Source organism: Rosa chinensis, chromosome 6 (assembly GCF_002994745.2).
Source record: "Rosa chinensis cultivar Old Blush chromosome 6, RchiOBHm-V2, whole genome shotgun sequence".
Taxonomy (NCBI): Eukaryota; Viridiplantae; Streptophyta; class Magnoliopsida; order Rosales; family Rosaceae; genus Rosa; species Rosa chinensis.
Window position 1 is genome coordinate 48,993,140 of NC_037093.1, and position 112,322 is coordinate 49,105,461.

Below are 112,322 nucleotides of genomic sequence, written 5' to 3' on the forward strand. Positions count from 1 at the left end.
TTGCACCGATCCAAACTGGCCAGCCGCCCTTCTCCAGCCTAGTCCATCCTCCTACCCATGCGGCCAGCCCACAGCGCAGATCGCTGCAGAATCTGGCAGCCCTGCAGCCCCGCATCACCGTATCAGTCCACCGTCGCAGCACCTAGATCGGACTCATCCGCTCCCCACTGTCGCAGCACCCACATCGGCGACGACGTAGCAACCCCGCGCACCAAACAGCCCTGCCCAGCAGCCCACTGCCCCGCGCCAACAGCTAAGCGCCCTCCCCGACACCTGCAGATCCTAGCCCAGCGCGCTCCAGTCCCCGCGCGCATCCCCGATCCCTGCTTGGCGCGCCCCCAGCAGTACCTGCAATTCTACAAACCAGGAGGAAGGAAAGCATGAGGAGGAAGAAGAGAAGGAAAAAAAAAAAAAAAAGAGGTAACTCAGGCCGAAGTAAGGACCCGGCCCTAAAGAAAAGAAACCAGAAAACCAGAAGGAGAAGCAGAGAAAGAAGAAGAGAGGAAAGAAAAAGAAAAAAGAAAAAAAAACAGAGAGAAAGAAAAAGTAAACCGGCCCAAAGAAAAGGTCCGGTCGAAAAAAAAAAAAGGGGGAATCCCAGCCCGAAAAAAAAATAAAGAGAAGGGCCAAGTATATGCCCGGCCCAAAAAAAAAAAAAAAAAAGCAGGCCCTGCAGGCCCAGAAACGAAAAAAAAAAACAGAAAAAGAAAAGAAAAAAGAGAAGACCCAAAGAAAAGACCAGGCCCAGAAAAAAAAAAAAATCAAAGCCCACTGCTGAAAAGGGAGAGGAATCGGCCTAGTTTCATAAGCCCAAAAACATCGCTACGCACGCCTGCATCAACACGCGCGTGCGCTAGGATTGTTTTATTTTTTTTCGAAACCAAGTATGTTCTCTTTAATTTATTTAATTTCATACTATGGTAGATTCTCATTATTTATTTTCTTGAGCATGTTTAGTTAGATTATATTAATCATTTTAAGCATGCTTTGTCATTTATGTTTTATATGATTATCTTTAAGCATGATTTATATATTTTTACTGTTTAGTAAAAGTTCAAGCATGTTCTGTGAATTTCATTTACGCTTTATAATTATGCGTACACATGCATTTTCATTATGTTATTGCTTATATTTTTTTTTAGCATGCCATATATATTTTGTGATTTATGCAATTTTAGCATGTTTTATTTTATTTACGCTTATATAATTTTCCTATGCATGCCTTTATTTGCTATGATTTATTATTAAATATGCTATATATGGCTATTTTTAGAATGCAATATACAAAAATTGCGTTTTGCCATGATAATGAAAATTCATGCGCATTATACACACACTTACTGTGATAAAGTATTTTCACATAGCATCGAAAAAAATGTGACCATTACGAATCTTGGTCTTGAAATCTAATTCATACGTTTGGAAAATAATTCACGTGGATGTCTTTATGACTGCGTCATTTATATCTTCCCTCTTATTTATGTAGATGGCTGATCCAACTCGACCTGAATTTGACATTTTGGACTCAGAAGGACTTGAGTACCATCGTTGGGTTTCGGATATGGAAACTGCCTTTGTGGCAAAAGACTACACTGCCACCATTACTGACCCCAAAGATGATGAACTATCTAATAAGGTGAAAGCAGATGCCTTAATGTTTCTGAGGCGACATATTGATCCTAGCCTACGCTGGGAGTACCTTCAGTTGAAGACACCCAAAGAACTGTGGGATACCCTTAAAGGACGTTTTGGGAACATTCACGATACTTTGCTCCCAGGACTGGCTGTTCAGTGGAATGGAATCCGCTTGCTTCACTATAAAAAGGTCAATGACTTCAACTTGGAAGGGAAATCACAGAAGATGATATGATCTACAAGACTCTTAACACCTTTCCTACTTCAGCTTTTATACTAGCGAACCAGTATCAGTTGGAGTATGACAACAAAAGAATTACAACCTTCAATAAGTTGATAAGCCTACTGCAAGTGGCTGAGAGACATAATGAGATTCTCTTGAATAATAATGCCAGGCCCACTGGGACAAAGAAAATTTCCGAGGCTAATTATGGAAAAATGAAAGGTGAAAAGAACTCCAATGCAAAGGGGTTTAGACTTGCTGATCCCTACCCACGTGGCAACCATGCACCACGTGGAAAGGGACATGGGGATTACGGAAACAAGATGCAAAAGGAAAGAGTTGACAATGAACCATGCTAAAGGTGTGGATTCATTGGGCATTGGTACAAGAACTGCCAAGCAAACAACAAAGTAGCAGCCAATTACAAGAGGTATAGAGAGTCTAAAGAACAAGAGGCTCACTATATGGAAGAAGGAGGTCATGACCTAGACGTCAACCTTACAATTGCAGACTCCAATGGCAAAGAGGAACTTGCTAAGTTAATGGATGCTCTCAATCTTGACTGATCTGCTTTATTTATTTTCTAAAAACAGTTGTGAAGGCATAATGCCTCATTTTTAATTAGACTATTACTTGGTCTTAAAGTTTATTTCAATAATGGTTTGATGAATTAGAACAAGACCTTGATTTGATTATCGTTGGCTTATTAATAAATTTCGAATTTTATTCCGAAGCACTGAATTTATTCAAATTTATTTATTACCCATATTTACATGGTTTGAAATAACACTATAAAGATGTAAAGCAATACATCTAGAAAAAGAAAAAAATTATTTGAATGAAAAGATTATCATTCTACCTACAATAAAATACTTTAAAGAATATGAGATATATTTAATGTCACAGACGCTCTGTATGCACCAAGAGCTAATCGAACCTTGTTAAGTATCAAAGATATTCGTGCCAACGGTTATCATGTAAAAACACACTGTGAGAATGGAACTGAATACATTTATATTACCTCTAATAAATGTGGAAGGAAACGCATTTTAGAGAAACTTATGAGTCAATCTAGTGGACTGTACCTCACTATGATTTGGATAATTGAATCCTATGCTGTCACCAACAATGAAATGTGGGACACTGACTCATACAGGCTTTGGCATGACCGCCTAGGGCATCGAGATCGTGACATGATGATCTGTATTTTAAAGAACTCATATGGACATCCCTTATTTCGAGTGAAAAAAAAAGTGGGAGAAAAATCCGTCACACTGCAAGGTGTCGGTCCTAGTACTGCTAAAATGCAGTCATTGCTTTCTGAAGTACCAGAAGCACTACCTCCCATTATGCCTCATTGACTATTTCAAAGGCACAACGCTCGTTTTGCAAAGCCTGCTCTTTAGCAAAAACAGGATTGAGACCTTCCTATGCTAAAGATACAAAACAAAACATTCCATTCTTACAAAGGATACAAAGAGATATTTGTGGACCTATCCATCCAGGATACGAACCATTCAAGTACTTTATGGTTCTGGTGGATGCTTCGACAATCTGGTCACATGTCGCTTTATTGTCCACAAGAATTGCTGCAAAACTCCTAGCACAGATTATATGTTTAAGGGCTCACCACCCTGATCACCCTATCAAGTCTATAAGACTTGATAACGCTGGAGAGTTTACATCAAAAGTATTTGATGATTATTGCATGTCTATTGGATCGATGTGGAGCATCCTGTACCCCATGTGCATACACAAAATGGTCTCGCAGAAGCCACCATCGAAAGGCTACAGATGGTGGCTAGGGCATTGGTTATGCGCACCAACCTGCCTATATCTGCCTGGGGTTATGCAATATTTCACGCAACTTTACTTATTCGTTTCAGACCCACTGCTAGCCAACCATTTCCTGCGTACCAGTTGGTAACTGGATATGAGTCTGACATTTCACACTTACGCATATTTGGTTGCGCAGTATATGTGCCTCTTACGCCCCCACAGCGCACCAAAATGGGTCCTCAGAGACGATTAAGTATTTATGTTAGATAAGAATCCCCAACGATTATCCGCTTTTTGGAACCCTTGACAGGCGATCTCTTTACCGCTAGATTTGCGGATTGTCACTTTGATGAGACAGTCTTCCCATCGTTAGGGGGAGATAGGAAAAAGGATTTTCCAAGGGAACGACAGGAATTGTCGTGGTTTGTCCCCACTCTGCCTCATTTTGATCCCCGCACTTCACAAAGTGAAAGTGAAGTGAAAAGAATAATCGATCTTCAGAACGTAGCAGATTCGATGCCTGATGCGTTTACTGATATCGCAAAAGTGATGAGATCACATATACCAGCTGCGAATGTGCCTGCAAGGTTAGAAGTCCCCAACAAGGGGCACGGTGCCACAAATAGAGGCACTGCAACCACACTTAGTGGAGGTGTGGTTAAGGTCGTGGTTCCCCAAAGGAAGAGGGGGAGGCCACTTGGTTCGATTGACACTCACCCAAGGAAGAAGAGGGTGAGTAAGGCACAAACCAATCATCAATGTATAGAATCCCTCTCATGAGATTGTCTCTGATTATAGTTATGTCCATGAATCAATACTGGAGGACTCTCCGATGTTAAAAATGATTCTAGAGAACAAAGAAATCTCATAGGATTATGAGAGTGCGTATGAGTTGACAGAAAGATCTTCCATACACATTGATGATATATATTGTTGCTCAAGGAATCATAGAGCACGATGATATCGAACCACGCTCTGTTATAAAATGTCAACAAAGAGCAGATTGGCCTAAATGGAATGAAACAATCCAGGCAGAATTAGATTCTCTGACAAAGAGACAGGTATTTGGTTTGGTAGTGCTAACCCCACCAAGTGTAAAGCCTGTAGGACATAAATGAGTCTTTGTCAGAAAGCGTAATGAGAAGAATGAAGTCGTGAGGTACAAGGCTCGCCTTGTGGCGCAAGGTTTCTCACAACGCTCTGGAATTGACTACGAGGAGACATACTCTCCCGTAATGGACGTTATAACGTTCCGCTACTTAGTTAGCTTAGTAGTTTCCAAAGGACTGGAAATGCAGCTCATAGATGTGGTTACTGCATATCTCTATGGGGATCTAGATTCAGAGATATATATGAAAGTGCTTGATGGCCTTACATTACCCAAGTCAAGTGACTCTAAACCACGGAGTGCGTTTGCAATTAGGTTGAAACGCTCACGTTACGGATTGAAACAATCCGGGCGGATGTGGTATACCCGTCTAAGTGACTACTTCATTGGGAAGGGATATAAGAACGATGAATTATGCCCTTGCGTATTCATAAAGAAAACAAGTTTCGGATTTGCAATTGTAGCAGCATATGTCGATGATATGAACATAATAGGTACTCTTGATGAAATAAGAGAAACCGCGGGCTACTTGAAATCCGAATTTGAGATGAAGGATCTTGGGAAAACTTGATTCTGTCTAGGCTTTGAACTAGAACACCGAGTTTGTGGAATACCAATCCACCAGTCTGCGTATGTCCAAAAGTCAGGCGATATAACATGGACAAAGCGCATCCTGCTAGCACTCCCATGATCGGTCGAAGCTTGGATGCAAGGAAAGATCCATTTCGTCCAAAGGAAGATGACGAAGAGGTGTTGGGAGCTGAAATTTCCTATCTAAGTGCAGTAGGCGCATTATTGTACCTAGCCTAATGTACTCGACCAGACATTGCATTCTCAGTGAACTTGTTAGCTAGATTTAGCTCAGCGCCAACGCAGCGTCACTGGAATGGTATCAAGAACATTTTCGATACCTAAAAGGAACCATTGACTTGGGACTGTTCTTTCCCTACAGAGAGACAAGAGGGACCGTAGATGGAACTGCAATCCCTAAAGGAAATGTTGATGGCGAAAACGCCACTCACTACACTAAAACGCCAAATGACGTTTTGGTCGGTTTTGCTGATGCTGGATACGTCTCTGACCCACATAAAGATCGTTCCCAAACTGGTTATGTATTTACCAATGGGAACACGACGATATCTTGGAGATCAACCAAGCAAACCCTTGTGGCTACCTCCTCGAACCACTCAGAGATCATTGTTCTACATGAGGCGGTTCGTGAGTGTGTATGGTTAAGAACTATCATTGCACATATTCGAGGGACTAGTGGTTTGAGTTCTACCACTGAAAAGCCTACTTGCATTTACGAACACAATGCAGCTTGCATCGAACAGATGAAGCTAGGTTATACTAAGGGTGATAACACAAAACACATATCGCCAAAATTGTCCTACAATCAGCAACAACAGGCTCTCCTCAAGATTCAAGTGAATCAAGTAAGGTCTGAGGAGAATGTGGCAGATTTGTTCACCAAATTATTGCCCAAGGCCACATTTGAGAAACATGTGAAAAACATAGGAATGCGAAGTCTTTCCAAACTCCCTTAATTAATGCAAGTATCAGGGGGAGGTGTAGACTTCAGGGGGAGTCTAACACACACATGTCAGCCTCAAATGTAGAAGGTGTGTTGTGCTCTTTTCCTTCGACCAAGGTGTATTTTTGTCCCACAGGGTTTTTATTGTTACTTGGCAAGGTTTTTAGTGAGGCAACAACTCATGCACCATTTCGTCTTTGACTTGGCACAAGGGGGAGTGTTAAAGGAAAAACATATTGTGAGTCTTCGTCAAAACAACTGACAGAGAGGGAATCAAGGAATCAGTGATTACCATCAATCAGCGCAATTACGGATCAATCAGCATTGAGTATCATCATTGTAATCGATATTTCCATTGTAATTCTATCCCTATATAAAGGGACTATGAAATGAAATGAGTAGATCATTCCAATCTCAATTTTACTTTAACATTTTTCTTAATAGGAGCTTCATTTTTTGGGTTTTTTTTTTCTAATTTTCTCTTATTGACTAATTAATTTTATCATTGGCCAATTAATGTTTCATAATGCCTAATTATCAATTGACAATTACATTTTTTCCTTATTAAAAACAAAAACCTTCTAACCTAGGCTCACAAAATTAGTATTAGTTAAATAGTTTTTATTACTAATTAATTATATCATTAGTAGTTTTCTTAACCAAATATAATTATTTTTACATTCATTTTATGACAACCACAATAATTAATGTAAAAATAGATAATATTTGTTTTAGAGGTAGTAACTACTTCACGTGCAACTTGTTATTACTACTTTTTGAACTAATTTACAAATGTTACCACAATGTGTTATCATATAGGTAAATCATTATATTGAGATTAAGGCCTGGTTTGGGATTGTTGTGCTGTGAGAAGAAGCACTTCCGAATTTGCTGGGAGAAGAAGCACTTCTGATTTTGCTATGAGAAGAAGCAGCTGAGTGTTTGGTAAACAGTTTTCAAAAGTGTTGTGAGAATGAAAAGCAATTTCTGAGTGTTTGGTGAGTTGTAAGTAAAAAGTGTTGTGGCTGAGTATAATTACCAAAGTTGTTATGAATGCTACAAATACTTCTAAAATACATGATTTTGTTTTATGATTATGTACCTGTACTAAATTATTTTCTCATGTATTATCTTGTACACTTGTTTAAAATTTCAAACTAATTAAACAATAAGTTGATGCATTCATTAGACTTTGTGCAATTGTATTTCTTAACACGACCATTTCTCATCTTCCTGGACCATCTCCTTCATATGCATTCTCTTCATTTGAGTTACATGTCATGTTACGAAGGGCAAATATTGAAAGATCTTCATCATAGGCAATTAATAATCTGCAAATAACGTTTTACAAGAACATTTGAAACATAACATGAGAATTACAAAATGGTAAGTCAAACATGACTGTAGTTTAAAATGACCTTTTTCTTGTTTTGCGCAAAGACTAAAAGTATTGCAGAGCATGGAAATCAGATTCCATTCCAAATATCCCATGCCCTATTCCTTTCATGCCTAATTCACCACTCTTATTCTATATAGGACCAAATATACACAAGAGGCAGAAAGATAGAATTCACGGGATGAATCATATAAAGCTAAATCGAACAGAGATCACAACTCAAAGGTCTCAACTTATGAATTTTTTACAAACAAGAACCAAAATCAACAATATCTGATCTTAACATGATTCGCCAATATTGGAAATTTCATTAATTCTTTCGTGCTTTCAACTTGATTCCCACAGAAGCAGATATGAAAAGCTACGAAATGGAGCTTCTTGATTTCTGCGGTTCAAGGAAGTGCTTCCGGATGGAAGCTGATCGTAGAGATTTTACCAAACAACCTAGCTAATTTGTAAAAGCACTTTTGGTGCCAAAAACAGCCCCAAAATCAAGGAAAATGCTTGAGACACCAAATATTTATACCAAAATTGAGTACCAAATGATGTGGCATACACCACTTCATCAATATCATTCCATAAATTTCAATGACATGAATTTATTTATTTTCAATTTAAAAATAGAATGTTTTGAGAAAATATTTTGTATATTATCAAAACCCTAATGTTTTACAAAAATCAAAGCAATTACAAATATAATTACACTGCTTCTCGTGAAGAGCAGCCAATATTATTCATTGGCTTCATCTTGCTCAAATGGGGAAGAGGATGGAGAATAAAACGGACAGGGAGACCATTTATTCTTATCCAATTCTTTATTTAAAGTCTATTATCCATTAACATTTTTAATTTACAGACAAGCTAGTTGACCTCATCCCTGCTCAGTTCTATTTATCCAATGACGATCGGAATAAGCCATGGTTTCAAGGCCTCAGCAACCTTGCAAAAGCTTTAGATAAGAAAGAAATAAAGAAAGACATTAAGAAAGCTCGCATAGATCAATTCAAAACTCAAACATCAAAGACCCAGTTATAATGTTTCATGTGGGAATTGCTTTTTTTTTCTTTCTAATATATATTTTGATCTGGGTATCAAGGTTTCAAAGAGCCAAATTGCTAGAACAACTGCATCTATTCACTTTCTAAATTAATTCGGTATTTTGTTTAATTGTGACTTTTATTTAATATAAGTTTTTTTAATTCTTGAAAAAACATGAAATTTATTTTATATCCAACAAGGAAATCCATATCAACAGAAATCTCAAATAAACTGATGATATGGCATGTGCCATGTCATTTGGTAACTCCAAAATCAATCCTAAATTAAGCCTAAATCAACTCAAGATGACTGCATATCTATTGAAAACATATATGTGCTGTTGAATAATGTTCTACGGGGTCAATTAATATACCTTGGGGAATAATTTGTCCCTTGAAACGTTGGAGGCAATGATCAACATACGTTGAAATATACACTACCACAAATGTAAGCAATAGATACCATTTCTTAGCCACTTTTGCAGAAATGGTGAGAGCACAAGCCAATAGGCACACTATTGTTAGTTTTAGTGTCATATTTTACAAAATATCAGACCCACTTGTTTTTTTATTAATATAATATATATTTTTTAATCTACAACTGAGGACTAGCTAACACATATATATAAGTAAAAGCTGAACACTATCAAAACGAAAAAGAAAAGAAAAAATAGAAGTCTTCTCTCTCTTGTCCTTGTGAGATATCTTCTCTACAAGTTGCTTTCTCTTTCCTCTCCACACCAATAAAATTCAATAAAATCATCACAGTGATGCAAGTCCAACTCATGTTTTATTATCGATGCAGATCCCAAACTCTCCTCGCTTGGAATCGATCTTGCAATTCATTTCAACAAACTTCTTCATTCAGATCTGGCCCCCAACATGTCATCAGTCTTCACCTTCAACTCTTCAAGCTCCATTGCATGGTGATCCAACTGATTTGTTGAGGTTCATAACTTCATATCTGTCGCTCCTCTCTTTAATACATATATATATATATATATTTATTTATTTATTTATTTATTTATTTAGATATGGGTTGAATCTTTGCTTGATGTCCATGTGGGTTTGACAAAGGAATTGTCTTTCCTCAAATTTAATTTAGATCTATATAACTTTCGATTGTTCTTATGTCAGATTTAGTTTTTTCTAAATTTTTAGGATTTTAGTTGTCTCAATAATTTTTGGTTTTTAATTTCGAATGCTTAACTTCTCCGCACACCCACACCCAAAACCCACCGCAATGTCCATCTCTTCCTCCTCCAAAATTAGCACGGAATGATTCCACCCATCTCCAATCCCGGCCAAGATCTCATCAACAAGGTAGTCACCCTCATCCACAATCCCTGCACTTCTTTTATGCGAAGTGGGTGGTTCCGAAACACTGGTATAGGATAGCTAATCCAGTGAGACGTGTTTGCAGCTAATGCTAGTGTAGAGGTTTCATAATCTCAAGCTGTGATTCCATTTCAATGTGTTGCGGACTTATGTCAGCTGTAAAGTTATTGCTTCATTGCTAAAATTTTAATAGCCTTTTGTATCCAGGGAAAATCGGCTGCTCCTGTGACTAAAGAAGGACTTGGAAGAGCCACTCAAACTTTTCTTCACACTCCTGCTGCTCAGGTAAAGGGAATAATTTATATAGTTTAGTATCCTATGAAGTTGTTAAATTTGAATTTTTTGTCTTGAACTTTCTTGGTTAACACCAACTACCCCGTATAATTGCTGTACAATGTTGTTCCCGTAGCCTAAGGCTACTAGCTAGCCAATCTACCTCACAGTAATAACCTCAGTTGTTCCAATTTTTATGATTCAATTTGTTCCAATAATTGTTGGTTTCTAATTTCAAATGCTTAACTTCTCTAGTTTATGCCCCAGACCTTGTTACGATTTGGAAACTTTATACTCCTACATGTGTCTAACATGAAGACTTTATACTATGTACCTAAATTTTACATAGTCTAAGTTAGATTCTTTACTATCTAACAGGAAGACTTTATACTGCGACCTGATGTTAGTTGGAGTTGGAGTGTTAATGATTTTTGTATCTCTATATGGATCTATATCAGTTTGATATGCTTTTTATGGTTTATGGATTGCACTGTGATTACTTTTTTTTTTCTTCTTTTTTTTTGTTCTTTTTTTTTTGGGGGTAAGAGTAATTACTCTATCTTTAACCATAAGTCTTTTTTGGTTTTTTGTTTGACCCCCTCAGAGGTTCTTGCTCTGCTAGTAAAAATGAGGATATCTCCTCACTTGCTTATAGAATTTCTTTTCTCTATCACTGGGGCAGATTACCATTGCAGAGTAAGATTCTATTAGCACTTTAATTCTTCATCTTGCAATGCATTTATATATGTATGCTCTGTAAATATATGTAGTAATTCTTCCTAATGTTTGGCTGCAGATAAACAATGTGGGCACTAGAATTGAATTTCTAGTTTCCATTTTAATTTGCCAACTTTTGGAACTGGATTCTCTTCTGATGAAAGCTTATCTGGTTGTTATGCAATGCTGCCAGCTGCAACTGAAGGTACTTTACTTCCATTTCTTGAAGTCATTTTGCATATAATTTGAAGTTGAAGAATGATCTTAAGGGTTTGTACTTCTCTACTTGTTTCAGGACAAATAAAGTCATTGGCAAACAACTTGGAGTTGTGTTTGGAAAAAAGATGACATGAGGAAGAACAGTATTGCTCCTTCACTATGGACCTGTAAGATCTTTTTCAGTTTCCATGTCAGTCAATAGTTGCATATTTCCGACTAATTAGGTTTGAAGGATTTAGGTTCTATAGGGCACATGTCAATCAACATACTCCTGGGATAGCACACATGCTTTGTGAATAAGTAAAGTAAATAAAAGCTAGTCCTGAGTGTAATTTTTTTTGTCCTTTTTATACAGCATCTCAGCAAGGAAAATTTCTCCTGGAACAATAATCTAGTGTTTAGTTTATTTTAATTGTGCACTCTCGGATGATCTTACAATGGTTGGATGTGCAATATTTGATCATCTTACAATGGTTGGATATGCAATATTTTTCATAAGTTATGATTCATATTCTTTTCATAAGCCACAGAGTTGGAGAACATTTAGTATTCCTTTAAATCTGTTGGGATTGCTTTGCATTTGAATGCTAGAAATGTATAAGCTAAATTTGATACAAATTTTGCTCGTCTGGTGTAGTGAATCCATGATCCATGAAGATGTAATTATCCATGAATGAGAAGAAATGAGAAAGATCAAGGCTGGAATTATGGATCACCAACTACTAGATAGTTTTTATATGGATCGTCACTATGTTCTTTGTATTATGTGTTTTAAGGATTTTCTTAGTAGTCGATAGCTTATAATATTGTAAATTTGAAGGCATTGTGAAATTTAATTTTTTAATTTTTTTTATTTTGAAATATAAGGAGTCACCAATAAAAATTGGTGAGAACATGAATTGGAATAGTAAAGAGTTTTTCTATTGGAACCTCCAAATTTACTCACTTGACGTCTATGCTTTTTACACCTCCTATCAAATTTTCAAATACTAAATTTACTCATTAAACCTCACTAAAGTTCCTCAAATAACCTCACTCATATAATTAATTTACAAACAAACTAAGATCTTTATAATAAAAAACTTAGTCATTTCAATGATTTAATTACTCTATAAATCTTAATTACATTTCCATTTATTAATCAGACAACATAAATCTCTTATCCAATAAAAAAAAAAATCAAACACAAGGTATTGAGTTTTAAAAATTAATAAAAATAAAATAACATGAACTATTATGTGATTTTTTTATTTATTTATATTTTCTTTTTTAGCTGTTCAAAAAAAATAAAGATTAATCATTTTTTCTTAATGTTTCTCTATTTCCTGTACCTCATGATTAATTATTTAAATATTTTTTATTTATTTTTATTTGCTAGCTCTTTTTTTTTTCTTCTTCGTTTTACAAATATAATGGATAGATTTAGATTTAGGGCATAATATAATTTATTTTGTTCTCCCTAACCAATATGCGTTCAATATACATATCATACATTTTTATCTTAATCATAGTTTTATTTCTTTATATATATATATGTATAAATATGTAGTGAAATTGGAAAATGAAAATAGATAGGGAAAATAATAAAGAATGCAATCTAATATTATTGAATTGGAAAGTCTAGAGAAAATAAATATAACCATTTTTTTTTGTATAATTATTGTCCTTAATAGTCATTTTATAGTAGGTTATATATGCCATTTAATAATTCATAATAGAGTGAGGTCAAGTGAGCAGATTTGGAGGTCCCAATAGAAACTCAGTTAAAGGGAATCACGATTTCATAGGTTGGTGAGTTGTGGGACGCATAAGAGTCAACTCACCATTGTTTTTAATTGTGACTTCTTGGGTATTTTGTCACGCCAGCAATAGGGACTATTAATTAATAGTGACAACAGTGGTGTCTATTGCTTTCACACACTAATTATTGGTGTTTATAGATCCAATATACACCAATAAAAATGGTGTTTATAGGCTATTTTTGTGGTAGTGATACCTGAAGCTTATTGGTGCTGTTAGTCTGTTACCCATATTTGTTCGTGGATTTGGGAAAATGAAGATGGTAATGAACAACCTCTGTTTTGAAATGGCATGAAAATTAAGGCGGTTGCCATAATTTATAATTTTATTTTAGGTCCTATTTCATGAAACGATTTAAGGAATTAAGGGTGATCATTAGCATTTGTGTTCTTAATTTGTTCTCTACTGCAACTGCATCTGAAGAAAATCCCAGTTCGTAAGTTCTTCGTTAATTCGGATTTTTTTGTTTTTCGTCTTCAAGGAGTTAACGACAGCGTTAGGAAAGTTGAGAAGAAAAAGACCCAATGATATGAGCTGATGTGGCTATGTTTTAGACATTAGATCAATTGGAAGCTCCAGATTTTAGTAAATTTACATAACTGCACACCCTCTGCACTGCAGAGGAGCTGGATCCATTTCACAAGGGAGGCATTTGTTCTTGACGATATAGTCCACTGTATAGTTGAAGCCAAACTTGCTAACAGCCTTGATAGCATCTCTAAATCCTTGGCCATAAATTTTGTCTTGATTAAGTTCCATACAATGCGCCGTATAATCTTTCAAGTCTTTTGTATATTGAACTTGTACACTGGTTTTGTAAAAGGAGTCAACACCACTAGTACAAAACCACTCCATCCACATGTATCCCATTAAACTGCAAATGCCTTCTTCAACACTTCTTTCCAATTTCCCTCTACAACCTATCCACCAAATAATAATAAATATGTAAAAATCAAAAGAAACTGGATAATATCTAGCTTATATATTAAACCAACAGAGATTAAGATATATGGTTACATTTTTTAAAGTCCAGAGTTGCCATTTATCTAATATGAATACAGCTTCATATTTCGAGGACATAATAATAAATCAACAAAAATAGTTCTCATGCTGATAATAACTATATATATATATATATATATTTGTTGTTATGAAATATTTTCGGCAAAGAAAAAAAAAATCTTTGAAATAAAATTTTAAAAGCAAATTGGCGTGTGCTAAGTGGCTAGTATCATATATGCAAGTAATATTTCTGATTTTTAGGTCTCTTTTTTCTTTGGCCCAGATTATGTACTTGTTTTATTGATTCACTGATAGTATAGCTGCATATGCAATACACAAGTTTATTATGTTTTTTCCTGAGAAAACTTAACAAAGCTTAATCAAGATTCAGACCTTGAAGGTAAAACCATGCATGCATCATCTCATGTGCCATTGTTTCACCCATGCGGACTCTGCAATTAGTTGACAAAACTTACATATCAGATACATAAAATTGCAAATATATGTACGAATCTACTATAAAAAATAAAACATAGTTAATATACCCCGGTGAACCGAACAAAATTATCAATGCCTTTACTGAACTTTTTCGTCGCAGGGTCAATAAGTTGCAACGTCGGGTTAACCTCTCTGTGTGTTTCTCCACCTTAATAATTCCTTCACGCGTTGAACATTTGTTAATCTGCTTACAAATTAACCAAAGTGAGCAAGGTTTTAATTATAGCATAGACAGATTTTCTGTTTCTTGTAATCGATAAATTGAATTTATGCATAAATGGATGAATACGTACCGTTGTGCAAGCACGCAAACTGCTGTCCTTGTTCCATATGGTACCAATCGTCTCTCTGCCTGCACAGGCCGCACTCTCATAATAAATCAAGGTCGTAGCAAAACACAACTAAGATTTAACATAAAAAAAAAAAGTAGTAATTAATTTATGTTTAGCTACTAAACATATACAACAAATATAATTTATTCATTACGGGTGTATATATGCACTAAACTTGCATGATGGGAGCCGAATTAAAAATGAGTGAGGAAAGATGGAAATATGGTAGACATGATACATGAATCACTCCTAGTAAGATCACTTCTAGAGTCAAGATATATATCTTTTTGATAGAGAACTTCGTTTTTTTATTTTATTTTTTTATAGTTTTTATTTATTTTACCGTAAGGATCTACCGTAGGTTGTTGGGAACAAAAAAAAATTGCACTTATGGTATGAAAAGTTGATTCATGATCAATAAATTTTCAATTCTACTCTCTTCTAAAGAATTAATTAAACTTATTTTCTCTTCTTCTAAAGTTGTAAACACAAGATTGGAAGGAAAAAAAAATAGAAGTGAGTCAAGTGACTGTCGATCATTCTTCTCGCTCTTATTCCTTATACTAAACGAATCATATATAATAATATACCTGGTATGAATTTGAGCATCATATCCTTGTCGACCAACAAAAAAGGAATGGTTTCATCCACCACGAGGTTTAAACTTCTGTAAAATTCACGCACATTTTGAATAAGGGGCATGCATTCCTCTGGATCCAAGGTAGCAATGCTAGAACAATATGAGCAAAGTTTTCTGCCATTATCATCAAGGTCCAAATATTCTGGGTCCTGAGCTTTCTGCATGAATTGAAACAAACGAAAATAAGTCCCCAACTTAAGTTACATTATCAAACTATGACTGGTAGACTTAATTGAAATTAGATGTCTTCCCACACACCTTAAATCTATGACAGGTATAACACCTGAGAGTCCCATCATAGGCATGTTCACGACACACAGATTCCTCCCACTATGTATAGTAGCTCAATTTATTCTGTAGAAACAGAAAACGCAATTCTTTTCAACTATAATAGAGATTATGTGAAAAAGAAACCACATAATCAATAAGATGAAAATATACTTACAGAATATACATTGCAGACTCCGCACTGAGTAGCCATGACTATGGATAGATAGCAATTTCTGTGAATATTGAATATATGGGATGCGCGGTTGTCCACTTTATAGTAGTACTTAGATTTGTGTCGAGATTGAAAACTGATAATATATATGTTTACCTTTTTGAAATGGAAAAGGAACAAAGATGTTGAGTTTTAATCTGATTCTTTTTTGTGAATTTTTCTTTTATTATATCAACAACTGAGAAATATAACAACTAATTTTTTATGAGTCGAACTCACAACCTCACACTTATAAATGGAGAGATTAATGTCGACACTAGACTAAATTGTACTGCGCATGAAAAATTATCTTTTTTGTGTTTTCCATGAAATCATAATTCACAAATAACATTGACATATATGGTATTTTCTTGATCAAAACTAAAATTTCTTCAATTATGATACATAACTAGGGCTAATAATTAATTTTGATTAACGAAGATCTTGCTTCTCTACCTAGGAATTTAAGACTAGGAGAGGCTTTAACTAGCAAGCCTGCTATCCTATCCTACCTACTAGTCTTGATTGATTTTGTTTCTCTGCGAGTAAGCAATCGTCTTAACCTCCCAATTGATTATTAAATGAAAGAACATATATACCTTTACATGCATGCCAAAAACTAAACTACGAGGTTTACAATATATACTGAGCGTACAAGGACTCTCCTAATCTCGACCTCATCAAGCTCCTCCTCCTCGGGTTGGGAAGCCCAGTCTACTTCTCCGATTTCCAGACAAACCCTAGCCTTCAATACTAGTTTCATGACTATTATGTGAATAGACTTCAGTGTCAAAACCACTGAGCTCGAGATGGCAAGAGGACTAGTATATATGAAGAAAATTCGCATTTTATAAGACGTTCCCTCTACTCTAATTTTTGGGCCTCTAAAAATGCAAAAAAAAAAAAAAAAAAAAAAAAATAATAATAGAAAAAGTGAAAGAGTTGAACTTTTCAATTTAGTCCATGTTTTAGAAAATATAGTCAATTTGGTCCAGAACCGAGCTGTCTCATCTGAAAACAAAGCAAGTCTGTGTGGCCACACCTCTTCTCCGCCATGAACTAGAAGGCAGTTCTGCTCTAAATCTAAACCACCACGTTTCTAATCGCAGTCTCTCTCTCTCTCTTCAATCCCAATCGCACCATTTCAACTCATCCTATATTGAGAAAATGGCCACCAAATTGCAGATATTTACAGGATTGACCATGGCTTCAACTCCCGCCTCTTCGTTCCAATCCCCGCCTTCTTCTTCCTCATCCTCCACCACCCTCTCCATGGTCAGGAGACCTCTCACGACGTCGTTTTTCAACGGCGGAGGTATGCGCCTCTTTCTCACTCCCCTGTGTTTTTGATTTCATTCAAGTTCGAAATAGTAGAATTGATTTTTCCGTTCTCTCTCCCTCAAAACTATATCTTGTTTTGGAAATTGGGAGATTATTAGATTTCTGGAATTCAAATGTGTTCTACTCATAATGTGTCAGTTGCTATTTTAGCTGTCTTAGGGTTGGAATTCTCATGTTTGGAGGCTGAATGGTGTTTCAAATAGGTTAGATGTTATCGAAAATGTTCCGAAATGTTTTGATGTTAGTGCTAGAGTAGTTTTTGGTTGATTGATGAACAATCCTCACCCTTCTGCAATGCATCCAACTTCATTTGGAAGTCCAAGGTAACTAGTCAAGTACAAGTACTAGCTTTTGGATAAGTGCACATAGGGGCGTTAAGAATGTTCTGGTATCATTTGTAAAGTTGTTTAGTTGACACTTATTTCTACATTGCTTAGTTACACTCCTAGTGGCATTAGATTTTTTGAAGGGGCATGATCTGACTTGGGTCATTTTCGTTCTTGTGTTTCACTATTGGCTGAAGAGCAGTGTGCTGTGTTTGTTGAATTGATCAGAGTTCCGCCAAATTGTTGTGTTTTTGGCTGTTTTTTTTTTTTGGGTGGTCTGTTGGAACTTTTAAGGAGGCTGAGCAGAAGGTGAAAACTTTCTGCGAAAGAGTGAAACTTGGGATTTCTTTGTGAGTATCGATGAATGGGGAGTTTAGAGACATTCCGGTTTCTATAATGTGCGCTTAGCTTTTTTGTTTTGTTTTGTAGTTATTAACAAGTGTTGTATTCCTGCTTTCTGCTTATTGTTGCTCTCTGTTTTTCTGTTTGGTAATGCCCCTAGGTAGTTTGTTATTGTTCTCAGCTCTGTCGTTTGGTGTTCATGTATTGGTTACATGTTTTAATGCATGTGGATGTAGGCTTGTTGGACACTCTGCTCTTTTGATTTCGAAAGGTCTTGGTTCCTTATAAAAAATCAGTACTTTAACTTGACTTATTTTCATATCTGTTTTTGTCTAAACCAATGGGTGTCAAATTTTGGGAACATATAATTCAAAAGCTAATTATTTTGGTTTGAAAGTTTGTATACGATGTAAGAAATCATTTTGGTAATGTCCCACCCTCCTAGACTCTAGTAGCAGTGGACTGTGAAGGATTTCAACAAATTTGTAATTTTCAGCCTCATTTATCTGGTTGCCACTCGACCCTAAACCCTACTATCTTTTTTTTTATTTCTTCCAGCATAGGCATGATGGCTTGTCAGAAGAAAGATTTAAAAAGATCTTTAGATAATCAAGGTCGTGTTCTCTGATTGTAGGAGCCTACTTTATGTGTAATATAGTGCCATTATTGTACTCTAGTGGGTGTACTATGTTTCTGGAAAAACAAGCATTACCTATGTTCCTGAAATAATTCACTTTGTTTTATTTCTTTAATTCAGAAAAAGTATAATAGTATGCTAGTTTTTGTCGCTGTTGTTTATTTACTTCATCTCTGTAGTATTATTTACTAGTAGAGTTAATGTTAAGAATATCAATTTAGTTGAGGAAATGCAAGGACAGTGTAAGCAATGAGATTTTTTCTCTATCTCGTTATCTTGTCAGGCTCTCATAATGTCAGATGTAATAATGACATGGAGCAGCCTGATATAGGCAAGAATAAACAAACATGCCATGTGATTGTTGGCTTATTTGATACTAAGATGCTATTGCTAGCAATAATACTGCTATGGAACATCTGAAAATTGAGTTACTTTATTAAGTTTGTTGTTACTCTCACATCAACTTTATAATTGGATTTTTGTGTTTGTGTGTTATCATTAAGGGCCTTTCATTTTTCCCTAAATCTCTGTTTATTATGTCCATGTAAGATACATGAATTGCATATTTTAACTTAGAGATGTTGACATTATTACACATACATAGAATGAAAAGGTGAGAACATAAAAGGATAATTACATTTGATTGATTGGAGCGGTCAGTGCTGTATATGGATTAATGATATGGTTAAGAATTTCATCTTACACTACCTGTTTTGAAGTTTTGAATAGCTTTGCACTCTAGTTTTTTAGGTGTTGATGATGTTCTAGTCCCAGTTGAACGTAAATTCTGGTCATAACTTGACATATCAAAATAATAGTTGATTCGTTGTGAGCTATGGAAATTGTGTAAACACCACCTACAAGTAGGTATTATCTCCCGTCTTACATTTACTTTTCTTTCAGTGGGAGCTCTAAAAGTTGAAGTCATTAGGGTTGCTCCTTCCAATAAGCGACATCATTCAAGACAACGTGGAGGTGCTCTCGGTACCCGTATGAACCTTTTTGACCGGTTTTCTAGAGTTATCAAGGTGACATTGATAGCTTAACCTGTATCCGCATAATAATAACAATGTGACGTTCTTATTATACCTAGTACCTTCCTTACACAAGTTTTACTGATTGCAGTCGTATGCAAATGCAATCATAAGTTCCTTTGAAGATCCTGAGAAAATCTTGGAGCAAGCAGTTCTTGAAATGAATGATGACTTGACAAAGATGCGTCAGGCCACAGCACAGGTAATGCTATTTTCCCAAATTTTTGAATCAATTCTTTGCATTTTTAGTACAAGTATTTGGGAGTTTCGCGCAATTTCCTTGTGTTTTTTACTCTTATATGTTCTAGAATTTACTCATATTCATTGTAGATTTCCCATCTTCAGTTGCGTCAGTTATCTCTTTTTACTTTTTATCTTCCATCTGTTATCTTTTTATATTAGTTCATCTCTTTTACTTCTTTCTTGTATGTTATTAGTTCATCTCTTTCTTTTACTTCTTTCTTTTTATGTTATTTTTTTATCTTCCATCAATTCATGAGAGGTTATTGTAGTGAACTTCAGGTATTTTATAAATGTCTATGCATTTCTTTACTGATATGGTTTATATACTTTTTGTTTATTTTGAATTGATCATAGTTATCTTTGTTTTCCTTATGAAGGTATTGGCTTCTCAAAAACGATTGGAAAATAAGTACAAAGCTGCGCAACAAGCGTCTGAGGACTGGTAATGTAGATGGGATGGTTGTCTAATGTTACTAGTATTGTCAAGTGATTTGTAAATTCACGGTCTTTCTTTGATATAGGTATCGAAAAGCACAATTAGCTCTTCAGAAAGGAGAGGAGGATCTTGCACGTGAAGCTCTGAAGAGGCGTAAATCTTTTGCGGCAAGTCTAATCAGTAGTAGAAGTTTTCTATGTGTTTAGATGTTTCTCACTTACTTTTTGTTTCATGTTTTTAATTTTGAGAACTTTCTGCTTTTCAGCCATTGTACTGAGCAAATACATGATTTGAAGTATTTAGCTCAAGTTGACAACTAAAAGAGTTGGAACCCTATATATGAATCATCATGAATCCAATGTTTCCTTTCGCCTCAGACTACTTGCCTCACCTTCAGGCTGCAAAGGGTTATACAAAATAATTTATATTTCTTTATTTGTATTTCAGGATAATGCTAATTCTTTGAGAACGCAACTTGATCAACAAAAAGGTGTTGTTGATAATCTTGTGTCTAATACAAAGGTAAGCTAATTTCTATTTTATCATTGAATTCTTTTGTTACCAGATTTATATTTATCATTGAAATTGTTTGTGTTACTCATGTTTTATGAAAGATAGAATTGCTGACTGGCATCTGCATTTCCAGTCTTTTTGCATGTTATGACTATAAAGCTTAGCATCTGATGGCATGCCTATTGTGTAAGCCCCCTTTAGGATCTTTGTGTTTTACTTAAGCAAAATCAGAAAATAGATGAACTGAAAACAGAAACAACACAGCAGATTTTAGAGTGGTTCAGCCAAAACTTTAGCCTACGTCCACTTCGTGATCTCTCTTAAGAGATTCACTAGCACTATGAAGAATTTAGGTGTTTACAAGTACTTATTGCAGATCCCTCAAACCCCTCAGACTAGTTCTTATCTCTCTATCACCTTGACTCTCAGTTTTCTGCACTTTCTGTCTTAATTCCAGAAAACTGACTGCAGCCCCTATTTATAGGGCATAGAGGCTGCTGATACAATTTGGGATTAGGATTCCTAACCCTAATAGACTAAGCTTTTAATACAAATCCTAATAGAACTTGAAAGACTAACTTTCCTAGAACTTATAGAAAAGCTGCGCGCAAACCTCTTTCCTTTCTAGACTTGGATTTGAATTCTGCATCCTAATTTTCAGATTGTATCAATGAGCCAAAAACACAACAATGCCAGAGAGTCAAGTTTCTTGTTTGAAGCTTGCAAATCAAATTTGCTGTATGGCTTACGAAAAGTAGCAAGTTTACTATCTACTTTTGGCCAAAAGGAAGTGCTAGTTATTATGTGTTTAAGAGACTGATGAATTATAGATTGAGAGAAAACCAAAAAAAGATTAGATAAAGATTTTCCTATAAAAGATGAAGGATGAAGAGAGAAGCTTTTTGATTAAAGAAAAGGTTAAGAAGTATATTTGATCCTGTGATTATCTTATCAGGTTTTATCTGTTACTACTTAGGAATGACAAAGTTTTATAATTAGGAGAAAATAAGCAAGTGTTCTCTTTCTTATGTTCATAGAAAACTGTCCGAAAGAGTAAGCATTGAGGTTAATCAGTTTTTATCAAAATTAGCTTTTCTTAGCATATATAATTACAACTATTAGTAGTGCTTGCAATTATGTGGATATGAATGCAATTATTACTATCATGTACATTTTATGTAGCTTTTAGAGAGCAAGATACAAGAAGCAAGATCGAAAAAAGATACCCTCAAAGCACGCGCTCAGTCTGCAAAGTTTGTTACCAATTCTCACTTTCCTTTTCTACAAAGTCTGTCATCTCCATTTTCTTAAGAAAGAAAAAAAAAAAATTTGGGTCAATGGAGTTGGGTATCTCCTTAATGTCGCTGTTAATGGTCACTGTGCTGTTGCTTCAGGACTGCTACTAAAGTGAGTGAGATGGTGGGGAATGTCAATACAAGTAGTGCCCTTTCCGCTTTTGACAAGATGGAGGAGAAAGGTAAGGAAGTTGTCTATTTGGAAACACATTATGATTTAGTCAAGCTCCTAGTTTATTAGATTCTTTGTTTTACTTATATTGTTAACAAAAGGCCGTTTGTGGAAATTCAAAAATTTAATCATTTGAGGGGGAGTTTGCTTTATATAATCAGATTGAAGGGGTAACAATGTCTTACTGCCGTGGCTTTAGATTATAAGTGAAGTTACTTTTATTATGCCTGTGCTGTATACTTCTGTTTGCTCAAGTTATTGAATCTAACCACATGGTTATGTGCGTTGCATGTTGATTGTCTATTATCGATTGGTGACAGCCACATTTATATTGCACTGAATCTTTATGTTAAACATATAGACATGTAGGTGGATGCATATTAATGTTCAAATTCTTTTTCCTATGAATAGTCCTGGCAATGGAATCCCAAGCAGAAGCTCTTGGCCAGTTAACTACAGATGATCTGGAAGGAAAGGTGAGGGCTCATTGTCTTGGCTACCCATTCCATGTTTGATCTGGCGTGTCTATAATTCAATATCATCTTCTGATTGATTAGACCCATGGAAAGTGGAAAGACAAAGCAGATCACACATGTTTAGAAAAACAATATAGAAACTGTCAAAAAGGAAGCTTAATAATCTGTTATGGTGGCATAGTTCCAGCTGTATAAGACATGCATATATACATACATACATAGTAGTGGGTAGGAACATAGATTTCATCACGTATGGTAATACATACCATCTTGTGTTTGGATAGGATGTTCTTTGTATCTCCTGTTTCAAAAAATTTATTCTAGACCAGGTTCTTTGTTTCAAATGTACTTTGGTTATTTATAGTGAGCTTCGAAGGCAAAGAAAACTGCTGATTTTCAAATGACCATATAAGATGATTACAATTTACGCTGTTTAGCTGCCTAATTGATAGTAGTACATTGATTTACCATTTAACCTACTTATGATAGTTTCTCTGCTCATACTGGATTTCTTATCATTTCAAATCTGTACCGAAATTGCAGTTTGCGATGCTAGAGAGCTCTTCTGTTGATGATGATCTTGCAAGCTTGAAGAAAGAACTGTCTGGTAGTTCAAAGGTATGCCTTATCATGCAGGAGAAATATATATTCTTGAAAAAGTGCAATCAATTTTAGGTTCTTAAACTTTTTTGTTAATCCTTCTCAACAACCGGGGTCATTGACCTATTTTTTTTCTTTTGTTACTCCAAACAGAAAGGAGATCTTCCACCCGGAAGAACTGTTACTCCCAGTTCAAACAAGGCATATCCATTCAAGGATTCTGAAATTGAAATGGAGCTTAATGAATTGAGACGGAAAGCGCAGGACTTCTAAGTTTTGCCCAGCAGGCGCACATTCCATTTCTTTAAACACAAATATGAAGTTGGTTTCATTCAAAGTACCGGCTAGCATTTGTATAGTAGAAGGCCTACAGATTAAGTGTATAGCTAGAGGCCAAACTTGAAGCAGAGTTTTTATTTGTTATAGTAGACTCTAATTGTAAGTCTGCAGCAAGCTAGTTTCTTTTTTTCTTTGAACTACATAGTGCATTTACAATTAGAATACTATGTTTGGCATAAGATTGAGCTCAAGAGGACATTACTTGGCAGGCAACGGTGGTCTGATTGCTCCATTTCCTTGGAAGTTCCGCCTTTGAGGCTAGTTATTTGTAGTGAGTAGTGGTGCTGTTTCGATTAAACATGGGCCTTATTTAACTTAGCACTAAGTTTTGTTCATACTTCATACTCAAAATATGTATCGTTCTCGTAATACATATATTTCAAACCAGTGCCCAGCTACGACGTTGATGATAGAGCAAGCCTCTCTCTTAGGCACCTGAAATAGTCCAACAATTCTTCATGACCAGGAAGGTTGTCCTTGATCACAGTGACTTCTCTGAAATTCTTGATCCAATCCTCCAAGCGAGGAAACTTGTTGGCTTCTAAAAGCTTCACACCAGCTGCTTCTTCCATCTCTTGAAGCCAACCAGCTATCCATCCAAATGCCAAGTCTGCCAGTCCAACTTTGTCCCCACCAAAAAATTTCTTTTCTCCAAGCCCTTGTTCTTCCATTATTTTCAGCACTTCTTGTCCCTGTACTCTTGCCCTCTCATGCTCTTCCCCCACTGTATGAAAAAAATTAATAAAAATGGGGCTCTACAGTCCCCAATATTGCTAATCAGTCATCCGATTGATGTGAATAAATGTAAGGTTAAAAATGATTTTCGGTATCCACACTATAGTGAAAATTTCAATTTTGGTGTATGTGTTACAAATTATTGAATTTGATTCACAACATATGGACCAAAATTGAAATTCAAAATGTGTAATATAGTGGTTGTTATTTGTTTTAGTCGAGTTTTGGATGAGTCTCTAAACGACTTAATCAAAATATATCTTACCTTGTCCTCTCCAAATTTAGTCCAAAACCGAGCCGTGGCCCTCTCATAAGGGTCATCAGAAAGCAAGGGATTCTGTGGCCACACCTCCTCAATGTATTCAAGAATAACAGTAGACTCTAAGATCGGTTTTCCACCATGAACGAGCACCGGTACCTTCTTATGAACTGGGTTGTACTGTAAAAGACGATCACTCTTGTTGATGAGGTCCTCTTCCACATCTTCATACTTCACGCCCTTCAGTTTCAGAGCCCATATGACCCTGTAACAAAAGGGACTAGGCCATGTTCCTAGTAGCTTCACTTCTTCCATTTCTGTGTAAAGAATAAAGGTGTTTTGATCTTCCTACCGACCTACCTCTTTTTAAGGATGTGCTGGTCTTTATAAGCTGTTGGACAATCAAACAACAATAGTGAGTACTCAGTTAGTCCTCTTAAAATAATATGCTTGAGCTTGGCTAACAAGTCATCTTTATTGACCAGAATGCATGCCTCTTTAGAAAGTTTCTTATCTTGATTGACCCGGCATCCAAGTGGTCAAAATTTAAGAAGGCCAAGAAGAAAAACCCAACTTCCCGTCTTGACATTCCAAAAGGAAAGTTCAAAGCTTTGCAGAGAATCATATATACATAAAGGGGACTGCAGAGTTCAGTGAAGAACAGAAGTTGAAGAAGAAATGGAAGATGTTAAGCTGTTTGGAGCATGGCCTAGTCCATATGGTTACAGAGCGATTTGGGCTCTGGAGCTCAAGGGCGTCAAGTATGAGTATATAGAAGAAGATTTGAGTAACAAGAGTGATTTGCTTCTACAGTACAACCCAATTCACAAGAAGATCCCGGTGCTTGTTCACAATGGGAAGCCAATTTCCGAGTCCACTGTTATCCTCGAGTATATTGAAGAGACGTGGCCCGGAAATCCCTTGCTTCCTTCTCTTGAAGACCCTCATGGAAGAGCCTCGGCGCGGTTCTGGACCAAGTTTATAGATGACAAGGTGATCATTTTACTACTTGGTTATCATTTTCACTTCAAAACTTTCTGGTTGTTGGTACTTTTAATAATGCAAATACTTCATTTTGGGTGAAGCAGGCTCTTCCATTTACTATGTTATTGATGACCGACGGAGAAGAACTAGAGAAGGCAGCGAAAGAGGTAAAGGAGATACTTAAGATATTGGAAGAGCAGGGTCTAGTAGAGAAGGAGTTCTTTGGTGGCAATGAGATTGGACTGGCCGACTTGGCCATGGGATTTATAGCCTCCAGTTTTGGAGTTATTGAAGAATTGGCTGGTGTCAAAGTGCTGAATGGGGATGAGTTCCCTGGCTTGTGTAATTGGGTTAAGAAGTTTAAGGAGAACCCAGCAATCAAAAAGAACCTCCCTGACCCTGATCAAATGTATGTGTATTACAAGCAGAAGAGGGAGATGCTTATTGCTTCAAGGGCAGCATGATATTATAAAAGTAAACTTTCTTGTAACAGTTTTGCTCGTGTTATGGTTAGATACACTATAGTTCTTTACTTCTTCAAAAAATAGTTCTTTACTTCTTCAAAAAAATTTCAGTGTTGTAGAATCCATTTGAGAATTTGAGAGAGAATTATGTGCTTCTTTATTGATAATATGACCCTTTATATAAAGTGTCAAGAGTACAAAGATTACAAGAAATTCTATTATGAAAAGAGATATGAAATCTATGATTTAATGTACTTTCCCTATTACATAAAATATCACATCCATATTTGGAGTAGTCACACCAAATCTAGGTTTTGCAACAATCAATTATCATTAGGGTGTCACATTCTTACTGCTATAAGCCTATATATAAGTAGGTATCATAGTGCTAACCCAGCTTATTCATCCAAAATGAACGTTCAAATACGAATAACTATAGTGATTAGGGCTATCAATATTTTGTGTCTTAGTTTGTAGTATGTCGACCGTATTAAACATGTCACAACAGACAAATTAAATTCAACTTATTTTATAATCATCAGAAACAAACCTAAACTTGAAATGAATTATGATGACAGTATAAAATAAATTAATTCACTTAAATATCTTAAACGTGTTTCACTCTCTCAATTTTATGAAGATTTTCGGTTGTATTATTGAGTCTGTTGTAATTGATAACCTTGTGACATGATCAAACCACTACCTAGTCCAAGTCATTTTATCAAACCATTAGAAAATATAAATTAAAACATTGTGGCGACACTAAAGTCTGAAAAAAGAAGAAAAAAGAAGAAGAAGTTAAATTTCATGACCATTTAGTCGGAAAAATGGTCATGAAAAGAGACTGATCTCCAAAAAATGACCATTTAAGATATCAGTTGCAACTTGCAAGTGTAATAAACAAAAAGAGACTAATCTCGTTAACAAGGTTCTCTTCCACACATTCAGTACTTAACACCTACTTTTAGAGCCCCATATGATTCTTGTAACGAAAGGGACTGGGACATGTTCCTAGCAGCTTCACTTCTTCCATTTCTGTAAGCACGTGTTTTCTTTCCCTATTCCCCACCTGTCTTCAACGTAAGGATTGGCTTCGTTCTGCTTTTTAAATTTTGTAGTCAAGAGTTCTGGTCGACTTTAAGAAGAATAATTAATCAACTAGTACAACTTGCTTGACAAGTCTTTTGTTTTTGTTGGAAAAACATGATCTTCAGAATTTGGGGCGCAAAACGATATCTTATCTCTAAGATGTATACCAACTACATATGAATAGTAAAGTCAATAATAGCCAACACAGGACAAATTGGCCTCTATCCTTCCTTACCTTGTACATTGAAGGTGAGGCATATATATACATGCAGAAACCAGTCCAGGAGCAAAACAGAACCCAGCAAAATGGCACAAGTTATATTGTTAGGAGCTTGGCCTAGTTCATTTGTTTACAGGGTTATCTGGGCACTTAAACTCAAAGGTGTAGACTATGAGTATGTAGAGGAGGATGTCTTATACAACAAGAGTGACCGTCTTCTAAAGTACAACCCGGTCCATAAGAAGGTCCCGGTTCTTGTTCATGCCGGAAAACCAATCGCAGAGTCCGCTGTCATTCTTGAGTACATCGAAGAGACGTGGCCACAGAACCCCTTGCTTCCTAAAGACCCTCATGGACGAGCTCTGGCTCGATTCTGGACAAAGTTCGGAGAGGACAAGGTAAGTAATGATCACTCAACTATTTTTACTACGTTATATATATTGTCAAATGAGTCATTTGTCGCATGTTTGTTTATGTAACTAGTTGACACTTAACTGTCTAACAACTAACAAAAAATCGAATTTTATCCAACTCGAACTAATGTGGATGTTTGTGTGACATAGAGCTCAGCCCTATTTGGATTTTTCTTTACTGAGGGAGAACAACAAGTGAAAGCAACAGAAGAACGGCAGGAGCAGTTGAGAATCTTGGAAGAGCAGGGCCTCGGTGACAAGAAATTTTTCGGTGGAGACGAGATTGGAATGGCTGATTTAGAATTTGGATGGCTAGCTTGGTGGCTGGAAGTCTTGAGTGAAGCAGCTGGGGTTAAAGTGATTGAAGTCGAAAGCTTCCCTCGCTTACATGCATGGATTCAAAGGTTCAAGGAGATTCCCACAATCAAAGAGACCCTTCCTGATCGCAGTGCAATGTTGACCTATTTCAAAGATCGAAGAGCAACAATTCTTGCTAAAATCTTAAACACTAGCTAGGTAGAACCTGCTTCTGCTGAGCTTCTACTTCTCAAACAATGATATAGCTATAATTATTAGCTGATGTAAGGTTGTTTATGTAATTTTCTTATCCACATTAACTCCAGCAAATAAAAGCTCGCAGCCTGAATAAACATATATTTCCATGGACTTATGGCATAGATATATGTTTGTATATGAAACAGAGTCCATAAATTCCATCAAATTTTCAAGAACATTGGCATATCAAAAAATTAACTCCAGCAAATAAAAGCTCACAGCTTTACTTCTTCAAAAAAAAAATTCAGTGTTGTAGAATAAGAGAATTTGAGAGAGAATTGTGTGCTTCTTTATTGATAATAGTGCCCTTTATATATCAGACCAAAAAAAAAAAATAGAGCCCTTTATATAAAGGGTCAAGAGTACAAAGATTACAAGAAATTCTATTCTGAAAAGAGATATGAAATCTATGATTTAATGTACTTTCCCTATTACATAAAATATCACATCCATATTTGGACTAGTCACACCAAATCTAGATTTTGCAACAATCAATTATCATTATGGTGTCACATTCTTGCTGCTATAAGCCTATAAGTAGGTATCATTGTGTTAACCCAGCTTATTCATCCAAAATGAATGTTCAAATACGAATAACTGTAGTGATTAGGGCTATCAATATTTTGTGTCTTAGTTTATATTATGTTAACCATATTAAACATGTCACAACAAACAAATTAAATTCAACTTATTTTATAATCATCAGAAACAAACCCAAACTTGAAATGAATTATAATGACAGTATAAAATGAATTAATTCACTTAAATATCTTAAACATGTTTCACTCTCTCAATTTTATGAAGATTTTCGGTTGTATTATTGAGTCTATTGTAATTGATAACCTTGTGACATGATCATACCACTACCTAGTCTAAGTCATTTCATCAAACCATTAGAAAATATAAATTAACCATTCAAGGCTTTGGTAAGATTTGGCAAATCTGGCCCAATTCCATTTCCCACTTCATCATAACTATTTGGCGCGAGCATTTTGGGGGTTTAGGGTTTGGCCTCAGCAAATTTCCACACCGATGGGGGATGATGTCGTTCAAAATACCGATAAGAAGGCCCGATTCATGGACAGCGAAGAAGAAGAAGAAGGCCAGATTGAGCGAAGAAGATGGGAGGAGTTACAGTCGGACCTTGACCAATATACTCTCCAGAGTTAGGATGGAATCTCTGCTTCTGGCTGTCCCTTTTGTCTGCAAATCATGGTACAAAACTACTCGTAATCCTTTATGCTGGCATAGTCTCAGATTCCCGGACCATGTACGTTGTCCTTTGTTCATTGGTAATGTGGATGATGATATGTTCATTGGTAATGTTGATGATGATGTTGGGCCTCGGAGTTTTGGTCCATTTTATGATAAGTTTATAGATCAATGTGGAATTGATAAGAGTCGTTTCTCTACCACTGCATTTGTAAAGTGTGTTGTAAACTATAGCCGTGGAAAAGTTACTTTACTCGAATTACCTGAATTATGTACCGAAGAAGCGGTGAGATTGTGAAGCATTAGGGTTTACCTGTTTTTAGGTTTACTGCATTTACTGCTTTGTTTTGCTTTCTGTTAATAACAATAGCCTAGTTCTTAGGGCATGTAGTTAGTGCTGTTATTTGTTGAATTGGTCTTAGACCTCAAACCACGTTTAGGATAATGTTCACGTGGTGTATTGGTTTGTTTCCCATTCCTTGTAACAGGCTTGTATAAAAGCCAAAGTTTGTTATTCAATGATGTGTGCTTCACCTCCAAATACTCTGTGATCCTATTCTGAAGTATTCAACAATTGGTATCAGAGCTCCGAATAGGGGCCTGATCAAGAGTGTGTGAGAAAGTTTGAGTGAAACACGGAGTGATTGACAGTGAGAGAAACAAAGAGAGATTGAGTAAGAGTGAGACTCTTAGAACTCGAAGTAGAGTTTGAGATGTCAACAGAGAAGTATGTTCAAGCAGCCATACCTAAATTTGATGGTCATTATGACCATTGGTCTATGTTAATGGAAAACTTCCTGAGATCGAAAGAATACTGGAACTTGGTGGATGAGGGAATTCCAGTAATAGTTGATTGAGATGCAACCACTAAGGCACAACGCAAGGTTGTTGATGATGCAAAACTTAAAGACCTAAAGATCAAAAATTATCTCTTCCAGGCAATCGACAGAGAGATCATGGAGACCATTCTAGATAAGGAGACTACCAAAGCCATCTGGGACTCTATGAAACAGAAATACCAGGGTTCCACGAAGGTGAAGCGAGCTCAGCTACAAGCATTAAGAAGGGAGTTCGAAGTTTTTGGCATGAAGGAGGGTGAGAAGGTGGATAGCTATTTTTCAAGAACCCTAACTGTTTTGAATAAGATGAAGGCACATGGAGAACGAATGGGGCAAATAGTGGTGGTGGAGAAAATTCTCAGGTCTATGACTTCAAAATTCTGTTACGTTGTTTGCTCTATTGAAGAGTCAAATGATCTTTCTACTATTAGCATTGATGAGCTTCATGGTAGTCTGTTGTTTCATGAGCAACGAATGCAAGGGTATCAAGAGGAAGAACAGGCCCTAAAGATCACTAATGAAGGAAGGTTTGGAAGCAGGAGTGAGCAAAGGGTTGAAGGTAGAGGAAGAGCTCGCGGAAGCTTTCGAGGAAGGGACGGAGGTAGAGGAAGAAACTTTACCAAAGACCTAGTGGAATGCTTCAAATGTCACAAACTAGGGCATTTTCAATACGAATGCCCTAGCTGGAGAAGAGTGTAAATTATGTAGAGCTGGATGAGAATGAGGAGATGCTGCTCATGTCGTATGTCAAGATGAATGATTCAAGCAGGGAGAAAGTGTGTTTTTTGGATTCAGGATGCAGCAATCATATGTGTGGCACAAAAGAGTGGTTTTCTGATTTTGATGGCGAGTTCAGGCAATTGGTGAGGCTAGGAGATAATTCAAGAATGATGGTAATGGGAAAGGGCAACATCAGACTACAAGTTGATGGTCTTACCCAGGTAATTACCTCAGTTTACTTTGTGCCTGATTTAAAAAATAATCTTTTGAGCACTGGGTAACTGCAACAAAGAGGGCTTGCTATTTTGATCAAGAATGATATGTGCAATCTTTATCATCCAACTAGAGGTCTAATTATGCAATCTAGAATGACATCAAACAGAATGTTTGTCATTTTGGCTTCGGTGATGCCTCAAACTACTTCATGTTTTCAAGCTGCCTCTGAAGATAACACACAGCTCTGGCACGAAAGATTTGGGCACTTAAGTTTTAAGGGCCTAAGAACTCTCCTTTACAAGAAGATGGTGCTAGGGTTACCAAAGCTTGCAGCCTCAACCAAAGTGTGCTTCAATTGCATGAAAGGGAAGCAGCACAGAGAAGTCATTCCAAAAAGAAGTTTGTGTAGAGCATCACAGCCCCTTCAACTTGTTCACACTGACATCTGTGGTCCAATTAGGCCGGAATCACACAGTGGAAAAATGTACTTAATTAACTTCATTGAAGATTTTAGTAGAAAGACTTGGACTTATTTCTTGACAGAGAAGTCTGAGGCTCTTGGGGTGTTCAAGAAGTATCATGCAAAGGTTGAAAAGGAAAGTAGTAATTCCATCCGGTGTTTACGGTCTGACAGAGGTGGCGAGTTCACTTCCACTGAGTTCAGTCAGTTTTGCAGTGAGAATGGCATAGCAAGGCAACTTACGGCTGCCTATACACCGCAGCAAAAAGGCGTGGCTGAGAGAAAGAATCGTATAGTCATGAATCTTATACGCTGCATGCTATCAGGAAGGAAGATATCAAAACGGTTCAGGTCGGAAGCTGTCAATTGGGCCATTCATGTCTTAAATCGGAGTCCATCCTTAGCTGTCAAGGAAGTAACAACTGAAGAGGCCTGGAGTGGCAACAAACCTTCTGTTGACTACTTTAGGGTTTTCGGGTGTATTGCATATGCTCACGTTCCTGATGCAAAAAGGTCTAAACTGGATGATAAAAGTGTGAAATGCATCTTGTTGGGTGTGAGTGAGGAGTCGAAGGCATATCGGCTGTACAATCCTGATTCGAAGAAGGTAATAACAAGCAGAGATGTGGTATTTGCAGAGAATGAGTCTTGAGACTGGATAAGAAGTGAGGAAGAGCTGAAAAATGACATATTAGAGTGGGGTGATGAGGAGGAAGATAGTGAAGAAACTCATGACGTAAATGAGGAAGCAAATGCTGAAAGTGAAGAAGGCGCATGTGGTAATTCTCCAGCAAGTCCAGCTAGTGAAACAAATAACTCTCTAGTAAGTCCAACTAGTGAAACAGATGTTGAAGCTTTTGCAAGTCCAGCTCAAGGGAGGAATATGTGTATACCGGTTTGGATGCAGGACTATGTGTCAGGTGAAGGGTTATCTGAGGAAGAGGGTGAAGCTCAAAACTTGGTGATGTTCACTACCTTTGAGGATCCTGAGATGTTTGAAGAGGCTGTGAAGATGGATAAATGGAGATAAGCTATGAAGTTGGAGACCAAGGCCATTGAAGAAAACAAAACTTGGGAGTTAACAACACTGCCAAAAGGTGCCAAGAAAATAGGGGTGAAGTGGGTTTTTAGAACGAAGCTTAATGAGAAAGGTGAGGTAGACAAGTTCAAGGCTCGTCTTGTGGCGAAGGGCTATTCACAGCGATATGGAGTTGACTATCATGAAGTATTTGCTCCGGTGGCTAGATGGGAAACAATCCGAGTCATTCTTGCCCTAGCAGCTCAAAAGGCATGGTGTGTTTATCAGTTGGATGTGAAAAGCGCCTTTCTACATGGAGAACTAACTGAGGATGTGTTTGTTGATCAACCACAAGGGTTTGAGAGAAAGGGAGAAGAACACAAAGTCTACAAGCTTAGAAGGGCGCTGTACGGACTCAAGCAAGCTCCCTGAGCTTGGTATAGCAAGATCGAAGGGTACTTCATCAAAGAAGGGTTCGAGAAATGCTATTATAAGCACACCCTATTTGTGAAGACTGAAGTTGGAGGTAACATTCTTATCGTAAGTCTTTATGTAGATGACTTGATTTTTACTGGAAACACTGAAGATATGTTTGTGAGCTTTAAGCAATCGATGATGAGGGAGTTTGCCATGACTGATCTTGGAAAAATGAAGTATTTTCTTGGAGTAGAAGTGATACAGAAGGAGCAAGGAATTTTTATTAATCAAAGAAAGTATGCACTTGAGGTGTTGGAGCATTTTGGAATGTATGATAGTAATTCGGTGAAGAATCCAATTGTTCCTGGGTTCAGGTTGTCTAAGAGTAGAGGAGGAGTTGTTGTGGATGCTACAATATACAAACAAATGATCAGTAGCTTGATGTATCTAACGGCCACAAGGCTAGACCTAATGTTCTCAGTAAGCTTGATCAGCAGGTACATGGAGAGGCCCACTGAACTTCATTTGCAAGCTGTTAAAAGAGTCCTTAGGTACTTGAAAGGCACATTTGGTCTGGGAATTGCTTATCAAAGAGGAGTTGAAGACAGATTGGTGGGATTTGCAGACTCAGACTATGCTGTAGATGTCAATTTACGGAAAAGCACTTCGGGTTATGTTTTCATGCTTGGAACCGTAGCGGTGTCATGGTCATCAAAGAAGCAACCCGTAGTGACCTTATCAACTACAGAAGCTGAATTCATTGCAGCTGCATACTGTGCTTGTCAAGGTGTTTGGCTAAGGAGAGTGCTCGAAAAATTAGGGCATGTTCAAAGTAAGTGCACAACCCTCTATTGTGATAATAGTTCAGCTATAAAGCTCTCAAAAAATCCAGTTTTACATGGGAGGAGTAAGCATATAGATGTGAGGTTCCATTTTCTACGTGACTTAACAAAGGATGAAGTTGTTGAACTGGTACATTGCAATACTCAAGAACAAGTCTCAGATATTATGACAAAGCCACTGAAATTGGAGTCTTTTTTGAAGCTTCGTGACAAGCTGGGGATGTGCTTGGAGTTGAAGTAAACTGATTGCACTCTTGTGCAATGCAGTTTAAGGGAGGATATGTGAAGCATTAGGGTTTACCTGTTTTTAGGTTTGCTGCATTTACTGCTTTGTTTTGCTTTCTGTTAATAACAATAGCCTAGTTCTTAGGGCATGTAGTTAGTGCTGTTATTTGTTGAATTGGTCTTAGACCTCAAACCACGTTTAGGATAATGTTCAACATGGTGTACTGCTTTGTTTCCCATTCCTTGTAACAGGCTTGTATAAAAGCCAAAGTTTGTTATTCAATAATGTGTGCTTTACCTCCAACTACTCTGTGATCCAATTCTGAAGTATTCAACAGAGATATGTTTCACATGAGTGCCCCTCCATTAAGGTTATCTGGTTCAAGGATGACTTAGTTATGTTCTAGAGTTCTCAAATTATTCCAGAGGTAATTGCAAAGTGGAAATTTTTGGAGTCGGTGTTTTTTGGGGAAGGCATGGTTAGAATTCTGAAATAGTTTGAAAGGAGGAGTTGCCCTCAAGGTTTGAGTAAACATTTTAAGGTATTGTTGGCATCAGAAAGTGTCCTCGAATCCTTGTGCAGATTGGCACTCACTGCAAGTATTTTACAGATTTAAACATTTTTCACGCCACTGTTGATGAAGTTGAGGCATCCACAATTGTGAACTCGCTGCCAAACCTTCAAAATTTTTTTGCTAGAAATTGTCTCATTGAAAGGGATGGTGTTGTTACGCTACTGCGGGGCTGCAAACAGCTTGTGCTTTTTGATGCCCAAAACTGTGAAGGTTTTGAAGACGGTGATGGAGAAATATCAAAGCTTGCTTCCCATATTGATACCTTTTTTTGTAGGAGTTCTCAAGGCTATAAGTTGGTTGTTTTAAAAATGCTTAGTAATGTGAGGAAGCTTTTTTTCTTGTTGGGTGTATTAAATAGGCTCAACTAAGCCAATATCCTGATAGACTAATCACTTAATCTTAATGATATGTTTGTTTGTCTGTCTTCTATCTAGGTATATATATAGAGCATGTTACTTAAATCATAATGCTATGTTTGTTTTTGCATCTTAACTCCAAATACAAGTGCTAGGGTGGATTTAATGTCGCTTTAGATATTCTTATATGGATTTGTTTAAGTGATAGATTCTCTGTTTAAAGGATTTTGGAATGACTTTACAGCAACTATGTGTGCTGCCAGAACTGTTGCTCTTGTTCAGGAACTAGCGACCTCTTTCTTTTTCAACCCGGAATAATATTTCTACGGTTTTCTTGGTTTTAATATCTATTGTTTGATGATCAACATTCTTCTATTTCTTTGGCAAGTCCTTTATCATTGTTTCAAGAGTCCAAGATTCAAACTCAATAAGTTTTGCAAACAGTTTATTCTTTGTGTATATTTATGTGTTAAGGCATTTTATCGGATGTAAAGATTTCCCGCATAATCTTCCCTCCTCTTTTTTCATGTTATTATCCTAGTTTTTTGTTTCAAGCTTTGTATTCACTATTCAGAGCCCTTCAACTTTAAACCCAGCTTATCTGTTTTCCCACAGTTTTTCTTTTCAGAATTTTTCCTAGCCGTAATTTTCCAAAGCTTACATCCAAATAAAATTGGGCTTGGAATAAAGATAGTAGCCTGAGTTTTATGTACTTTAAAGACTCAGATTGCGGTTGCAGCCTTCAGGGCTGAGCCATTCTAGTAGAATTGTGTGATCATTTCCAATCCTCTGGATGTTCACTATGTATCTAAATTTTATGTTCATTCGATTAAGGGTTTTGTCTCTGATTTAACGAATATGGGTTTTGTTGTGGGTTTTTGGGTCACATGACTTCATCTCTGGCTTTGTTTTGGATTGTTCATTTTGATTCAGGGTTTTGTGGGTGATTTAATAAGCATGGGTTGTGTTGTGGGTTTTGCATATCACAACGTTTAGATTGGGAGGGTTAAGGATTGGTATGTCCAAATCAAGATACATAGTGATCGGTTAATAGAAAATTGATTGAGCATTTGATCCTGTTTTTTTGCTTCTAATTGGTGTTGATCTTCTGTTTTCACCATGTTTTCATAATTGACCTTTGAAAATATTCCTTCTGATTTTCATCAACTTCTTTACAGATGTTGTTCCTTTGGAGCATGGCTTTGATGATAAATATAAAAGGACTAAATACTGTTTAGTCCTTGAGCTTTTAACCATAAAACACTTCAGTCTCTGACCTTCTAATTTCACACGTTTAGTCCCTGTACTTCAAAATTTCAGACCAGAGAAAATGTTACAAACAGTACCCGAACTAAGGCTTATTCTTAACTTCAGTACCTGACTATGCAAAACTATAACTTTGGTACCCCAAATTTGAAGTCCGACCCAAGAATGGTACACGTCATCCATCACGGCATTAACTAGCTAACCACGTGGCATATTTTGAGGGCCCTCATGGTTTGCCACGTAGCAAAGACTTAACGCTGTGATGGACGGCGTGTACCATTCTTGGGTCGAGCTTCAAACTTGAGGTACCAAAGTGATAGTTTTGCATAGTCAGGTACTGAAGTTAGGAGTCGGCCTTAGTTCGGGTACTGTTTGAAATATTTTCTCTTTCAGACCAATAGGTCCTTACCTTCTAAAAGTCGCGGCAAAATATCTATTATGCCCTCAGTTCTTTTTTTTAAATTAATTAATTATTTTATTTTTTTGGAAAATGAAATTTTTTTTCCCTTTCTTTCTTTCTGTTTATTTTTTTTAATGTTTTTTTCCCTTTCTTTCTTTCTGTTTGAAAAAAAAAAATAAAGAAAAAAGAATAAATAAAAAAAGAGAAAGGAATAAATTTATTTAAAAAAAGAAAAAGAACTGAGGGCATAATAAACATTTTGCCGCGACTTTTAGACGGCAAGGACCTATTGGTCTGAAATTTTGAAGTACAGGAATTAAATTTGTGAAATTAGAACGTCAGAGACTGAAGTGTTTTATGGTCAAAACCTCAAGGACTAAACAGTATTTTGTCCAATATACAACTTTTGTTGTTCAATGGTCATGGATTTCTTTCTCATTCATTTTAATTCCCGTAGTAGATTTGAAGGAATATAGGTTCTGCTATAGGTTCCTTAAAAAGGCTGAACTTGCTAAGTCTGACCTTAGCTTGCTTTCATATGGATTCACTTAAGACAGGAAACTGCATTTATGACAAATTTGTCCTGGCTTTTCTCCATTACAATTTAGTCTCTTATCTCCCTCTCTCAGAACAATACCATATAGACTGTTGTACAATAAACTTGAATAAAGGAATTACAGCAAAATTCTTTTTGAATACGCAGCTTTTATTTAGTATCAGAACAATGGATTTTCTGTACTTTTCGAACTTTGCTTGAACTTCCTTGCAAACTTCTGGAATTTATGCTTCCGCTTTGTTATTTTTTCGTCTTGGTTTTTGGTTTTTTAATATCAAATTTTCTGATTGAAATTGTTTCTGGGTCCTGTATTTGATAACTCAAGGATTGCATGCTTCAAAATTTAATACTTGATCATAGAAAGTGAGATTTTGAGTAATAGCATATATAAAATTGATTATGCTGTTTTTCATATTGGGTTGTGATTGATTTTGCTTGCAGGTGTTGCTTCCTACTACTGTTCCTATTTCAAGTGATTTATCTGTTAGAAGATTTGTGTTCCAGGTGTGAGTTATTTCTTTTCTTGGATGTGAAACAACAATAGCTTAGGCTGTTGAACATGAAAACGTCTTTGTTGGGTGGATTATCAGATATATGAAGCTCATTGCATTAATTGTGTGTTTATAAATATTTCTATGCTGTTTGTAGTCTTATTTGTCTTTTGCGCTCAACAGCTAGGTCGACATTTTGTTTGGTCACAGTTTATTTTGGGGTACGCTTTTCAACTCAAGGCTCTTGAACTGTGGACATTAGCCTAATTGTAGTGAGTGTCTAACCATTTATATTTACTTTGAGAGTGTCTAAAATAAGTGTATTTCATGATTTTTGCAAAGGAAAACTAAATTTACTCCACGTATGCCAACCTCTGAGAACCTAGCTCCGCTAGGATTTGGGAACAAAACCTAATCGCTTAGGTTTTCAAGTCCTGCACCTCTTCTTTTCTTGATGGAGATAGTCTTATGTGTCTATTATTGTTGGTTCTCTGACATATATTCAAAATCTGTACAGTGCATAAAGGTTTCAGTCTCCGAAAATGTTATGGCTTTTTCTGCAGTTTGGAGTTTTTATTCATTTTACATGTTTTTATGGTCTGTACTTGGAAATAAGGATTGGTCTATAGGAAAAAGTACTTAGCGATCAGGTGATAGAAAATTGATTGAGCATCTGATCATGTTTCTTGCTTCTAATTGATATTAATCTTCTGATTTTCATCAACTTCTTTAAGGTTGTTGTTTTGGTTCGTTTGATTATAAATATGAGTAGCCTGAATAAGTGCATCTCCAACATTGATCATAGCTGTAATGTTTTCATGATTAATTTGCTTATTTTTTTTGGATGTTGTTGCTTACGAGCACGGCTCTGATGATAAATATAAAATAAAAGTTTTTCGATTGTTTTTCTCTACATCTATCCAAATTTGGGATTGCTTTCTGATTCATTTTATTTCAAGGTTTCAGAATTTGGATCCATAATTGTTTATTGGTGACTGTTTGTGCTTACTATCTCAAGTAACGTTTATTTGAAGATTATATGCACATTAAGGATTTACAAAGATAAAATTCTTGGATTGGAAAATGAAAACAGTGAAAGTCATTGTGGTTGTGATGTTGTCTGCTATCGAATTTTTTTTTATTACTATTAAATTTTTAGACAATTAGATTAGTTTGTTTCAAAGAGTGTATCAGAGCCAATTTTATGAATCACAAAGTTTCATAGTATTTAAATTAACATGCTTGGTGACACTTTGGATAACAAAGTTTTGATGATAAATATTGTTGACATTTGGTCAGTTTTTTTTTTTTTTTTTTTGGCAAGAAGGAAAGGGACAAATTTAAGTGGTAACTGTGAATGGTTTTCTATGTGTACAGTCCATAGATATGCAGATGAGACCACTTCAATTGAAGATGCACTTGAGTCTGCCAATGAATTAGATCAGTGCTAAACTCCAATTGTAGAAACTTGATACCAGCTTGCTTAAAATATCAGGTGTTAGCTGAATCTTTCTCTTTACGATTGAAATACCAATTTTTATAATATGTAAAATTATAATTGTATTACATTATGTAGATCAAGATTTGAGGAAAAAAATTAAACACACAACATCGCGCGGGAGAATTTTCTAGTACATTTACTATATACTAAATCGCAGTGCATTGTTTCTGACTGCTCCTAAGGGACGGAAAGGACGGCTACGTCCTCACTTGACCTTTTTATACGGCTCTGCCATTGTCGTCTGAAGAGACCGTTCTGCCCTCGTTTGACATTTGTATCGATCGACCCATCTTATTCTCTCTTCTACAGCCGCCCATGGATTTCTATAATCAGTGGATTGCTTCTTCTGTCTACAATCGTGTAAGGAAGATTGAGAGAGTGAGTTTTTTTTTTTTTTTTTTCCTGTGTTTGATGTCGATTTTTTGGTTTGAATTTGTAAACCTGGATTTGGTTTATTCTTTTGTGCTTACCATCTTCTCTGATATAGATTTTGTTCATTTTTTTGGCTTCTAATGCAGTTTTTGTTACATCTTTTGGATTGGCTGGGTTATAGTTTGAAAAAGGGTGAGAGCAGTTGTCAGTTTCTGATCATCTGTGGAGGAATTTTGGTTTGTAGTTTTCAATCGATTTGATTTGCAGAGGGAGCTAGATTCGTCAGTTTTGTTCTGCTGGAGAAGAAGACAAATTCATGGACTGCAATCTAATTGATTGTTGTGAATTTAATTGAAATTTTTAATTGAGTTGTTTATAAGTTGAATCAGGTTTTTTACTTTTGTTGTCTGTTTTTAATTTGCAGGTTGTGCATATTGAAGGGAGAGAGGTTTGAAGTGGAAGCAAAGAAAAGAGGTTTGGTTGTTAGCAGTAAACAAAGGACAAATCCCACAATCAGAGAGATCCTGACAGAACGCAGTACAATGTTGACCTATTTTAAAGGCCGAACAGTAACTTATGGCAGATCAGAATCTTCAGCTATATATACACACACACACACACCCAGTAGAGTAAGAAGATGAGCAGAAACGAAAGGAATATGGAGGAAGTGAAGGTAATAGGATTCTGGACAAGTCCATATGTTTACAGGGTTACATGGGCTCTGAAACTCAAGGGAGTCGAATATGAATATCAAGAAGAGGACATATGGAACAAGAGTGATTTGCTTCTTCAGTACAACCCAGTGCACAAGAAGGTTCCAGTGTTTGTTCATGGTGGAAAGACGATTGTAGAGTCGGGTATTATTCTGGAGTACATTGACGAGACCTGGCCGCAGAACCCTCTAGTTCCAACAGACCCTCATGCGAGGGCCATGGCTCGATTTTGGATTAAGTTTGTTGGTGACAAGGTAATCATACATACCTGCCTTTCTTCATAGAGAGTTTCTCCTAATGAAAATAAAATGTTGCCTTAACTGACTGGCTATTTTGTGCAATTTAGATGAAGAACTTTCAAGGATTCTTCTTCAAAAGAGCTGGAGAAGAGCAAATAAAAGCAGCAAAAGAAGCCCAGGAGTATCTGAAGATCTTAGAAGACCATGGCCCTGAGGAGAAGAAGTTCTTTGATGGTGACAACATTGGAATGACAGACGTATCCATGGGATGGCTAGCATTCTGGCTTGAGGCCATGGAAGAAGCATCTGGTGTACAAGTTCTCGAAGCCAATAGCTTCCCTCGCTTGCACGCATGGATTAGAAATTTCAAGCAGGTTCCTGTGATTAAAGAAAATCATCCTGACCACACTCGGCTGGTAGCCTATTTCAAACCGCTAAGGGAGAAGTTTACCAAGCCAGCGACTACGTGATACCCTACTCTTACTTTCAAACAACAGCACATGTACCGGGTAAGAATAATGGTTGTGAGTTGTGACATAAACAATAAACAAGGAATAATACCAGTGAATAGTTTCAATCACATCAAGTACTGTTAGTGACTGAATAAGAGAAGTTCTTTCTAACGCATGTGTGTTTTGCTTGTCCACTGGCTCATGTCACTTGTTACATGGAGTTGAATCCAAGCCTCCACTCCATTTTAATTAAGAAGAATATTTTGGTAAAAAACCAGAGCTATGAAGACAACAATATGTAATGCAAGAACACTGTACCTGTACAACCTCCAATGTGTTTCTACCTTGTCTTTAAACACAGAATAAGACCAATTATAGAATTTACAACACGACATAATTAGAATGTTGCCAGTTTATGAAGAATTTAATTCAGCAACACCGAAGCCTGTTTATATGGCCTAGTCTTTCATTTATAGCCTTATTGAGATTGCAATTTATCAAGCAATGTTGAGTATATACACTGAAAGTTCTATTACTAGTCTGTCCTTTACTTAAACCATAATCATCTAACCATCTAATTCTGATCACATTCACTTTACTCACGTAGTGCAATGCGGTCTGGTCTAGGGAAATTGGGGTTCCGTTCAGTTTGCAACTTCTTAACTGAGCTAAAGTTATGTTTCATCGATTGATCATCTGATCAATTATCAAGCTCTGCTCTGAAAAGAAGTCTGCATCTCTTGTGCTAGCATATATAACAATTCTCATTGAGATTTGGTTGAATATATGATCAAAATTTACCTTGCCTTCATAAGGGTCATCCCAAAACCAAGGGATTCTGTGGCACACCTCCTTAATGTATTCACCGGAATCTCTGTTCCTCTTGTTCGGGGACTAGTGACTTAATATCTTTTGTTTCATGATCCACATTCTCTTCTTTCTTTGGCCAGTCCTTTCTTTATATTGTTTGATGTTTTAAGATTCAAATTCAATAAGTTTTTGGCAACAGTTCATTGCTTTATGCATATTTATGTGCAGTTCTATCTGATGCAAAGAATTCCTGTACAATCTTCCCTCCTCTTTTCTCATGTACGTTATCATCCTAGTCTATGTCTGAAGGTATAATCTGAGCCTTTGTAACATTAACTCTGTATACAGCTATATACATGTAACGTTCCCATGTTTATCTATTTAAAACTTCTCCTTGCCTTGAGTTTCCAAAGCTTATTTCGAGTAACCGCTTTCAATTGGTTCGGTTCTGTATATAGAACTGGTTTTTGAACAAAGATAGTAGCTTAAATTTATGTGGTTTGAAGACTCGGAATGCTGTTACATTTGGTGGAGCATACTGGAAGATATGATCATTTCTAAAGATCTCTATTTAGTGAGAATGCTCCTTGAACGAGCACCGGAATCTTCTTATTAACCAGGTTATACTTCAAAACAAGACTAATCTTCTTAACAAGGTTCTCTTCCACATATTCAGTACCTAACACATTGTTTTAGTGCCAATATGATTCTTGTAACTAAAAGGACTAGGACATGTTCCTAGCAGCTTCACTTCTTCCATTTCTTTCCCTCTCCAACACCTGTCTTCAAGATAAGGATTGGCTTCGTTCTGCTTTTTAAATTTTGTAGTCAAAAGTTCTGGTCGACTTTAAGAAGAATAATTAATCAACTAGTACAACTTGCTTAACAAGTTTTGTTTTTGTTGGAAAAACATGATCGATCTTCGGAATTTGGGGCGCAAAACAATATCTTATCTCTAAGATGTATACCAACTACATATGAATAGTAAAGTCAACAATAGCCAACAAAGGACAAATTGGCCTCTATCCTTCCTTACCTTGTACATTGAATGTGAGGCATATATATACATGTAGAAACCAGTCTAGGAGCAAAACAGAACCCAGCAAAATGGCAATAGTTTTTTTTTATTTTTTTTGAGAAAAGGAGATAATATCATTCAATTATTCATAGCCAGAAGGCACGTACATTGAATGCTGTCTTACACCAAAATCATACATGGTATAAGCTACTAGGCAAAGGACAGGTGACCCTCACTATTAACAAATGCGCTCACTTAATGAGCCTACATACAGGAGATCAAATCCTCACTACAAAACCTCCTTTTTGAAAAGTAAACCTAGTCGCCTAGAGACCTCAATTGGTGTACAACTAGAGAGAACTAAGAAGCAAGTAGTAAAAGACTCAAAGTCAAGTACTAGGCAAGGAGACCCGGGAACCAAAAGCTTCCCACGTCCTTATCTCGAGAATCCTCCGTCGTAACTACTCAAGAGGATTTGCTAGAGGCACGGAAGTGCGTAGTTCTCTAACAAAAATAGAGAGTAATATAAACCTAGGATTCCCAAAGCAAGGAAATAAAGAGTAACTACAAATAAAATATAAAACTAGGACAAAAACCAGCCCAAAATAAGGCCCAAGAGAGCAGCCCAAGGAGATGAGTCCAGCCCAAGGCCCAACAAAATATTGACCCGAGCCAGCCACCAAAACCATTCTCGGCCAGCGCCGACGATCACTGCCAGACCAGTAGTGGCCGCGACCCCCACGAGATCACGCAAAAACGCCTAGCCGCGCCGCCACAACGATCAGTCCAGATCCACCATGGCCTCGCCCCTGCAGCGATCCTCCCAAACCACCAGAGCTGCGCTGCCACACCATCACCCAGAAAACCGCCATAGCCACGGCACCATCACATGTCCAGGAGAGCTCCCGACGAAACCCCGCCGCCAGAAGTCGTGGAAGTTCCGACGAACCACCAAAACTTGCACAAACTGATCATCAGGACTCCTTTGCCAAACCTCGAGCCACCACCATTCAGAAGACTACACGATCATTGCTTTCAAAACCTGCCCGGCAGCAGCCCAGTCGGCATGGCGAACCACCACCGATGAGCGCCGCCGGAAGAGAAGAGTAGGAGATCTTGAAGAAAACCCTAGGCACGGTCCGAGTAGTTCGGTACCTAACCAGCAAAATGGAAATAGTTACATTGTTAGGTGCTTGGTCTAGTCCATTTGTTTACAGGGTTATCTGGGCACTTAAACTCAAAGGTGTAGACTATGAGTACATAGAGGAGGATGTCTTATACAACAAGAGTGACCGTCTTCTAAAGTACAACCCAGTCCATAAGAAGGTACAGGTTCTTGTTCTTGCCAGAAAATCAATCGCAGAGTCCGCTGTCATTCTTGAGTACATCAAAGAGACGTGGCCACAGAACCCCTTGCTTCCTAAAGACCCTCATGGACGAGCTCTAGCTCGATTCTGGACAAAGTTTGGAGAGGACAAGGTAAGTAATGATCACTAAACTATTTTACTACGTTATATATATTGTCAAATGAGTCATTTGTCGCATGTTTGTTTATGTAACTAGTTGACACTTGACTGTCTAACAACTAACAAAAAAATCGAATTTTATCCAACTCGAACTAATGTAGATGTTTGTGTGACACAGAGTCCAGCCCTGTTTGGATTTTTCTTGACTGAGGGAGAACAACAAGTGAAAGCAACAGAAGAACAGCAGGAGCAGCTGAGAATCTTGGAAGAGCAGGGCCTCGGTGACAAGAAGTTTTTCGGTGGAGACGAGATTGGAATGGCTGATTTAGAATTTGGATGGCTAGCTTGGTGGCTGGAAGTCTTGAGTGAAGCAACTGGGGTTAAAGCTATTGAAGTCGAAAGCTTCCCTCGCTTACATGCATGGATTCAAAGGTTCAAGGAGATTCCCACAATCAAAGAGACCCTTCCTGATCGCAGTGCAATGTTGACCTATTTCAAAGATGGAAGAGCAACAATTCTTGCTTCAGCAAAATCTTAAACACTAGCTAGCTAGAACCTGCTTCTGCTGAGCTTCTACTTCTCAAACAATGATATAGCTATAGCTGTTAGCTGATGTAAGTTTGTTTCTGTAATTTTCTTATCCACATTAACTCCATCAAATAAAAGCTCGTAGCTTGAATAAACATATATTTCCATGGACTTATGGCATAGATATATGTTTGTATATGAAACAGAGTCCATAAATTCCATCAAATTTTCAAGAACATTGGCATATCAAAAAATTAACTCCAGCAAATAAAAGCTCGCAGCTTTACTTCTTTAAAAAAATTTCAGTGTTGTAGAATAAGAGAATTGTGTGCTTCTTTATTGATAATAGGGCCCTTTATATAAAGGGTCAAGAGTACAAAGATTACAAGAAATTCTATTATGAAAAGAGATATGAAATCTATGATTTAATGTACTTTCCCTATTACATAAAATATCACATCCATATTTGGACTAGTCGCACCAATTCTAGGTTTTGCAACAATCAATTATCATTATGGTGTCACATTCTTGCTACTATAAGCCTATAAGTAGGTATCATAGTGCTAACCCAGCTCATTCATCCGAAATGAACGTTTAAATACGAATAACTGTAGTGATTAGGGCTATCAATATGGTGTCACATTCTTGCTGCTATAAGCCTATAAGTAGGTATCATAGTGCTAACCCAGCTTATTAATCCAAAATGAACGTTTAAATATGAATAACTGTAGTGATTAGGGCTATCAACATTTTGTGTCTTAGTTTGTATTATGTCGACCGTATTAAACATGTCACAACAGACAAATTAAATCCAACTTATTTTATAATCATCAGAAACAAACCCAAACTTGAAATGAATTATGATGACAGTATAAATGAATTAATTCACTTAAATATCTTAAACATGTTTCACTCTCTCAATTTTATGAAGATTTTCGGTTGTATTATCGAGTCTGTTGTAATTGATAACCTTGCGACATGATCATACCACTACCTAGTCTAAGTCATTTCATCAAACCATTAGAAAATATAAATTAACCATTCAAGGCTTTGGTAAGATTTTGCAAATCTGCCCCAATTCCATTTCCCACTTCATCATAACTATTTGGCGCGAGCATTTTGGGGGTTTAGGGTTTGGCCTCAGCAAATATCCACACCGATGATGGACGACGTCATTCAAAATACCGGCACGAAGGCCCGATTCATGGACTGCGAAGAAGAAGAAGAAGGCCCGACTGAGCGAAGAAGATAGGAGGAGTTACAGTTGGACTGCTTGACCAATGTACTCTCCATAGTTGGGATGGAATCTCTGCTTCTGGCCGTCCCTTTTGTTTGCATATCATGGTACAAAACTACTCTCAATCCTTTATGCTGGCATAGTCTCAAATTCCCAGACTATGTACGTTGTCTTTTGTTCATTGGTAATGTGGATGATGATATGTTCATTTGTAATGTTGATGATGATGTTGGGCCTTAGAGTTTTGGTCCCTTTTATGATAAGTTTATAGATCAATGTGGAATTGATAAGAGTCGTTTCTCTATCACTGCTTTGTAAATTGTGTTGTAAACCGTAGCCGTGGAAAGGTTACTTTACTTGAATGACCTGCATTCTGTACCGAAGAAGCGGTGAGATATGTTTCACATGAGTGCCCCCTCCTTAAGGTTATCTGGTTCAAGGATGATTTAGTTGTGTTCAAGAGTTCTCAGATTATTCCAGAGGTAATTGCAAAGTGGAAATTTTTGGAGTCAGTGTTTTTTTGGGGGAGGCGTGGTTAGAATTCTGAAACAGTTTGAAAGGAGGAGTTGCCCTCAAGGTTTGAGTAAACATTTTAAGGTATTGTTGGCATCGGAAAGTGTCATCTGCTGCAATGTTTTGGATAGAATCCTTGTGCAGATTGGCACTCACTGCAAGTATTTTACAGATTTAAACATTTTTCACGCCACTGTTGGTGAAGTTGAGGCATCCACAATTGTGAACTCGCTGCCAAACCTTCAGAATTTTTTGCAAGAAATTGTCGCATTGAAAGGGATGGTGTGTTACGCTAATGCCGGGCTGCAAACAGCTTGTGCTTTTTGATGCCCAAAACTGTGAAGGTTTTGAAGAGGGTGATGGAGAAATATCAAAGCTTGCTTCCCATATTGATACATTTTTTTTGTAGGAGTTCTCAAGGCTATAAGTTGGTTGTTTTAAAAATGCTTAGCAATGTGAGGAAGCTTTTTTTCTTGTTGGGTGTATCAAATAGGCTCAACTAAGCCAATATCTTGATAGACTATATCACTTAATCTTAATGATATGTTTGTTTGTCGTCTTCCATCTAGATATATAGATATATATATATATATATATATAGATATATATATATATATATATATATAGAGCATGTTACTTAAATCATAATGCTATGTTTGTTTTTACAGCTGAACTCCAAATACAAGTGCTAGGGTGGATTTAATTTCGATTTTTGATATTCTTATATGGATTTGTTTAAGTGATAGATTCTCTATTTGAAGGATGTTGGGCTGACTTTACAGCAACTATGTTTGCTGCCAGAACTGTTGCTCTTGTTCAGGAACTAGGGACGTTGGGATGTTGGGATGTTGGAGTAATATTTCTACGGTTTTCTTGGTTTTAATATCTATTGTTTGATGATCAACATTCTTCTATTTCTTTGGCAAGTCCTTTATCATTGTTTCAAGAGTCCAAGATTGAAACTCAATAAGTTTTGCAAACAGTTTATTCTTTGTGTATATTTATGTGTTAAGGCATTTTATCGGATGTAAAGATTTCCTGCATAATCTTCCCTCCTCTTTTTTCATGTTATTATCCTAGTTTTTGTTTCAAGCTTTGTATTCACTATTCAAAGCCCTTCAACTTTAAACCCAGCTTATCTGTTTTCCCACAGTTTTTCTTTTCAGAATTTTTCCTTGTCGTAATTTTCCAAAGCTTACATCCAAATAAAACTGGGCTTGGAATAAAGATAGTAGCTTGAGTTTTATGTACTTTAAAGACGCAGATTGCGGTTGCAGCCTTCAGGGCTGAGCCATTCTAGTAGAGTTATGTGATCATTTCCAAGCCTATGGATGGTGTGAGAAAGCTCCTTGAGATATGCCTAATTCAACCCCTTATTGCATTGTATTGTTGTTACTTTCGTTGGACTATCTTTACCTTGATGCTCGTACAAAATGGAAGATAAGTTTCAACTTGTTAACATACAAACCTTGCATTCTTGTGAACATCATTCTTACATGTAAAAGATCAAGCGAACAAGAGAACAAGAGATGGAAACTAATCAGAAGGCCTCTGATGTCTCGTCTTTTTCGAATAGTGTGCTGAAAGGGGATATAGGGCCTTGGATGTTAATGACATACAAGAATAAAAAGAAGGTTTCTGCGGAAAATGGTGGTATTAAGAAAGTTCAAATCTCTGGTTCCAGGTTCAATGTGCTGTAGGATTAAAATGGTGATGAGCATACTGATAATGGGGACCCTGCTACAGTTGGCGCTAGACCTATTGTTACACCCACCCCTCCCACTGTTAAACTTTGGAAGAATTTCCAAGACAAGGCTTTGAAGAATTTCCACCCGATCCAATACTTCCGTCATTTATTTTCTCTCCGTATGGATAAAACAAGCCCATATCAAGCGTACCCCTTAAGTTTCGAAAGATTGTCTTTATACCAGTCCAATGACATTGCGTTGGCGTAGGGCTACATCTAGCCAACAAGTTCATAACAAATGAGGTGTCCGGTCTTGTATTGTGTTAAGTACAATCATGCGCCTATTGCACTTAGGTAAGACACTTCTGCCAATTAACACGTCTTCGTTATCATCCCTGGGATGAAACGTATCTCTCTTAGGGTCAAGACTACGGACAACCATAGGAGTGCATCTTTGACTTTATCAAAATGCAAAACATATATTGACACGGTATACAAGTTCTAAATCTAGACAAAACCGTGTTCTCCCAAGGTCCTTCATTTCAAACTCGGATTTCAGGTGTTCAACGGTTTCCCTTAACTCTCAATTATGTTTATCAACATAAACCGTGACAATTGCAAATCTAGAACTTGTCATGAAAACGCAAGGGCATAGTTCATCATATCAATTCCCAATCAAGTAGTCACTTTAGTGAGCGTTTCACCCTCATTGCAAACGTGCTCCATGGTCAAAAGCCACTTGATTTGGGTAAATGAAGTACACAAGACCCTTCATTATATTCTGTATCTAGATCCCCATAGAGATACGTAGTAATCACATTCTTAAGTTGCATGTTCAGTTATTCGGAAACTACCAAACTAACAAGGTAGTGGAGTGCAATGACATCCATTAAGAGAGAATATGTCTTCTCGTAGTCGATTCCAGGGCATTTTGTGAGAAGTCTTGGGCCATAAGGCGAGATTATCATCTCTTTTTCTCATCTACTATCCAACGAAGGCCTATTAATGTCAACAAGTTTTATGTTAGGAGGTGTTGGCATCTCAGACCTGAAATCCTTCCTCTTTGTTAGTGAATCCAATTCAATATGGATCGCATCTTTCCATTTAGGCCAATTTTTCTACGTTGGCATTCTTCAACGGAGTACGGTTCGATGTCATTGGTCTCAATAATTCCACGTCTTCATGTACACTAGTGTAATTCGTAGAGATCTCTATATTCTCAGGAATTGGTTCTAACATTGAGGCGTCCCCAACGATGTCTCTTGGACATAACCAAATAGAATATTCTCATGAGACGGATTTTGAGTATCAATGATCAATGGATCAAGTTGTGCCAAACTCGCTCTCTTCCTAGGGCGAGAATACATCGAACCTATGGGTCTCCTACGCTCTTTAGCAGAACCCATGGCCTATGACGCCATTATGCCACCTTTGTGGCATCACCATACCACCATCCATGGTAGTGGTGCCGTACCCATCTCCTCTGGGTGGCACCATGTCCTCTTGTGGGGACATCAATCCTTACAGACATGTTTGCAGCAGGTATATGTGATCTCGTCATTTTTAGGGGATCAAGATGAGACATAGTGGGGACAGACCACGACAATTCTTGTCGTTCCTGTTGAACATTGACTTTCTAATCTCCCCCTAACGAAGGGAAGACTGTCTCATCAAAGTGACAATTTGCAAATCTAACGAAAAAGAGATCGCTTGTCAAGGGTTCTACATAGCGGACTTATAGTTGGAGACTTCTGTCCAACACAAATATATATATACATATATATATATATATATATATATATATATGCATTCGTTGCAATGACTCATGTTGATGTGTTGTGGCAGCGCAATTGGCACTTAAACCGCACACTAAAATATGCATAAGTATGAGATATTTGACTCGAACCCTGTCACTAGCTGTAACGCAAATAAAAGTTGAGTGGCTGCTATGAATCATAGACTAGTTAGCATAGCTGCATGCGATATCGCATAACCCAAGCGGAAATATTGGTGTGCATTACCAAAGTCCGGTCTACCATCGTAGTCTTTTAATGGTGGCTTTTCTGCGAGACCAATTGGGTGTGTGCATGGGAATATGATACTTGATATCAATACCCAATGATATGCAATAGTCATCGAAAATTTTCGATGTAAACTCTCTAGCATTATCAAGTCAAATTGACTGAATGGGATGATCTGGGTAGTGAGCCCGTAGCCATATGTTCTGGGCTAGGAGTTCATCATAAGCAGCATTACGAGTGGATGATAGCGTGACACGTGACCAGCGTGTCCGCGCATTAACCAACACCATAAAACATCTAAGCAGTCCGCAAGTTGGTTGAATCGATCAACAAAATCCCCTTGGATTCTATGTAAGAATGGAATTATTTTTTTAGTGTCCTTTGCATAGGATGATCTTGATCCTAAAAAAAAAACAGGCTTTACTGAACAAAAGATTGGCCTTATAATCAACCAATGAAGGTTTTGGTTGAGCCACAATGTCACAATTTACTTTGAGAAGTAGAGAGAAGAGCCAAGTCTCCATACATGGCGTCAAAGCCATGATTTTGCCGGAGGGGGATCACGGCGTCGGCCGGTAGTGCATGGCGGAGGCACCCCAAGGCGCGGCGGCGGTGTAATGCTCTCTTTGAATCGACTTTTGATTCTCACTTCTCTTCATTCTGAAGAAGAGATGTCTGTGTGAAGTCTTTAGTAGCACGGATTATCATATCATGACCTGAGTGTCCCAAACGGTCGTGCCAAAGCCTATATGTGTCAGAATCCCATAAGTCATCTCTCATGACATGGTTGGATTCAATGACTCGAATAGTGGTTGCATACAACCCACTAGAGCGACACATAAGTTTCTCTAATACTCGTTTTTGTCCGTAGTCATTACAGGTGATGCAAAGGAACTCTTGTGCATTCTCACAATGTGTTTCCACATGAAAACCATTGACTTTTATAACTTTCAAATAAAGTTCGAATTAAGGTATGTCCAAGACATTAAGTAAAAGAATCGACACTTTATTAATAGCTAATGATTACATCAAAGTTTCTTAACCAAAGTCTAATCCAAAATAAAAATTAAACTTAGACAAATTGTAGTCACTCAATCCATTTGGTAACTCCAATCAAATATGACCAAGGAAGTAGAGAGAAATGTTGGTGGAGCGAGGCTCTCTTAAGTACCACTAATTTCAATCACTTTCCTAGACATCATACTTCATTGGATGCGCCACTTGAGAAAGAGTTAATACAAAATTGTCATTTATTGATTAAGGCATGATTGCCATTACATAATTCTTGGAAAAATAAAAGACTATTCGAAATAAAAATCTGCGGCATTTTGTCTTCATCGCCAGATTTAAAGTCTTTTTGAACTCGATGTCTTAATCACCATGATGTGGCTACCTTCTTAGGTACATTGCAAATTCGGGTCCATTGATCAGACGTTCCATATCAGAAATAGACACCATAAAGAGGATTCTCCTTTGATTGAGGCGCATTGGCTCAATTTGCATGGTCCCTAGGACCGGTGGCGTTGGAAAGTGATGACCATGGCCAACGTTGGCTCCATGGTTTCCAACCCTTCTTCCCTCAAAATCACGGCTCCTACGGTCGCGTGATTGTCGCCTTGGGTCATAACGTCGACGGCGACTTTCTCTAGCCATGGGATGATGATCTTGATGGCCATCTTGAGGCCTATCAATTTTTCTGTTCATAGCTTCAATAAGCTGTTGAAAACTTGTGATCCGTCTTGCATTTACATGAGTCCGGAATAATTCTGAGGACCTCATAGCATAGACAGGGAAGATATTTAGGGTTTTCTCAATCAATTGATCTTCTGTTATTGTCTTTCCACAGAGACGCATCATTGATCTGATCCGAAGAGCTTCCGAATAAAATTGCATAACCGTGTCAAATTCAGAGAAGGGAAGATCATTCCATTCTGCTTCTATATTCAGAAGGATGGAGTCACGAACATTGCCATAACGTTCACGAAGCGCTTGCCAAAGCTTTATGGTGCTATCCTCATTTATGAACTCAAACTGGAGGTCACTGTCCATGTGACGTTTCATGAAGGCAAGTGCCCTGGAATTATCTTTATCAATTTGAGGATCTGGAGCTATTTCTATATGACAAAGCTCTTGGATTGTATGCAATAAATCTCGGGCAGTAAGATGGATCTCAATGTCAATGGTCCAGTCTAAATACCCTTTGCCTGCATAATCCAATGGAACAAAATCGAGTTTGTTGACATCCTGAAAAAGGGTGAAACAAGAACGAATTAGTTTCGGAGCTAAACTTCCACGAAAACTAAAATAATAAGATTTCCGAGCTATGCTACCAAGAAATCAATTTCCAAGAATATTTGGATTAGACCGAAACAATGATGTTTTAATATGGTCACAATTTGGTGCTTGCGGACGCTCTTAGCCCAAATATTATGAACACTCTTAGTTCATTGATTACTAACGCCCTTAGTTCATTTAGTGTGAATCCTCACAATTCCGCTTATTAAATAATTGAACTCACGTTAGTATATTGCAAATCCTGCAGAAAATAATGAAATTTAAAAGACAAGAAAGCAGGAACTTTAATCATAAAGACTTACTTGTTGAAATTCGGAGCATATTCATTTCTAAATAGCTCCCACTTCAAATGGTGTACAGGTCTCAAAACGACTCCAATTAGACTGAAATTTGGAGGTCAAATAGAAGAGATAGAGACGAAAAACTTTGGTGAAGGAGGGATTTTTATCTAAGGTCCCGATCAAGACGTTTCGGGGCGTGCAAACAGGCTGATCTGCACAAGAACGAGAGTGCTACTGTGTTGCAGGGGCAGCAAGCGTGCGACGATGCTGCAGGGGCAGTAGGGGGCACAAGGGTGCTCAAGGGCTGCAGGGGCAGCACACGGTATGGCTAGCTAGGGCTAGGAGCTTGCGGCAGTTGGTCTTGGCAGAAACTGGAAAAGCTAGGCAAAAAGTCATTTCTACAAGGAGGACCAGTTGGTGTGAAGGTCGGTTCAGGGGCTTCTGGACCGGTTCTTGGAGTATCGCTTCCGATTCCTAAATCCTAAGACAGAGATGGTGCTGCTGACAAAATTTGGTGGTAATTGGGTGTTCGAAAGGTGGTGAACCGGTGGAGAGATCGCAGCGGATGGTTTGGGGCTTCCAGCGGCCCGTTCGTTAAGTTTCCGGCTGGTTTTGGTTATGTACGTTTCTGCCGGTCCGGACTCCTTGGGTCGGGGGCTACTAGTTGGGAGGCGGAGGCAATTAGGGTTTGAGGGTTTCGACTTGTTTTAGGGTTTTTGTTATTTGTCTCAGGGTTAGGGCTCGTGCTGATAACGTGTTAAAGTAAATTGGAATTGCAAAGAGAATTGTAGTAGTATTATTGATAATATAGAAAATTACATAGTAGCACCTGACCAAAGATATAAACACAGAAAACCCACCTTCAATTTGTTTTATACAAATAAGGACACAAGCCCAGGCCCAAAACCAAATGAAGCAGACCTGGCTTCAAATTTTGATAGAAAATGACTAAAATGCTCAATTTTTATTACAATTTACGCTCATGCCACTGCCATAATCCTCACCAACCAAAACCTGAAATCCCAAAATGCAAAATGCAAAACGCCCAAACCCAAATCAGAAAACCTAAACGCATTGCAAAATCTCCGTAGTAGCAGCAGTCAGCTTGAAATATCAGCCATGTCCATGGCTCTCAAAGCTTCACGGCTGTAAATATAGCCGTCGCCGCCTCCATCTCGAAGGTTGCATGCCACGGTCGCGAGGCAGGTAGCTGAGGCTGTGGTGAGTTCGAGGACGAGGTTGGCTGTGAAAAAGCTTAAGGAGGAGGAGGTGTTGCCGGAGTAGGAGAAGGAGAAGGAGAAGGACCGTGTGATTGTGATTTCGGAGAAGGAAGACTCTGATTCGGAGGGTGAAAGGAAGGAAGAAGAAGAGAACAAAGCTGTGATGGCTGATGATAGTGGTGGCTTGAGTGCTAACTAGGTTGCTGGGCAAGAAGAAGAGGGCAGTACGGCGCCGTTTCCTGAAAAGGTATCCAAAAATGAAACAAACTTTGTCGATCAGGATCTGGTAGCAGGATTGGACGAGTGTAGTAGCAGGATTAGGTGATGACGAGTGCAGTAGCAGAACACGAATACAAGTGCAGTAGCAGAACTGGACGAGTATGAGTGCAGCGAGTACAGTAGCAGGATTGAACGAGTGCAGTAGCAGGATTAGGCGATGACGAGTGTAGTAGCAGAACTGGACACGAGTACAAGTGTAGTAGCAGAACTGGACGAGTATAAGTGCAGTAGTAGGATTAGGCAATGATGAGTGCAGTAGCAGAACTGGACACTAGTACAAGTGCAATAGCAGAAATTGACGAGTATGAGTGCAGTAGCAGGATTGGACGAGTGCAATAGTAGGATTAGGCGATGAGATGAGAGTAGTAGGCTAGAGTGAGGTCTAATATTCTTTCTTTTAGCAACGTGTAAAAGAAAGATATATATATATATATATATATATATATATATATACATATCCGATCCAGAGAGGAGTTCCGCTTTGAAATTAACGTGTGAAGTTCGAGTTTTTGGTCACTTTTCGGTCGCATATCCACATCTCGACCGTTCAGTTTTTAGGTACTAGTGTATAGATCATCTCTGCAAATTCTCAACCAAATTGATGATCGTTAAGGTATCTAACTCGCTTAAACCAATGGACGGACTGAATCTGTCAACCTGAACCGTACTAGCTTTAAGGCAGTTATCAATGCCTTAACGATCATCATTTTGGCTGAAAATTTGCAGAGACGATCTATACACTAGTACCTAAAAACTGAACGGTCAAGATGTGGATATACGACCGAAAAGTGACCCAAAACTTGAACTTCACACGTTAATTTTCAAAGCGGAGCTCCGCTCTGGATAAGATCTGTATATATATATATATATATATATATATATATATATATATATTTTGCTTTTGAGAAGTAATATAAACATATTATTCTCAGAAAAAAAAAAAGTAATATAAAGAGATTATTCTCAGAAAAAGAAAGAAAAAAGTAATATAAAAGGATTAAAAATCAAAAGGAGTAGTTAAGGGGAAAAAAAGTAACATAAACGGATTATTCTCAAAATAATAATAATAATAATAATAATAATAATAATAATAATAATAATAATAATAATATAAATGGATTAGAAGTCAAAATGAGTAGTTAAAGGTAAAAAAATAAATTAACTCATGACATGTGGCAAGTAGAGAGCATATTGTCCTTATTTGTAAGATTTAATCCTTATAAAGGGATTACAAGTCAAAATAAGTAGTTAACGGTAAAAGAGTAAATTAATTCATGACATGTGGCAAGTGGAGAGTATATTGTCCTTAGGGCATCTCCAACAGACTAGCTATTTCAACAAAAAGTTAAAAATTTGGCTAATTTGAGATAGTTTAGCACTCCAGCAGAATAGCTATATGAAAGTTAAATTTGGCTTTTGCTAAAATCTCTAGCTAAATTTAGCTAGGGAGGAGAGATAAAATAACAAAAAGCTAAACACTCCATGTTCAATTTTTTTAGTTTAACTAATACTGCTGGAGGAAAAACTAGAAATTTACTACCTAAATTTAACTTTTAGCTGATTTAGCTAAAAAAATAGCTTTTACTGTTGGAGATGCTCTTAAGTGTAAACTTTTGTCCTTAAATGTTCAAAACCAAATATTGTGGAGTTTTTTGTGTTTTGAAATCCTATCAAGGGGGGTATATGTAGTTTGTTATTGATAATAGGAGCCTTATATATAAGGATTTACAGAGTACACAAAAGGTAATAGAATCCGAACATAACTAGAAAATCTAGAACCTTCTCCTATTACAATTCTAAGACTAAACCTTTGAAGAGGCATACATGATGTCGATTTCCTTCAAAAGAGTAATCTATTTTAATAAGGTTCTCTTCCACATATTCATACTTGAATTTTAGAGACTGTAACGAAGATGTTCCTAGCAGCTTCACTTGTTCCATTTCTGTAAACAAGTGCTCTATTTCCCTCTTAACACCTGTCCTCAACATAAGGATTGGCTTCGGTGTGCTTTATAAATTTGTAGTCAAATGTTCTGGTTAACTTTAGGAAGATTAATCGTCTGGTATGACTTTCTCGACAAGTATCTTTTTGTTTAAGAAACATGATAGTCAAATATAGCAAAAATTACCAGTATGAAAGGTCAACAATAGTAAAGAGAGAGACCCTTACAGAACGCAGGACAATGTTGACTTATTTTAAAGGCCGAACAGTAACTTATGGCAGATCATTCAGCTATATATATATATACCCAGTAGAGTAAGAAGATGAGCAGAAACTAAACGAATATGGAGGAAGTGAAGGTAATAGGATTCTGGACAAGTCCATATGTTCACAGGGTTACATGGGCTCTGAAACTCAAGGGAGTCGAATATGAATATCAAGAAGAGGACATATGGAACAAGAGTGATTTGCTTCTTCAGTACAACCCAGTGCACAAGAAGGTTCCAGTGTTTGTTCATGGTGGAAAGACGATTGTAGAGTCGGGTATTATTCTGGAGTACATTGACGAGACCTGGCCGCAGAACCCTCTAGTTCCAACAGACCCTCATGCGAGGGCCATGGCTCGATTTTGGATAAAGTTTGTTGGTGACAAGGTAATCAGACATACCGTGCCTTTCTTCATAGAGAGTTTCTCCTAATGAAGATAAAATGTTGCCTTAACTGATTGGCTATTTTGTGCAATTTAGATACAGAACTTTGTAGGATTCTATAAAAGAACTGGAGAAGAGCAAATAAAAGCAGTAAAAGAAGCCCAGGAGTATCTGAAGATCTTAGAAGACCATGGCCCTGAGGAGAAGAAGTTCTTTGATGGTGACAACATTGGAATGACAGACTTATCCATGGCATGGCTAGCATTCTGGCTTGAGGCCATGGAAGAAGCATCTGGTGTACAAGTTCTCGAAGCCAATAGCTTCCCTCGCTTGCACGCATGGATTAGAAATTTCAAGCAGGTTCCTGTGATTAAAGAAAATCATCCTGACCACACTCGGCTGGTAGCCTATTTCAAACGGCTAAGGGAGAAGTTTACCAAGCCAGCGACGACTTGATATCCTACTCTTAATTTCAAACAACAGCACATGTAGCGGGTAAGAATAATGGTTGTGAGTTGTGACATAAACAATAAACAAGGAATAATACCACTGAATAGTTTCAATCACATCAAGTACTGTTAGTGACTGAATAAGAGAAGTTCTTTCTAATGCAATTTGCTTGTCCACTGGCTCATGTAACTTTCTACATGGAGTTGAATCCAAGCCTCCACTCCATTTTAATTAAGAAGAATATTTTGGTAAAAAACCAGAGCTATGAAGACAACAATATGTAATGCAAGAACACTGTACCTGTACAACCTCCAATGTGTTTCTACCTTGTCTTTAAACACAGAATAAGACCAATTATAGAATTTACAACATGACATAATTAGAAGAGTTAATTACTTGTAAGTGCATCTTTGAATGTTGTTTTAGCCATAAGGCCACCAACTAATTTTTCCCCTCATAAGGCCACTAGCTTAAAAATAGTGTTATATTTTAAATATAAAAACCAACATATTTACATAAATGTCACTAGAGTAAAAAGTCAACAACTATTCTCTCTCTCCTCTCCAGCGAGGTCTCCAGTCAACTCCGGTCAACCTCCAGCGGGTCTCCGGCCAACCTCCTGCCAACTTCCAGCGGGACTCTGGCCAACCTCCAGCGAGTCTCCGGCAAACTCCGGTGACCACAAAATCTACTGTCACTAACACCAAAAGCTACTGTGGCTAGCAACAGAAACTATTCTGATGAGATTTCCGGTAACCTCCGCCGAGGTCACAAAAACTACTATCACTAGCAATAAAAGCTACTATCACCAGCAACAAAAGTTACGCTGGTGAGATTTCTGACAAGGTCACAAAAGCTACTATCACCAGCAACAAAAGCTACACTGGTGAGATTTCTGACAAGGTCACAAAAGCTACACTGGTGAGATTTCCATTGAGGTCACAAAAACTACTGTCACAAACAAAAACTACTGTCACCAGCAACAAAAGCTACTGTCACCAGTAACAAAAGCTATTGTCACCGATACAAAAAGATACTCTCACCAGCAACAAATGGCTACTGTCACCATCATCAACAACAAAAGCTATTGTCACCAGTATTAGAAAGCTACTCTCATCAGTAATAAAAGCTACTCTCACCATCACCAAGCAGAACAAAAGCTACTCCCAAAGACTGAGAAAGCTATTTTTAGAGACTAACAAAGCCATAGAAATATAAAAGATACAACCAAAATAAAAATGCTACTACAATTGAGGAAAGAAATCATATTCAATGATATAAAAAGTATCCAGGGTTCAACAATGATATATCTATGTAAAAAACGACTTCCATAGTTGTAAAAAGTCACTACCATTGTTGTGAAAAGCTATTACAATAGCTGTATAAAGCTACTGTCAATGTTGTAATGCTACTATCATTTTTCAATGTAAGAAACTTTGCCACTGCTGTACAAAGCTACTACCAATGCTAACCAATATTGTAGAAAGTTATTGCCAATGTTGTAAAAAGCTATTTCAACTGTTGAAGTGCTACTGCCAGTTTTACTTTGTACATGTTTTCTTGTTTTGGCAGCCCACAGCACTACACCAACCACACTTTATATGTCTTCTCTAGCCACCTTCAATTAGGCAAAAAAAAAAAAAAATCAAAGTCAAAATCAAAATATAGAAGGCTACCATCACAGTTATACAACTCAACTAGAATTAATAGTTATACTACTGCCAGTTTTGCTTTGTACATGTTTTCTTGTTTTGGCAGCCCACAGCACTACACCAACCACACTTTATATGTCTTCTCTAGCCACCTTCAATTAGGCAAACAAAAACAAAAATCAAAGTCAAAATCAAAATATAGAAGGCTACCATCACAATTATACAACTCAACTAGAATTAATAGTTATAGAAAGCTAGCACCATAGCTATTGATTGCAACTAAAATATGATCAAGATTGATTTTTGTGATCAAAATTGAAGATAGCATGCCAGCAAACATCTACTTTATCAACTTGACAAAAAAAAAACCACAGTCTAGACACAAAACTAATAACAAAATGTGCAAAGCTACTGATCTGATTGTGGAAAGGTACTGCTAGAGTTTTAAAAAGCTATTGATAGAGATATAAGAAGCTACTAGCATAGCTTTCCAGTAGCAGAGAGCATGAATCCATTAAATTTGCTTTTATAGTGAATGTGTTTTCTCTAACTATATAAGTAGCTTTCTTTAACTAGGTCAATATGCTCTCTTTAATTGCAGAAGTAGTTTTTAATAATTTAGTCACTTTTCCTAACTAGGCGTATAACTTTCTCTATGTCAGATTTAAACATCAATTCTTCAGAACAAAAAAACCAATTTATACACCATGTCTATAATGAAAACCCAACTTAGGGACTACAAGAATTTTCTATAGCAATTGAAAATAATTCTATCTCAGCATGAATGATCTAGTGCTTTTATAGCAATTGAAAACAATTCTATAATAATGGCTTTCTAGATCATTAACAAATGTCATACCAAGGAGGAACAAAAGATGGTGGCTCGGCAGAATATAACCAACACCAACCAAACCAAAACCCAATCATATCAGGCATGTAAAGTTAACCAAACTCAACAAAATAATGCAAATATAAAAGATGATCTTCAAGACTAGCTTGAAATACCTCAACTACATAACCTAACTACATCTACTTTTAAGTTTAATTGTCCAAAATAAAATGAAAATTTCCATCAATAATTGCCATAATTGAAACTCCAAAGCTTACCAAAGGAGTGATCTGATACTCTGCCTCTACAACAACTTGAATGCCCAATCCCGCAGCAATTTTGGCAACACAAATTTTAAATTCCACAAATTAGAAACCCTAAATCAACACTAATTTTAATCAATTCGAAAAAAACAAAAGAAGATTCAACTTACAGGTAGATGAAGCTAAAGTGGTTGCGGTCTGGTGATGAGGAAGATGGTGCCGATGAATCTCAAACCGTTGAGAGCTCTTTGCGCTCTTGATCTCGTCCTTTGAAGCTTCGTCTTCAGCCTCCTCGCGTCGCGTCGCGGAACCGTCGGATTGCTGGAGTTGGACGACGCGGCGATGGGTTTGCCGTTTGGATTCGAAGATCCGAGGCCGAACTACTCCAGCTCGTTTCCATTCGGGTCGGCTCCAGCTGAGAACGGTAATGGAGAATGGAATCGACGACGGAGTTGTCGCATTCGACTGTCCTGTGCTACCGGAGCTGAGCGAGATGGTGAGGAAGGATGTTGCCGGAGCCGAACAAGATCATGAGGAAGGGTTTTCTCGCCGGGGGGAGAGAGAGAGGAAAGGAAGAGAATGATTTTCTTTTTTGCAATAGAGAGAAAATGAATGATGTAGTTGGTTTTCTTTTATAAAGGGCAAAATGGTCAGAAAAAAATAGTTTGAAGATGCAAGTGGCCTTATATGTACAAGAAAAATTAGGTAGCCTTATGACTAATTAAAGTTTCAAAATAACACTTATGAGTAATTTTCTATAATGTTTCTGGTTTATGAAGAATTTAATTCGGCAACACGAAGCCTGTTTATATGGCCTAGTCTTTCATTTATAGCCTCACTGAGATTGCAATTTATCAAGCAATGTTGAGTATTACTATTCTGTCCTTTACTTAAACCATAATCATCTAACCATCAACTTCTGATCACATTCACTTTACTCACGTAGTGCAATGCGGTCTGGTCTAGGGAAATTGGGGTTCCGTTCAGTTTGCAAATTCTTAACTGAGCTAAAGTTATGTTTCATCGATTGATCATCTGATCAATTATCAAGCTCTGCTCTTAAAAGAAGTCTGCATCTCTTGTGCTAGCATATATAACAATTCTCATTGAGATTTGGTTGAATATATGATCAAAATATACCTTGCCTTCATAAGGGTCATCCCAAAACCAAGGGATTCTGTGGCACACGTCCTCAATGTATTCACCGGAATCTCTGTTCCTCTTGTTCGGGGACTAGAGACTTCTTAATATCTTTTGTTTCATGATCCACATTCTCTTCTTTCTTTGGCCAGTCCTTTCTTTATCATTGTTTGATGTTTTAAGATTCAAATTCAATAAGTTTTTGCCAACAATTCATTGCTTTATGCATATTTATGTGCAGAGGCTTTCTATCTGATGCAAAGAATTCCTGTACAATCTTCCCTCCTCTTTTCTCATGTACGTTATCATCCTAGTCTATGTCTGAAGGTATAATCTGAGCCTTGGTAACTTTAACTCTGTATACAACTATATACACCATGCCATGTAACGTTCCCATGTTTATCTATTTAAAACTTCTCCTTGCCTTGAGTTTCCAAAGCTTATTTCGAGTAACCGCTTTCAATTGGTTCGGTTCTGTATATAGAACTGGTTTTTGAACAAAGATAGTAGCTTAAATTTATGTGGTTTGAAGACTCGGATTGCTGTTACATTTGGTGGAGCATACTAGAAGATATGATCATTTCTAAAGATCTCTATTTAGTGAGAATGCTCCTTGAACGAGCACCGGAATCTTCTTATTAACCAGGTTATACTTCAAAATAAGACTAATCTTCTTCACAAGGTTCTCTTCCACGTATTCAGTACCTAACACATTGTTTTAGAGCCCATATGATACTTGTAACGAAAAGGACTGGGACATGTTCCTAGCAGCTTCACTTCTTCCATTTCTGTAAGCAAGAGTTTTCTTTCCCTCTTCAACACCTGTCTTCAAGATAAGGATTCGCTTCGTTCTGCTTTTCAAATTTTGTAGTCAAAAGTTCTAGTCGACTTTAAGAAGAATAATCAACTAGTACAACTTGCTTGACAAGTTTTTTGTTTTTGTTGGAAAAACATGATCTTCAGAATTTGGGGTGCAAAACGATATCTTATCTCTAAGATGTATACCAACTACATATGAATAGTAAAGTCAACAATAGCCAACAAATGATAAATTGGCCTCTATCCTTCCTTACCTTGTACATTGACTGTGAGGCATATATATACATGTAGAAACCAGTCTAGGATCAAAACAGAACCCAGCAAAATGGCACAAGTTACATTGTTAGGAGCTTGGCCTAGTCCATTTGTTTACAGGGTTATCTGGGCACTTAAACTCAAAGGTGTAGACTATGAGTATATAGAGGAGGATGTCTTATACAAGAAGAGTGACCGTCTTCTAAAGTACAACCCAGTCCATAAGAAGGTTCCGGTTCTTGTTCATGCCGGAAAACCAATCGCAGAGTCCGCTGTCATTCTTGAGTACATCGAAGAGACGTGGCCACAAAACCCCCTGCTTCCTAAAGACCCTCATGGACGAGCTCTAGCCCGGTTCTGGACAAAGTTCGGAGAGGACAAGGTAAGTAATGATCACTCAACTATTTTTACTACGTTATATGTTAGATACATACCTGAAATCAAATTCTCTAAAAAAATAAAATAAAATAAAAGCATTCTAATGATGAGGTACCTTTTTAGTAAATACCTTACAAATAGAACAATTGTATAATATGTTATTAACCTATGTTTGCTTTCCATTCAAATGTTTATATGAGAAATATAAGATACCTTTTATATAGAAAAAACATACCACAAAATAGAGAAAATCATATATAAACCTCGATCTAGGTATTGATTACGAGAGCTTCAATATTCAAGGGTCTAGTTCATCAAGTGTATTTGTTTAGAGCTTGTGGCATATGAAGCAATTTTTGACAAAAACATGTTTTATTTTCTATGTCACTTAATGAGTATTTATATATGTAATCAACCTAATCAACAGATTTGAGTGTATATTAAAGAAAAAATCATGCATGGGTTTAATCTAATAAGTGTAATCAAATTTGGGTGTAAAATACTGTAATTAGCTGAATGTAGCTAGGGTTTAATATTTATTCAAGTGGCGGCCTCTTTTAGGGTTTCGTCGAGCACGCTAGAGCTCCGTCAAATCTTGTTAGATCAACGGTCCTCCGGTCTAGGTATGTCACCCTGCGTCGTCGGCTTTGGGTATCTGCGGCTTTTGGGTGGGTGGATTCCTGGATCTGTCTAACCTGTAGACATTGCACGGCTGTGGTAGATTGGGTCTGAGGAGCGGCTGCGGTGTGACATGGCTTCTCATCTGGCTAACATCTTGACCGTGGAAGGACTGGCTTGGCCTGGGCTTGGTGGTTGCTGAATTGGGTGTGGCGGCGACGTGCTTGTAGGCTGCGAGGGTCTGCTGCAAGGCTCAGCGTTCGAGGGGTGTAGCAAGCCTAGTCTTTGCTCGAGATGGAGATGTACGGTTGGAAAAGCCCGCCGCCGGAGCTATTCGACTGGTACGCCATCGGGGACGATGGTGGTGCCAAAGGAGCAACGAGCAGTGGTGCTTCTCCTCTGTTGGCTTGGGTTTGGGTCTCTGGGCCTAGGCTCAACCTTGGGCTGATGGGGCAGGAACTATTCCTGCTAGGCCAGTTTTGAATTGGGCTTGTGCCTATGGACTTGGGCTCAAGTCAAGGCAATCTGGGCCCTAATGTATTAGGTTATGAGCCTGTGTAAGGTTGGATTAACTTCTATGAGTCTTCTATGACGTTTCTAGTCACTTGCTTGTACCACAATTGCATGATTGGCAGGTGGGGGCTAGTTGAATGATTTCTTTTCCGTAGGAGGCAAGGTTTTTTCATTCTTGTATAGGCTCACTTAAATATGAGCGTTCCAGAGATTATAATGATCTGCTCTAGCTTAGATAGTTTAGTTCGAATTTTCTTGCCGAGTTTTGCTTATGTAAGTTATTGTAGACTCTAGCCTATTGGCTGTTGATCTATGAAATCAACTTCTATTTCAAAAAAAAAAAAATTGGATGTAAAATGAAATGCCCCATTGTCAAATGAGTCATTTGCCGCATGTTTGTTTATGTGACTAGTTGACACTTGATTGTCTAACAACTAACAAAAAATCAAATTTTATCCAACTCGAACTAATGTAGATGTTTGTGTGACATAGAGCCCAGCCCTGTTTGCATTTTTCAAGACTGAGGGAGAACAACAAGTGAAAGCAACAGAAGAACGGCAGGAGCAGCTGAGAATCTTGGAAGAGTAGGGCCTCAGTGACAAGAAGTTTTTCGGTGGAGACGAGATTGGAATGGCTGATTTAGAATTTGGATGGCTAGCTTGGTGGCTGGAAGTCTTGAGTGAAGTAGCTGGGGTTAAAGCGATTGAAGTCGAAAGCTTCCCTCGCTTACATGCATGGATTCAAAGGTTCAAGGAGATTCCCACAATCAAAGAGACCCTTCCTGATCGCAGTGCAATGTTGACCCATTGCAAAGATCGAAGAGCAAGATTTCTTGCTTTAGCAAAATCTTAAACACTAGCTAGCTGGAACATGCTTTTGTGGAGCTTCTACTTCTCAAACAATGATATAGCTATTAGCTAATGTAAGGTTGTTTATGTAATTTACTTATCCACATTAACTCTAGCAAATAAAAGCTCGCAGCTTGAATAAACATACATTTTCATGGACTTATGGTATGGATATATGTCTGTGTATGAAACAGAGTTCATAAATTCCATCAAATTTTCAAGAACATTGGCCATTCACTGATGTCAAAATAAGCAATGAGTGAGAGAGGGAAAAATTCCATCATGTCAAAATAAGCAATGCGAGAGAGAGAGAGAGAGAGAGAGAGAGAGAGAGAGAGAGAGAGAGAGAGAGAGAGAGTTTGAATGTCTGAGATATTGTTTAAACTTAATAGGTCACATATCATATGAGTAAAGAAGTATTCTATTGATCTATGAAGCACTTATAAAAATATGTGACTCAAGTTTCAAGCAGTGATTATATATGTTTAAGGAAAAGAGAATTATAGACAGAATTAGGAGTATAGTTGTGTCTTTCATTGATAATAGGAGCCCCTATATATAGGGAGTATAAGTACATAATCTTTGAGTACAAGGAATCCTATTCTAAATAGAACTAGGAATCTAGAGTATTCTCTCCTATTACAATTATATAAAGTAATCCTAGTTTGGTAAGGCACATATAATCCTGATATCCTTCAATAATCCCCCATGTGACGTCCAAACATGATGTCATCGTGACACCATGCCCTTCAAACGTTGCCTCGTTAAAAACCTTACTCAAGTAATAAAAACCTTATGGGACAAAAACAAGCTTGAGGAGGAGAAAAAGAGTATAATGCGCCCATCACTATTCGAGATTAAACATGTAAACGTCATTCCTCCCCCTGATGTCGAGATCTCCCCCTGATTACTATAATCGTGGGAGTTCGGATAATTTTCGCATTCCGATACTCTTCACATGTTTCTCGAAAGTTGATTTAGGTAGTGACTTAGTAAATAAGTCAGCTACATTATTCTCAAAAAGTATCTAATTCACTTCAATCTTAAGAAGTGTTTGTTGGTGTTGTTGTTGTTGATTGTAGAAGAACTTAGGTGATATATGCTTGGTGTAGCCCTTGATGAAACCTTGCTTCATTTGTTCAATACAAGTTGCATTATCCTCATAGTTAAATACACATAGGTTCGTCTGTGGTAGACTTTAAACCACAAATTCGTTGAATATGGGAAACTATGGACCTTAACCATATGCATTCATGAACTGCTTCATGAAGAGCAATAACCTCTGCATGATTCAAAGAAGTAGCAACAAGTGTCTGCTTTGTAGACCTTCAAGATATCATGGTGCTTCCCATAGAAAAGACACAATCAGTTTTGGGAACGACTTTTGTGCAGGTCAGAGAGGTATCTTGCATCAGCAAAACCCATCAAAGGTATAGACTATGAGTATGTAGAGGAGGATGTGTTATACAACAAGAGTGACCGTCATCTAAAGTACAACCCAGTCCATAAGAAGGTTCCGGTTCTTGTTCATACTAGAAAACCAATTGTAGAGTCCGCTGTCATTCTTGAGTACATCGAAGAGACGTGGCCACAAAACCCCTTGCTTCCTAAAGACCCTCATGGACGAGCTCTGGCTCGATTCTAGATAAAGTTCGGAGAGGACAAGGTAAGTAATGATCACTCAACTATTTTTACTACGTTATATATATTTTCAAATGAGTCATTTGTCGAATGTTTGTTTATGTAACTAGTTGACACTTGACTATCTAACAACTAACAAAAAATCGAATTTTATCCAACTCGAACTAATATAAATATTTGTGTGACATAGAGCCCAGCCCTGTTTGGATTTTTCATTACTGAGGGAGAACAACAAGTGAAAGCAACAGAAGAACGGCAGGAGCAGCTGAGAATCTTGGAAGAGCAGGGCCTCGGTGACAAGAAGTTTTTCGGTGGAGACTAGATTGGAATGGCTGATTTAGGATTTGGATGGTTAGCTTGGTGGCTGGAAGTCTTGAGTGAAGTAGCTAGGGTTAAAGCGATTGAAGTCGAAAGTTTACCTCGCTTACATGCATGTATTCAAAGGTTCAAGGAGATTCCCTCAATCAAAGAGACCCTTAATGATCCTAGTGCAATGTTGACCCATTGCAAAGATCGAAGAGCAAGATTTCTTGCTTTAGCAAAATCTTAAACACTAGCTACCTAGAACCTGCTTCTGCTGAGCTTTTATTTCTCAAACTATGATATAGCTATTAGCTGATGTAAGGTTGTTTCTGTAATTTTCTTATCCCCATTAACTCTAGCAAATAAAGGCTTGCAGCTTGAATAAACATATATTTCCCTGGACTTATGGCATAGATATATGTCTGTGTATGAAACAGAGTCCATAAATTCCATCAAATTTTCAAGAACATTGGCCATTCACTAATGTCAAAATAAGCAATGAGTGAGAGAGAGATAAATTCCATCATGTAAAAATAAGCAATGTGAGAGAGAGAGAGAGAGAGAGAGAGAGAGAGTTTGAATGTCTGAGATATTGTTTAAACTTAATAAGTCACATATCATATGAGTAAAGAAGTCTTCTATTGATCTGTGAAGCACTTGATAAAAATATGTGACTCAAGTTTCAAGCAATGCTTATATATATATATATATATATATATATATATATATATATATATATGTTTAAGGAAAAGAGAATTGTAGACAGAATTGGGAGAATAGTTGTGTATTCATTGATAATAGGAGCCCCCATAAGTACATAATCTTTGAGTACAAGGAATCCTATTCTAAACAGAACTAGGAATCTAGAACATTCTCTCATATTACAACTATATAAAGTAATCTTAGGCCTAGTTTGGTATTGATTTTGGAACCTGCTTTTGGTCCAAAAGTGCTTCTGGTGCTCAGTGAGGCTGTTTAGTAAACTCCAAAATTCTCTCATATTCCAAAAGCGCTGCCGCCCACAGCAGGAAATCAAAAGCTAGTTTTAGTAGCTTTTGAAAATGACTTCTGCGGAACCGAGCTGAAAAACACGGAGGTATTAATGAAGTTGACTGAACTACCTTATTTTTCCTCGTCCTTTTCTAAAATTTACATTAAACATTGATTGCCAATCTTTTCTCCTCTTCGACAACTAGAACAGAGATGACCCAGAATTTTCTGACTCTTCACCAACCTTCACAAACACTGAAAATTAACTACAGATAAATATCAATAGCGATGCGTTAAGGTCAGAATCAGACCAAAGCAAACCAAGCTACAACCCTGCAGTGGCCTTGGCAGTGGCCGAATTGTACCCAAAACGTTATTCATCCTAAATTCAACTATAATCGAAACCAAGTATATCAATACGTAGAGCGTGAAGAGGAGATCGACTTTCGTACCTCATGCATTGCAGATGATCGCCGAAGTTGCCTAAAAACCTCAAAATTCTGCTGAAAAGGCTGGAGCTTCTTGGTTTCAAATCACCTTCATCAGAGCTCGTCGGTGAAAACCCAAGCCCTAGGCTTGGTCAAGACGGCGATGCGGTGCGAACGCCGATGTCTGACGCCTAGAGATGGCTGGAATCGGAAGTGAGGATCGGTGACTGTCGAGGATATTGAAGAGGCAGAGAGGCATATGAAGTTCTAAAATTTTCTGGAGGTTTCTGGGTTGTTGATCCGATCTCGGCCCTTATATAATTGAAAACGACTGACCAGATTAAATGGTGATTGAAATCTAAGGTCCATATCGCACCGTCAATATTCTTTTTATTTAAAATGAATTTCCTTATTTCCAAACTTCCGAAATATGAAATAAATAGCTCCGACATCCGAAAAATTTCACCATGGACTCATCATGCCGCGTACTTTACTATCGGGTTCTCAAATTGAAGATTTAACTTACTAAATTTTTTTAAAGTTATTCCTGAACACTGTTAATAATTATAGACAGCGCTATATATATATATATATGTATATAACAAAAAAACCTAAAATTTTCACCGATATTACAAAAACTCTAAAATTTCTTACATAATTTTGATTTTGATGAAAGTGGAAATTACTCAAGTGAAGAGACTAGTGTAGAGATGGAGAATAATGAAAGTAAATCTTTTATTCGGTCTAATCAAGGGTATAAGGATAATACATGAGAAATTTATTTTATTTGGTATGATTACATAATCAAAAAATAAAATTATGTATTTTAGCAGCATATCTTGGCATGTATGACCATTTTGGTAATTATACCCAGGTAAAGCACTTTTGCCTTGTAACTTACCAAACACCTAGAAATTACTTTTCATTCTCACAGCACTTTTAAAAACAGTTTACCAAACACCTCAGCTGCTTCTTCTCACAGCAAGTTCGGAAGTGCTTCCTCTCACAGCAGGTTCAGAAGTGTTTCTTCTCACAGCACAACAATCCCAAACTAAGCCCTAGTTTGGTAAGGCACATATAATCCTGATATCCCTTAACAATTCCCCATGTGCCATCAAAACATGATGTCATCGTGACATCATAGCGCTTCAAACGTTGCCTCATTAAAAACCTTGCTCGAGTAATAAAAATCTTGTGGGACAAAAACAACCTCAAGGAGGAGAAAAAGAGTACAATGCGCCCTTCACTATTCAAGATTAAACATGTAAACATCATGCCTCCCCCTGATGTTGATATCTCCCCCTGACTGCTATAATCGTGGGAGTTCAGATAATTTTTGCATTCCGATACTCTTCACATGTTTCTAGAAAGTTGATTTAGATAACGACTCAGTAAATAAGTCAGCTACATTATCCTCAGAATGTATCAGATTCACTTCAATCTTAAGAAGTGTTTGTTGTTGTTGTTGATTGTAGAAGAACTTAGGCGATATATGCTTTGTGTTGTAGCCCTCGATGAAACCTTGCTTCATTTGTTCAATACATGCAAGTTGCATTATCCTCATAAATATACGTAGGTTTATCTGTGCTAGACTTCAAACCACAAATTCTTTGAATATGTGAAACTATGGACCTTAACCATATGCATTCACGAACTGCTTCATGAAGAGCAATAACCTCTGCATGATTCGAATAAGTAGCGACAAGGGTCTGGTTTGTAGACCTTCAAGATATCACGGTGCTTCCTATGGAAAAGACACAATCAGTTTTGGGAACGACTTTTGTGCAGGTTTGAGAAGTATCTTGCATCAGCAAAACCCATCAAAACATCACCATCGTTTTGACTGAGGGAGGGAGGACGCTAGCCACCCTTGGTGGTGGCGGAGGTGACGGCGGCCTTCGGGCCTATGGAGTCGAATTCCATCTAGTCGTCCATTCTTTTCGCTCTAGAAGGATAGAACAATCCCATATTTGTCATACCTTTTAAGTATCGAAAAATTGTCTTTACACCAGTCCAATGGCGTCATGTTGGCATAAGACTACATCTAGCCAACGAGTTCACAACAAATGAGGTGTCCGGTCTTGTATTATGCTAAGTACAATAATGCGTCTATTGTACGTAGGTAAGCACTTCTGCTATTAACACATCTTCATCATCATCCCTGGGATGAAGCGGATCCCTCTTAGGGTTAAGACTATGGACGACCATGGGAGTGCATCTTGACTTTATCAAAATGCCAAAGCATTCATTGACACGGTATATAAGTTCTAAATCTAGATAAAACTGTGTTCTTCCAAGGTCCTTCATCTTAAACTCTAATTTCAGGTGTTCAATGGTTTCTCTTAACTCATCAAGGGTTCTAATTATGTTCATCAACATAAATTGGGATAATTGTAAATCCGGAACTTGTCATAGAAACTCGTGGGCATAGTTCAACATACACTACTACAATAACATGATTTAAGGACACCTAAACCGTGTCCTTAAATACATACAAGGACTCTTTAAAAAAGAGTCCTCTATCCGGGTGTCATCGTAAGTCCCAAACAAGGACACTGAAAATGTGTCCTCTTATCTATACGAGGACACAGTTTATGTGTCCTAATAGCCCTGGACATGGTGTCCTTAAATCCATAAGAGGACACCTAAACAATGTCCTAAAAGCTCTAGAAACTGTGTCCTCTTTTCTATACTAGGACACACAAACTGTGTCCTAAAAGCTCTAGAAATGGTGTCCTTAAATCCTTAAGAGGACACAAAAAAATTACTCATATGTGTCCTTAAAACTAAAACAGGACACTTAATAAAGGTAATAGAGGACGTTAAAAAAGTGTCCTTAAAACTTGTAAAGAATCCAAAAAAAATTAATAAAAGAAATCTTCCTCCAATTATACACAGCTCAAAATACACTACCAAATGCATTAACTTAACCAGAATATCATATCCATACATATACCCAAAAAATTTCTAAAGTGTAAAGTCTGAACACACATTATATGTCAATCATGAACTGAAGAGTAATTACAGTTTACATGAAAATGCTAAACTTAGATTTGCCAGAAGCAAATGCCAAAATGAAAGTACCATCCTACAAGACTTGTTGAAAATGATGAGACCTTGCTGCCTGTACTGCCATCAGTACTAACAAACTTTGAACCTGCACAAGTATATGCATAATTAAAGAATAAGGAGCAGACTGATTAATAGTAGGATTCTTGTGATTAATACTAAGATAATTGAACAAAAGGTTCTTGTGAATGCCATTTAAAATACCATTCCCTTCCCAGACTTGGTGATGAGTGTTCTGTTCTTAAGTTTATATGAATAATATGTTTGACTCATCAAGTTATATGCTTTATGCAGAAGACGTAGGCATGAAAACACTATGTTTAGAGAGACATTTTATAAGCATTCTTTTATGGATAAACAGGGTGTCACTTATTGAAATTTGAACTTCACTTTTTGTCTACATTGACTAAATGGAAACATCATTTACTAGAAAAAGGGTTGCAGCACATCCACATTTGAAGTAGAGAAAAAGCAAGATAACATACTGATCCATCCCACAGACCATGGTATACAGTTCCACATGAACCTGCAGAGGAAAGTAAAATGGCAAAAGAATATCAGAATGAAATTCAACAAAGCAAACAGTAAAGTGGCAAAAAAATATCAGAATGAAATTCAACAAAGCAAAAAAATCAAAACAGTTAAGCAAGAGGAGAAGAAACATAAGTACAAAAAGAAAACTTTGTTTTGTAGCAGGCAGTGGGCAGTTGGAAGATCATTACCTTGCCCAATCCTCTCTCCAATTATCATGTCTTCCCATAAGACTTCATAGTCCAAGCAATCAATATCCACATCCTCCTTTTTCGCAGAACTATTGATACTTCCAGAGCTGCTACCACTGCTTGTGCAATTTACATTAAACAAAGAGGTCCAGGCTCCTGAAGCTTCATTAGTTGCAGGTCGATTACTTTCATTCACCTAATTTTCTGGTTTTAAAGCACAATTACCCTCCTAAGGTATTGAATCATTTCCTTGATCATTATGAAACCAGGTCCAATTTGCAGGAGCATATCTTATTGAAATAAGAAAGTCTGGAGTCCTTACCTAATCATTTCCCCTTGTGCCTCTCGGAGCCACAGGAAGCTCCAATAACATCCTTCTTCTCTAATATATTGGACTTCGCCATTCATGAGCTGTTTATCTTCCTCCACATGCTCCAGGCTTGGCCCTCCTGAGCTGAGTCCTCTGTCAACTGCTATAGAACTAGTTGAGGATAAGAGATTCACCGGGGCATACCAACACTCATACCACGTTAATTAAATATCAAAAGAATAATAACATTAATGACATGCACAAAATAAGAAATTAAGAAGGACAGAGTTGCACTAAGCTAAGTGATCTTTGTATGGAAGATGGCAGATAGAGGAATTTAGAATTGTTCTACAGAAAGCGCATTATCTTTCGACATAGACTGCTAAGAAAATAAACAATAATAATTACCAATAACACTTTCCAATACCAGGTGGAAGTATCTGAGAGTGGCTGCTTCCTCTACCAATGTAGTGAATGAAATAATGAAACCCAATGAACAAAAACATGGCCAGGTGGAAGTATCTGAGAGCAGTTCTAGAAATGTTGGCCGGTTAGCTGGATCACTGATGAGAAGGAAAAATAAATCCTTGCAATCAGACACCACAGCATAATAAACTGAAGTTGACAATAAAATGCCATCGTGTCCATTGGATCCAATGAACACATCTAAAACTACCTTAAATGGAAAATGAAAAAAAAGTTCAGGGTGTTGCCAGATGACCACGAACACAAAAAAAAAAAAAAAAAAAAAAAGAGTCCTACAGCATATTTAGGAACAAAATTAGGAAGTAAAAGTTGCGCCTGTCCTGGAGGTGGTGTAGCTATACCTAAGAAAACTAGGCAAATCATAATCTTATACATGAATTATATCCAACTGCAGAAACAATTTAGGTGACTTCCACATGTGGTACCATGCTCTATGATCAGTTGATAACACATGTCAAAAAGAGAATTAAACCTTACAGGGATAAATCCTTTGGAACAAAGAGAATGATCTGAACACACCAAATTGAATTGCAAGTTCTCTAACATCCAATCCACTCCAATAATAAACAAACTACTTGGGGAAAAAGAAGAGGAACAGACCTCAGCATCTTACGAGCATCTTATGATAATCATCGTGCTTGGGAGGAAGAAGCTCCTGATATAAGTTTTCGATACTCTTACACTAAGAGAACTCTTGTAACAATGATCACGGTGTGCACGTGGTAGCACAATTTTACTCCAAATTGGGCCTAAGAAAAACCACAAGAAGGATGCTCTGTCATAAGCTATGCAAAATTTTAAATATTGAACTTCACCAAAATCTGGAGGATGGGAAAGAAAAACTTACTGGAACCCAAACGAAGAAGGACCTAGAAAAGAAAAGTTAATGACTATTTGGAAACATAGGTACCAGAAAAATTTCAATCTATTTCTTTCTACTCATTGCAACTTTGAGACAGTAATTACATCATATGGGTATCTAGAAGTAGGAGAAAGAACCCACATAATTGCATTATGCTGTCCAAAAATTTCTGCAGACACAAGAGGCATATTACTTACATGTGAGTCGCATTGGGGGGTAAGACATATGGAATTTCACCACCAATGCTATTGGAAGTAATATGCCTTAAAGAAGAAAGAGGAAGAGATTTAGCAACAGGTATGCTTACACAACTATAGTAAGCTGTAAAAACAGTAGAACCAATTACAGTTGCTTCAAACTGTAGAGATAATAGATGTTTCTGTTCCAGCAATTCCATATAGTAAGCTATATATGTTTATGTTCCAGCAATTCCATATAATTAATGATTCAGTTAATGCTACTTAATTTTCATGACATGCATACACACACCAATAAAAAATATAAAAATAAAAAACAATTTGCTAGATATAACATCAACAGTAAGCTAGATCGAAGGAATTAATAACAGGTAAATCCATCAATTGAAGTATTGCTAACCTTATTTATAATTGAGCTGCTTGGAGTTTCAAGAATATCTTGAGCTGTCCATCCATTGAATTCCTGCAAGCTTACGACTGAGTTCTTGTAGATAAGAAAAAGAAACAAGAAACTTTCTATCATTACTAACTTTTTTATGAAATCATTCAAGCAGGAAGCATCAAAAGTAATCTAAGTAAATTTGAAATAACAAATAGAGAAAGACCCATAAGGGCTTCAATTAATGCATTGGTACACACTAAGGAGCAGGGGAGAGAGAGAGAGAGAGAGAGCGAGAGAGAGAGAGAGAGAGAGAGAGAGAGAGAGAGAGAGAGGTGGAACCAGACTTCAGGGCTTTAATCTAATCATCTGCTACTCAAAAGCCTTGATCTATCATTTTCTGCAAGCACATATGTAAACGAAGCATGAAAATGCTTTCAACATTCATACTTAGTTCAACTATTATAAAACAGTACATAATCAAATAAAGAAGTTAATTTGCATAAGAAGTTTATCTTTTAGCTCAAATAAAGAAGATAGTACCTCAAGATAGTTGTCATTATCAATCTTCTTAAGGCAAATGATAAGTACCCTGACAGCTTTATTGAAATTTTTAAGTCCCTGAGGCATTCATCAGTTAACATAGAAAATTTTACTTTCATGTACATTTAAGCATTAATAGGCCAAAAAAATTTATGATAATCATAAAACCATGCAACAAACTACTTGTGAAGATTATCATAGCTTGCGACATAGCTTCTAGTGTTTGTTATGCTTTTCTAACATTGCTTGCGACATGAGTAAATTGACCCATCTCTATGCTGACTAGAATGGAACACATGCACATATGAACAGTATGCTTTGATGTAGGACAATAATCAGGAGTACAAACATAGCTCTTAAAAGCATCCCCAAGTTGCCATGAGAATAATGGAAATCTCCAAAATCATTGTAGCCCATTCTTATGCTTTCTTTGATCAGATTTGTCTGCAGAAAAGCATTAGAAGACAGTGAGACATCATAGAAAGAGCTAATGGGAACTGCACAAATAAGTTCAAAATATAAAGCTGCATTTGGCAACTTCCCTGAAGTTGATTTTTTCAGCTTGTTTGACGACACCAAAGAACAATGAAAGATACTTCAATTGAACAAAAATCATGAATCCATGATCCAGGATGCATGTTCTAGCATAAAAGCAAAGGCTACCACCTCCTTATCAACCATAAAATAAAGAAAAGAATTCATTCGAACCCTTTTATATCTTTCCACTCTCATCCACCAAAACATGTGCAAATAAGCTAAAATCAAGGAGTGCTGACCAACATTGCCTTTAAGACAAACAATAGCGTATAACTCTCTTGTACCTGATTAGAATAGCTTATTAATAACCATAGTTGTAGATACGGGATAACCCAAAAACAAAAAATTCTAGCAATAAGACAAACAATGGACCTGATTAGAATAGCTCATCCATAACCATAGTTGTAGATACAACATAACCCTAAAACAAAAAATTCTAGCAAACACATTTCAGTAAATTCTTCTCTCATATAAACCTCGATCTCTCTGCACTGTCCACACAGACATAGGATGCGAAACCAAGAACACCATAAGCAATACAAATATAATTAGGCCACGCATCACAATCAACCCAGCAAAAGCCAGAACCCAAAGCAATAAAAAAAACAAAGTAAACATAACCAGAGGCAAAACCTACAAACACAACAATTATACCCCAAATTTGAGGGGACGGTTGTCAAGAGTCAAGACCAGAAGAAGTTACATACAATATTCATCAGAATGAGCGATAGAGGTGGAAGGGAACATGTTGCTACTGCTCCTTCGATCAAGTGCCTTCCCATGCCGCTCGGACGAGCCTCACACAAATGACCCGGCCATCGAATCTGAATCATCGGGTTCGACAAGAGAGGAGACTTAAATTGAGATTACCCAAAAAGAATAATCCCTGAATCCAAGTCAACCCAGGGGCCATGAAGTTCTTCGAAGTTCAATTTGGTGGGTGACATCAAGATCGGAGAAAAAGAGCAAGAGGGGCTGTGGAGAAAACAAGGGTTTGAGGGAAAACAGATTCAGCAAAAGAATGTAGAGGCAGATCGAGAAGGTGAGAGAATCACTCATCCGTGGTGAGTGAATTTGTTTCATTCGACGAGGAAGTGATGCAGATGAGAGAGAGTGAGAGAGCGGTCCACTAAGACGTGTGTGGGAAAACAAAAATTGGGAATTTGAACTTTTGGCCAAAAAAAAGGGCGGGGCAGCGCCTGTTTTCTCGAGGTCGTCCTTGAAAGGTTACTAGGACACCTCAATGAAAATGTGTCCTTATAGGGTGTCCTAATAGCTAGTAATTGTAGTAGTGATATCCCTTCCCAATCAAGTAGTCAATTTAGTGAGCGTTGCATCCTCATTGTAAGCATGCTCTGTGGTCTAGAGCCACTTGATTTGGATAAATGAAGTCCATCAAGGACCTTCATGTATATTTTTGTATCTAGATCCCTATAAAGATATGTAATGATTACATTCATAAGCTGCATGTTCAGTTATTCAGAAACTACCAAACTGAAAAGGTAGTGGAGTGCAATGATATCCATTATGGGAGAATATGTCTCCTCATAGTCGATTCCAGAGCGTTGTGAGAAGCCTTGTGCCATGAGGCTAGTCTATAATCTCTTTTTTCTCATCGTGCTTTCTAACGAAGACCTATTAATGTCAATAGGTTTTATGCTAAGAGGTGTAGGCATCTCAGGCCCGAAATCCTTCGTCTTCGTTAGTGAATCCAATTCAACCTGGATTACATCTTTCCAATTAGGTCAATTTTCTCTACGTTGGCATTTTTCAACGGAGCAAGGTTCGATGTCATTGGTCTCAATAATCTCACGTCCTCATGTACACTAGTGTAGTTTGTAGAGATCTTTGTATTCTGAGGAATTTGTTCTAATGTTAAGGCGTCCCCCAATGATGTTTCTTGGACATAACTATAATTCGGAATACTTTCATGAGATGGATTTTGAGTATCAATGATCGATGAATCAGGTTGTACCAAACTCGCTCTCTTTCTAGGGCGAGAATCCATCAAACCTATGGATCTCCTATGCTTTCTAGCAGAACCCACGACCTGTGATTCCATTATGCCACCTTGTGGCGTCACCATGCCACCATCCATGGCGGCAGTGCCATGTCTAGCTCCTCTGGGTGGCACCATGTCCTCTTGAGGGGATATCAATCCTTGCAGGCATGTTTACAGTAGGTACATGTGATCTCATCACTTTTAGGGGATCAAGATGAGACATAGTGGGGACAGACCATGACAATTCCTGTCATTCCTGTTGAACGTTGACATTTTAGTCTCCCCCTCATGACGGGAAGACTGTCTCATCAAAGTGACACACAAATATAGCAATAAAGAGATCGTTTGTCAAGGGTTCTACATAGCGGACTTATAGTTGGAGATTTATATCCAACACAAATATATATATGCATTCATTGCTTATGACCCATTTTGATGCGATGTGGCGGCGCGATTGGCACATAAACCGCTCACTCAAATATGCATAAGTACGAGATATCAGACTCACACTCAATCACTAGCTGTAACACAAAGAAAGGTGAGTGGCGGTGGGTCGTAGATGAATTAGCACAGCTGCGTGCAATATTGCATAACCCCAAGCTAAAATATTGGTGTTCATTATCAATGTCTGGGCCACCATTGTAGTCCTTTAATGGTGACTTTTTCACGAGACCATTTGGGTATGTATATGGGAATATGATGCCCAATATCAATCCTCAATGATTTGCAATAGTCATCGAAAGTCTTCGATATAAAACTCTCCAGCATTATCAAGTCGAATTAATTGAATGGGATGATCCAGGTAGTGAGCCTGTAGCCATATGATCTAGGCCAGAAGTTTATCATAACCAGCATTAAGAGTGGACGTTAGCGCGACACGTGACCAACGTGTCTACGCATCAACTAACACCATAAAACATCTAAACTGTCTGCAAGTTGGTTGAATCGGTCCATAGAATCCCTTTGGATTTTATGAGAACACATGGTCTCGATCCTTATTTAGCTAAAAAAAAAGGATTTGTAGAATGATTGGTAGACCTTAGAAGCAACCAGTCAGGATTTTGGTTAAGCCACAAAGTCACAATTGACTCAAGAAGTGGAGAGAGGAGACATATCACCATGTATGGCATCAATGCCATCTCTATGCCAGCATTATACTCACCTCTATATTGCTTTGATACCAAAATTGTTGAGACAGAGAAGGTGAAGAGAGTTTTCTCAATTAGTTTTTGCTCTATGATGGGATGTCCACAGAACCCCAACATGGTCTTGAGGTGTAGAGCTTCTGAATTATATTCAGAGAAGGACTTGAAGTCGGTGAATTGTACATTGCTCCATTGAACCTTCAAGTCCGGGAGGAGGGAATCCTTGACATTACCAAAACGCTCTTGTATCACAACCCATAGTTCTCTAGCATCCTTCATCGCCATATATTCCAATCTGAGTGATTTATCCATGTGGCGCCTCATCAAGATGAGAGCTGTGGCATTGTTTGTAGTTGTATGCTCGAATATGAGTTTAGGGTTTGGTGCCTGAATTATGGGTAGGATCCCTTTTGACGTGAGATCATTCTCAACATCAGTGACCCAACTGTGGTATTCTGAGCTAGTTGAATCGAGCATGGGAAAGTCGAGCTTCGATTTCGACATCTTGAAAATCAGAAGGAGAAATAGATTAGTTTCAGAGTCAATGCTTCCACGAAAAATAAATAAATAATAAGATTTCCGAGCTATGCTACCAAGAAATCGATTTCCAGGAATTTTTGGATTAGACCGAAACAATGATGTTTATATGGTCATAAATCGATGCTTACGAACGCTCTTAGTCCGAAGTCTTACGAACGTTCTTAGTTCATTAAGCGTGAATCCCCACAATTCTGTTTTTCAAAGAATCGAACCCACGTTACAGAAAAGTGGGATGTAGAGGAAGGGAGGTTGCAAGTCCTTAAGAAAAAGAAGAAGAAAGTAAATTGCAGAAAGTAGGAACTTTAATCTCAAATACTTACTTGTTGATTCGGAGCTTGAAACCTTGAGTCTTGAATCTTGGAGACAATGTAGATCGATGATGAGGCCTTGGTAGGAAGATGATACATAGTAGGAAGGTGGGGGATGGGCCGAAGGCTGCTCGAAGGATGTGTGAGGTGCGGTGGCTGCAGGGGCAGCAAGCATGCGGCGGGGCTGTAGGTGTGTGGCAGGGCTAGCGTGGGCTAGGTGCAGTGGTGGTGAAGCTAATGGTGAAGAAGATTTTCGGGTTTTTGGTTTTTATTTCAGGGTTATGGCTCATGCTAATAATGTGTTTAAGAATGAGAGAAGTGAGAGAGATTGGTGAGAGAATTGTGTGTTCCACTATTGATAATAGGAACCCTATATATAGGGATTACAAAGTGCATAATCTAATGATACAAGGAAAACTATTACGAATAGGACTAGGAATTCTAGAACCTTCTCTCCTATTACCATCATAGAACTAATCATAGTTTGATAAGACACACAAATGTCAATATTCTTCAACATGTACAATATTCCCTCCTCTTTTTGCATATTATCATCCTAGTCTATGTCTCAAGGACTCAAAGTGTAATATCCCGCACCCGATTTTGATTTATTTATTTCTTATTCTTCTTCTTTCTATTGTGGTATTTTTCCATACTTATATATATAAATATATATATATATATATATACCAAAATAAAAGACAACCGTATAACCATAACAATAAAACAGAACAATTAACTAAGAGACAATTAAATATATATTATATATATAATATATAATATATATTTAATATATATAATATATATTTAATTGTCTCTTAGTTAATTGTTCTGTTTTATTGTTATGGTTATACGGTTGTCTTTTATTTTGGGAAGATAAGGGCATCTCCAACCCTTTAGTCAAAAGCCAAAGTCATTTGGAAAATTTGACACTCCTAGTGTCATTACTATTCATTCATATTTTGCATCTCCAACCCCCTTTAGTCAAAAGTCATACTCATTTCATAATTTTAATTATTTTAGATAATTATTTAACTACAATATGAATTTATATATCATACATAATAATCTTAAATAATATATTGTCTTTTAAATGTTTTTTAGAAAATTTTATTTTATTTTTTCAAGTTTTTCTCGTTTAAAACTATATTACTTTATTATTAGCCATTGAATTTAATTCATCGCATTTTTCTGACTGTTAGATTAGAAATTAAGTAATTATATATTTATTTTTTAATTTTTGGTATCAATTAATCTTAGCCTTCCATTTTGAATCGAATTCATGATGAGTGACTCAGAGCCGCTCATTTTGAATAGTGGAAGGTGGGGCCCAGCCTTCTTCACCTAAGCCATTTTGGCTTTCTACCTTCATTCCTTAGTCATTTTGACTCAAGGTATGACTCAAAAGTCATTTTGACACCCTTTTGATTTGGGTTAGAGATGGTGAAAAAAAAGCCCCTTAGTCATTTTGGCTTTTGACTCCATTGTTGGAGATGCCCTAAGAAGGGGGCAGTGGCCGACTAAAGGAGGGAGGAGGAGACGGGAAAAGGGAGAGGAGAAGAGAAGAAGAAGACAAAAAAGAAGAAGAAGAAGAATCAGAGCCAGAGAGAGAGAGATAGAGAGAGAGGATGAGAAGAGAGTTTGGGTCTTTATCAAAGGCTACGAATTGGGTAGTTTGGTTTTGAGGGGAGAGAAGCTAGAGGGTTTAGATTGATTTTCATAAGCAAACATGAGCATTTGAGAGTTTGGGTTTTCTGGTTTTGATCAGATTTGTAGAAAGGCAAAAGGGGAGAAAGTTTCGGAAGTGGAGGGCTTTGTTTTGGGTTGTTTACTGTCTATGTTTGCCTTGCTTTACGGTGAGTGACTCTTCTGATTACAATTTTTCTTCAATTTCTATTTCTCTATTAGTCTTGCTTGGATTGCTTGGATTTTTAATTATGGTCTTGTGAAATGGTTTCTGTTGTATATTACTTTTCATAGTGAAGTAAATTACTTCCAGAAACTTGATGCTTTTGTTAAATTGTATAGTGGTAATGTGACTTCCTTATTTGATCTTATTATTCTCGTGTTATCGATTTCTATGGAAATTGGGGAAGTTCCTATTGTGAAATGGTTCATATTGTTAATTGTTAGCTATGGTTGTTCTTGCTTTTACTTTTACTTTGGCAAATGTTTTAGACCTATTGTCAAGTCCTCTGATTTCTAACATGGGGTAAAGTTGGTTAGACTTTCATTTTGTTTAAATGTCAGTTTACCAAATGTGTGTGCTGTTTTATGGAGGACAATTTATATTCTGTTATTACTTGGTTGGTCATACTATCGATTTGATTGTTTTGTCAATTGGTTTTGGGTAGTTTAATTGTGTTAGTTTTCCATCTTAGTCTTTGATTTCCTGCTGCTACTGTGACTTCTAGGATTCTTTTTGAAATTGGTCTCCTTGTTGTTATTATGTCTCTTGTTTTCACAATTCTTGAACTTTGGCCTTGGCTTGCCTACTTGATGGACTACTTAAATTAGGTCGAGTTTTATCATTGGTGAAATTTGAGTCTTTGAGTGTGGTTTGATTTCAGTGTGCTTGTACAATACGAACTCTACTTTTTGATTTTCCGATTTGTGCGGTGGGAGCACGAAAACTATATATTATTTTAGAATCCTCCAGCCAGTAGGAGAGTGGTACTGGCAATGTGCACATTACTATTATGACGTGACCATGTGTGGCACGATCATTTGGGTTGTGGTAACCCATTTTAGCTAACAGGATTGCAATGGCAGTCCTAATATTATTTTAGTTAACAGGTTTGCAGTGGCATTCCCATATGATAAACTGTGGGTATGTAGTGGCATCTCGAATTGATATATGAGCTTAAAGTGGCAGCTTGGTTTCTTTCGGTGAATTGTTTTGATCATGCTTCAAGTGGGAGTGTTTGGTTACTAACCGATTACAGTTCGGTGTTATGTTGTGGGATGGTTTTTCTTATAAAAGTGCGATCTTGAAAAGTGTGTGAATTTTGTTGCTGCATTTGACACTGAGATTGTTTCTTTATCATTCGAGTCATTCACTGAGTGTGTTTTTGCTCACTACTCGTTTATTTGTGTTTGCAGGTCATATTAGATTTCTATTGAGAAGAGTTAGGGCTGAGTATAGTCGAGAGCAAGATTTCTTTATCGTTTTCTTTTGTAAAACAAAACCATATTGATTTGGATTGTAAGTACTATTTGGAGTACTTTTTGTGGTTTGGTCGGAAATCTTGTTATAGTAAATTTCTTATTTGCTTTGGTTTAAATTTTGGGCCGGGTCTTTACACAAAGTATGATCTAAGAGCCTTTGTAACTTTAACTCTGTATACAACTATACCCACCCTACGTCCCTGCCACGTAACGCTCCCCTGTTTATCTACTTAAAAATTTTCCTTCCCTTCAAGTTTCCAAAGCTTATTTCGAATATACGTTTTCAATTGGTTCGGTTCTGTATATAGAACTGGTTTTTGAACAAAGATAGTAGCTTAAATTTATGTGGTTTGAAGACTCGGATTGCTGTTACATTCCGTGGAGTATACTAGAAGAATTATATGATCATTTCTAAAGCTCTGTATTTAGTGAAAATGCTCCTTGAACGAGCACCGGAATCTTCTTATTAACCAGGTTATACTTCAAAACCAGACTAATCTTGGTAACAAGGTTCTCTTCCACATATTCAGAGCCTAGCACCTAGTTTTAGAGCCCATATGATTCTTGTAACGAAAGGGACTGGGACATGTTCCTAGCAGCTTCACTTCTTCCATTTCTGTAAGCAATTGTTTTCTTTCCCTCTTCAACACCTATCTTGAAGATAAGGATTGGCTGCGTTCTGCTTTTTAAATTTTGAGTCAAAAGTTCTGGTCGACTTTAAGAAGAATAATCAACTAGTACAACTTGCTTGACAAGTTTTTGTTTTTGTTGGAAAACATGATCTTCAGAATTTGGGGTGCAAAACGATATCTCATCTCTAAGGTGTATACCAACTACATATGAAAAGTAAAGTCAACAATAGCAAACAAGAAAAAGAAAGACACATATATGGACTTTTGTCGACTTAAAACAAAAACAACCACATAAAATTGTAGTCCTAGTAATATAGTATCAACAGTGATCACCAAAAATCTATGGTTATAAATATATTCCAACGATATACATATGTATCTTACATGAACGTACAACAACAAATAACTGTCTTGTGTTCAGTAGTTTTTTTTATCAAACGACAACATATGTGGAAGAGATGACACCGTACTAAACAACAGAAATTTTTTTGATCAAACGACGGATCTCTTCTGTCGTCTGATAGCTTTTTTTGGCATAGTGTAATCTTGTTAATAAGGTTCTCTTCCAAATATTCAGTACTTAACACCTACTTTTAGAGCCCATATGATTCTTGTAACGAAAGGGACTGGGACATGTTCCTAGCAGCTTCACTTCTTCCATTTCTGTAAGCAATTGTTTTCTTTCCCTCTTCAACACCTGCCTTCAACATAAGGATTGGCTTCTTCTGCTTTTTAAATTTTCTAGTTCAAAGTTCTGGTTGACTTTAAGAAAAATAATTATCTAGTACAACTTGCTTGACAAGTTTTGTTTTTGTTGGAAAAACATGATCTTCAGAATTTGGGGCGCAAAACGATATCTTAATGCCAAGATGTATACCAACTACATATCAAAAGTACAGTCAACAATAGCAAACAAAGGACAAATTGACCTCTAATCCTTCCTTACCTTGTACATTGAATGTGAGGCATATATATACATGTAGAAACCAGTCTAGGATCAGAACAGAACCCAGCAAAATGGCAATAGTTACATTGTTAGGAGCTTGGCCTAGTCCATTTGTTTACAGGGTTATCTGGGCACTTAAACTCAAAGGTGTAGACTATGAGTATGTAGAGGAGGATGTGTTATACAACAAGAGTGACCGTCTTCTAAAGTACAACCCAGTCCATAAGAAGGTTCCGGTTCTTGTTCATGCTGGAAAACCAATCGCAGAGTCTGCTATTATTCTCGAGTACATCGAAGAGACGTGGCCACAGAACCCCTTGCTTCCTAAAGACCCTCATGGACGAGCTCTGGCCCGATTCTGGACGAAGTTCGGAGAGGACAAGGTAAGTAATGATCACTCAACTATTTTTACTACGTTATATATATTGTCAAATGAGTCATTTGTCACATGCATGTTTGTTTACGTAACTGCCTGACACTTGACTGTCTAACAACATAACAAAAAATCGAATTTCATCCTACTCGTAATAATGTAGATGTTTGTGTGACGTAGAGCCCAACCCTGTTTGGATTTTTCTTTACTGGGGGAGAACAACAAGTGAAAGCAACAAAAGAAGGGCAGGAGCAGATGAGAATCTTGGAAGAGCAGGGCCTCGGTGACAAGAAGTTTTTCGGTGGAGACGAGATTGGAATGGCTGATTTAGAATTCGGGTGGCTAGCTTGGTGGCTGGAAGTCATGAGTGAAACAGCTGGGGTTAAAGTGATTGAAGCCGAAAGCTTCCCTCGCTTACATGCATGGATGCAAAGGTTCAAGGAGATTCCCACAATCAGAGAGAACCTTCCTGATCGCAGTGCAATGTTGACCTATTTCAAAGGTCGAAGAGCAACATTTCTTGCTTCAGCAAAATCTTAGACATTTCTAGCTAGAACCTGCTTCTGCTGAGCTTCTACTTTTCAAACAATAATATTAGCTATTACCTGATGTACGATTGTTTCTGTACGTAATTTTCTTATCCAACAATAACTCCAGCAAATAAAAGCTCGCAGCTTGAATAAACATGTATTTTCATGGACTTATTGCATAGATATATGTTTTTATGTATGAAACTGAGTCAGTAATTAAGTTCCATCAAATTTTCAAGAACATTGGACATTCACTGATATCACATAAGAAAATCAAGGGGAGAGAGAGAAACTTAAAACAAGTCCGACTGTCTGAGATATTGTTTAAACTTAATATGTCATATAAGTAAAGAAGTCTCTTCTGTTGATCTCTGAAGACTGAAGCACTTGATAAAATATGTGACTCGATTTTCAAGTATTAATTTTATATGACTCAATACCTGGTCAAACAAGAGGATACATAACTATTAGTATTTTCCTCACCTAATCTTATCTACTGAATAAACATGGCTTGGAGGCTTGGAGCCTAAGCAGATCAGAACAGAGACTGTTCAGGCTTCAACTATATGTACATATATAGTAGGAATAAGAAGATGAGCAGAAACAAAACGAATATGGAGGAAGTGAAGGGAATAGGATTCTGGGAAAGTCCATATGTTTACAGGGTCACATGGGTTCTGAATCTCAAGGGAGTCAAATATGAATATCAAGAAGAGAACATATTCAACAAGAGTGGTTTGCTTCTTCAGTACAACCCGGTGCACAAGAAGGTTCCAGTGTTCATGGTGGAAAGCTGATTGCAGAGTCGAGTGTCATTCTGGAGTACATTGAAGAGACCTGGTCGCAGAACTGTTAGAGAGAATAATGCAGTGGCTACAATCTAGCATCAGTTTTGCTTAGTTGTATATTTGTTGTAAATGCATATCAGTTTCTGATTTGATGTAATTACCATTTACTCTCTTTGTGTAACAGCAGCAATTAGGCTGCTATATAACTGTACACTTGTAATGAGAATGATAAGGAAAATTATCTTCAACATGGTATCAGCCTAGGTCTCGTATCAACCTGTGTCTCATCTTCTCTTCTCACTATTAGAGTTTCCTCTCCTTGGTCTTGCACGGCTTAGAGCCATTCTCCTCCACGTCTTCCTCAGTAGTCCACTATCATCCTCTCTCTCAACAGCATTCCTATTCTCGCAACCGCCGCAATCCTCTCTCTGTACATGATAGCGCAGCAACACACCGTCCCTCGGTTGTTCTCTTCTCCATGCCCACATAGGTTTACCACAGCTCCCCCTTTTGCTGCTGATCCCAATTGGTACCCGGACAGCGGTGCAACCCATCACATGATAGCTATGCCCGTCAACAATCCACAATCTTATGGTGGCCCTCATAATGTATATATGGGCAATGGGGACTCAATGCCCGTTTCCCATACTGGTCACCTTCCCTTGTCATTAGGTTCTTCCAATTTTTCTTTACAAAATGTCTTTCGCATTCCATCAATTCGTAAAAATCTTCTCTTTATTGCTCGTTTCACGAGGGACAATCTTGTTTTCTTCATATTTGCTCCAGATTTCTATCAAATCTATTGTTTACGTACTGGTCGCTTGTTGTTTCAGGGCCCATGCAAGGATGGTCTCTATCCGCTTCGCTTATCTTCCGAGTCTACAGTCCCTCATGCACTCTCCTCTATTCACTCATCTATTTGGCACAATCGCTTATGTCACCCCTCCTCTTCCATTTTAGCTCGTATAGGATCTACTCTTGGCTCCACACTTTCTTTTAATTCCTTTTGTAATAATTGCGCACTTAGCAAGTCCCATCGATTACCTTTTCCATCCAAAAATATTTCCACTTCTTCTCTCTTTTCTATAATACATAGTGATGTATGGATGTCCCCTACCTTGTCTGTAACTGGTTTCAAATATTATGTTCTGTTCACAGATGAATACTCTCGTTATACATGGCTTTATCCTATGCGCCGCAAAAATGACGTCCTTGCTCACTTTCAAAAATTAGTTGCCATGATTCACAATATTTTCCACAGTTCTGTACAATACATCCAAAGTGACAATGGTACAGAATATGTCAACCATGCCTTCTCCTAGTTCTATGACTCTTTAGGCATCCAACAACGATTTTCTTGTCCATACACTCCAGAACAAGATGGGCTTGCTGAAAGAAAACATCGACATATTGCTACTATGGCACGCACTCTCCTTCTCACCTCGGGTGCTCCTCAACATCTTTGGGTTGACGCTGTTCTCACATCTATATATCTCATTAACCTTCTTCCCACTCCTACTCTAAATTGGGATACTCCTCACACACGTCTCTATGGTCATTCTCCTTCTTATTCCTCTCTTCGAGTCTTTGGTTGTTCTTGTTTTCCTCATCTTGGTCCCTATGTCTCCAACAAACTCTCGAGTCGTAGTATAGAGTGTGTGTTTTTGAGTTACAGTCCTCAACACAAAGGTTACTGTTGTCTCGATCCAACCACTGGTCGTGTTTATGTCTTTAGACATGTTTTCTTTAACGAAACGTCTTTTCCATACAAAAATTTGCAGGTACAACTTCTTGGTCCGTTGGAATTCATAATTTTGACTAGCACCGGTCCACTTCCTACCTCACCAGACTCAATTTCCATCAGTCCAAGTTCACGGCCCACTGACCCAAGTTCCCAATCTAGTCAACCTTCACCCTTGGTGTCTCTTGCATCAGACCAGCAATCCAACAATCACGTGCCCAACACCGGCCTAGCAGATCTCCCGCTGTCTCACGCTGCCGAAGTTCCATCCTCACCCCTCTCCAGCCTGACATCGGTCCCAGCCAACACATCCGATCAAGAATCTCCTCCGTCGCTGCCGACATCTCGTGCTCCTCAGTCGCCGCCGACCTCAGTTCTCCAGTACAGTCGGCGTCGTCATCATCATCTAACGACGACGTCCCAACCTCCCACACTGGCCACCGCATCTTCAACAATCACAGTTGCTCCAAATTCACTCCCAGATTTCTGATCTGCATCCTTGGCGCGACCTCCAGCGCTACCAGCGACTTCGGTTCTCAATCTGTCGCTCCCTGCGACTTCGGCTCCTCCTCCGGCTCCCGCTTCCACCGCCGCCCGGTCATCACCTACCTTCGTCGACCACAGCCAGCTACACCCAGTTCGTCCCCATCCATTGCTGCGATCACATCATCTACTGCTCCATCACACTCCTTCCCTGCGTCTTCTCCACCTGCGCCGGCCCCTCGTCCTTCGGCTGCTTCCCACCCTTCTGCGGCTCCACCAGTCCCCTCCTCCACTCACCCCATGACAACTCGCCTCCGAGATGGCATCACACAGCCTAAAATTCGAACTGATGGCGTGGTTAGGTATCCCATTCCTCGAGCTCTTCTCTTTGTTATTGAATCAACTGAACCTACATGCTATACTCAGGCTTCTAAACATGAGCTATGGCGTGCTGCCATGACCGATGAGATTAATGCCTTGCTCAAGAACAATACGTGGACTCTGGTTCCCTAGTCCCCTTCCCAACATGTTATCGGCTGCAAATGGATATTTCATATCAACCGTAAATCTGATGGCTCAGTGGAACGGTACAAGGCAGGCCTTGTTGCCAAGGGATTCCATCAGCAGCAAGGCATCGATTACAGTGAAACCTTCAGCCCTGTCATCAAGCCATCTACTATACGCACGGTTCTGTGTTTTGCTGTCTCTCTGAGTTGGCCTCTTCATCAGCTTGATGTCAAGAACGCTTTCCTCCATGGATATCTCCAAGAAGATGTGTACATGTCACAGCACCTGGGTTCGGTGATCCCTCTCATCCCTCTTATGTTTGCAAGCTCCATAAAGCACTCTATGGTCTCAAACAAGCTCCTCGCGCCTGGTTTCACCGCATGAGCTCCTTTCTGTTAACAGTTGGTTTCCGTATTAGTAAGGCTGTTTCTTCTTTGTTCATCTATCAACATGGCTCAGATATCATATATTTCTTACTATATGTTGATGATTTTGTGGTTACGGGCAGTAATGATCGGATTCTACGGTGCTTCATTGGTGCCTTAGGTCGTGAGTTTGATATCAAGGATCTTGGTCCTCTGCATTACTTTCTAGGTTTACAGGTCACATCTCATTCCAACGGAAATCACCTAAATCAAGTCAAGTATGCACATGACATCCTAGTCAAACATGATCTGTTCCTCAGCAAACCCGTTAGCACACCCATGTCGACAAAGTCTCTTCTGAGCACCAATGATGGGGATTTACTTGACAATCCCACTACGTTCCGCGAGATGGTTAGCTCCTTACAATATCTCACCATTACTCGCCCTGACATAGCCTTTGCAGTCAATTCAGTGTCTCAATATATGAGCAAGCCCCGTGTTCCACATCGTATTGCTGCCAAACGGATCCTTCGTTACATCAAAGGAACACTAGATCATGGTCTGTCTTTCAGTCCTCAACGCCAGCCTGTTCATCTCTCGGCCTATTCGGATGCAGATTGGGCTGGTTGTCCGGACTCCCGTCGCTCCACCTCAGGCTACCTCATCTATCTTGGCAGCAACTTAATCTCATGGTGCTCCAAAAAGCAGCCTACCATTGCTCGTTCGAGTGTAGAATCTGAATATCGCTCCCTCGCCCATGCCAGTGCCGAAACCACCTAGTTAGGCTACTTATTATATGAACTTGGTGCTCATATTCAGTTCCCTATCTTGCTTTACTGTGACAACCTTAGTGCAACCTACATGGCATCTAACCAGGTCTTCCATGCCCGTACAAAACATATTGAATTAGATTATCACTTTGTCCGTGAAAAAGTAGCACTTCGTAGTCATCATGTTAACTATGTCCCTTCGATGGATCAACCTGCTGATCTCCTAACCAAACCGCTCCATAAACATCGTCACCTTCTCCTTCGTACCAAACTTGTGCGTTCAGCACCACCCAGTTTGAAGGGGGGTGTTAGAGAGAATAATGCAGTAGCTACAATCTAGCATCAGTTTTGCTTAGTTGTATATTTGTTGTAAATGCATATCAGTTTCTGATTTGATGTAATTACCATTTACTTTCTTTGTGTAATAGCAGAAATTAGGCTGCTATATAACTGTACACTTGTAATGAGAATGATAAGGAAAATTATCTTCAACAAGAACTTCCAACAGACCCTCACGCGAGGGCCATGGCTCTATTTTGGACAAAGTTTCGAGACGACAAGGTAATCATGCCTGCCTTTTCTTCCTTGAGAGCTTCTCCTACCCATATTAAATATTAATCTTTAATTCACTGGTAATTTTGTATAATTTAGAAGCCGGACCTTTACTGATTTTTTAAAAGAGCTGGAGAAGAGCAAATAAAAGCAGCCAAAGAAGCCCAGGAGTGCCTGAAGATCTTAGAAGAGCATGGCCTTCAGGAAAAGAAGTTCTTTGATGGTGACAATATCGGAATGACAGACTTATCCATGGGATGGCTAGCATTCTAGTTTGAGGCCATGGAAGAAGCAGCTGGTATACAAGTTCTGGAAGCCAATAGCTTCCCTTGCTTACACGCATGGATTAGAAATTTCGTGGAAGTTCCTGCGATTAAAGAAAATCATTTTGACCATACTCGGCTGTAGCCTATTTCAAATGGCAAAGGGAGATGTATACCAACTTACCAAGCCAGCGACTACTTGATCTCATACTTGTAATTTCAAACAACAGCAAAAGTACCATGTAAGAATAAAGGTTGAATCATAACCAAAAAAGCAATCTTTGCTTTATCAGTGAATAGTTTTAATCACATCAAGTTTTACCTTTTCTGTCTTAAGGTATAATCTGAGCCTTTGTAACTCTAACTCTGTATATGTTGAAGAATATTGACTTTGTGTGCCTTGTCAAACTAGGATTAGTTGTATAGTTGTAATAGGAGAGAATTTCCAATTCGAGTTAGAATAGGAATCCTTGGAACAAGAAATTGTACTTTGTAATCCCTATACGTAGGGCTCCTATTATCAATGAATACAATCTCTTTGCATCCTATCCTTAAACAGTATACAACTATACACACCCTGCTATGTAACGTTCCCCTGTTCATCTATTAAAAACTTCTCCTTGCCATAGGTTTCCAAAGCTTATTTCAAATAACCTCTTTCACTTGGTTTGGTTCTATATATAGAACTGGTTTTTGAACAAAGATAGTAGCTTTGTTTAAGTAAAAGAGAATTCGAGAGAGAATTGTAATAATATTATTGAGAATAAGAGCCCTATATGCAAGGATTACAAAGTACATGTTCTAATGTTACAAGGAATACTAATCCGAGTAGGATTATGAATTCTAGAACCTTCTCTCCTATTACTAATCCTAGTTTGATTAGGCACAAACAAAACTGATTTTCCTTGAACACTCCCCCTTGTGCTGCTCAAACTTGGTGGTGACGCTTCATCCGTTGCCTCGTTAAAAACCTTACTCAAGTGAAAAATCCTGTGGGACAAAAACACGCTCAAGGAGGAGAAAAAGAGTACAACACGTCCTCTACTCTTCGAAATCGAACATGTAGACATCATAACTCCCCTTGATGTCGATATCTGCCCCTGCAATAATGCGCCATGCGTGAGTACAATAATGCGCCTATTGCACTTAGATAGGGCACTTCGGCCTCTAGTGATTCTTCGTCCTCATTCTTTGGAAGAAACGGATTTCTTCCAGGCTCAATACTACGGCCGATCATGGGAGTACTCACAGGCTTTGCTTTATCTTCATTAAAGCGCCTTAGAATTTTCTGAGTATATGCAGACTGATGGATCAAAATCCCATCACTATGGTGCTCGAGTTTTAAATCGAGACAAAACAGTGTTTTCCCGAGATCTTTCATCTCAAATTCAGATTTCAAGTATTTAGCAGTTTCCTTTAACTCATCTAGAGTTCCAATTAGGTTCATGTCATCGACATAAACTGCTACGATTGCAAATTCTGAACTTGTTCTTTTAATGAACACGCATGGGCATATTTCATTATTAATATATCCATTCCCAATCAAGTAGTCACTTAGACGGTTATACCACATCCGTCCGGATTGGTTTAATCCATATAGTGAGTGTTTTAATCTTATTGAAAACGCGCTCCATGGTTTAGAGCTACTTGATTTGGGTAATTAAAGTCCATCTGGAACCTTCATATATATATATATATATATATATATATATATCTCTGAATCTAGATCCCTATAGAGATATGCTGTAACCACATCCATAAGCTGCATGTCAAGTTTTTTGGAAACTACCAAACTGATAAGGTAGCGGAACGTTATAACGTCCATTACGGGAGAATATGTCTCCACGTATTCGATTCGAGGGCGTTGTGAGAAACCTTGTGCCACAAGGCGGGCTTTATATCTAACCACCTCATTTTTCTCGTTACGATTTCTAACAAAGACCCATTTATGGCCAACAGGTTTTACATCTAGAGGTGTCTGCGTTATAGGCTCAAATACCTGTCTCTTTACTAGTGAATCCAATTCAGCCTGGATCGCATCTTTCCATTTAGGTCAATCCGCTCTTCATTGACATTCTTCGATAGAGCGAGGTTCGATATCATCATATTCTATAATTCCTTTTGCAACATGATATGCAAATCCATCATCAATAGCCATAGAATTTCTATCCATCATCTCATGTACACTAGTGTAATTCATGGAGATCTCTCTATTCTCTGGAATTGGTTCTGACATTGGAGCGTCCCCCAATGATGTCTCTTAGACATAACCATAATCCGGAATATTCTCATGAGATGGATTATTTACATAGATGATTAATGAATTATTTTGTGCCAAACTCGCTTTCTTTCTTGGGTGAGAATCCATCGAACCTGTGGGCCTCCCGTGCTTCCTAGCAGGGGCCGTGGGCCTAGCCACAACGTCACCAGGGGTGGGGACGTTGGCGCCATCCTCATGTACTCTTGAGGTGGCGTCATGTCCTCTAATTTTAGGGACATCAATCCTTGTAGGCACGTTTGCAGTAGGTATGTGTGATCTCGTCACTTTAGCGATATCAGAAAACGCAGCAGGCATCGATTCTGCTACGTTCTGAAGATCGAGAATTCTCCGCACTTCAATTTCAGACTGTGCGGTTCGGGGATCAAGATGAGACATAGTGGGGACAAACCACGACAATTCCTATCGTTCCTGTTGAACATTGATGTTCTTATCTCCCCCTAACGACGGGAAGACTGTCTCATCAAAGTGACAATCCGCAAATCTAGTTGTAAAGAGATCGCCTATCAAGGGTTCTAAGTAGCGAACAATCGTTGGAGAATCATATCCAACATAAATGCCTAATCGTCTTTGAGGACCCATTTTGGTGCGCTGTGGCGGCGCAATAGGCACATATACTACACACCCAAATATGCATAAGTGTGAGACATTAGGCTCATACCCAGTCACCATCTGGGACGCAGAAAAGGGTTGAGTGGCAGTGGGCCTCAGACGAATAAGCGCAGCTGCATGCAATATTGCACAGCCCCAAACAGAAATAGGGAGATTGGTGCGCATTACCAATGCCCTAGCAACCATTTGTAGTCGTTTAATGGCTGCTTCTGCGAGACCATTTTGGGTGTGAACATGAGGAACTGGATGTTCAACTTCAATCCTAATGAACATGCAATAATCATAAAAAGTTTTTGATGTAAACTCCCCAGCGTTGTCTAATCTTATAGACTTAATAGGATGATCAGAGTGGTGAGCCCTTAATTTAATAATTTGGGCTAGGAGTTTAGCAAATGCAACGTTCCTATGGACAATAGAATGACATGTGACTAGCGTGTCGATGCATCAACCAACACCATAAAATATCGAAATGGTCTGCATGGTGGTTGAATAAGTCCACAAATATCACCTTGGATTCTTTGTAAGAATGGTATAATTTCTTTAGTATCCTTTGCGTAGGATGGTCTCGATCCTAATTTTACTAAAGAGCAGGCTTTGCAGAACGAATGATGGGCTTTAAAAACAACCAATGAGGATTTTGGTTGAGTCACGAAGTCACAATTAACTTTAGAAGCAAAATTTGGAGTAGAAAGAGCATTGGTGGCGTCAATGCCACCCTGAGGCCGCAGGGGGACGGCGGCGCCGGTCAAGGATGGCCGGTTTTGGGGGTGAACGGTGCCGTGAGGCGCAGGGGCTCTTTCGGTGTCCAAAATCCGATTTTTACTTCTTTTCGTTCTGAAAAATGGATGTTCGTGCGAAGTCGTTAATATACGGATCATCATATCATGACCTGGACGTCCCAAACGGTCGTGCCAAAGCCTATATGTGTCAGAATTCCATAAATCATATCTCATAACATGATTGGATTCAATTATGCGAATAGTGGTTGCATACAACCCACTAGATCGGCACATAAGTTTCTCTAAAACTCTTTTATGTCCGTAGTCATTAGAGGTGATGCAAAGGAACTCTTGTCCATTCTCACAATGTGTTTCCACATGAAAACTATGGGCTCTTATATCTTTGAAGTAATAAGTTCGAAAAATATGTCTACGACATAAGATAAAATAAATCGATACTTTATTAATAATAGCCAATGATTACATCAAAGTTTCGTGACCATAATCTAATCCAAAATAAAAATCAAATCGTAGACAAATCGTAGTCACTCTATCCGTTTGGTAACTCCAATCAAATATGACCAGAGAAGTAGAGAGAGATGTCGGTGGAGCAATGCTCTCTTAAGTACCACTAATCTCAATTACTTTCCTAGACATTATATTTAATTAGGTGCGCCGCATGAGAAAGAGTTAATACAAAATGTCATTTATTGATTAAGGCATATTGCCATTACATAATTCTTGGAAATAATAAAGACTATTCTAGAAATAAAAATTTGCGGCATTTTGTCTTCATCGCCAAATTTAAAGTCTTTGTGAACTCAATGTCTTGATCACCATGATGCGAATACCTTCGTAGGTATATTGCAAATTCAGGTCCATTGATCAAACGTTCCATATCAGAAACAGACACCATAAAGAGGATTCTCCCTTGATTGAGGTGCATTGGCGCAATATGCATAGTCCCTAGGACTGGTGGCTTTGGAAAGTGGTGACCATGGCCAACGTTGGCTCCATGGTTTCCAACCCTACGTCCCTCAAAATCACGCCTCCTACGGTCGTGTGATTGTCTCCTTGAGCGATTACCTTCTTGAGCATTTTGATCGTATGGATCATGACGTCGATGGTGACTTTCTCTAGCCATAGTACGATGCTCTTGATGGCTATCTTGAAGCCTATCCATTTCTCTTTTCACAAGTTCATTGCCATGTCTTTCAACAGTGGCCATAGCTTCAATAAGCTGTAGGAAACTTGTGATCCGTCTTGCATTTACATGAGTCCGGAATAAGTCAGAGGACCTCATAGCATAGACGGGGAAGGTATTGAGGGTTTTCTCAATCAATTGGTCTTCTGTGATTTTTTTTCCACATAGACGCATTATTGCTCTGATGTTGAGGGCATCCGAATAAAATTTCATGACTGTGTCAAATTCAGAGAAGTGGAGATCTTTCCATTCTGCTTCTGTATTCGGAAGGATGGAGTCACGAACATTGCCATATTGTTCGCGAAGCGCTTGCCAAAGCTTTATGGCGCTATCCTCATTTATGAACTCAAACTGGAGGTCACTATCCATGTGACGTTTTATGAAGGCAATGCCTTGGAATTATATTTCTCAGTTTGAGGGTCTGGAGCTGTTTTTATAGAACATAGCTCTTGGATTGTATGCAATAAATCTTAGGCAGTAAGATGGGTCTCAATGTCAATGGCCCAGTCTAAATATCCTTTTCCTGCATAATCCAATGGAACAAAATCGAGTTTGTTCGTGTTTGACATCCTGAATGGTGTTACAAGAACAAGTTTAGTTTCGGAGTCAATGCTTCCACGAAAACTAATATAAATAGGATTTCTGAGCTATGCTACCAAGAAATCGATTTCCGAGCTATGCTACCAAGAAATCGATTTCCAAGAATAATTGGATTAGACCGAAACAATGATGTTTGTATGGTCATAAATCGATGCTTACGGACGCTCTTAGACCGAAGTCTTACGAACGCTCTTTGTTCGTTAATAGCGTGAATCCCCACGATTCTGCTTTTCAAGAATCAAACCCACGTTATAAGAAAGGTGGGATGAAGAAGAAGGGAGGTTGCAAGTCCCAGAAGAAAAAGAAGAGGAAAAGTAAATTTCCAAAGCGGGAACTTTAATTATAAAAACTTACTTGGTTAAAATTCGGAGCAGATTTACTTCTGAACAGCTCTCACTTCGATTAGTGTACAGATCTCAAAACAACTCCAATAGGGCTGAAATTTGGAGGTCAAATAGAAGAAGAGACAGAGACGAACAACTTTGATGAAGAAAGGATTTTGATCTGAGGTTCCGAACTAGATGTTTCGGGGCTTGGAAGCAGATGGATGTGCACAGGAAGGGAGAAGGATGCAGTGGGTGTGCGTCTGTGCTGCAGGGGCAGCAGGAATGCGTGCGCAAGGGCATGTAGGCGCTGTAGGGGCAGGTGAGGCTAGGGTGGGCTAGGAGCTGCGGTATTGAGGCTTGAAGGTGGCAGCAGCGGTTTTGAAGGATTTTCTGGTTTGAATTTTATTCTCGTAGTTAGGGCTCGTGCTGATAACGTGTTTAAGTAAAAGAGAATTCGAGAGAGAATTGTAATAATATTATTGAGATAAGAGCCCTATATACAGAGATTACAAAGTACATGTTCTAATGTTACAAGGAATACTAATCCGAGTAGGATTATGAATTCTAGAACTTTCTCTTCTATTACTACTCCTAGTTTGATTAGGCACACACAAAACTGATTTTCCTTCAACAAGCTTAAATTTATGTGGTTTGAAAACTCGGATTGCTGTTACATTTGGTGGAGCATACTAGAAGAATTATATGATCATTTGTAAAGCTCTGTATTTAGTGAGAATGCTCCTTGAACGAGCACCAGAATCTTCTTATTAACCAGGTTATACTTCAAAACTAGACTAATCTTGTTAACAAGGTTCTCTTCCACAAGTACTTGACACCTAGTTTTAGAGCCCATATGATTCTTGTAACGAAAGGGACTGGGACATGTTCCTAGCAGCTTCACTTCTTCCAATTCTGTAAGCAATTGTTTTCTTTCCCTCTTCAACACCTGCCTTCAACATAAGGATTGGCTTCTTCTGTTTTGCAAATTTTGTAGTTCAAAGTTCTGGTCGACTTTAAGAAGAATAATTATCTAGTACAACTTGATTGACAAGTTTTGTTTTTGTTGGAAAAACATGATCTTTAGAATTTGGGGCGCAAAACGGCGATAAGATGTATACCAACTACATATGAAAAGTACAGTCAACAATAGCAAACAAAGGACAAATTGACCTCTAATCCTTCCTTACCTTGTACATTGAATGTGAGGCATATATATACATGTAGAAACCAGTCTAGGATCAGAACAGAACCCAGCAAAAATGGCACAAGTTACATTGGTAGGATTTTTCCCTAGTCCATTTGTTTACAGGGTTATCTGGGCACTTAAACTCAAGGGTGTAGATTATGAGTATGTAGAGGAGGAGGATGTGTTATACAACAAGAGTGACCGTCTTCTAAAGTACAACCCAGTCCATAAGAAGGTTCCAGTTCTTGTTCATGCCGGAAAACCAATAGCAGAGTCCGCTATTATTCTCGAGTACATCGAAGAGACGTGGCCACAGAACCCCTTGCTTCCTAAAGACCCACATGGACGAGCTCTGGCCCGATTCTGGACAAAGTTCGGAGAGGACAAGGTAAGTAATGATCACTCAACTATTTTTGCTACGTTATATATATTGTCAAATGAGTCATTTGTCACATGCATTTTGTTTACGTAACTGCCTGACACTTGACTGTTTAACAACATAACAAAAAATCGAATTTTATCCAACTCGTACTAATGTAGATGTTTGTGTGACATAGAGCCCAGCCCTGTTTGGATTTTTCTTTACTGAGGGAGAACAACAAGTGAAAGCAACAAAAGAAGGGCAGGAGCAGCTGAGAATCTTGGAAGAGCAGGGCCTCGGTGACAAGAAGTTTTTCGGTGGAGACGAGATTGGAATGGCTGATTTAGAATTCGGGTGGCTAGCTTGGTGGCTGGAAATCATGAGTGAAACAGCTGGGGTTAAAGTGATTGATGCCGAAAGCTTCCCTCGCTTACATGCATGGATTCAAAGGTTCAAGGAGATTCCCACAATCAGAGAGACCCTTCCTGATCGCAGTGCAATGTTGACCTATTTCAAAGGTCGAAGAGCAACATTTCTTGCTTTAGCAAAATCTTAGACATTTCGAGCTAGAACCTGCTTCTGCTGAGGTTCTACTTTTCAAACAATAATATTAGCTATTACCTGATGTACGGTTGTTTCTGTACGTAATTTTCTTATCCAACAATAACTCCAGCAAATAAAAGCTCGCAGCTTGAATAAACATGTATTTTCATGGACTTATGGCATGGATATATGTTTGTATGTATGAAACTGAGAAAGTAATTAAGTTCCATCAAATTTTCAAGAACATTGGGCATTCACTGATATCACATAAGAAAATCAAGGGGAGAGAGAGAAACTTAAAACAAGTCCGACTGTCTGAGATATTGTTTAAACTTAATACGTCATATAAGTAAAGAAGTCTCTTCTGTTGATCTCTGAAGCACTTGATAAAATATGTGACTCGAGTTTCAAGTATTAATTTTATATGACTCAATACTTGGTCAAACAAGAGGATACATAATCTTATCTACTGAATAAAGATGGCTTGGTGCCTAAGCAGATCAGAATTACATAGACTGTTTAGGCTTCAACTATATGTACATATATAGTAGGAATAAGAAGATGAGCAGAAAGAAAACGAATATGGAGGAAGTGAAGGTAATAGGATTCTGGGCAAGTCCATATGTTTACAGGGTTACATGGGCTCTGAATCTCAAGGGAGTCAAATATGAATATCAAGAAGAGGACATATTCAACAAGAGTGGTTTGCTTCTTCAGTACAACCCGGTGCACAAGAAGGTTCCAGTGTTTGTTCATGGTGGAAAGCTGATTGCAGAGTCGAGTGTCATTCTGGAGTACATTGAAGAGACCTGGCCGCAGAACCCTCTGCTTCCAACAGACCCTCATGCGAGGGCCATGGCTCGATTTTGGACAAAGTTTCGAGATGACAAGGTAATCGTGCCTGCCTTTTCTTCCTAGAGAGCTTCTCCTACCCATATTAAATATTAATCTTTAACTGACTGGTTATTTTGTATAATCCAGAAGCCGGACCTTTACGGATTCTTTAAAAGAGCTGGAGAAGAGCAAATAAAAGCAGCAAAAGAAGCCCAGGAGTGTCTGAAGATCCTAGAAGAGCATGGCCTTCAGGAGAAGAAGTTCTTTGATGGTGACAAGATTGGAATGACAGACTTATCCATGGGATGGCTAGCATTCTGGTTTGAGGCCATGGAAGAAGCAGCTGGTGTACAAGTTCTGGAAGCCAATAGCTTCCCTCGCTTGCACGCATGGATTAGAAATTTCAAGGAAGTTCCTGTGGTTAAAGAAAATCATCCTGACCAAACTCGGCTGTTAGCCTATTTCAAATGGCTAAGGGAGATGTATAACAAGCCAGCAACTACTTGATCTCGTACTTGTAATTTCAAACAGCACAAATACCAGATAAGAACAACGGTTGAAACAGAACCAAAAAAACAAGGAATGATATCAGTGAATAGTTTTAATCACATCAAGTTTATCTTTGAAACTCTGTATAAGCTTCACAAACCCTTCATCAATGCCAGATGACAAGCTTTTGTGAAATAAATGAACAAAGGTTCCCAATATATATTCTCGATTTGGTGAAACTTGAGGAAATAGAAAACAGCGGCAAGGAGATCAGAATATTCAATAAAAACATGCTCCATGGGGCCTATGTTTGTGTGTTTTTGGATTTAGCTTCTGCCAGCAAAGGTTCAAGTTCACCTTTTCGGTGTAGCTTCACAGTATCTGCATGAATAGAAAGCAACACAAGGTATTAAAATGTGTTCACTTTATTCAACTATTGCTCTTGTATCTTTTCGTAGATGTCATAACAGGCTATCATAGGCTCATGGCCAACACTAATAGCTACAAGCACTCCAATCAGATACCGCACATCCATAGATATTGGCTAGAGATTTGGGATCCGTAACCGCTTAACGTTCATACATAAATTTGATACAAGTATAATTGAGAAGTTGGAAAGCCAGTTCAAGTTAAGAAGTCAAGCAAGACTATTGAAGGTACTACGAATTACAGATAATGTGAGGAACACATGACAGGAGGTGGGAAGTCTGTATCAAGAATTACAATGCTTGAAGTCTTTGTAATTACAATTACATAACCATGTTTATATGTTATACTAATACTATAAACATTTAGTGACTGAATAAGAGAATTTTCTTTTTTTAAGCATATTTGTGTGTTTTGCATGTCCACCGGTTCATGTTAGTTTTTACATGGAGTTGAATCCAAGCCTCCACTCCATTTTAACTAAGATGAGTATTTTGCTAAGAAGAGCTATAAAGACAACCATATGTAATGCAAGAACACTGTACCTGTACAACCTCCAATGTGTTTCCCCCCTGTCCATCAAAAAGTAATGTTTCAGATTCTATTATCATCAAAGAAAGAAATAAGATCAATTATAGAAACTAAAACACCACATAATTATAATGTTGCCAGTTTATGAAGAATTTAATTCAGCTAAACAGAAGCCTGTTCATATGGCCTAGTCTTTACATTTATAGCCATATTGAGATTGCAATGTTGAATATCAACTGAAAATTCTATTTCTATTCTGTCCTTTTCTTAGACCAAACAATATGGAAAAAAAAAATGCATGAACAAGAGGAGAGTTCAAGGAGGATTCTTTACTTACTTTTGTATGTGGCCTCAGAGGATTAGATTCAATGTTTCAAAAGAGAGAAATGATAGCAAATTATTGGGATTGAGTTTTGAAAAAAAGAATGAAAACAAAAGGATTGAAAAAAAGAATGAAAACAAAAGGAAGATAAAGTGTTTGCAAAGAGAATGAAAAAGGGATTCAACAAGTCACCATTTTTACTAACTTGCCAAAATATTAAAACAACAAGAAAAATACCATGAACTGCTTCGTATGATATAAAAGTATGGTTTCAGCCTGGACGTTAACAATTTGCTGGTCAAAAATAATGTGCTTCACCAATGAGGCAAATACCAAATTATGTGCATATTGCATACATTATCACGTTCATCAATCAACAAAAGTAATGGACTACTTTGACAAGTAGGTATGAAGGGCAATTAATTATTTAAGTGCATAATAAATATAATGTTTTAACTATATATAAACAATATATATTTAATAGGCTATCCCCCAGCTCCAACCTATAGCCTAAACATAGATCCGGCCTTGAATCAGTCATATATGAAATGATCTAAAGGCAGATTCAAGTCATTTGAGTAAATAAAAGCATATCTCGGTGTTTTAAGGAAACAAATAATCATTACAAAGAGGATTGCTTACCAATAAAAACATTTGGGACAGTATGTTGTCCTGTAAGCCTCTCCAATACCTTCTGAACCTGTGGTCCTTGGGCACCTGATGAAAAGAAATAGATTGCAAATATGAGAATAACTTCATCAAATCTAAAGGCAAAACTGATGAAACAGAACTGGATTCAAATAATGTTTCTAATCTTCATTACTCAATCAATCCCAGGATTCTATCATACTAATGGACATTCTTGATATTAAAGCCCCATTATTGAGGCTCAATTACTGAATTACATTATATTTGAGATGTTTTCCTGGAAACCAAGAAAAAAGAAAAAAAGAAAAGCCTAAAATGAGAATTCAAGCAATGAAGAATATAATTTCAACTCTGAAGGCAAAATTGATGAAACAGAGCTGGATATGCTTCTAATTTTCACTATTCAATTCCTAGGTGAACTTTAACATACACCAAACAATATGACAGGCATCCACTGCCATTATAGCCAAGAATTGAGCTTCAATTAACAAATTACATTAAAGCTGAAATGTCTTCCCCAAAACTAAGCCCCAAAAAAAAAAAAAAAGACCCAAGATAAACGATACATTGCTTGCATATAGAATTGAGAGTTAAGACTACACACCTAGTTCATCCAATTCAATCACAGCTGGCTCCACACCAAGCCTTTTGAACAAGGATTTCACCTCAGCGGAGTACCTTGCAATAAAATTATCCAAAAACCCATTTCAAATCTCTCAAAAAGAAACCAAATTCACAACAAAATCAACACCAAAATAAAAAAAAATTCACAAACTTTAACATCAACAGAGATTTGATTAAATTTCACTCACGAACACCAACTTTTGGAATAGACCACAACTGGGTTCTCTTCCACTGTCTTCTTGACGCTCTCTTCGAGCCGAGAACCGAACGACGAAGAAGACATAGACTTAACCGACATGGGTCTCCGGACATTGATCCCGGAAGCACTTATGCCTGAGCTGCTTCGAGAACTGTACTTGTTGCTCAGAGGAACAGAGCAAATGCAGGACCGGTTTGTAGAAGAAAGAATGCGAGCAGAGTTTAGAGAAACGGATGTGAAATTTGTCAGATTAGAGGAGACTGCCATTGTTGCTGTCTCTCGCAGCTTTCTTGGAGCTTTTAGCTTATTGTGTTTGGCAATTTATGAACCCACTTTGCTTACCAAAAAAAAAACGAAGTGCTCGGTTTGGTCGATCTCTTTTTGTTTTTCTTGTTGTTGGGTTTTAACTGCTGGAGATTCACCGACGGATGAAAAGTGAAAAGCCTTTGTTGCCGTTGGGATTTGCTATAGAACACGTAGATGACAATCCTTGCATAATTGGCATCGGTTGAGATTTCTTCTCTGACAAGATGGGTTTCGATGGTCGATTTTGGCCGAAGTTGAACCGAGCCAGTCCATTTTCACCCTTCCTATTGTTAATGTTTCTAAGGACATTTTCATTGTTATGAGCTGGTCTTGACTTGGTTACTGTGAATCCTTTCTTTCAAACCACTTCCTATATTCTTTTAGCAATTCTTTTTTCGTTTTATTTTTATTTTTATTTTATTTTTTTGAACAAGAAGAGGAGATTTTATTAATCGCTTAGTTAAAACGGCACATACAATAATTTTCTATACATGCACCCTATATCAATGGCTAAATAATTTAGAAACAATCAGTATCATCCACTAGAATATTGACACTCACTTATTCAGTGAGCTTATAAGATTATGACTAGTCTTCTTATAAAAATTTAAAATTAATTGAGAATCTCGTCGTTAATGCACTCAATTATGGTACTTGCGTGGAGGTTCTTTTTTACTAAGTGTAACAACACCGCAAAAAATTATAGGCTAAGAACCATCTAGGCCTTAATTAATAATTAATTTAGGGCAGTCAAACACCCTCCTCATTAAACTAGTCTAATCTAACTATAGTTGCAGGCCTAAAGAAGCAGAGCCCGATCATAACAGCAACGCACAACATGGGGGCTCGTTAGAACCAAGTAGCCCATCTATAGCAGTCAGCGCAATAAACCCAAGCTGATTTAAGGACTTGGACCTAAAGCTAGCACACATACTTGCCACCTTTAAAGCCTGCCGCACATTGCCACTGTAGTAACTGGGAGCTCCAAGCCAGCTCTTTCCATCAAGCTTCCAAACGTCGTCGGAACCATATCTTTGAAGAAGAACATTTCCAACCCAACATCATCCTAAAAGCTCTAGAAAAATAGATTTCCATCCAGCCATCACCAGAGCGGGTCACGACCAGGTTAGGAAAAGCATACCCGCATAGAGACTTGTCTCCCTTCACCCATAAAAAATCAATGGGTCTTCGTGACTCGATCTTCCATGAACATTTGTGATCGAAAGAGTAATCATGCCCCGATTTTCAATCACTAATAGTAATATAATTAAAACAAACATAAATACTCCGGGCATGATGGTTTGGACATCAACACTAAATATCTGTAAAATATTTCTTTTAACACAAGCAACCAAAGATGTCTCGAACCCACAATGCAAATACAGACTAGTTCTTTAGAGTCACATATTACATTAAACTAAGTTTAAACAACAATTCAATAAGTAAACTCACACACTACACTCATTACATAGTGAAAGACTAACAAGTGCAAAACACAATTAGGTTATTAAACCTACCACTGCAACAGCAAGAAAGCCCTACGGCTTCAACCACGCTCACCTTAACCTTCAAGATAACCTCTACACCATTGAATAGTTCACCGAGTTGTAACAACAAACTCAATAAGCTTTTGAAACTCATGTGAGTAAACTCAAACAACCGCATGCTTAAGTCATCTCAACCTAGACAAACAAAAAGCATATATCATAGTAACAACCATCAATTTCTCATCCTTCAATAGCACGCATAAGTAAGTCAACTCATGACTGAAACCCACATGCTCTGACTTTCAACTCAGCATTCAATTTCACAATCATAGTCAAAACAAAACCACTTCGAGTAATGTTTGAAATCATTGTAATGTGCAATGGCTAATTACAAAATCACACTTCATTTGTCTCAAGCAAAAGTCAATTGTTAAACCAGTGACGTTTTCAAATCATTTTAGTCTCAATGACAAAACCACGAAATCACAATCTTTTCCTCTCTATAGGAAGCATTTGTCATCATTATGATATTATAAATCATTTCACAACTCACCACAATCTTACAAAGAAATGTAATTCTCAAAATACAACTGCACTCACAATTTACGCTGAGTAAAACCAGAAATCCTCTGCATAAAGTTTAGTTTAGGAGACTTCATTGGAATCACACTAAAGCAACTCACACAAAAAACAAAAATTACCCTTTCAACTCAAGGAAAGCAACTCACGCTTTGATTTCTTTCAAAACTTCACATTCTTTTCTCAGAAGAAAAAACACATGTCACTCTGTGACAAAATTATATTATTTGTTAACCCAACAATTTAAATATGAAAACTAGGCCATCATGGAAAATAAAAGAAAGAGTACTCTCAAAACTCCCTTTTAAAATACGTACTCATGAGTCCTAAGTAACTTCATATGTTACCGCCATTTAAGTCCCTTTTAAAATGCGTACTCATGAGTACCAAGTAACTTCGTACCATTACCCCTATGAAATACAATGGCAGACAGGCTAGAACTCAAACTGATCGTAACCAATCACCCAGATAAAGGCTTGGTTTCCAATAACATGCTTTGCTCACATTCTGTGACCCCCAATCTTCAAACTCTCAGGTTTTCAGATTTCCAGTACAAGACCAAAACCATATAAGAATGTCATACTAGACCTATGGTCACACAAGACCAAAATCATTAAAAATAGGTCACACTAGACTCATGGTCACACAAGACCAAAACAGTTTAAATAAGTTGCCCAAGCCCTAAAAAATATTACACAAATCTCAATACTTTTCAAAACAATATAAATTATCATTTCCACAATATATTGCTTTTCGAAAAGTCAAATCTCAAACAATAATATAACAACATGATCCATATTGCTTTCATCACACATCAAATTCACAAGGATATATAATCCACTTACACACACACACCAGCGTAGCCATTCACTCAGGAATGCCACATATACCAACTATAGTCACAATTAAATAAATAACTCCAAGACGATAATGTAACTCCGTTCGAAAATGAACATTGTAACATTTACTCACCTTAAGATCCCATTGCATCTTCATACAAAACGAGATAACTAACAGAACACCCTCTGTCAAACATCTAAGGAAAATACAGTCCCAACTCAGTACACGAAACACAAAGCTATTAAAGTTCGAATCATCCATTTGAACTAAACCCGAAAGTTACGCCAATCGAGATGAAACTTCATCTAAAACTACCCAAAGTCTTTGGAACACTCCTTGGGTCAATATAGCAAAATGACAAGTCGATCCTACGGTCAGATCCTCACTGATCGAAACTATGAAAAATCTAACATGTTCAAACGATTGCCAAATGCTACCGAGCAAGAATTAGCTCCAACCATGGTCGGACGCAGCGCCACAAGTGGTTGCGCATGAGCCCCACACGCCACCATACCAATCTCAAAACCAAGTTGATCCAACTGGTCAAAATGAAGATCTAGGTGAGAGAAGCAACTTTCATACCTGGAACTAAGGCCAATTCGGCCTAGATCAGCCTGGATCGCCGTCGAAAGCTCAAAACTTCAATTCAAAAGTTGGAACCCCACACTTCAAATCGAGTTGCAAGGCTGGTATGGATCGAACAGGGATGAAGAGAGCTTCAAAAGACCAATTTCATGCAAACCGTCTCCGGAGGTGAGAGATCTGATAGGGTCAGTCACCGCAGCCAAACACGCATTCCATCGGGCACTGCTAATGCAAATCGTCGAAAGCAACCACCACAGGGAGGACAGAGACGTCGAGGCGCGTTAGTCTGGGTCGGTGGCGCCGCTAGAGGACGTTGAAGGAGCGAGTTCCGACCGGATCGGTTCAGGGTTAACAAGGTCAGGTCAACCAGTTAATTGAGAGACAATGGGTTCCGGAAATTTCAGAAAACCTACCAAAATTGGAAACTCCAGAATTTTTGGGGTTTTTTTCCTATTTATGGGAAAATTTCTAAAAAAGGAAATAACTTCCGCTGACCATAACTTCTTCATACAATCTTTGATTCTCGCGTACCGCATGTTTATGAACTAGTATCAATGCACTCTACAACTTTTGTTAATGAAGTTTTTAGAGAAACCCAACAAATAAAAAGCCAACCATTGACCCATTGAAAATAAAACGTTTCGTGTAGTTATTCATCCGAAACACTTTCACTTCACCACAAAACAAATGACAAAAATTTGGAAATCACTTATTAATTTTCAGAAATCATCAGAAATTAATAACAAAAATTCGGGGTATTACATAATCATCACCAATCATTCACCATTAACGCTCATGAGAGGGATTGGACAACAACAAATAGTGAAGATGTGGCCAGAGCAGCCTTGAATATCAGGAAGAGAAGAAAACCAACCAAAGTATTTTCTTTGAAGGCCAAAGTCTTCTTATTCTTAACCCAACATTAGCCAATCTAATTGCAGAGGATGAGAGTGCCACCGTCACAAAGGATTGGCATTGAGATCCTAGCCCATGATGGCTATGGTTTGTGGAGAGCAATGGTGTCACCCCCCGATTTTTAAACAACATTAAAAATCAATATAATTCAGGCAATTATACAAACGTGATGGTCTAGCCATCAAAACAAAATACTTGAAAAACTTTTTCCTTTTAAACCAAGTACATACTGATGCCCTGAACCGACTATGTCTATACAGACTCACTTCATAGAGTCAAATATTACATAAGTTTAAGAATTAAATTGCCACAACAAAATAAACATAAATGCTCCTCAAGGCTTACTACATAGCGGAAGTCTTATCAACGGTAAAGTCATAAAATTGGCTTCCTACCATAAAGCCACAAATAAAAATTTTCAGCTTCAGCCACGATTTTCTTGACCTACAAGATTAACCCTTACACCATTAAATAGTGCACCAGGTTGCCACACAACAAACCCGGTAAGCTTTTGAAAACCTGTATGAGTAAAACTCAAATACAACAACCAAACAACTCACACTAATAATAAGGAAAACAATTCACACTTTGAATCCTGTCAAAACGTACTCATGAGTTGAAAATAACCTCGCTCTGTTTACCCATGAAATATACTGGCAGACATACTAGAGCACTAACTGAATCGTAACTATAACCAGGCCAAAGGCATGGTTACTCAATTTACTACCTAAAGTCACCATGTGACCTTGAATCCTCGGGCCTCTCTGTCCCCCGGAATAAAACATTTAAAGAAGTCGCACAAGATTCAAAATGCTACACAAATCTTAATACTTTTCAAAACAATGGAAAACATCATTTTCACAACATATTGTGTCTCGAAAAGTCATACCCCAAAACAATAATGTGAACTCACTCACAAATATTGTTTACATCACAACAAAACCACCAATATATTTATATATATATATATATATTTCACGTAAATACACACACACGTAGTCATTCACTCAAGAATGCCACTAATACCAACTATAGTTTGCAGTTAGATAAACAACTCCCAAAACGATAAGGAAACTTCGTTCATAAATAAACATTATGAGATTACTAACCTCGCAATTCATGTTGTGTCTTCACACAACCAGATAACTTATAGAACACACTTTATCAAGCACCTAAGGAAAGTACGACCTCAATTTAGTACACAAATCACAAAGCGATTAAAGTTTGAATCCATTATTTGAACTAAAACCCAAAATTAACGTCAATCGAGGAGAAACTCATTCGAGATCAACCCAAAGTCTCCGAAATATTGTTAGAATTGATATGTCAAAATTACAAGTTGATCCAACGGTCGGATCCTTACGGATTGGAAATCGAACAATTCAAAATTATGGAAAACCCTAACATTATCAAATGATCTCCAAAAGTTACATATCATATATTAAAATGCTCGTATCGACAAGTAGATGATAATGAAGCAAGAAACTGCCCCAAATATGGCCGGACGTGCCGCCGCAGGAGGCTGCACGTGAGCCCATGCGTCGTCGAGCCAAACTCAATACCAGCTCAATCCAACCATCCAGAATGTAGGGAATGCCAAGTCGAGCAACTTTAATACTTGAAGTTCAAGCCAAATCGGCTTAGATCACCATCGCAAGCCAAAAATCACTATTCACCTTGAGTTGCAGCTCTACAATGAAAATCGATCAGCCAAACCTCCAAGGATTGAAAGAGAACACTGCCATGAGCAAAACATGACCGGTTTCACCTCCAACAGTCGTGGGAATTGAGATAACCGATCGGGTCCTCCACCGCCTAGCTTCGCTGCACTGTCGTGGGTGAGAATCGACGCTAAAGGCCACCTTAGGGAGGACCGGACAGAGGAGAGGAAGAGATCTGGGTAGGTGTCATAGCCGAAGAACGCTATAATCGGCTAGAAAAGTCAGGTCGGGTCGGACGAAGGACTGTCGGATCCAAGGGTTTCGAGGAGAAAGAATGGAGCATTTTTGGTCTCCGAAAAAAGAAACTTTCCAAAAGTGTCAAATTATGAATTTCCAATTTCAGAAATTTTATTTATAGTAATTTCCATAATTTGAAGCAACTTATAGGGGTGTAAATGAGCAGAGTCAGAGCGAATACCTAGGTGATTATGTTCGGCTCATTTGCTTTTTATCGAGCTCGAGCCGGGCTAAAGCTTGAATTTTTTTTTTTTTCCATGCTCAAGCTCGGCTTAGCTTGAATATTTTTCTTAAGCTCAAACTAAGCTCTGCTCGGCTCGATTTACTGGATGAGTTCGAGCTTGAATAGGTTCGGCTTGACTCATTTGACTTTAAATTTAAAAAATAAAAAAGGAAGAAGGAAAATTTAAAATAGTAAACCAAATTTGATGTCTAACCATCAAATTTGGATTTATTGTTCTTTTTTTTTTTTTTTAAATGGGCTGGTGCGGCTGCCCTCAAGCCTTGATTAATGAAAAGCAGAATACAAGGGGGGACGTAGAACCTGAACCCCAAATTACAATAAGTATAAAGAGAATATCCTGAAAAAATACCAAGACTCTTCTTTATTGTAATATATTTTACTTAAATTCTCATATTCTCTTCTAATTGAAAAGGAAGGTAATAAAAAGAATTAAATATTTGAGATTAGAAAAAATTTATTTTTATTTATACTATAAATTTTCATGAATCGAGCTTTAACAAACGAACCAAGCTTTAACAACTTAGAGTTACTTATGAAAAATACGAGCTACTCACGAGCTAGATGAGCTGAATATATCCTTGTTCAAGCTCGGCTCTTTTTTTGTCGAGCTTAATATTGAGCTCAAGCTCAGCTTATTTATCTTATGAACACGAGCCGAATGAGCTAAAATCAAGCTGAATACAAGTTGAACACGAGCTGTATCGAGCCTATTGTAGCCCTAGAAACTTACGACGATCATGACTTTCTTAGATTTAAGCGTGCCGCAGTTCTACGAACTAGTATCGACGCGTTCTACGACTTTCGTGAAGGAAGTTTTCGAAGAAACTTAACATATAAAAAAGTCAACATTCGAGCCCCCCTAAAACGGATGCGTTTCGAATAATTAATCGTCCAAAAATAATTCCATTTCACAAACAACATACAAACAAGGCCTAACAACAATAATTCATACAACTGATCCATTATTAATTCTAAAAATTAAATAACGAAATTTCAGGTCATCACAAATGGTGCTACCATAACTTGCGATTAATACTTCTTATTTTTTCATTTATAACACTTCATCTATTTTTTTTTTTTAGTTCAAGTAAATTCCATTGATAGAACGGCCAAAACAACATATACAAACGGTCCATAAGGACACCCGGTACCATTTACTGTTACAAATCTTGCTCAATTATTCAAAGAGCTTGCAAAAACTAAACTTAAACTAGGCTTACAAAAAATATCTTTGACTTGAGCCTCCCTTTGTCAATGCACGCAATTGTGGTGCGCCAAGAGGTTCAAATATTTAGTGTAAAAACATAGCAAAATTTAGTGTGCAAGCTAAAACAAAAACTTGCAAATTACTCAATCTCTTTCCCCTTGCCCTTATCTTAAGGGCTAGAGGAACATGGTGAATAGGTGAGACTCAATGGAGGAGCAGTTTCTTTGTCATTTTTGGTCTTTGAGGGATTGAGGGCCCATGCCTGCACCCAAGAGTCCTGAGCCCTCCATGACTTGGGCTTAATCTTTATGGGCACCCAAGACCCACCCCTTCTTCCTGTTGTTGGGCGGTTGAAAGGAAATCAATCAAACCCAACCAAGTGCAGGATCCAAATCTGACCTGTTGCACCTCCACTCCATGATATTGCCTTCCTTCTCAGCCAAAACCCAACTCTGGTAGCGATGCTGAAGGCCGCTGTCTTCAGCCACCGCCCTAACAAATCACCAAACCAGATCCCGATGAAGAGCAAAATTGTCAAACACTCTCCACCGGTCTTCTCCACATCCATGCCAAAACGTGAAATCTCTTTCGTCATCGGCTTCATGCGTGCATAGCCACACACTACTGCCATCAGCATCCATGATAGATCTACAAAGAAACAGTGAGACCACCATTTGGTACTGGGATCCCAATAGCAGAATCGCTGGCCCAAATAGTGATCCGCTTGATCTCGAAGAAAAGACACAGATAAATCTGATCGTCTTTTGGATTGAGGGCATGAGGGCAAAGTGTCACCCATTATCGAGGTCACAATGGACTTCATGGCTGAGCACTTGAGCGCTCGGTGTTGAGGAAGCCTTGAGTGCATTCATGGTTGTCTGCTGGCGGCGCTAGGTAGGCGAGAAGGGTTCTCGCTCATATTAGGGTTCTCAGTTATAACACTTCATCTATTGATATATGAACAACAAAGTTAAAGACCTATAATATTGCATTGATAAAATTAGATTTTTTTTTTTAATCCTATTGATTATATTTGAGCGAAATCAAATCTCCTGCTTACCATAATCCTAACATAACTCTCAACTACCCCTCACCACTTTAGTAGTGATAAAATTAGAGCATCTTCAAATAGCTTCCCTATAAAATTCCTATTATGTGGACTTCAAAATTGAAATCCCTATAATTTTTCTTTCAGAATTCCAATAGCTTCCTAATAATATTTCAGATTTAAGAAAAAAAATGTAATCAAATAATTAATGATGAAAATAAATATAATTTGAAAAGAGAAGAGAGAAAAGAGTAGAAACTTCATAAATGATGATTTTCTATGATTTTACAATTTACTGTAAATATAGGATTTTTGTTGTATCTCTCTTCACTTTCTCTAAAATGGAGATAGATATATGGAATCAATTGGGCAAAAAGATGCATTTTTCTCCCAGGGCTTAAGTTATCTGTCTTTGGTAGGAATAAGATTGGGCTTAAGTCATCTGCCTTTATCACAATATGGCGCTATTCGTCTTTCACTAGCTCCAATGATATTGAAAATCATTACGAATTATTTTTCTAATAATGTTAGTAGCTTTTAAAGCCATTTGATCCTAAGCCAAGGCACAAAGAATCAAAGACCACTAAAGCACATTACAATCCTT

General features: G+C 37.8%; 13 protein-coding genes, 3 long non-coding RNA genes, 2 other non-coding genes and 1 pseudogene across 24 annotated transcripts; 13 read left to right on the top strand and 6 right to left on the bottom strand.

Annotated features, from left to right (window-relative positions):
• Window positions 1–9,353: 9,353 nt before the first annotated feature.
• Window positions 9,354–12,165, top strand: LOC112173552. Of its 5 annotated transcripts, none has more exons than XR_002925594.2 (7): window positions 9,354–9,408; window positions 9,518–9,660; window positions 10,258–10,335; window positions 10,928–11,019; window positions 11,120–11,245; window positions 11,336–11,426; window positions 11,897–12,165. It is a non-coding gene; the product is annotated as an uncharacterized LOC112173552 (transcript). The 5 variants fall into 5 exon arrangements; XR_005802345.1 differs by having other exon boundaries at window positions 9,383–9,428; XR_005802344.1 differs by having other exon boundaries at window positions 9,378–9,660.
• A 1,474-nt stretch (window positions 12,166–13,639) lies between these two features.
• On the bottom strand, window positions 13,640–15,881 carry LOC121049821 (protein DA1-related 1-like). Its single transcript, XM_040508042.1, has 6 exons — window positions 15,790–15,881; window positions 15,482–15,689; window positions 14,853–14,911; window positions 14,607–14,743; window positions 14,455–14,513; window positions 13,640–13,979 (listed from the first exon to the last, which is right to left on the bottom strand). Exons 2-6 carry the CDS (start codon window positions 15,591–15,593, stop codon window positions 13,651–13,653), a joined length of 696 nt encoding a protein of 231 aa, XP_040363976.1. The 5' UTR covers window positions 15,594–15,689; window positions 15,790–15,881; the 3' UTR covers window positions 13,640–13,650.
• Window positions 15,882–16,985: 1,104 nt separating this feature from the next.
• Window positions 16,986–23,979, top strand: LOC112169020 (membrane-associated 30 kDa protein, chloroplastic). The gene is made up of 11 exons (XM_024305954.2): window positions 16,986–17,327; window positions 19,562–19,686; window positions 19,784–19,894; window positions 20,313–20,377; window positions 20,457–20,538; window positions 20,819–20,893; window positions 22,067–22,137; window positions 22,279–22,361; window positions 22,763–22,827; window positions 23,371–23,445; window positions 23,581–23,979. Exons 1-11 carry the CDS (start codon window positions 17,180–17,182, stop codon window positions 23,698–23,700), a joined length of 1,020 nt encoding a protein of 339 aa, XP_024161722.1. The 5' UTR covers window positions 16,986–17,179; the 3' UTR covers window positions 23,701–23,979.
• Window positions 23,205–25,130, bottom strand: LOC112169023 (probable glutathione S-transferase). The gene is made up of 2 exons (XM_024305958.2): window positions 24,767–25,130; window positions 23,205–24,521 (listed from the first exon to the last, which is right to left on the bottom strand). Exons 1-2 carry the CDS (start codon window positions 25,073–25,075, stop codon window positions 24,162–24,164), a joined length of 669 nt encoding a protein of 222 aa, XP_024161726.1. The 5' UTR covers window positions 25,076–25,130; the 3' UTR covers window positions 23,205–24,161.
• Window positions 25,131–25,270: 140 nt separating this feature from the next.
• LOC112169022 (probable glutathione S-transferase) lies at window positions 25,271–27,585 on the top strand. 3 transcript variants are annotated; one of them, XM_040508162.1, is made up of 3 exons: window positions 25,271–25,753; window positions 25,849–26,218; window positions 27,570–27,585. In XM_040508162.1, the coding sequence occupies exons 1-2, from the start codon at window positions 25,439–25,441 to the stop codon at window positions 26,206–26,208; spliced, it is 675 nt and encodes a 224-aa protein (XP_040364096.1). In that variant the 5' UTR covers window positions 25,271–25,438; the 3' UTR covers window positions 26,209–26,218; window positions 27,570–27,585. The 3 variants fall into 3 exon arrangements, with proteins under 3 accessions (XP_040364096.1, XP_040364095.1, XP_024161725.1); XM_040508161.1 differs by lacking the exon at window positions 27,570–27,585 and adding an exon at window positions 27,423–27,563; XM_024305957.2 differs by lacking the exon at window positions 27,570–27,585 and having other exon boundaries at window positions 25,849–26,375.
• On the top strand, window positions 27,570–28,651 carry LOC112169021 (probable glutathione S-transferase). Its single transcript, XM_024305956.2, has 2 exons — window positions 27,570–27,915; window positions 28,081–28,651. The coding sequence occupies exons 1-2, from the start codon at window positions 27,604–27,606 to the stop codon at window positions 28,444–28,446; spliced, it is 678 nt and encodes a 225-aa protein (XP_024161724.1). The 5' UTR covers window positions 27,570–27,603; the 3' UTR covers window positions 28,447–28,651.
• Window positions 28,652–40,555: 11,904 nt separating this feature from the next.
• On the top strand, window positions 40,556–41,547 carry LOC112174153 (probable glutathione S-transferase). Its single transcript, XM_024311876.2, has 2 exons — window positions 40,556–40,918; window positions 41,011–41,547. Exons 1-2 carry the CDS (start codon window positions 40,589–40,591, stop codon window positions 41,371–41,373), a joined length of 693 nt encoding a protein of 230 aa, XP_024167644.1. The 5' UTR covers window positions 40,556–40,588; the 3' UTR covers window positions 41,374–41,547.
• Window positions 41,548–44,263: 2,716 nt separating this feature from the next.
• LOC121048840 lies at window positions 44,264–67,418 on the top strand (annotated as a pseudogene).
• Window positions 56,976–57,868, top strand: LOC121048753 (probable glutathione S-transferase). Its single transcript, XM_024311878.2, has 2 exons — window positions 56,976–57,305; window positions 57,399–57,868. The coding sequence occupies exons 1-2, from the start codon at window positions 56,997–56,999 to the stop codon at window positions 57,756–57,758; spliced, it is 669 nt and encodes a 222-aa protein (XP_024167646.1). The 5' UTR covers window positions 56,976–56,996; the 3' UTR covers window positions 57,759–57,868.
• Window positions 59,279–60,536, bottom strand: LOC121049866. The gene is made up of 3 exons (XR_005801487.1): window positions 60,512–60,536; window positions 59,491–59,556; window positions 59,279–59,370 (listed from the first exon to the last, which is right to left on the bottom strand). It is a non-coding gene; the product is annotated as an uncharacterized LOC121049866 (long non-coding RNA).
• On the top strand, window positions 62,743–65,230 carry LOC112174157 (glutathione transferase GST 23). The gene is given in 2 exon segments (XM_024311886.2): window positions 62,743–63,092; window positions 64,712–65,230. Coding segments are annotated over 2 exon segments (672 nt in total). The 5' UTR covers window positions 62,743–62,780; the 3' UTR covers window positions 65,072–65,230.
• Window positions 67,419–71,368: 3,950 nt separating the features above from the next.
• Window positions 71,369–72,461, bottom strand: LOC112174156. Its single transcript, XR_005801485.1, has 3 exons — window positions 72,221–72,461; window positions 71,984–72,024; window positions 71,369–71,586 (listed from the first exon to the last, which is right to left on the bottom strand). It is a non-coding gene; the product is annotated as an uncharacterized LOC112174156 (transcript).
• Window positions 72,462–72,589: 128 nt separating this feature from the next.
• On the bottom strand, window positions 72,590–75,115 carry LOC121049865. The gene is made up of 4 exons (XR_005801486.1): window positions 74,998–75,115; window positions 74,797–74,854; window positions 74,476–74,538; window positions 72,590–72,690 (listed from the first exon to the last, which is right to left on the bottom strand). It is a non-coding gene; the product is annotated as an uncharacterized LOC121049865 (long non-coding RNA).
• A 5,866-nt stretch (window positions 75,116–80,981) lies between these two features.
• Window positions 80,982–82,866, top strand: LOC121048873. Its single transcript, XR_002925871.2, has 2 exons — window positions 80,982–81,385; window positions 82,632–82,866. It is a non-coding gene; the product is annotated as an uncharacterized LOC121048873 (long non-coding RNA).
• A 1,452-nt stretch (window positions 82,867–84,318) lies between these two features.
• LOC112170318 (probable glutathione S-transferase) lies at window positions 84,319–85,348 on the top strand. Its single transcript, XM_024307568.2, has 2 exons — window positions 84,319–84,658; window positions 84,829–85,348. Exons 1-2 carry the CDS (start codon window positions 84,347–84,349, stop codon window positions 85,186–85,188), a joined length of 672 nt encoding a protein of 223 aa, XP_024163336.1. The 5' UTR covers window positions 84,319–84,346; the 3' UTR covers window positions 85,189–85,348.
• Window positions 85,349–89,077: 3,729 nt separating this feature from the next.
• LOC112171486 (uncharacterized mitochondrial protein AtMg00810-like) lies at window positions 89,078–89,842 on the top strand. Its single transcript, XM_024308666.1, has one exon. The coding sequence runs from the start codon at window positions 89,078–89,080 to the stop codon at window positions 89,840–89,842; it is 765 nt and encodes a 254-aa protein (XP_024164434.1).
• Window positions 89,843–97,617: 7,775 nt separating this feature from the next.
• Window positions 97,618–98,649, top strand: LOC112170317 (probable glutathione S-transferase). Its single transcript, XM_024307567.2, has 2 exons — window positions 97,618–97,960; window positions 98,130–98,649. Exons 1-2 carry the CDS (start codon window positions 97,646–97,648, stop codon window positions 98,487–98,489), a joined length of 675 nt encoding a protein of 224 aa, XP_024163335.1. The 5' UTR covers window positions 97,618–97,645; the 3' UTR covers window positions 98,490–98,649.
• Window positions 98,650–98,829: 180 nt separating this feature from the next.
• Window positions 98,830–100,088, top strand: LOC112170316 (probable glutathione S-transferase). The gene is made up of 2 exons (XM_024307566.2): window positions 98,830–99,367; window positions 99,458–100,088. Exons 1-2 carry the CDS (start codon window positions 99,011–99,013, stop codon window positions 99,815–99,817), a joined length of 717 nt encoding a protein of 238 aa, XP_024163334.1. The 5' UTR covers window positions 98,830–99,010; the 3' UTR covers window positions 99,818–100,088.
• LOC112170319 (monothiol glutaredoxin-S10) lies at window positions 99,875–102,915 on the bottom strand. The gene is made up of 5 exons (XM_024307569.2): window positions 102,539–102,915; window positions 102,331–102,404; window positions 101,721–101,795; window positions 100,771–100,797; window positions 99,875–100,180 (listed from the first exon to the last, which is right to left on the bottom strand). Exons 1-5 carry the CDS (start codon window positions 102,814–102,816, stop codon window positions 100,104–100,106), a joined length of 531 nt encoding a protein of 176 aa, XP_024163337.1. The 5' UTR covers window positions 102,817–102,915; the 3' UTR covers window positions 99,875–100,103.
• Between the last annotated feature and the right edge of the window lie 9,407 nt (window positions 102,916–112,322).

Bases quoted from the DNA above. Each gene is read 5' to 3' on its own strand.
- LOC112170318 (XM_024307568.2), top strand. From the start codon at position 84,347: ATGGCAATAGTTACATTGTTAGGAGCTTGGCCTAGTCCATTTGTTTAC. The intron at 84,659-84,828 runs GTAAGTAATGAT...TGTGTGACGTAG, and splicing joins CGAAGTTCGGAGAGGACAAG to AGCCCAACCCTGTTTGGATT.
- LOC112170317 (XM_024307567.2), top strand. From the start codon at position 97,646: ATGGCACAAGTTACATTGGTAGGATTTTTCCCTAGTCCATTTGTTTAC. The intron at 97,961-98,129 runs GTAAGTAATGAT...TGTGTGACATAG, and splicing joins CAAAGTTCGGAGAGGACAAG to AGCCCAGCCCTGTTTGGATT.
- LOC121049821 (XM_040508042.1), bottom strand. From the start codon at position 15,593: ATGCCCCTTATTCAAAATGTGCGTGAATTTTACAGAAGTTTAAACCTC. The intron at 14,912-15,481 runs GTATATTATTAT...CGGCCTGTGCAG, and splicing joins GATGCTCAAATTCATACCAG to GCAGAGAGACGATTGGTACC. The intron at 14,514-14,606 runs GTATATTAACTA...AACTAATTGCAG, and splicing joins ATTTTGTTCGGTTCACCGGG to AGTCCGCATGGGTGAAACAA.
- LOC112169022 (XM_040508162.1), top strand. From the start codon at position 25,439: ATGGAAGATGTTAAGCTGTTTGGAGCATGGCCTAGTCCATATGGTTAC. The intron at 25,754-25,848 runs GTGATCATTTTA...TGGGTGAAGCAG, and splicing joins CCAAGTTTATAGATGACAAG to GCTCTTCCATTTACTATGTT.
- LOC112174153 (XM_024311876.2), top strand. From the start codon at position 40,589: ATGAGCAGAAACGAAAGGAATATGGAGGAAGTGAAGGTAATAGGATTC. The intron at 40,919-41,010 runs GTAATCATACAT...TGTGCAATTTAG, and splicing joins TTAAGTTTGTTGGTGACAAG to ATGAAGAACTTTCAAGGATT.
- LOC112170316 (XM_024307566.2), top strand. From the start codon at position 99,011: ATGTACATATATAGTAGGAATAAGAAGATGAGCAGAAAGAAAACGAAT. The intron at 99,368-99,457 runs GTAATCGTGCCT...TGTATAATCCAG, and splicing joins CAAAGTTTCGAGATGACAAG to AAGCCGGACCTTTACGGATT.
- LOC112169020 (XM_024305954.2), top strand. From the start codon at position 17,180: ATGGCCACCAAATTGCAGATATTTACAGGATTGACCATGGCTTCAACT. The intron at 19,895-20,312 runs GTAATGCTATTT...TTCCTTATGAAG, and splicing joins TGCGTCAGGCCACAGCACAG to GTATTGGCTTCTCAAAAACG. The intron at 22,138-22,278 runs GTTTGTTACCAA...CTGTTGCTTCAG, and splicing joins GCACGCGCTCAGTCTGCAAA to GACTGCTACTAAAGTGAGTG.
- LOC121048753 (XM_024311878.2), top strand. From the start codon at position 56,997: ATGGAGGAAGTGAAGGTAATAGGATTCTGGACAAGTCCATATGTTCAC. The intron at 57,306-57,398 runs GTAATCAGACAT...TGTGCAATTTAG, and splicing joins TAAAGTTTGTTGGTGACAAG to ATACAGAACTTTGTAGGATT.
- LOC112169021 (XM_024305956.2), top strand. From the start codon at position 27,604: ATGGCACAAGTTATATTGTTAGGAGCTTGGCCTAGTTCATTTGTTTAC. The intron at 27,916-28,080 runs GTAAGTAATGAT...TGTGTGACATAG, and splicing joins CAAAGTTCGGAGAGGACAAG to AGCTCAGCCCTATTTGGATT.
- LOC112171486 (XM_024308666.1), top strand. From the start codon at position 89,078: ATGAGCTCCTTTCTGTTAACAGTTGGTTTCCGTATTAGTAAGGCTGTT.
- LOC112169023 (XM_024305958.2), bottom strand. From the start codon at position 25,075: ATGGAAGAAGTGAAGCTACTAGGAACATGGCCTAGTCCCTTTTGTTAC. The intron at 24,522-24,766 runs GTAAGATATATT...TGGGGACTGTAG, and splicing joins CTAAATTTGGAGAGGACAAG to AGCCCCATTTTTATTAATTT.
- LOC112170319 (XM_024307569.2), bottom strand. From the start codon at position 102,816: ATGGCAGTCTCCTCTAATCTGACAAATTTCACATCCGTTTCTCTAAAC. The intron at 100,798-101,720 runs GTAAGCAATCCT...TTTGATGGACAG, and splicing joins TGTCCCAAATGTTTTTATTG to GGGGGAAACACATTGGAGGT. The intron at 100,181-100,770 runs GTACAGTGTTCT...CTATTCATGCAG, and splicing joins ACACATTGGAGGTTGTACAG to ATACTGTGAAGCTACACCGA.